Genomic DNA, 117456 nt, shown 5'->3' on the forward strand with positions numbered 1-117456 from the left:
CCCCCCGTCACGGACTTCTATCTAGGGATAACCCCGTGACAGCCTCACACACAGTGAGGGTGGTGAGGCACGGGAAAAGGTTGCGTGGAGATGCGGTTGACGCCCCATCCCTGGAGACTTTAAAGGCAGGGCTGGAGCGGGCCCGGGCATCCTGATGGAGCTGTGGTGTCCCTGTTCATTGGGGGGGAGTTGGACTAGATGGCCTTCAGAGGTCCCTTCCAACTCTAAGGATTCTGTGATTGTATGATTCTGTGCCCTGGGGTGTGAACGGATGCAGTGTTTGGTGCGATCCGTTCTTTGTGCCACACGCGAGCATAACCAGATGTGTTTGGTCTGCGCCCCTACAAGCTCTGAGAGTACAGAGGCAGTTCTAAAGGCCGCCCACTGAGTGTCATCAGTGACATCACAAAGGGTCAGGGCAGCATAGGTGATCGCAAGGGGAAAGCGGAACAGTTGCAGGAGCGACAGCGACAGGGCAGGAGCACAGGGACCTTCAAGGCATTCCTGAGCACAGCCCACTTCTCGCCATGCCACTCCCGCATGCGCGCAAGAGCCGGCGAATCTGCCTCTCCTGTTCCCCTCCCTTTGCCAGCTCTGCTTCTCAGTCTGGTGAGACTGGTGGCGAGGTGATGGAGGTGAGACCTCCCCGCAGGCCAAAGTTGGCTTGGCAGGCGTGGACTCCAGAAGAGGAGGAGGAGGAGGAGATGGAAAAGAAGGAGATCATAAATCCACGTGAGTAATGGGTGGGAAGCACTGGGGACAGCGGTCATGCTTTACTGAAAGCTGGCACCCACTTCTCCTGGCACCTCCTTTCCTGAAACTCCCTTTCCCAGCATGGAGTCCAGCTCCAGCTAAAGGGATAGTGGAACCACGGGATCCAGGGATGGTTGGGAGTGGAGGACCTCAAAGCCCTCACGGGCCCAGCCCCTGTTGTGGGCTGGTTGCCACCCACTGGATCAGGCTGCCCGCAGCCGCATCCAGCCTGGCCTCGAGCACCTCCAAGGATGGGGCAGCTGCAGCTTCTCTGGCCAGCCAGCGCCAGTGCTAACCTCTCCCAGACCGTTGGGATGGGTGCCAAGAGGCTGCTGGGCTGGCAGGATGTCAGGGAAGCAGGCAGGATGGATGGCTCCATGCCATGCGCTGAGGCCGCTCTTTCCCTCACGCCTTGCCTTCAGCCCCTCTCTATGGTGCTCATTCTTCTCCTCCTTGCTTAGGTTTTGAGATATTGGAGCACTGGAGACGAGCAGCCATTGCATGCATCTGCGAGTTTCTGAGGAGAAAGGACAAGGCAAGAGCAGCTGTTTCCACTCACTGTGGAAACAGCCCCGGTTCTTCTGCAGGCCGCTACCCTGCAGGCATAGCACCGCACCCCATGATGCTTGGGGTGCTGCTGGCCGTGGATCTCACCTTCATGCCCCCTCTTGCTCCCTCTGTGACTACCAGGATGAGCAACAGAAAATCAGATTCCTGAGAGGCATCTGCACGCTGTGCAAATGCAAGGACACGTCGCTCAACTTGGATGCTTTCTGCCGAGAAAACCGGCTGGCAGCGAATGTCCAGGTGGGGAGATAGGCAGTGGGCTGGAAATGGGGGCATGGACTCCCCTGCACCCTTTTGTGGACAAGGCTGGCACGGGGAAAATTGAGCATGGACACGGAAGTGTCTTCTGGTGGCTGCCACGTCCCACCCATCCCATCCCTCTTGGTTCTGTAGGTGCTGATCGATGAGGAGCCCAAGCACACTTTGGGCTCAGAAATAAAGCAGGAAGCCATGAAGAGCTTTGCCAACATGAGGTAGCTGCCCAGACCCACATTTGGCTAGCATGGCCCCAGGGCAGGCTCCTGGCAGCCCTGAAGCTGGCAGGGAGGCTTCCTCCTCCCCATGGAGGTCCACGTCCTCCTTCCCATAGCCTCAAGGCACGGTGTCCAACAGACTTCTCTCTCCCCTTCCAGCACTGTGGAGACAGCACTGGAAGGCCAAACGGAGAGCATCCTGAATTCTTGCTTCAACAGTGTCTTCTTTTTGCCTCCGGAACTGTGCATACCAGAAAAGGAGAAAAGACTCTACCTTGAGGTGTGTGCTGGGTGGGCCACCGGAGCCCCGGGTCCCTTTGGGCTGCTCCCTGGCTCCTTGTGCTGAGACCATAGGAGAGCCAGGCAGGGCAGGAAACCAGCTTTGCTTTTCCACCCTCGTCTCTTCTCTGGGGATAGGGTTAGGATGAGGTGCCCCATGAGGGGCCCTTCTGCAACTCTGTGTCCTCTTGCAGACCATGAGTGCCATGGACAGCATGCTAGAAGCCTTGGTGCAGAACTGCCCCAACAGCAGAATGAGGGAGGAGCTGCACAGCATCTTTCAGGTCTGGCAGTTGCAAAGAGCGGGGTCACTAGGAGGGATGCGATTGTCCCTACTGCAGTGACACAGAGCCTCCTTGCACGTGACGGTCCTGCAAAGGATCCCTGTGCCCCTGCTGCTCTGTTCTTCCTTCCCCGTGGGGAAGATCCCAGAGCTCCTGCTGGAGCGGCAGAAGCTCCCAGGGCAAGTACCAGCAGATTCTCTCTTTGCAGGCTCTGCTCCACTTCTTCAGCTCCCAGCAGATGCATGTCCGTACGAGAGCCCTGCATGGGGTTTTAATGATGATCACGAGTTTTATGGAAAAAGTAAGGAGCCAAGCACCCTCCAGCCAGGCTGTCTCCCATTCTCCATATCCCGGAGCAGCTCAGGGGTGCAGCTGCAGCCAGGGTGCAGCTGGGAGCTCTCAGCCAGGCTCTGCTCCAAACAAGGGCTTTTGCCCCATCTTTGCCCCCACTCTTCCCTCTCCAGGCCCTGCTCTGCCTCCGCTCAACCCTTCCTCTCTTCTCCTTCTCTCACCCAGGACTGGGACAGCGCTGAAAATTACAAGCCACTCATCGAGGTGTACTTCCCAATCCTGGGAAAGCTGCTGGGTCACCTCTGCCTTTTCAATCGTGGCTTCGATAGCACCAGAATTCCAACTTCAGAAGCGCTTCATTGCCTCCACGCATTTGTCCAACAAGAAAGAAGTAAGAGAAGATGGGTTGGGCAGCATCTCTCTGCTCCTATGTCTGCTCGTTTCTCCTATTCTTATGCTTCGTGAAGCCTGACCATGGAGTTTGCAAGTTCCCCAAGCTCCTTTACTCTTCTGAGCAGCTTCACCATTCCTAAGCTCCCTCTTGTTCCCAGCACCCATCACCTTTAGCTGTGTAATCCCTTTCCTTCACTCTCCTCAACCCATAGGGTCCCATCAACCTATGTCTGCTCACCATTGCTCTCCATGCACAGGTCTCCTACACCACGGGTCCCCTCTACTGTGGGTCTCCTCAGAACTCCGTTTTCAGTTTAAAGCACCTTTCACCAATTGCTGAGTTTGATGGCAAAGACATTGTTTCCTTCTGACTCTTCCATGCTCCCTCCCTTTTAGAAACAAGCATGTCAGAGGAGATGGAAAATTACGTGCATCTCTATGAGAAGCAGGAGGATAGAAAGTTCAGAGATGTTGACTTTCCCAGTCCCAGTGATTGCGCCAAGGTAATGTCCCGCCTTGCTGAGGATCTTGTCCATAGCATCAGCAGGAAACGTTTGTGAGCAAGGGGAGTGCAAGGGCAGCAGATCCAGCCCTCCTGGCTGTCCGCAAGGCCTTCTTGCCAAATGCCCATGCCCCCACCTGCAGTCCATCTCCCAGAGCCCTCTCTTGCCATCCTGCGCCACGCAGTGGCAGAAGCTGATGCTGCCAGCTTTCCGACAGGCTCTGCTGCCCAGCATCTCTCTGCAGAGCTGCTCTCCCTGCTCGACCAAGAATGCTCAGTGTGGCATCTCCTCCCTCCCCTGCTTCCACCCACAGGCGTTTGGAGGATACCTCAGGCCTGCTGAGAGGATGGACATCGTCCTCACAGCCCTTGAAGCGATGGCTGACTCCAGCATCTATGACAAGGAGGCGGCCTGCAGTGTGATGGCCGTGGCCATGGAAGACCACGCCTTCTGGATGCCAGATGTAAGCAGCTTTTGGCCACTGCCCCATCCTTGAGCCGTTTCAGGCGCTGCTCTTCCCTCCCCAGCCGAGGCCTCTTGGGCTCCTGAAGCCATTCTTAGCGATGGGAAGTGCAGTGGTTTCAGCGGCACCTGTGGTAATGGTTGTGGTCTGTTCTTGCGTGTGTCCGCTTTAGAAAACCCCGATCATAACCTCCATCCGCAAGAACTTGAGGAGCATCACCACAAAGACAGCGCGGCACTGCCTGGACTCCCTGCTCCTCCTTCTGACCAGCCAGATGCCCACGGAAGAAGTCAGGAGCCTGCTGAAGTTCTCTCCACCAAGTGACAGGTACTGTCCTCAGCGGCCTGGAGGGCTTCTTCCAGGTGCCCCCTGCTCGCCCAGGGCTCTCCAAGCAACGTGGGCCTGCAGGGTTTTAGCTGTGGCTAAGGCAGCTCTGCCTACAATGTATTTGGGCTTGTAGCAGCAGCGCCCTGGACATGTGGGAGGTGATGCTCTGCATGCCGCGGACCTTGGAGAAGGTTTTGAAGGAGGTGACCAAGGGCTCACAGCTGAGCAGGCTGGTAGAAGGAGTCACAGAAGACACCTGTATCCTCTTCTTGGCTGTGAGTCAATGGATAACGCTTTGCTGCCCTTCAGGGCTGCGTGTGCCCCTGCAGGCTCTCACCTGGCTATGTCTATGTTTCAGCTAATGGCAAAGAGTGAAGACAATGAAGACTTTTTTGGTGACTTACGCCACCTCAAGGCTTTTCTGAAGCATCCAAGCGTGGAGATGCACAGCGTGGTGCTCAGAGGGCTTGTCATGCTCTCCGAGACACAGGAGAAGGTGAGTGGGGCGTTGTCAACTGAAGCGGCACTGGGCTTCTTGGGCAGCGACGGGAGGAGGGTGACGGTCACGGTGGGGCCTGCTGGCTTTGAGGAGCTTTGAGGATGGGACGTCAAAGCCCAGTAAAGCCCAGCTTTTATCGTGTCACCATCCAGAGTAGGTTGCCCCTGGCCCCATCCATCCTGGCCTTGAGCACCTCCAGGGGTGGGGTACCTACTTCTCCGGGCAGCCTCACCACCCTCTGAGAAAAGGATTTCCCCATTGGCCTCGCTGAGGCCCCATCAGTGCTCCCACGGCCGCTTCCGCTGCGACTGCCGTGCCAGCTGCCAGGAAGTGAGGAGGAGGCTGGAGCTCAGAGACTGGAGTGTTTTGCCCAGGCGGTCGTTCCCCGCATCAGACAAAGGAACTTGCGTTTCCTACAGGCAAGAAAAATGCGGGTCGTGCTGCCAGAGATCATGGCCACCCTGCAGGATGCCAGCACAGACATCAAGATGAAGGCCCTGTTTGTCCTTCAAAACATCATGGGCTGCGTGAAGAGGAAGGAGGCCAGCTCCATCGCTCTGCAGCACGCTGAGGAGCTCCTGCCTCTCTTTGTCGATGTAAGTGAGGTTGCTGTAGGAGGCAGAGCCCTCGCAGGGGCACCCTGCAGTGCCGCTGCCTCTGGCCCAGCTGTGTGGGCAGCACTCGCTTTGGGCCCTCTCCCCTCCTCGCTCCTCCCGGGCTCCTTCCGGGCAGGGGGACAGCTGTGGGCCCTCGGAGAGCCCCGTGCCCAGCATCTGCTCCCCGCCGTTGGCTTCTGGCCCTCCATGCCTCCTCCGCTGCCTGTGCAAGGCCAGGCCAGGCCCGGTCCCCACGCATGGTGCAGGAGGGCTTGCAGGCGCTGCGTGCCACGGAGGCGGTGTGAAGGCGGCCCGGCCTCCTCGTGCTAAAATGCTCTTTCTCCCTCCCAGGAGTCCAGTGCTGTGCGGGTGTCCTCCATCCGTCTCTACAGAGACATGGTGCAGGCCGTGGTCTGGTGTCACCGGCGCAGAATGAAGGGGATGGTGCGCAGGGGCCTGGTCCCACTGCTCCTTCGGATGAGCGATGAGAACCAGGACGTGGCTCAGGTACAGCTTTCCATCCCACCGGGGGCACGGTGACACCGTTTGGGTGCTGTGGGTGCCAGGCTGTGTGGCTGCTGCCCGAGGCCCGCAGGACAGGCCCAGCTCCCTGCTGTTCCTCGCACCGGAGCAGGCGGAGGGGTTCTGCTTCCACAGCCTGGGCTCAGAGCTCTGCTTCCCGCAGCCTGGGTGTCGAAGGCCTGGGATGGAGCCAGCTGGGAGCCCAGCCTTGTGCTAGGGATGGCCATGGAGGGACTGCGGCTCCGTGTCTCTGTGTGGCCATCACACCCTGATGTCCGTGTTCTGTTCCCTTCCCACAGCGTGCTGGGAAAAGGCTCCCGGCCCTGCCAAGAGGAGGGCAACGCCGGGTCTCCTTCCTCGGGCCGTGGTGCCATCTCCCAGCTTCTGCTTCCCCACAGGCCGCCAAGAGAGCCATTGTACAAATAGCCAATCTCCTGCGCTGGAACGACCTCCGGGAGCTGGCTGAGAAACAGGAGACGTGGAGGATCGCGCAGTGTTTGGTAAGGAGAGCCCCAGAGCCCCAGAGCAACAGGCACAGCGCGGGGAGCTGGGGAGCGTCTGCAATCCCCATGTTCTTGTGCTCCCTCCAGCTGCAGCGGGACCAGAGCAGGGCAGAGGAATACCTGCAGCAGAGCCAGGCCTACCTGCAGGACCCTCAGGCGGCCTTGCGACAGGAGGCCGTGAGGTTCATTGGTGAGCCACAGCCCCTTTGTCCCTCCCTTGGCAGTGGTTGGTGGTCCCAGCCACTGCCCTGTGGCCCTAAGAGCCCTGGGGTGGGTCCCAGGGCCCTGGTGCCTTGCTCAGGCCCCCCTCGGCCACTCTCGCTGCTGGGGAGCAGTGCGGCTCTGCTGCTGGGAGCAGGGTCTGACGGCTGCTCTGTGCCTAGGTCTTGCTGCGCGCTACTCAAGGGACCTGAGCGAGGAGAAGCTACAGGACATCATCACGGGTAAGCGAGGGCTGTGGTGTGTGTACTGAAGCTGGGGGCAGAGACCCCCATGCCTCGCTCTCCTCCAAGGAAATTTGTGGGGCAGAGGGACGATACAGAACCACAGAGTCCTAGAAAGGTTGACTTTCAAGCGACCTTAAGGATCTCAGAACCAGGGAATCCTAGAGAGATGGGATTGGAAGGGACCTGAAAGATCATGCAGCCATGAGATCCTGGGATAATTCAGTGGAAAGGGAGCTCAAAGATCCTACAACCATGAAATCCCAGAGCGGTAGAAGGGTTAGGTTGGAAAGAACGTTAAAGGCCATCCTGTTCCAACCCCCTACTGTGTCGTGGATGCCCCGAACTGGATCAGGCTGCTTAGGCTAAATCCAACCTGGCCTTGACCACCTCAAGAGATGGAACCCACGTGCTTTCTGGGCTGCCTGTGCCAGGGCCTCCCTGCCCTCTGAGGAAAGAACTTCCTCCTGAGTCAGAGTCAGAGGAAAGGGCAGCAAGGCTGATGTTGTGGTGGGAGCCCAAGCTCGATGAAGAGGGAGATGATATCGTGTCATTGTCCCTGATGTCTGCTGGAAGTAGAGTGCCTGGAGAGGAAAGTCTTGGGGAGATTCCTGCGGTGTGTGGAGACCCTCCTTTGCAGGATGTGAGAGTCAAGGAGGGAATGCGTCCACCTGCAAACAGGGAAGGAAGGACATGTGGGTTAAGTGATGCTGATGATCTCAAAGGTCTTTTCCAATTGAGATGATTTGGTGATTCTAATGCATTTGGCTCTTTCCTGATCGGCCGCTCTGTTTGTCCTGCCCAGCCTGGGACAGAGACGTGTGGCATTGGCACGGTCTGCGGAGTTTGCCTGCGATCTCTGCAGCTTGCCTCATCCCTGCTCTGTTTCTTCCTGTTGCAGCCCTCATGCCTTTGGCCAGTGACGCCGAGAGCTCGGTCCAAAGCTTGGCAGTGCAGACCACACTGATCCTCAGAGCAACCATGAGGACAGCAGCATCACGACGGGGCCTGCGAGCGCTGTGCTGTCTGTTCCGCTGAGCTGCAGCACTCCTGTGACAGCTCTGTCCCTCGCAGGAGCACAGCAAACCCAGTGCCCTGCTGCCCTTCACACTGGGACGTCCCTGCCTGTGCTCAGCAGGCGCCGCCATTCCTGGCCTCTGCTCCTGGCGGCTGTACAGCGCATCCCTCTGCACCCCCGAGGCCACGGCTGTCCAAGCTGTTGGCTTGGCTGAGCAGCACTGAGTGAAGAGGAATTGTCTCAGGCCACATCAATGCACATATATATGAACAGTGTATTATGTACTATGTAATAATGTAATGAGTGTAATGTGTGTAACATTATGTATATATGTATATATATAAGATAGGGAAGTAACAAACCTTTTTTTTTGTATATCCATGTATATATCTTTTTGTATATAATAAAATATTTTTAAATATTTAAAAACAGTCCCTTCAAAAAGATTTGACCTTTTTTCCTTGAAACTAATGCAGCAATGTCTGTTTCGGTGGAAATGGCTGCAATTGTAAGTGAGTTGTCGTGGTGCTCATCAGAGATTTTGGATCCAGTTTTACACATGGATTCTCCAAGGGGAAATCATGAGCCAACCTGCTAGCTTTCTCTAAAGTCATCACTGGCTGTGTAGTTGGGCGGAGAGCAGTGGATGTTGCACGGGCGGATGGAGGGGAATCGCCCTGGGTCACTGTGGCCAGAAGAGACTCCAGCAGGGGCAGTTCCCGTGGGGGGAGGAAGCAGGGGCAGATGGTCCTGCTGTGCAGATGTACAGGCAGGCATAAAGATACCTCACGTGTCATGGCTCTTCTGCCTCCACATTGTTTGGGTCCTGGCAGTTTTGTCTTTAGACAGGGACTCAGTCAAGGCTGTACACCCAGAGCAGGATTTTCCAGGTGGCGACTGGTCACCAGTGCTGCCCCCCAGGGCTCAGTACTGGGGCCACTGCTATTGAACACCTTTATCAGTGATCTTGATGAGGGGACTGAGCGCACCCTCAGTACGGTCACAGACCACACCAAGTTGGGAGGGAGCGCTGATCTGCCAGAGGGGAGAAAGGCGCTGCAGAGGGACCTGGAGAGAGTGCATCGATGGGCCAAGGCAAACTGTGTGAGTTGCCATAGGGCCAAGTGTCGGGTCCTGCATTTTGGCCACAACAGCCCCAGGCAACCCTACAGGCTTGGGGAGGAGTGGCTGGAGAGCAGCCTGACGGAAAGGGACCTTGGTGGACTGATGGACAGTCGGCTGAATATGAGCCAGCAGTGTGCCCAGGTGGCCAGGGAGGCCAATGGCACCCTGGCTTGGCTCAGGAATGGTGTGGTGAGCAGGACCAGGGAAGCCATCCTGCCCCTGTACTGGGCACTGGTGAGGCCTCACCTCGAGTGCTGGGTTCAGTTTTGGGCAGCTCAGTACAGAAGGGACATGGAGGTGCTGCAGCAGGTCCAAAGAAGGGCAGCAAGGCTGGGGGAGGGCTTGGAGAATATGGCCTACGAGGAGAGACTGAAGGAGCTGGGGCTGTTCAGCCTGGGGAAAGGGAGGCTGAGGGGAGACCTTATGGCTCTCCTCAGTTACCTGAAAGGTGATTGCAGTGAGAGCCGGGCTGCTCTCTTCTCACTGGTGACAGGACAAGGGGAAATGGCCTCAGGTTGTGCCAGGGGAGGTTTAGGTTGGATACCAGGAAGAACTGCCTTCCAGGAAGCGTTGTTAAGCGCTGGAATGGGCTCCCCAGGGAGGTGTGGGTGAGTCACCATCCCTGCATGTGTTTAAGAACCGTCTGGATGTGGTGCTCAGGGACATGATTTAGTGGAGGGCTGTTAGGGTAGTATGGTTAGGTTGCGGTTGGATTTGATGATCTTGAAGGTCTTTTCCAACCTGAGCAATTCTATGATTCTATGATTCTATCGGCAAGGGAGAAATGGTGCACCGGCCGGTGAAATCCGTTCCGTTATGTACCCTAAACCCAACGCAAGTGATGCCTCCCCTGGCACTCACTGCTTGAGCGCCTCAGGCTCACAATCTTCCCAACACTGTTGCTGTGATACATCTCCACCTAAGGACCGCTACCAAACTGCTGTCTTTAGGTATGCTTTGTACTTTGAAATATCTGCAGCATTTTGAAGTTAGCACATCCGTTCTGCTTTGTGTTTGGATAGGAGAGCGATATTCCAAAGTGAGCACATGTGTCCTGTCCTGTGCTTGGCTCTCCCCATCCTTTGCCTGACTGTCCCCATGCCGTCCTATGCTGGGCTCTCCCATCCTGCGTATTTTCCTTATCCTGTGCTGTGTCAGTCCTACCCGAGTCAGTGCAGCCCATTCTCAACTTCACTCTATCCATCAGCTTTCTTCACGAATCAATAACATTCATGAGCGTTTTGTAAGTTCAGTAAGGGGCTCCACTGCATACCAAAAAAATATACTGGAAACAACAGGTTCACAGGAAGGTTCTAAGTTCAGGAATATGCTACATACAAAAAATACTGGAAACTTGCACTGCAGAAACACAGTCTGCCTCTGTTGTGGTTTTGTGATTTTCTGTTGTCACTATTCCACACCACAACACCGTGTGGAGCAGCGGGACTTAACGAGCGAATGTCGTGGTTCCGTTTACTGCCTTTTATGGGCACTTCGAGTATCCCGATGGCGGGGCAGCATCCCCGGAGGAGCAGGCGGGCAGAGGCGGTGGGGCGGAGCTCCGGTCGGGACCCGAGCGCCTGTCTCTGTCGCTCGGCTCAGCCGCCTCGGCTCCCGCGGAGCAAAGCACGTGCTTTCCCTCGCACTGTCGTGGTTTGCCTGGCATTTGGGATGCTCTTGTCTCTCTCGTTCTGTTTGACTCGGTTAATTCAGTGAATTCCCGTTCCTCCTCGATCGCCGCCGTTGCGTTTTCTCTTGGTTCAAACTATCTGCCAGCTCTCTGCCCTTCCCCCTCTCCCGGAGCGCACGCGGCCCGGGGCCGGCCGGCTCGCGGAAGCCGTCTGGAGCCCTTCCTTTTTTCTTTTTCCCGGGGCTGTGCCCCCCCGTCACGGACTTCTATCTAGGGATAACCCCGTGACAGCCTCACACACAGTGAGGGTGGTGAGGCACGGGAAAAGGTTGCGTGGAGATGCGGTTGACGCCCCATCCCTGGAGACTTTAAAGGCAGGGCTGGAGCGGGCCCGGGCATCCTGATGGAGCTGTGGTGTCCCTGTTCATTGGGGGGGAGTTGGACTAGATGGCCTTCAGAGGTCCCTTCCAACTCTAAGGATTCTGTGATTGTATGATTCTGTGCCCTGGGGTGTGAACGGATGCAGTGTTTGGTGCGATCCGTTCTTTGTGCCACACGCGAGCATAACCAGATGTGTTTGGTCTGCGCCCCTACAAGCTCTGAGAGTACAGAGGCAGTTCTAAAGGCCGCCCACTGAGTGTCATCAGTGACATCACAAAGGGTCAGGGCAGCATAGGTGATCGCAAGGGGAAAGCGGAACAGTTGCAGGAGCGACAGCGACAGGGCAGGAGCACAGGGACCTTCAAGGCATTCCTGAGCACAGCCCACTTCTCGCCATGCCACTCCCGCATGCGCGCAAGAGCCGGCGAATCTGCCTCTCCTGTTCCCCTCCCTTTGCCAGCTCTGCTTCTCAGTCTGGTGAGACTGGTGGCGAGGTGATGGAGGTGAGACCTCCCCGCAGGCCAAAGTTGGCTTGGCAGGCGTGGACTCCAGAAGAGGAGGAGGAGGAGGAGATGGAAAAGAAGGAGATCATAAATCCACGTGAGTAATGGGTGGGAAGCACTGGGGACAGCGGTCATGCTTTACTGAAAGCTGGCACCCACTTCTCCTGGCACCTCCTTTCCTGAAACTCCCTTTCCCAGCATGGAGTCCAGCTCCAGCTAAAGGGATAGTGGAACCACGGGATCCAGGGATGGTTGGGAGTGGAGGACCTCAAAGCCCTCACGGGCCCAGCCCCTGTTGTGGGCTGGTTGCCACCCACTGGATCAGGCTGCCCGCAGCCGCATCCAGCCTGGCCTCGAGCACCTCCAAGGATGGGGCAGCTGCAGCTTCTCTGGCCAGCCAGCGCCAGTGCTAACCTCTCCCAGACCGTTGGGATGGGTGCCAAGAGGCTGCTGGGCTGGCAGGATGTCAGGGAAGCAGGCAGGATGGATGGCTCCATGCCATGCGCTGGGGCCGCTCTTTCCCTCACTCCTTGCCTTCAGCCCCTCTCTATGGTGCTCATTCTTCTCCTCCTTGCTTAGGTTTTGAGATATTGGAGCACTGGAGACGAGCAGCCATTGCATGCATCTGCGAGTTTCTGAGGAGAAAGGACAAGGCAAGAGCAGCTGTTTCCACTCACTGTGGAAACAGCCCCGGTTCTTCTGCAGGCCGCTACCCTGCAGGCATAGCACCGCACCCCATGATGCTTGGGGTGCTGCTGGCCGTGGATCTCACCTTCATGCCCCCTCTTGCTCCCTCTGTGACTACCAGGATGAGCAACAGAAAATCAGATTCCTGAGAGGCATCTGCACGCTGTGCAAATGCAAGGACACGTCGCTCAACTTGGATGCTTTCTGCCGAGAAAACCGGCTGGCAGCGAATGTCCAGGTGGGGAGATAGGCAGTGGGCTGGAAATGGGGGCATGGACTCCCCTGCACCCTTTTGTGGACAAGGCTGGCACGGGGAAAATTGAGCATGGACACGGAAGTGTCTTCTGGTGGCTGCCACGTCCCACCCATCCCATCCCTCTTGGTTCTGTAGGTGCTGATCGATGAGGAGCCCAAGCACACTTTGGGCTCAGAAATAAAGCAGGAAGCCATGAAGAGCTTTGCCAACATGAGGTAGCTGCCCAGACCCACATTTGGCTAGCATGGCCCCAGGGCAGGCTCCTGGCAGCCCTGAAGCTGGCAGGGAGGCTTCCTCCTCCCCATGGAGGTCCACGTCCTCCTTCCCATAGCCTCAAGGCACGGTGTCCAACAGACTTCTCTCTCCCCTTCCAGCACTGTGGAGACAGCACTGGAAGGCCAAACGGAGAGCATCCTGAATTCTTGCTTCAACAGTGTCTTCTTTTTGCCTCCGGAACTGTGCATACCAGAAAAGGAGAAAAGACTCTACCTTGAGGTGTGTGCTGGGTGGGCCACCGGAGCCCCGGGTCCCTTTGGGCTGCTCCCTGGCTCCTTGTGCTGAGACCATAGGAGAGCCAGGCAGGGCAGGAAACCAGCTTTGCTTTTCCACCCTCGTCTCTTCTCTGGGGATAGGGTTAGGATGAGGTGCCCCATGAGGGGCCCTTCTGCAACTCTGTGTCCTCTTGCAGACCATGAGTGCCATGGACAGCATGCTAGAAGCCTTGGTGCAGAACTGCCCCAACAGCAGAATGAGGGAGGAGCTGCACAGCATCTTTCAGGTCTGGCAGTTGCAAAGAGCGGGGTCACTAGGAGGGATGCGATTGTCCCTACTGCAGTGACACAGAGCCTCCTTGCACGTGACGGTCCTGCAAAGGATCCCTGTGCCCCTGCTGCTCTGTTCTTCCTTCCCCGTGGGGAAGATCCCAGAGCTCCTGCTGGAGCGGCAGAAGCTCCCAGGGCAAGTACCAGCAGATTCTCTCTTTGCAGGCTCTGCTCCACTTCTTCAGCTCCCAGCAGATGCATGTCCGTACGAGAGCCCTGCATGGGGTTTTAATGATGATCACGAGTTTTATGGAAAAAGTAAGGAGCCAAGCACCCTCCAGCCAGGCTGTCTCCCATTCTCCATATCCCGGAGCAGCTCAGGGGTGCAGCTGCAGCCAGGGTGCAGCTGGGAGCTCTCAGCCAGGCTCTGCTCCAAACAAGGGCTTTTGCCCCATCTTTGCCCCCACTCTTCCCTCTCCAGGCCCTGCTCTGCCTCCGCTCAACCCTTCCTCTCTTCTCCTTCTCTCACCCAGGACTGGGACAGCGCTGAAAATTACAAGCCACTCATCGAGGTGTACTTCCCAATCCTGGGAAAGCTGCTGGGTCACCTCTGCCTTTTCAATCGTGGCTTCGATAGCACCAGAATTCCAACTTCAGAAGCGCTTCATTGCCTCCACGCATTTGTCCAACAAGAAAGAAGTAAGAGAAGATGGGTTGGGCAGCATCTCTCTGCTCCTATGTCTGCTCGTTTCTCCTATTCTTATGCTTCGTGAAGCCTGACCATGGAGTTTGCAAGTTCCCCAAGCTCCTTTACTCTTCTGAGCAGCTTCACCATTCCTAAGCTCCCTCTTGTTCCCAGCACCCATCACCTTTAGCTGTGTAATCCCTTTCCTTCACTCTCCTCAACCCATAGGGTCCCATCAACCTATGTCTGCTCACCATTGCTCTCCATGCACAGGTCTCCTACACCACGGGTCCCCTCTACTGTGGGTCTCCTCAGAACTCCGTTTTCAGTTTAAAGCACCTTTCACCAATTGCTGAGTTTGATGGCAAAGACATTGTTTCCTTCTGACTCTTCCATGCTCCCTCCCTTTTAGAAACAAGCATGTCAGAGGAGATGGAAAATTACGTGCATCTCTATGAGAAGCAGGAGGATAGAAAGTTCAGAGATGTTGACTTTCCCAGTCCCAGTGATTGCGCCAAGGTAATGTCCCGCCTTGCTGAGGATCTTGTCCATAGCATCAGCAGGAAACGTTTGTGAGCAAGGGGAGTGCAAGGGCAGCAGATCCAGCCCTCCTGGCTGTCCGCAAGGCCTTCTTGCCAAATGCCCATGCCCCCACCTGCAGTCCATCTCCCAGAGCCCTCTCTTGCCATCCTGCGCCACGCAGTGGCAGAAGCTGATGCTGCCAGCTTTCCGACAGGCTCTGCTGCCCAGCATCTCTCTGCAGAGCTGCTCTCCCTGCTCGACCAAGAATGCTCAGTGTGGCATCTCCTCCCTCCCCTGCTTCCACCCACAGGCGTTTGGAGGATACCTCAGGCCTGCTGAGAGGATGGACATCGTCCTCACAGCCCTTGAAGCGATGGCTGACTCCAGCATCTATGACAAGGAGGCGGCCTGCAGTGTGATGGCCGTGGCCATGGAAGACCACGCCTTCTGGATGCCAGATGTAAGCAGCTTTTGGCCACTGCCCCATCCTTGAGCCGTTTCAGGCGCTGCTCTTCCCTCCCCAGCCGAGGCCTCTTGGGCTCCTGAAGCCATTCTTAGCGATGGGAAGTGCAGTGGTTTCAGCGGCACCTGTGGTAATGGTTGTGGTCTGTTCTTGCGTGTGTCCGCTTTAGAAAACCCCAATCATAACCTCCATCCGCAAGAACTTGAGGAGCATCACCACAAAGACAGCGCGGCACTGCCTGGACTCCCTGCTCCTCCTTCTGACCAGCCAGATGCCCACGGAAGAAGTCAGGAGCCTGCTGAAGTTCTCTCCACCAAGTGACAGGTACTGTCCTCAGCGGCCTGGAGGGCTTCTTCCAGGTGCCCCCTGCTCGCCCAGGGCTCTCCAAGCAACGTGGGCCTGCAGGGTTTTAGCTGTGGCTAAGGCAGCTCTGCCTACAATGTATTTGGGCTTGTAGCAGCAGCGCCCTGGACATGTGGGAGGTGATGCTCTGCATGCCGCGGACCTTGGAGAAGGTTTTGAAGGAGGTGACCAAGGGCTCACAGCTGAGCAGGCTGGTAGAAGGAGTCACAGAAGACACCTGTATCCTCTTCTTGGCTGTGAGTCAATGGATAACGCTTTGCTGCCCTTCAGGGCTGCGTGTGCCCCTGCAGGCTCTCACCTGGCTATGTCTATGTTTCAGCTAATGGCAAAGAGTGAAGATAATGAAGACTTCTTTGGTGACCTACGCCACCTCAAGGCTTTTCTGAAGCATCCAAGCGTGCAGATGCACAGCGTGGTGCTCAGAGGGCTTGTCATGCTCTCCGAGACACAGGAGAAGGTGAGTGGGGCGTTGTCAACTGAAGCGGCACTGGGCTTCTTGGGCAGCGACGGGAGGAGGGTGACGGTCACGGTGGGGCCTGCTGGCTTTGAGGAGCTTTGAGGATGGGACGTCAAAGCCCAGTAAAGCCCAGCTTTTATCGTGTCACCATCCAGAGTAGGTTGCCCCTGGCCCCATCCATCCTGGCCTTGAGCACCTCCAGGGGTGGGGTACCTACTTCTCCGGGCAGCCTCACCACCCTCTGAGAAAAGGATTTCCCCATTGGCCTCGCTGAGGCCCCATCAGTGCTCCCACGGCCGCTTCCGCTGCGACTGCCGTGCCAGCTGCCAGGAAGTGAGGAGGAGGCTGGAGCTCAGAGACTGGAGTGTTTTGCCCAGACGGTCGTTCCCCGCATCAGACAAAGGAACTTGCGTTTCCTACAGGCAAGAAAAATGCGGGTCGTGCTGCCAGAGATCATGGCCACCCTGCAGGATGCCAGCACAGACATCAAGATGAAGGCCCTGTTTGTCCTTCAAAACATCATGGGCTGCGTGAAGAGGAAGGAGGCCAGCTCCATCGCTCTGCAGCACGCTGAGGAGCTCCTGCCTCTCTTTGTCGATGTAAGTGAGGTTGCTGTAGGAGGCAGAGCCCTCGCAGGGGCACCCTGCAGTGCCGCTGCCTCTGGCCCAGCTGTGTGGGCAGCACTCGCTTTGGGCCCTCTCCCCTCCTCGCTCCTCCCGGGCTCCTTCCGGGCAGGGGGACAGCTGTGGGCCCTCGGAGAGCCCCGTGCCCAGCATCTGCTCCCCGCCGTTGGCTTCTGGCCCTCCATGCCTCCTCCGCTGCCTGTGCAAGGCCAGGCCAGGCCCGGTCCCCACGCATGGTGCAGGAGGGCTTGCAGGCGCTGCGTGCCACGGAGGCGGTGTGAAGGCGGCCCGGCCTCCTCGTGCTAAAATGCTCTTTCTCCCTCCCAGGAGTCCAGTGCTGTGCGGGTGTCCTCCATCCGTCTCTACAGAGACATGGTGCAGGCCGTGGTCTGGTGTCACCGGCGCAGAATGAAGGGGATGGTGCGCAGGGGCCTGGTCCCACTGCTCCTTCGGATGAGCGATGAGAACCAGGACGTGGCTCAGGTACAGCTTTCCATCCCACCGGGGGCACGGTGACACCGTTTGGGTGCTGTGGGTGCCAGGCTGTGTGGCTGCTGCCCGAGGCCCGCAGGACAGGCCCAGCTCCCTGCTGTTCCTCGCACCGGAGCAGGCGGAGGGGTTCTGCTTCCACAGCCTGGGCTCAGAGCTCTGCTTCCCGCAGCCTGGGTGTCGAAGGCCTGGGATGGAGCCAGCTGGGAGCCCAGCCTTGTGCTAGGGATGGCCATGGAGGGACTGCGGCTCCGTGTCTCTGTGTGGCCATCACACCCTGATGTCCGTGTTCTGTTCCCTTCCCACAGCGTGCTGGGAAAAGGCTCCCGGCCCTGCCAAGAGGAGGGCAACGCCGGGTCTCCTTCCTCGGGCCGTGGTGCCATCTCCCAGCTTCTGCTTCCCCACAGGCCGCCAAGAGAGCCATTGTACAAATAGCCAATCTCCTGCGCTGGAACGACCTCCGGGAGCTGGCTGAGAAACAGGAGACGTGGAGGATCGCGCAGTGTTTGGTAAGGAGAGCCCCAGAGCCCCAGAGCAACAGGCACAGCGCGGGGAGCTGGGGAGCGTCTGCAATCCCCATGTTCTTGTGCTCCCTCCAGCTGCAGCGGGACCAGAGCAGGGCAGAGGAATACCTGCAGCAGAGCCAGGCCTACCTGCAGGACCCTCAGGCGGCCTTGCGACAGGAGGCCGTGAGGTTCATTGGTGAGCCACAGCCCCTTTGTCCCTCCCTTGGCAGTGGTTGGTGGTCCCAGCCACTGCCCTGTGGCCCTAAGAGCCCTGGGGTGGGTCCCAGGGCCCTGGTGCCTTGCTCAGGCCCCCCTCGGCCACTCTCGCTGCTGGGGAGCAGTGCGGCTCTGCTGCTGGGAGCAGGGTCTGACGGCTGCTCTGTGCCTAGGTCTTGCTGCGCGCTACTCAAGGGACCTGAGCGAGGAGAAGCTACAGGACATCATCACGGGTAAGCGAGGGCTGTGGTGTGTGTACTGAAGCTGGGGGCAGAGACCCCCATGTCTCGCTCTCCTCCAAGGAAATTTGTGGGGCAGAGGGACGATACAGAACCACAGAGTCCTAGAAAGGTTGACTTTCAAGCGACCTTAAGGATCTCAGAACCAGGGAATCCTAGAGAGATGGGATTGGAAGGGACCTGAAAGATCATGCAGCCATGAGATCCTGGGATAATTCAGTGGAAAGGGAGCTCAAAGATCCTACAACCATGAAATCCCAGAGCGGTAGAAGGGTTAGGTTGGAAAGAACGTTAAAGACCATCCTGTTCCAACCCCCTACTGTGTCGTGGATGCCCCGAACTGGATCAGGCTGCTTAGGCTAAATCCAACCTGGCCTTGACCACCTCAAGAGATGGAACCCACGTGCTTTCTGGGCTGCCTGTGCCAGGGCCTCCCTGCCCTCTGAGGAAAGAACTTCCTCCTGAGTCAGAGTCAGAGGAAAGGGCAGCAAGGCTGATGTTGTGGTGGGAGCCCAAGCTCGATGAAGAGGGAGATGATATCGTGTCATTGTCCCTGATGTCTGCTGGAAGTAGAGTGCCTGGAGAGGAAAGTCTTGGGGAGATTCCTGCGGTGTGTGGAGACCCTCCTTTGCAGGATGTGAGAGTCAAGGAGGGAATGCGTCCACCTGCAAACAGGGAAGGAAGGACATGTGGGTTAAGTGATGCTGATGATCTCAAAGGTCTTTTCCAATTGAGATGATTTGGTGATTCTAATGCATTTGGCTCTTTCCTGATCGGCCGCTCTGTTTGTCCTGCCCAGCCTGGGACAGAGACGTGTGGCATTGGCACGGTCTGCGGAGTTTGCCTGCGATCTCTGCAGCTTGCCTCATCCCTGCTCTGTTTCTTCCTGTTGCAGCCCTCATGCCTTTGGCCAGTGACGCCGAGAGCTCGGTCCAAAGCTTGGCAGTGCAGACCACACTGATCCTCAGAGCAACCATGAGGACAGCAGCATCACGACGGGGCCTGCGAGCGCTGTGCTGTCTGTTCCGCTGAGCTGCAGCACTCCTGTGACAGCTCTGTCCCTCGCAGGAGCACAGCAAACCCAGTGCCCTGCTGCCCTTCACACTGGGACGTCCCTGCCTGTGCTCAGCAGGCGCCGCCATTCCTGGCCTCTGCTCCTGGCGGCTGTACAGCGCATCCCTCTGCACCCCCGAGGCCACGGCTGTCCAAGCTGTTGGCTTGGCTGAGCAGCACTGAGTGAAGAGGAATTGTCTCAGGCCACATCAATGCACATATATATGAACAGTGTATTATGTACTATGTAATAATGTAATGAGTGTAATGTGTGTAACATTATGTATATATGTATATATATAAGATAGGGAAGTAACAAACCTTTTTTTTTGTATATCCATGTATATATCTTTTTGTATATAATAAAATATTTTTAAATATTTAAAAACAGTCCCTTCAAAAAGATTTGACCTTTTTTCCTTGAAACTAATGCAGCAATGTCTGTTTCGGTGGAAATGGCTGCAATTGTAAGTGAGTTGTCGTGGTGCTCATCAGAGATTTTGGATCCAGTTTTACACATGGATTCTCCAAGGGGAAATCATGAGCCAACCTGCTAGCTTTCTCTAAAGTCATCACTGGCTGTGTAGTTGGGCGGAGAGCAGTGGATGTTGCACGGGCGGATGGAGGGGAATCGCCCTGGGTCACTGTGGCCAGAAGAGACTCCAGCAGGGGCAGTTCCCGTGGGGGGAGGAAGCAGGGGCAGATGGTCCTGCTGTGCAGATGTACAGGCAGGCATAAAGATACCTCACGTGTCATGGCTCTTCTGCCTCCACATTGTTTGGGTCCTGGCAGTTTTGTCTTTAGGCAGGGACTCAGTCAAGGCTGTACACCCAGAGCAGGATTTTCCAGGTGGCGACTGGTCACCAGTGCTGCCCCCCAGGGCTCAGTACTGGGGCCACTGCTATTGAACACCTTTATCAGTGATCTTGATGAGGGGACTGAGCGCACCCTCAGTACGGTCACAGACCACACCAAGTTGGGAGGGAGCGCTGATCTGCCAGAGGGGAGAAAGGCGCTGCAGAGGGACCTGGAGAGAGTGCATCGATGGGCCAAGGCAAACTGTGTGAGTTGCCATAGGGCCAAGTGTCGGGTCCTGCATTTTGGCCACAACAGCCCCAGGCAACCCTACAGGCTTGGGAAGGAGTGGCTGGAGAGCAGCCTGACGGAAAGGGACCTTGGTGGACTGATGGACAGTCGGCTGAATATGAGCCAGCAGTGTGCCCAGGTGGCCAGGGAGGCCAATGGCACCCTGGCTTGGCTCAGGAATGGTGTGGTGAGCAGGACCAGGGAAGCCATCCTGCCCCTGTACTGGGCACTGGTGAGGCCTCACCTCGAGTGCTGGGTTCAGTTTTGGGCAGCTCAGTACAGAAGGGACATGGAGGTGCTGCAGCAGGTCCAAAGAAGGGCAGCAAGGCTGGGGGAGGGCTTGGAGAATATGGCCTACGAGGAGAGACTGAAGGAGCTGGGGCTGTTCAGCCTGGGGAAAGGGAGGCTGAGGGGAGACCTTATGGCTCTCCTCAGTTACCTGAAAGGTGATTGCAGTGAGAGCCGGGCTGCTCTCTTCTCACTGGTGACAGGACAAGGGGAAATGGCCTCAGGTTGTGCCAGGGGAGGTTTAGGTTGGATACCAGGAAGAACTGCCTTCCAGGAAGCGTTGTTAAGCGCTGGAATGGGCTCCCCAGGGAGGTGTGGGTGAGTCACCATCCCTGCATGTGTTTAAGAACCGTCTGGATGTGGTGCTCAGGGACATGATTTAGTGGAGGGCTGTTAGGGTAGTCTGGTTAGGTTGCGGTTGGATTTGATGATCTTGAAGGTCTTTTCCAACCTGAGCAATTCTATGATTCTATGATTCTATCGGCAAGGGAGAAATGGTGCACCGGCCAGTGAAATCCGTTCCGTTATGTACCCTAAACCCAACGCAGGTGATGCCTCCCCTGGCACTCACTGCTTGAGCGCCTCAGGCTCACAATCTTCCCAACACTGTTGCTGTGATACATCTCCACCTAAGGACCGCTACCAAACTGCTGTCTTTAGGTATGCTTTGTACTTTGAAATATCTGCAGCATTTTGAAGTTAGCACATCCGTTCTGCTTTGTGTTTGGATAGGAGAGCGATATTCCAAAGTGAGCACATGTGTCCTGTCCTGTGCTTGGCTCTCCCCATCCTTTGCCTGACTGTCCCCATGCCGTCCTATGCTGGGCTCTCCCATCCTGCGTATTTTCCTTATCCTGTGCTGTGTCAGTCCTACCCGAGTCAGTGCAGCCCATTCTCAACTTCACTCTATCCATCAGCTTTCTTCACGAATCAATAACATTCATGAGCGTTTTGTAAGTTCAGTAAGGGGCTCCACTGCATACCAAAAAAATATACTGGAAACAACAGGTTCACAGGAAGGTTCTAAGTTCAGGAATATGCTACATACAAAAAATACTGGAAACCTGCACTGCAGAAACACAATCTGCCTCTGTTGTGGTTTTGTGATTTTCTGTTGTCACTATTCCACACCAACACACCGTGTGGAGCAGCGGGACTTAACGAGCGAATGTCGTGGTTCCGTTTACTGCCTTTTATGGGCACTTCGAGTATCCCGATGGCGGGGCGGCATCCCCGGAGGAGCAGGCGGGCAGAGGCGGTGGGGCGGAGCTCCGGTCGGGACCCGAGCGCCTGTCTCTGTCGCTCGGCTCAGCCGCCTCGGCTCCCGCGGAGCAAAGCACGTGCTTTCCCTCGCACTGTCGTGGTTTGCCTGGCATTTGGGATGCTCTTGTCTCTCTCGTTCTGTTTGACTCGGTTAATTCAGTGAATTCCCGTTCCTCCTCGATCGCCGCCGTTGCGTTTTCTCTTGGTTCAAACTATCTGCCAGCTCTCTGCCCTTCCCCCTCTCCCGGAGCGCACGCGGCCCGGGGCCGGCCGGCTCGCGGAAGCCGTCTGGAGCCCTTCCTTTTTTCTTTTTCCCGGGGCTGTGCCCCCCCGTCACGGACTTCTATCTAGGGATAACCCCGTGACAGCCTCACACACAGTGAGGGTGGTGAGGCACGGGAAAAGGTTGCGTGGAGATGCGGTTGACGCCCCATCCCTGGAGACTTTAAAGGCAGGGCTGGAGCGGGCCCGGGCATCCTGATGGAGCTGTGGTGTCCCTGTTCATTGGGGGGGAGTTGGACTAGATGGCCTTCAGAGGTCCCTTCCAACTCTAAGGATTCTGTGATTGTATGATTCTGTGCCCTGGGGTGTGAACGGATGCAGTGTTTGGTGCGATCCGTTCTTTGTGCCACACGCGAGCATAACCAGATGTGTTTGGTCTGCGCCCCTACAAGCTCTGAGAGTACAGAGGCAGTTCTAAAGGCCGCCCACTGAGTGTCATCAGTGACATCACAAAGGGTCAGGGCAGCATAGGTGATCGCAAGGGGAAAGCGGAACAGTTGCAGGAGCGACAGCGACAGGGCAGGAGCACAGGGACCTTCAAGGCATTCCTGAGCACAGCCCACTTCTCGCCATGCCACTCCCGCATGCGCGCAAGAGCCGGCGAATCTGCCTCTCCTTTTCCCCTCCCTTTGCCAGCTCTGCTTCTCAGTCTGGTGAGACTGGTGGCGAGGTGGTGGAGGTGAGACCTCCCCGCAGGCCAAAGTTGGCTTGGCAGGCGTGGACTCCAGAAGAGGAGGAGGAGGAGGAGATGGAAAAGAAGGAGATCATAAATCCACGTGAGTAATGGGTGGGAAGCACTGGGGACAGCGGTCATGCTTTACTGAAAGCTGGCACCCACTTCTCCTGGCACCTCCTTTCCTGAAACTCCCTTTCCCAGCATGGAGTCCAGCTCCAGCTAAAGGGATAGTGGAACCACGGGATCCAGGGATGGTTGGGAGTGGAGGACCTCAAAGCCCTCACGGGCCCAGCCCCTGTTGTGGGCTGGTTGCCACCCACTGGATCAGGCTGCCCGCAGCCGCATCCAGCCTGGCCTCGAGCACCTCCAAGGATGGGGCAGCTGCAGCTTCTCTGGCCAGCCAGCGCCAGTGCTAACCTCTCCCAGACCGTTGGGATGGGTGCCAAGAGGCTGCTGGGCTGGCAGGATGTCAGGGAAGCAGGCAGGATGGATGGCTCCATGCCATGCGCTGGGGCCGCTCTTTCCCTCACTCCTTGCCTTCAGCCCCTCTCTATGGTGCTCATTCTTCTCCTCCTTGCTTAGGTTTTGAGATATTGGAGCACTGGAGACGAGCAGCCATTGCATGCATCTGCGAGTTTCTGAGGAGAAAGGACAAGGCAAGAGCAGCTGTTTCCACTCACTGTGGAAACAGCCCCGGTTCTTCTGCAGGCCGCTACCCTGCAGGCATAGCACCGCACCCCATGATGCTTGGGGTGCTGCTGGCCGTGGATCTCACCTTCATGCCCCCTCTTGCTCCCTCTGTGACTACCAGGATGAGCAACAGAAAATCAGATTCCTGAGAGGCATCTGCACGCTGTGCAAATGCAAGGACACGTCGCTCAACTTGGATGCTTTCTGCCGAGAAAACCGGCTGGCAGCGAATGTCCAGGTGGGGAGATAGGCAGTGGGCTGGAAATGGGGGCATGGACTCCCCTGCACCCTTTTGTGGACAAGGCTGGCACGGGGAAAATTGAGCATGGACACGGAAGTGTCTTCTGGTGGCTGCCACGTCCCACCCATCCCATCCCTCTTGGTTCTGTAGGTGCTGATCGATGAGGAGCCCAAGCACACTTTGGGCTCAGAAATAAAGCAGGAAGCCATGAAGAGCTTTGCCAACATGAGGTAGCTGCCCAGACCCACATTTGGCTAGCATGGCCCCAGGGCAGGCTCCTGGCAGCCCTGAAGCTGGCAGGGAGGCTTCCTCCTCCCCATGGAGGTCCACGTCCTCCTTCCCATAGCCTCAAGGCACGGCGTCCAACAGACTTCTCTCTCCCCTTCCAGCACTGTGGAGACAGCACTGGAAGGCCAAACGGAGAGCATCCTGAATTCTTGCTTCAACAGTGTCTTCTTTTTGCCTCCGGAACTGTGCATACCAGAAAAGGAGAAAAGACTCTACCTTGAGGTGTGTGCTGGGTGGGCCACCGGAGCCCCGGGTCCCTTTGGGCTGCTCCCTGGCTCCTTGTGCTGAGACCATAGGAGAGCCAGGCAGGGCAGGAAACCAGCTTTGCTTTTCCACCCTCGTCTCTTCTCTGGGGATAGGGTTAGGATGAGGTGCCCCATGAGGGGCCCTTCTGCAACTCTGTGTCCTCTTGCAGACCATGAGTGCCATGGACAGCATGCTAGAAGCCTTGGTGCAGAACTGCCCCAACAGCAGAATGAGGGAGGAGCTGCACAGCATCTTTCAGGTCTGGCAGTTGCAAAGAGCGGGGTCACTAGGAGGGATGCGATTGTCCCTACTGCAGTGACACAGAGCCTCCTTGCACGTGACGGTCCTGCAAAGGATCCCTGTGCCCCTGCTGCTCTGTTCTTCCTTCCCCGTGGGGAAGATCCCAGAGCTCCTGCTGGAGCGGCAGAAGCTCCCAGGGCAAGTACCAGCAGATTCTCTCTTTGCAGGCTCTGCTCCACTTCTTCAGCTCCCAGCAGATGCATGTCCGTACGAGAGCCCTGCATGGGGTTTTAATGATGATCACGAGTTTTATGGAAAAAGTAAGGAGCCAAGCACCCTCCAGCCAGGCTGTCTCCCATTCTCCATATCCCGGAGCAGCTCAGGGGTGCAGCTGCAGCCAGGGTGCAGCTGGGAGCTCTCAGCCAGGCTCTGCTCCAAACAAGGGTTTTTGCCCCATCTTTGCCCCCACTCTTCCCTCTCCAGGCCCTGCTCTGCCTCCGCTCAACCCTTCCTCTCTTCTCCTTCTCTCACCCAGGACTGGGACAGCGCTGAAAATTACAAGCCACTCATCGAGGTGTACTTCCCAATCCTGGGAAAGCTGCTGGGTCACCTCTGCCTTTTCAATCGTGGCTTCGATAGCACCAGAATTCCAACTTCAGAAGCGCTTCATTGCCTCCACGCATTTGTCCAACAAGAAAGAAGTAAGAGAAGATGGGTTGGGCAGCATCTCTCTGCTCCTATGTCTGCTCGTTTCTCCTATTCTTATGCTTCGTGAAGCCTGACCATGGAGTTTGCAAGTTCCCCAAGCTCCTTTACTCTTCTGAGCAGCTTCACCATTCCTAAGCTCCCTCTTGTTCCCAGCACCCATCACCTTTAGCTGTGTAATCCCTTTCCTTCACTCTCCTCAACCCATAGGGTCCCATCAACCTATGTCTGCTCACCATTGCTCTCCATGCACAGGTCTCCTACACCACGGGTCCCCTCTACTGTGGGTCTCCTCAGAACTCCGTTTTCAGTTTAAAGCACCTTTCACCAATTGCTGAGTTTGATGGCAAAGACATTGTTTCCTTCTGACTCTTCCATGCTCCCTCCCTTTTAGAAACAAGCATGTCAGAGGAGATGGAAAATTACGTGCATCTCTATGAGAAGCAGGAGGATAGAAAGTTCAGAGATGTTGACTTTCCCAGTCCCAGTGATTGCGCCAAGGTAATGTCCCGCCTTGCTGAGGATCTTGTCCATAGCATCAGCAGGAAACGTTTGTGAGCAAGGGGAGTGCAAGGGCAGCAGATCCAGCCCTCCTGGCTGTCCGCAAGGCCTTCTTGCCAAATGCCCATGCCCCCACCTGCAGTCCATCTCCCAGAGCCCTCTCTTGCCATCCTGCGCCACGCAGTGGCAGAAGCTGATGCTGCCAGCTTTCCGACAGGCTCTGCTGCCCAGCATCTCTCTGCAGAGCTGCTCTCCCTGCTCGACCAAGAATGCTCAGTGTGGCATCTCTTCCCTCCCCTGCTTCCACCCACAGGCGTTTGGAGGATACCTCAGGCCTGCTGAGAGGATGGACATCGTCCTCACAGCCCTTGAAGCGATGGCTGACTCCAGCATCTATGACAAGGAGGCGGCCTGCAGTGTGATGGCCGTGGCCATGGAAGACCACGCCTTCTGGATGCCAGATGTAAGCAGCTTTTGGCCACTGCCCCATCCTTGAGCCGTTTCAGGCGCTGCTCTTCCCTCCCCAGCCGAGGCCTCTTGGGCTCCTGAAGCCATTCTTAGCGATGGGAAGTGCAGTGGTTTCAGCGGCACCTGTGGTAATGGTTGTGGTCTGTTCTTGCGTGTGTCCGCTTTAGAAAACCCCAATCATAACCTCCATCCGCAAGAACTTGAGGAGCATCACCACAAAGACAGCGCGGCACTGCCTGGACTCCCTGCTCCTCCTTCTGACCAGCCAGATGCCCACGGAAGAAGTCAGGAGCCTGCTGAAGTTCTCTCCACCAAGTGACAGGTACTGTCCTCAGCGGCCTGGAGGGCTTCTTCCAGGTGCCCCCTGCTCGCCCAGGGCTCTCCAAGCAACGTGGGCCTGCAGGGTTTTAGCTGTGGCTAAGGCAGCTCTGCCTACAATGTATTTGGGCTTGTAGCAGCAGCGCCCTGGACATGTGGGAGGTGATGCTCTGCATGCCGCGGACCTTGGAGAAGGTTTTGAAGGAGGTGACCAAGGGCTCACAGCTGAGCAGGCTGGTAGAAGGAGTCACAGAAGACACCTGTATCCTCTTCTTGGCTGTGAGTCAATGGATAACGCTTTGCTGCCCTTCAGGGCTGCGTGTGCCCCTGCAGGCTCTCACCTGGCTATGTCTATGTTTCAGCTAATGGCAAAGAGTGAAGACAATGAAGACTTTTTTGGTGACTTACGCCACCTCAAGGCTTTTCTGAAGCATCCAAGCGTGGAGATGCACAGCGTGGTGCTCAGAGGGCTTGTCATGCTCTCCGAGACACAGGAGAAGGTGAGTGGGGCGTTGTCAACTGAAGCGGCACTGGGCTTCTTGGGCAGCGACGGGAGGAGGGTGGCGGTCACGGTGGGGCCTGCTGGCTTTGAGGAGCTTTGAGGATGGGACGTCAAAGCCCAGTAAAGCCCAGCTTTTATCGTGTCACCATCCAGAGTAGGTTGCCCCTGGCCCCATCCATCCTGGCCTTGAGCACCTCCAGGGGTGGGGTACCTACTTCTCCGGGCAGCCTCACCACCCTCTGAGAAAAGGATTTCCCCATTGGCCTCGCTGAGGCCCCATCAGTGCTCCCACGGCCGCTTCCGCTGCGACTGCCGTGCCAGCTGCCAGGAAGTGAGGAGGAGGCTGGAGCTCAGAGACTGGAGTGTTTTGCCCAGGCGGTCGTTCCCCGCATCAGACAAAGGAACTTGCGTTTCCTACAGGCAAGAAAAATGCGGGTCGTGCTGCCAGAGATCATGGCCACCCTGCAGGATGCCAGCACAGACATCAAGATGAAGGCCCTGTTTGTCCTTCAAAACATCATGGGCTGCGTGAAGAGGAAGGAGGCCAGCTCCATCGCTCTGCAGCACGCTGAGGAGCTCCTGCCTCTCTTTGTCGATGTAAGTGAGGTTGCTGTAGGAGGCAGAGCCCTCGCAGGGGCACCCTGCAGTGCCGCTGCCTCTGGCCCAGCTGTGTGGGCAGCACTCGCTTTGGGCCCTCTCCCCTCCTCGCTCCTCCCGGGCTCCTTCCGGGCAGGGGGACAGCTGTGGGCCCTCAGAGAGCCCCGTGCCCAGCATCTGCTCCCCGCCGTTGGCTTCTGGCCCTCCATGCCTCCTCCGCTGCCTGTGCAAGGCCAGGCCAGGCCTGGTCCCCACGCATGGTGCAGGAGGGCTTGCAGGCGCTGCGTGCCACGGAGGCGGTGTGAAGGCGGCCCGGCCTCCTCGTGCTAAAATGCTCTTTCTCCCTCCCAGGAGTCCAGTGCTGTGCGGGTGTCCTCCATCCGTCTCTACAGAGACATGGTGCAGGCCGTGGTCTGGTGTCACCGGCGCAGAATGAAGGGGATGGTGCGCAGGGGCCTGGTCCCACTGCTCCTTCGGATGAGCGATGAGAACCAGGACGTGGCTCAGGTACAGCTTTCCATCCCACCGGGGGCACGGTGACACCGTTTGGGTGCTGTGGGTGCCAGGCTGTGTGGCTGCTGCCCGAGGCCCGCAGGACAGGCCCAGCTCCCTGCTGTTCCTCGCACCGGAGCAGGCGGAGGGGTTCTGCTTCCACAGCCTGGGCTCAGAGCTCTGCTTCCCGCAGCCTGGGTGTCGAAGGCCTGGGATGGAGCCAGCTGGGAGCCCAGCCTTGTGCTAGGGATGGCCATGGAGGGACTGCGGCTCCGTGTCTCTGTGTGGCCATCACACCCTGATGTCCGTGTTCTGTTCCCTTCCCACAGCGTGCTGGGAAAAGGCTCCCGGCCCTGCCAAGAGGAGGGCAACGCCGGGTCTCCTTCCTCGGGCCGTGGTGCCATCTCCCAGCTTCTGCTTCTCCACAGGCCGCCAAGAGAGCCATTGTACAAATAGCCAATCTCCTGCGCTGGAACGACCTCCGGGAGCTGGCTGAGAAACAGGAGACGTGGAGGATCGCGCAGTGTTTGGTAAGGAGAGCCCCAGAGCCCCAGAGCAACAGGCACAGCGCGGGGAGCTGGGGAGCGTCTGCAATCCCCATGTTCTTGTGCTCCCTCCAGCTGCAGCGGGACCAGAGCAGGGCAGAGGAATACCTGCAGCAGAGCCAGGCCTACCTGCAGGACCCTCAGGCGGCCTTGCGACAGGAGGCCGTGAGGTTCATTGGTGAGCCACAGCCCCTTTGTCCCTCCCTTGGCAGTGGTTGGTGGTCCCAGCCACTGCCCTGTGGCCCTAAGAGCCCTGGGGTGGGTCCCAGGGCCCTGGTGCCTTGCTCAGGCCCCCCTCGGCCACTCTCGCTGCTGGGGAGCAGTGCGGCTCTGCTGCTGGGAGCAGGGTCTGACGGCTGCTCTGTGCCTAGGTCTTGCTGCGCGCTACTCAAGGGACCTGAGCGAGGAGAAGCTACAGGACATCATCACGGGTAAGCGAGGGCTGTGGTGTGTGTACTGAAGCTGGGGGCAGAGACCCCCATGCCTCGCTCTCCTCCAAGGAAATTTGTGGGGCAGAGGGACGATACAGAACCACAGAGTCCTAGAAAGGTTGACTTTCAAGCGACCTTAAGGATCTCAGAACCAGGGAATCCTAGAGAGATGGGATTGGAAGGGACCTGAAAGATCATGCAGCCATGAGATCCTGGGATAATTCAGTGGAAAGGGAGCTCAAAGATCGTACAACCATGAAATCCCAGAGCGGTAGAAGGGTTAGGTTGGAAAGAACGTTAAAGGCCATCCTGTTCCAACCCCCTACTGTGTCGTGGATGCCCCGAACTGGATCAGGCTGCTTAGGCTAAATCCAACCTGGCCTTGACCACCTCAAGAGATGGAACCCACGTGCTTTCTGGGCTGCCTGTGCCAGGGCCTCCCTGCCCTCTGAGGAAAGAACTTCCTCCTGAGTCAGAGTCAGAGGAAAGGGCAGCAAGGCTGATGTTGTGGTGGGAGCCCAAGCTCGATGAAGAGGGAGATGATATCGTGTCATTGTCCCTGATGTCTGCTGGAAGTAGAGTGCCTGGAGAGGAAAGTCTTGGGGAGATTCCTGCGGTGTGTGGAGACCCTCCTTTGCAGGATGTGAGAGTCAAGGAGGGAATGCGTCCACCTGCAAACAGGGAAGGAAGGACATGTGGGTTAAGTGATGCTGATGATCTCAAAGGTCTTTTCCAATTGAGATGATTTGGTGATTCTAATGCATTTGGCTCTTTCCTGATCGGCCGCTCCGTTTGTCCTGCCCAGCCTGGGACAGAGACGTGTGGCATTGGCACGGTCTGCGGAGTTTGCCTGCGATCTCTGCAGCTTGCCTCATCCCTGCTCTGTTTCTTCCTGTTGCAGCCCTCATGCCTTTGGCCAGTGACGCCGAGAGCTCGGTCCAAAGCTTGGCAGTGCAGACCACACTGATCCTCAGAGCAACCATGAGGACAGCAGCATCACGACGGGGCCTGCGAGCGCTGTGCTGTCTGTTCCGCTGAGCTGCAGCACTCCTGTGACAGCTCTGTCCCTCGCAGGAGCACAGCAAACCCAGTGCCCTGCTGCCCTTCACACTGGGACGTCCCTGCCTGTGCTCAGCAGGCGCCGCCATTCCTGGCCTCTGCTCCTGGCGGCTGTACAGCGCATCCCTCTGCACCCCCGAGGCCACGGCTGTCCAAGCTGTTGGCTTGGCTGAGCAGCACTGAGTGAAGAGGAATTGTCTCAGGCCACATCAATGCACATATATATGAACAGTGTATTATGTACTATGTAATAATGTAATGAGTGTAATGTGTGTAACATTATGTATATATGTATATATATAAGATAGGGAAGTAACAAACCTTTTTTTTTGTATATCATGTATGTATCTTTTTGTATATAATAAAATATTTTTAAATATTTAAAAACAGTCCCTTCAAAAAGATTTGACCTTTTTTCCTTGAAACTAATGCAGCAATGTCTGTTTCGGTGGAAATGGCTGCAATTCTAAGTGAGTTGTCGTGGTGCTCATCAGAGATTTTGGATCCAGTTTTACACATGGATTCTCCAAGGGGAAATCATGAGCCAACCTGCTAGCTTTCTCTAAAGTCATCACTGGCTGTGTAGTTGGGCGGAGAGCAGTGGATGTTGCACGGGCGGATGGAGGGGAATCGCCCTGGGTCACTGTGGCCAGAAGAGACTCCAGCAGGGGCAGTTCCCGTGGGGGGAGGAAGCAGGGGCAGATGGTCCTGCTGTGCAGATGTACAGACAGGCATAAAGATACCTCACGTGTCATGGCTCTTCTGCCTCCACATTGTTTGGGTCCTGGCAGTTTTGTCTTTAGGCAGGGACTCAGTCAAGGCTGTACACCCAGAGCAGGATTTTCCAGGTGGCGACTGGTCACCAGTGCTGCCCCCCAGGGCTCAGTACTGGGGCCACTGCTATTGAACACCTTTATCAGCGATCTTGATGAGGGGACTGAGCGCACCCTCAGTACGGTCACAGACCACACCAAGTTGGGAGGGAGCGCTGATCTGCCGGAGGGGAGAAAGGCGCTGCAGAGGGACCTGGATAGAGTGCATCGATGGGCCAAGGCAAACTGTGTGAGTTGCCATAGGGCCAAGTGTCGGGTCCTGCATTTTGGCCACAACAGCCCCAGGCAACCCTACAGGCTTGGGGAGGATGATTTAGTGGTGAGTTGTTAGTTAGGGTAGTATGGTTAGGCTGAGGTTGGACTTGATGATCTTGAAGGTCTTTTCCAACCTGAGTGATTCTATGATTCTATATTCCTGTGCACCCCGATCAGGTCCCGGAAGGCCACTATAAGCTTTCCTCAGAGCTTTCTCTTCTCCAGGCTTTTCTAGCCCCAGTTCTCCATCCTCCAAAGCAGAAGTTGAGCAGAGGAGGCGGGAGACCAGCATGGCTAAGCACGGATCTGCAGCTTAAACTGAGGGAAAAGAGAGAGATGTACAGGAAGGGGAAGCAGGGTTCTGTAGCCTGGGAAGAATATTGGGACGTTGTCCACATGTGTATAACGATGATCAGGAAAGCCAAGGCACAGATAGAGTTGAACTTGGGATAGGATGTGTAAAATAACAAGAAGGGGCTCTACAGGTACGTAGGCAGGAGGAGACAGATCAAGGAGAGCGTTACCCCTCTGCTAAATGAGGATGAAGAACTGGCTTCCTTGGACAGGAAAAAAGCTGAGGTGTCGGGGAATGGCTGTGAGAGCAGGGCGGACATGAGGCTGTGTACGAGCATAACTATTGCGGCAGCACAGGGTGCATTCTCATGAGAAAGCATTAGGAGTTAAGATAGGAGACACAACATCCTTGGGCAGCCTGTAAACAGCAGGCCTTAAACAGCAAGCCTACATCTGCAGCTGTGCTCTGTGGATATGTGGGGGGCCGATGAGCAGATGAGCTCAGTGGCAGGTGTGAATGCTGGCTGAGCATTGGTTGAAGCTAGGCAGCCCACCTAGACGCCCACCTTGTGCTCCAATAGTAGGTGAACACATGTGTATTAGAATCATATATAAACTCTGTGTGTGCAACAATAAAGTGAAGCTTGATCACTCATAATGAGTACTGTCGTGCTTCCCTACTTGAGAACAATCTGATTAGGACGCTATCCGCGGCAATTGGCGCCCGAACAGCGAAGGACCTGATGGAAGATTGATTTGGGAGTGGACGGACAAGAGCACTGGCATCGCAGTGGCTGAGCCGGGGGGCAGGATCGCCTAGACCGACCAAAAGGGGTCTGCACGGATCCGGAGGGCACGGAATGGAGCTCTGTTGACAGTGGGCGCTGCGTGCGGTGAGATGTGGATTGCAGTGCACCATGGAAAGTGAGGTAGCCCTAGATTTTTTAAGACACTTCTTAAAGAAGCACGGGGTAGAGTCTGCGACTCTAAAGCAATTGCCTGGGTTGCTAGCCTATGGTAAAGGGGAAGAACTCTTTGCTCGTTCTCAGGATGTTCTAGGAGAGGAGGAATGGCACAAGTTAGGGGATGTCCTTTGGTATAGGGTAACTGATTACGACAAAGGGGCTAAAAAACTAATGAAGCCCTGGAGAGATGTTATAACTTGTATCAGGAGGTATAGGTTAGAACGGCAGGTAGCTGCCTAAGCTTTGCCCCAGTTAGAAAGTCTGCCCGAAGACGCTGGGAGCTTAAAGGTCGGGGGGGATCACGTTCCGAAACCCCCCTCGGGAGGACCAGCTCCGCTCCGCACTAACGGCCTCTCGCAGGCAGGGGCTTCGGCGATCCCGTCTGCCCCCCCCAAGGACGATATAGAGGAAGAAAGTGAGGATGAGGGGCTGGAAAAACTGGATTGTGAGGTTAAAATATTAACAGAGCGGTTACGTAATCTGGAAATCTGTATGCGGGTCCTGTCCTACCGATATCGCCTGTTGCTCCGCTGACTCATCCGTCAATGCCACCCGATTGAACTGCGGAGAGATCGTTTCGCGCGCCCGCACCGCTCTGCCGGATGGGGGGTGAGCAGTCGGGAACTCCGACTAACAAAGGAGCAGCAAGTACATCTTGAAGCCTTACGGTTAGTTTTTACGTTTCAGAATCAGCCTGTATCTACCTCAGCATTAGTTACTTTTCTCAAATGGTTAAGCAAAAATGTCCCTGAATTTCTGAAAACTGCATTCTCTTTTTATGGTGAACTTTGGGACAAAATTGGCGCAAAACTCCGGGAGGCTTCTATTACTAAAGATAGAACGACTGCTAAACTTTTATCTGTTTGGCATCAGATAATGGAAGGGCTTAAACAAATTCGACAAGGAAGCCTTTCTTTCGACTATTCCCCATCTCCCTCCCTCCCACCCCCGCCGCTGCCGCTCCGCGCAGCAAGCAGCCCTGGTCCGGATTCGATCCGCGGCTCCGACCCCGCCCCCGACCGTGGGGAAGAGAAATCCCGACCCCCCCCATCGCCGCTGCCCTCGGTTCCGCCCCCGGCGCTCATCCCGCTCCCGCCCTCCGCTCCGCCCCTGATGCTCGCCGTGCCCCTCCCACCTCTGACCCGCCGAGGAGGCTCATCAGTACTTGCTATAACCTTGCATCATTCAGATGATGACCCTATTTGGATTCCTGCTCGCAGTGTTCACCCTTGACGCAGGAGCACTACCTGAACCACACCAAATCAACCTGCGGCAACACATGTGGGTCACCTGCACTAAATCAGCAGGCCGGACCAACTTAGGCTTAGCGCTTGCTTCTGCCACTGATCCCTTCCAAACTTGTTTTGAAGGGATGCTGTTTCTCAATGATTCTAACTTTTCTGCTTACTCCACAGGACATGCATGACATCCACTCTAAACACACGAGTAGTTTTAGTTGTCCTTATACCAGGGGCTGTTGCTGGGAATAAGTATTATAACTATTAGTACAGTATAGTTATTGGTACTGTAAAACGTTTACTTAGGGGAAAAAAAAAAAGGAAAGAAAAAGATGAGAAAGTCTGAAACCAAGTTTGAAACGACCATGAACTCATAATGATTGGGATTGTGTGTTTCGTATTGTTTGGTATTGCTTTGTAACTTGTTGTATTGCAAATAGCAACAGTAGTAATGGTTGTTGTGTGGTTTTTTAATTTTTATTTTAATAATAGATTGAATGTTATAGTAACAGGATTTAATGTTACCAATGCTGGAATCTATGGAAATAGCTATTTTAATGTATTAGTAGCACTAAGACAAAACCTGGAAAGGAATCCCAGGCAAAGGGATGACCCTATATTATAGAATGATTAACTCTCTTTCATCCCACTAATCGGGAATTTAAAATATGATCATACAGCACCTGAGACAAAGGCGCACGCTAAGAGAGTTAACCTTGATAGTTTATTCTGCAAGCAGGTGTTCCATTTGGCCTCTGTATCATGCACTGGCCATGCAGATGCAGTGTACAAATGGAAAATACCCTTCAGACCTTGAGAAGAATAAAAGCAAGAGAGAATCTGGGGTGGGTGAGAGAGGAAAAGTGCACCTTGAAGCAGGGGACGCCCTGCTCACACTGCCTATCGCATTCACCACCACCGTGTTTTTTTCTCTCTCTTTTTCTGCAGATTGTTGGTTCTTGAGGGTCTGTAAATAATAATGCCCCTAGTTCTATCTGGCATGCAAAAGTTGCCCGACTATTGATTCTCTGTTAGCCAAAGGTATAACCATGAGCACTCTAAAAGCATCTGTTGTACAAATCTTAGTGGTCTTTCAAAATCAATGTATCAGAATACATTAAAGTTGAAGATCTCTTTCAAGGCAGTGAGAGATTAACACAGAATGGGTCCCTCCGGGATTTATTTCCAGGTTGCAGAAAGTTGGGCTGCAGACCAAACACATGTTTGTTCTATTTAGGTTAGCAGTACTTCTTGTCATGATACTATGTTTGCCTTGTTTCCTTTCTCACACTTATATAGTATTGCCAATTGAGGCCTTGATTGAGTTATAATGACTGTATTATTAATATAATTAGTGTTTTATAGCATGGTAGAAGTTGTTGGTATCTCCAATGACGATCTCAATGTACTGCATCCCCTTCTAAAGGGCACCGATCCTGCCGCTTGCATTTTGGTGACAACAGAGCAGCAGCATCTTATTGAAACTCTTGGGCATCTTATTGTGATACAGGTTGTCGATCGTCGTGAGCCGTCTCTCCCCATAGATACCACTATCCTAAGCAGCCACAGGCAACTGCTGGGTGCACTGACGCAGTGCAAAAACAAAAAGAGGGAGAGACCAGACATAAAGGTGCTGGAACGGCTGTTTATGAGCCTTCAAGGATACGTAAGACATAATCCGTGTTTCCGTTACAACACTTCAGAACAAAGTGCATGCTTGATAGAACGACTAAGCGTCTCCTTGCCACGGGACCCCCAAGAGCTGGATCTCCTGGGTTCCCAGGCAATAGGAAACGCTTCAGCGGGATGGAATCAAACATGCTTTTGCTTCGGACAATCGCACCAGGGCCTTAGTGCTCGGGCAAGTATCCTTAAGCAACTGTGGGACTATGCGGATAACCCTTTTTTTGACGCAACAGGATGGACGGTGGTCTCCCCCCATAATGAACAGGAATTCTCGGTATGGGGGGCATATTGCGGTTACAGCAACCAAACCGGGGAAGGAGGTAACCTACGACCGTGGTATGGATATGGAGCAAGCCTTTCCAAAGACGATTCCCAGCCTGCGCTGTGGAATAATGACTCAGCTACGGCCTTACCCCCGGGTGTATTTTTAATATGCGGTGACTGAGCTTGGGCAGGCATTCCTGCCAATGTCCAAGGAGGACCTTGCTATCTTGGACAATTAGCACTGTTCGCTCCCCAACATCGTCAGTGGCTTAATGTTGCCTCTGGTATACACCGCCTGACACCAGATTGCTACAATAACGTTGATTTGTGGTCAGCTACTGCCCGGGTGTTCGCTTCAGTTCTTACACCGGGTGTGGCTGCGGCCCAAGCGTTAAAACAGTTAGAAAACCTAGCATGTTGGTCAGCGAAATAGGCTAATGAGACCACCTTAATCTTGGCATCTATGTTATGTGATATGAATAGTCTTAGGCACGCTTTGCTACAAAATCGTGCGGCAATTGACTTTCTGCTTTTAGCACAGGGGCATGGCTGTGAGGACTTTGAGGGGATGTGTTGCTTCAACGTTTCGGACCATAGTCAGTCCATACATGAACAACTTCAGTGGTTGAAGGAACATACACAAAAGATTCAGGTTAACTAAAATCCCTATTTGGAGGACTGTCCCCATGGCTCACAGCATTAATCAAAGAAGGCTTGCGTTGGCTATTGCTTATTCTAGTTGTGCTTTTACACTTTTAGTATATAATTGTATCATGAGGAGTATTGACAAAGCCACACAGAAAGTTATGCTCGTGCAAAAAGAAAAAGGGGGAATTGTTGGGGAATGGCTGCGAGAGCAGGGCGGACATGAGGCTGTGTACGAGCATAACTAGTGCGGCAGCACAGGGTGCATTCTCATGAGAAAGCATTAGGAGTTAAGATAGGAGACACAACATCCTTGGGCAGCCTGTAAACAGCAGGCCTTAAACAGCAGGCCTACATCCGCAGCTGTGCTCTGTGGATATGTGGGGGGCCGATGAGCAGATGAGCTCAGTGGCAGGTGTGAATGCTGGCTGAGCATTGGTTGAAGCTAGGCAGCCCACCTAGACGCCCACCTTGTGCTCCAATAGTAGGTGAACACATGTGTATTAGAATCATATATAAACTCTGTGTGTGCAACAATAAAGTGAAGCTTGATCACTCATATTGAGTACTGTCATGCTTCCCCGCTTGAGAACAATCTGATTAGGACGCTATCTGCGGCATTGAAGTGCTCAGTAAGTGCTTTGCCTCAGTCTTCACTGGTGATCAGGCTCCTCCCCATGTCTGCCTGCACCCTGAAGCTCTAGGTGTGGGTGAGAGGAGCAGATTCCAACCCGCTTTTACAGTGGAACAAGTCGGAGAACTCCTCATGAAACTGAATGTATGTGAGTCCATGGGGCTGAATGATACCCATCCTAGGGTTCAGAGAGAGATGGCTGATGTGGCTGCTGAGCAGCTCTCCATCATATTCAAAAAATCATGGCTGTCTGTTGAAGTGTCTGGTGACTGGGAAAATGGAAACATTACTCCCATTTCTAAGACAGGGAGAAAGGAGGACCTAGGGAATGACATGCCGGTGAGCCTCACCTCTGTGCCTGGGAAGACCATGGAGCAGATCCTCTGAGAAGCTATGTATGTTAAGGCACATACAAGATAAAGAGGTGATTCAAGACAGCCAGCATGGCTTCTCCAAGGGCAGACCGTGCCTAACCAATCTGGTGGTCTTCTGTGATGGAGTGACAACATTAGTGGATAGGGGAAGGGAGATGGATGTCATCTACCTGGACTTCTGCAAGGCTTTTGACGTGGTCCCTCATCACATCCTGCTCTCTAAGTTGGAGAGGTGTGGATTTGAAGGATGGACTGTTCAGTGGATAAAGAATTGGTTGGCTGGACGCAGCCAATGGGCTGTGATCAATGGTTCTGTGTCAGGGTGGAGGCCGGTCACAAGCGGTGTCCCCCAAGGCTCAGTCTTGGGACCGGTGCTCTTCAATGTCTTCATCAGTGGCACAGATGACAGCACTGAGTGCAAGTTTACAAACAACACCAAGCTGAGCAGTACAGTCGATACACTGGAGGGAAGGGAAGCCATCCAGAGGGACCTGGACAGGCTGGAGAAGTGGGCCCATGAGAACCAAATGAGGTTCAGTAAGGCCAAGTGCAGGGAGCTGCATCAGATTGGAGCAATCCCAGGTATTTATACAAACTGGGGGAAGATCTCCTTGAGAGCAGCCTTGCGGAGAAGGAGCTGGGGGTCCCGGTGGACGAGAAGCTGGACGTGAGCCAGCAGTGTGCGCCTGCAGCTCAGAAGGCCAACGATGTTCTGGGCAGCATTAAAAAAGGCCAGCAGGGAGAGGGAGGTGATCGTCCCCCTCTGCTCGGTTCTTGTGAGGCCCCATCTGCAGCACTGCGTCCAGGCCCTGGACCCCCAGTACAAGAAAGATGCAGAGCTCTTGGAATGGATCCAGAGGAGGACTACTAAGATGTTCAGAGGGCTGGAGCAGCTTTCCTATGAAGAAAGGTTGAGAGAACTGGGCTTGTTTGGCTTGGAGAAGAGAAGGCTGCAGGGAGACCTCAGTGTGGCCTTCCTGTACTTGAAGGGAGCATATAAAAAGGAGGGGGAACAGCTGTTTACGAGAGTGGATTGTGATAGGAGAAGGGGAATGGTTTTAAACTGAGACAGGGGAGGTTTAGGTTGGATATTAGGAGAAAGGTTTTCACGCAGAGGGTGGTGATGCACTGGAACAGGTTGCCCAAGGAGGCTGTGGATGCCCCATCCCTGCAGGCATCCAAGGCCAGGCTGGATGTGGCCCTGGGCAGCCTGGGCTGCTGGTTGGTGACCCTGCACACAGCAGGGGGTTGGAACTGATGATCATTGTGGTCCTTTTCAACCCAGGCCATTCTGTGACGATTCTGCGATCTCACCAAGAGTGCAGTGCTGCCCAGCACTACCTGCAGCCTTGCTGCCCTGAGGTGTGCTCAGAGCAGAGCTGCTCTGGGGGCTTTAGCCCAGGGTTTGCCACAGCCCTTTGGTTCAGGAAGACAAGTTCTGCCCTTCTACTTCTCTGCATACTTCTATTTTTAATTCCTTAATTGCAGATTGGTACACACACAGTAATACATCAGCAGGCCATTCCATAGCTCTATGATCAGTACATGCTGGGGGCTGCCCGACTGGTGGGGAGCTCTGCGAAAGACCCTGGTGGCCAACAGATGGCCGCGAGCCAGCAGCGTGCCTTGGTGGTCAAGAAGGCCAACGGCTCAGGCGTGAGGTTTGGATGCGGGACCCCTCGCTCCGCCCGCTCCCCCCTCAGCACCGGGCAACGCCGGGATTCGAACCCATGGCCTCACCCTCGCGCTCCCGCAGACGTGCGCCGCCCCACGCTCCCCGCGCCCCGGCCTCACAGGGCGCCTGCGCGGCGCGAACCGGAAGCGCCGCGTCTCCCGCGGGCAGCATGGCGGCCGCGCGCTGCTTGCGGCTGTGCGGGCGCTTGCGGCCGGTCTTGCTGGGCTCCGCGCGGCGCCGTCTCCCGGCGGCCGCCTCTTCCATCAGCCCCGCGGTCCCGCCGGGCCCCGCGCCGCCGCCCCGCGCCGCCCTCAGCACCGCCCCGCGGTGGCAGCGGTGGAGCTCCGGCGGTTTGGCGGGGGGCGACGGGCTGGAAGGCGGCGGAGGGGGCGAGGAGGGCGGCGGCGGCGGGGCGGACCCCGGCGGGAGCGGCCCGGTGATGACGGCGCTGACGCCGTTGATGGTGCCCGAGCATTTCCCCAACGTGCCGCTCATCGCCGTGACGCGCAACCCCGTGTTCCCGCGTTTCATCAAGATCATCGAGGTGGGCGGGGGTTGCGGGGCGGCCCGGTGTCCCCGGTTGTTTGCCGGCCGCTTTTCCCTGCTGCGGGCTCGGTGTTGGGCCGCTCGCTTTGGGCCGCGGGGCGGTTCGGGTCGGAGCATCACCCGTCCCACCCCGCCGCTCCGCGCTGCTCGTGGCTCCGTCCATTGACAGAGCTGGGCTGACGCTGCAGTGCCATACGGAGCGTTTGGCCGTCTGAGAACGTGGATTCGTTCGAGGGATTCCTTAGGGAAGTGCTCTCTCTGCCAGCTTTTCTAACCGCTTCTCCAGGTTGGCCGCTGGCTGCTCGTCATGGATCCTTAGGGTTGGAGGGGACCTTTAAAAGCCATCTCACCCCATTGCCCTGCAGTGCACAGGGACACCGCAGCTCTGACAGGTTGCCCAGGGCCTGATCCAGCCTGGCCTTGAAAGTCTCCAGGGACAGAACATCCACCACATCACTGCAGCCTGTGCCACCTCCTCCCAGAGCCACCATACAGGCAGCACCAGCACTGTCGGCTCTGCTTCTTCAGGTCCTGACAGGCAAACAGAGAGGCTGAGCACCTCAGAGTGAAGCTTAGAGAGCAGGGAATGCCGAAGTTTGTGTATTGGAATCTTAGGTGTGCAGTCCTGCAAAGCTTCTGCATGGAAATGGTTGATATCAGTGTCCTGTGATCTCAGCACCGCTAAGCTGCTCTCTGCTCCGTGCGCTGGGTGGAGGAGGGGGCTGGAAGTCAAAGTGTGAGAGCTCATGGTTTGAGCTGAAGAGAGCTGAATGTGTAAAGCCGGAGCTGTATGCACAAGCAAAGCACAATGGGAAATTGATCCTTTGCTTCAGGACAGCAGGGCTCACCTCATGTCATGGTTTATTGGGAACACAAACATTTTCTGAACATCCCCTGGTTCTGTAGTTCAGTGTGACATCAGGTGGGGTGGGATGTCCCCTTGGCCAGCGTGGGTCAGCTGTCCCAGTGCTGTCTCCCCCAGCCCCACACCTAGAACATCCCCAGCTCTGTGCAGCACTGCTTGACAGTGATGTCAGTGTGTTACCACTGCTATGTTAATCAAAAACTCACAACACAGCAACTTCTTAAATATTCAGTATTAGTGTCTTCTAATATTCTTCCATTTTTATGTTGCTGTCCTCTAACGTAGACAAGGTCAAACAAAGGTGAGACTTCATAGTTCAGAGGGTTCCACCATGCATGGTTTGGTGTGCCGAGGGTGCAAAGCTGAAGGAAAATCCCTACCTGACTTCGTGCTTCTTGTTCTAGGTGAAAAACAAGAAGCTGGTTGAGCTGCTGAGGAGGAAGGTTCGTCTTGCCCAGCCTTACGCTGGTGTTTTCCTTAAGAAGGATGATAAGTAAGTTGTTTCTCTTCATCTTTACAGCGATGTTTTTGTGCTTTTACTAGAGGCTGTGCTCTGAGATTCCTTGCCTGTCATAGCATTCCAGTAATTACGCTTAGACCTCTTCTTAGCACAGCATCCATTACCACCAATGTTATGTTGCTGGAAAGGCTGCTGCTGCCTGGGAGAAGCTGAGCATGCAGTGATGTACAGAGGGGCTGCCTAACCATGAGGACAGTGTGAAATCCTTGCTTCTGAATGCAGTTTAAAGTTCTGCAACCAACTGTTTTTTTTTCCTTTGTTAACATTTACCCACTCTTTCTCAAATTTCTTTATATCTGCCTTATGTTTTTTTCTTCCTCAATAGCAATGAATCGGATGTGGTGGAGGATCTGAACGAAATCTACCAGATGGGGACATTTGTACAGATCCATGAGATGCAGGACCTGGGAGACAAACTGCGCATGATCGTCATGGGGCACCGAAGGTACTTAAGCTGGGGGGGTGAATGCACTGGAAGGACTGGAGAAACACACCTCCCTTTATCAGTGTCACCACGTGTTTCATGTGCAGCTCCTGCGTGACAAGCTTTTGTTACTGCACTGTATTCTGATGCTGCTCATTCTTTGTGCTCTTGCAAGTGAGGTAGTTTCACCCCAAAAATAAAGAGCTAGCACACATTGTTCTCCCATAAGCCATTGGGTAATGCAAGCAAGCGTTTGTTGTTCTGAGGTTCATCAGTTTCTTTGGAAAATACAGCAAGAAAAAAGGGAGAAGAAAAAAGAAAAAAGCAGTCTAGGACTGTAATTATGATTGCCCTGGAAGTGGATTTAGTGAAAGAGGATTATGTGTGGGGATGTAGGTAGCTATCTGTGCAAGTGTTTTGAGATAAGACAGTGTGGAATTGTAGTCTAACAGCCTCAGGTAACTAATTTCAGGCTGTGTGTTGCTTTGAAGCTTTACTTTTTTTCTTCCTCTTGCTTTGTTGCACCAGTTCCATTTTTATCTAGGTGGTGCGTCTCAGAGCTGAGTTTGCCTGAGCTTGCCAGGGAAGAGGGTGAGATTTTGGTTCCAGTCTGGAGAGCTATGGTTCATACTCTCTATTTAAGATGTCTGATGTGAGGCTGTTGTATAAGAGGCAAAATTCAAGGAAGTTTAAAAATACAAACAGGGAAATGGATTTTGTTTGGAAGGTAGTAATGTCATGCATCTAGCCCTTCCCTTTTAGGGCTTAGTAGTTAATTGCTATAGAACAGCGTGTAGCATATAGAATGTTGGTTTGATTCTTGCAGTATCATCATGTAGGAAATAGAATGGATGATAGAATTTGGGATGTCTAGGTATGGAAGGGCTTCATGATACACACTGTGTTTAGAATTAGGGTTGATACTGCAGCAGGTGTGGTTTAAAGCAAAGGATTGATTGTTAAGAATCAAAAGAGTGAAAAAGCAGAACAGGATGTTCAGAATGAAGGTGAGGGAGTGAAGCAGCTTTTCAAGAAGAACAAGGAGGAGGTGGGATTCCCCTTCACATCATTGGTTCGTATAGAAAAGCCAGCTGTCTGAGCAGCCACACTAACAATGATACCTTATTAATTGTCCTGTGTGTGTGCTGTGATATTTCAGTCTGTGATCCTGGTATTTGTTCACCAGATGATTTAGTTGTGGGTTTGTTAATTGTTTTGATCCTGGCTTTGCAGTTCGGCAGCTGATCTGAGCAGGTAGAGCTGGTGATGGAGATGAGTCCTTTCTGTGCTCTTGTTCAGCCTGTGCTTGTGCTGACCTATGGAAGGGCATAGCAACAGCAAAGTGGCAGAGGGGAAAAGGTGTCTGCCACCTTCATCCAAATGCAGAACTGCACTGGAGATTCTTAAAAGCGTTCAGTATTACAGACAAATGGCTTTTTCTCGTGCTTGAGTCGTTTAGCAGAACAGGCTCTCATAAAATGTAGTTACCTCTGATTATCAGGACTATGTGACAAATAAAGGTGTTGTTTTGAGTGAGCAGTTGTCCTTAAGCTTCATGAGGTGAAAAACCATTCAGCAGCTGAACACAGAGGAGTTTTGTGGTAATTTGGGCTGGAGATAAAGCCAATTCTGTCCTATCAGTGGAAGTTAAAGAGAACACATTTCATGTGATTTGTTTTAATCCTGGAGCTCTTTGCTTTCCTATTAGAATGACTTATAAGAACTTGAGGAGGAAATGGAAGAGCTACAATCTGAAAAGGAGATCTCTCTTCCCTTCCTTCTTTCTTGCAAGGAAGTGTCCCTTTTCCTTCAGTCTTCCTGTGACTTTTCCAGCTCCTCCTACTTTTATTAAGGAACCTTGTTAAACCAAACCTGCAGAGCAGAAACAGGAGCAGGCTATTTCTGTGGCTGGTTAATTTTTGTATATTTTTGCTTTCTTGTTGTAAGCTTACTAAATAAGACCCACTGGTATCTACCACTTGAGTGTTATGGTTTTGCTAAATCACACCTTATTTTAACAGAGTGAACCAAAAAGTAAATCTTACAAAATGTCTATTATCAATTAGTCACCATTGTCAACTGTTGATATTTCAGCTCAAAACAAAAGACTTTTCAGGCTGAAGCTGAAGTCACATAGAGGCAAAGGAGAACTGACTGTGTTTGGTTTCCTTTGGCTTTCAGAATCCGTATAAACAGGCAGCTAGAGGTGGAGCCTGAGGAGCCTGAGAGCAAACACAAGGTTAGAAGGAAACAGAAGCGCCCTAAGAAAGAGGCTGAGGAGGAGCCTGGAGCAAAGGAGCAAGCTGTCGAGGTGGTGCTGGATCCTGTGGCTGCTTCTTCGCAGGAGGTTCTCATGGTAGAAGTAGAGAACGTGGTTCATGAAGATTTTCAGATCACAGAAGAGGTTAAAGTAAGTGAATTGAGCATACCAGCCTTGACCTGTCCTGTAGAGTTGCATCTGCGTTGCTTGCTGAAGAGTTATAAAATGAAGCTCAGATTTCAGACTTTGGAAATCACTTCCTTCTTGCAGGGAATTTTATGAAAACAGTGAGTTTTCCTTAGAATGACTCAATTCCTTAGAACCAATCACTTCCAAAAATTGCCAACTGAAGAGGCTGAGCTGTGCTAAAGTCTGTGATAACCTATGTCAAGTTAAGTCTTTGCCCCAGGGTGATCTGAGCGGTCAGCCTGACTGCTTCTGTCCCAGCACAGGATACATGTTGTGCATGCAGAAATTCTGCCCCTCCTGCGTTGTTGCCTCCTAGGAGGAGTAACTGTGCAGCACAAACAGCATTTCAGCACAGCACTGGAGATGAGTGGCCAGGGTCTGCATATCTGGGCTCCCAGAATGGGGAAGTTGGAGAATGTTGTGTCTGTACTCATTAAATCTTTCTTGTTCTTACAGGCTCTTACTGCAGAAATTGTCAAAACAATCCGGGACATCATTGCCTTGAACCCTTTGTACAGGTCTGTGTTTCCCATGTGTGCTCTGGGGATGGAGTACCCTAAGATTTCTGTTCCCCTTGGCCTTTTGCTGTAACAAAGAGGAGACACTCGCTGAATTACTGCCCAGAATTTGGTTTGGGAATTAGCATCTGCTGTTGGAAAGTTTTGAAAACCTTATGCAAAACTTTAATATCTGTTAGGACAGCAGGACTTGGAGCAGATGGTGTGGGTCTGAGGGGAGCTCACTGCAATAAGTGTTGCAGCCCTATGCACATGTTATGGACATGAGGCTCAGCGTGGCGGGTCACAGATTGTTAACATTTCATATTCATAGTTATATTTATCAGTGATCATTTCTTTTAGCAAAGTGTGTATTTGTCTCTGAACACAGCTTTAGTCAGACTTTTGAAAGCTATTTTGCTATGAAGCTGAGTTGCGTTTCATTTCTTCTTTAAATAACTCAACAAGGTTACTCCTTTATGAATGTAAGAATTTACTGAACATTTTGGGTTTTATCACCATTTTTTCCAGAGAGTCTGTACTTCAGATGATGCAAGCTGGACAGCGTGTGGTAGATAACCCCATCTATCTGAGTGACATGGGTGCAGCACTGACAGGGGCAGAGTCACACGAACTTCAAGACATCTTGGAAGAAACCAGTGTAAGATGAAGCTTTCAACTAATGCTGTACTAGCAGAAGTGTGCCTTTCATTTGTCATAATTTCTCTCGAAGCCTCAGTACAGAGTAGGCTCCTGTGCTACATTTGGTGATAGGTTAATATCAGCTCATAGATTCCTGCTGAAGAATACAGTAAGTAAGTAATAATTTGCTTTCAGGGAAAGTCTGGATGCCCTGTGTCTTTGTGATAATTGCCTCTCACACTGTGGTTGTTGCTGAATTGGTCTTTCTACACCTGCAGGTGCTGTGGGGCGGGGAGTTGACATGAGTCAAACATGACATGACATGACATGAGTCTGACAACTCATTTTGCATCTGTCATTTCCAGATTCCCAAACGGCTTTACAAAGCCCTTTCCCTTCTAAAGAAGGAATATGAGCTGAGCAAACTGCAGCAACGTCTTGGAAGGGAGGTAAGCCTTTCAAGTAATGTATGTCTTACACACATTTATAGCATGTCCACCTCTGTGGACTTAATACTACAGTACTTAGCACTGCCAGTGGAGAATTTTAAAATAAGATCATGGTACACACTCTGAAGGAATGACATTAATGCAGAGTTAATAACTTGATACTCTTTTCCATTTGGAAACTTAATTTTTCGTGCTTGTTTGGAAAATTAATACAGGATCTGCTATTGAATCTGCTTCCTCCTGGAAGCCCTGCAGGCAAATGAGGGAGGTGATTTAGAGAAGCAAAAGGGGTTTTTGGAGAGCATACCATGCTTATCCTACTTGATTTTCTTCTCTTATGAGAAGGCCTAGAGGACAAAGGGAGAACAGCAAGTACACTGACTTTAGCAAGGCTTTAGTCGTGGTCTTTGGTTTTCTTTTGGACAAACTGGAGTGATGCGGACTGGAAAGATAAAACTCTGAGTTTGGTGTAGATGCTGTGGGAATAACATGAGCACATTGAGACCTGGAAGTGGTGCAACAAGTGGCTTGTTACATTAGATGCTGCTGAAGATCTCTGCTGTATTTTCAGCTGCCAAAAAGCTCATAACTCAGAAGTATTGGAAAGCATTTGATGTTTGTTGCATGGTGCCAGGAACAGGACAGTCACAATGCTTGTTGCTGTGTTTAGGTTGAGGAGAAAATCAAGCAGACGCATCGCAAATACCTTCTCCAGGAGCAACTGAAGATCATTAAGAAGGAGCTGGGTCTGGAGAAAGAGGACAAGGATGCTATAGAAGAAAAATTCCGTGAGCGGCTGAAGGAGCTGGTAGTGCCAAAGCATGTGATGGATGTGATTGATGAGGAGCTGAACAAATTGAGCTTGCTGGATAATCACTCCTCAGAATTCAAGTGAGTGTGTGGCTGTGTCCTGTCAGGGTTAGTTAGGAGAATAAGAGCAATCAGCCCAGTTCTGTTAAGCTCTTACCGAAAGAGTTTTTCTCTTTTCTGTCTTAATTGCTTTCTCTGGATGTATCATAGTTATGCTCCTTCCTTGCAGCCTAAAGCTGCATAGAAGTACTGTGCCATTCCTTTCTCCTCTTGAAAAGTACAGTGATTCCTGCAGCCCTTAAGTGTTGCTCTTCGCTCCTCTCAGATGTTTTCATGAGATGCAGGAGAAGAGAAGCAAAACTCACTCCCTGAGTCAGCTCCTGTAGGGGCAGGGCTGGAGTTGCAAAAGAGCAGCTTTTATCTTCTGTCACATCATCTGTGTCTCATAAACTGAAATTGCTTTGAATGTTCCTATCTGATGAGGTGGCATCTGCTATTGCACTGAGCAGTCAGCATGGTCATCAGTGCAGGTTTGCAACAGAAATATTTGGGAGGAAAACACCAAAGCTGCACACAAAGCTGGTATTACTTTTTCAGGTCTAATTCCAGCATTGCTGTTCACCAGTGTTAACAGATCTTCCAAGCCCTTTTTGTTTCACTACAAATAGGATTTTCATGCAGCATTTACTGTGACTGTTCTGGTTATAATATGATAATGCGGGGTTATTGTGGCAGGCTGACAACTTTTGTCTCCTGTAAGCAAAAAGGAGTAAGCTGCTGAAGGAGTTCAACAGAAGAATATCACCACCCAGGCCAAGGTTCTTGCTCACTCATTTTGGTGTTCTGAGACAAAAGTTCGCATTTTCTGAGAAAGGGGCAAGGGATTGAAGACTGCAGTTACAGGCTAGCAATGCCTGCCCAGATAACGGGGGTATTTTCATCATCTGCCCTTTATGAGTCTGATTCATCCTCCACTTTTTGAGGGATGAGGTTCTTTTGGAAGGCATGGGTTTGTTGCTAAATCACTTTCATTTGTTTCTGCCAGTGTTACACGGAACTACTTGGACTGGCTGACATCCATCCCCTGGGGTAAATGCAGTGAGGAGAACCTGGAGCTGACCAGAGCCCAAGCAGTTCTGGAGGAGGATCACTATGGGATGGATGACGTCAAAAAGCGAATTCTGGTAAGGTGGGAATAGGCAGAGGGCACAGCTTCAAACTCAGCCCAACATCAGGTGGTTTGGTTACGTTTCAGCTTGCAGCTCTCCATTAATTTTCGTTAGATCACAAATCACAAAAAGTTGCAGGAATGTTCTGGTGATAAGTTTATGTGTTGAATTGCTATTGGCAATAAAAGTCACGTTCTGGTTTCAAATGACAGTGTATTCATTTTGTTACTTAAATGCTGAGGAAATGAACAAATATCCAAGGGGAGCACTGCCAGGATTTTAATCTGTGCATTGAGAAGTTCCTAAAGTGGTTCATCGTGACAGGCAAAGCTCCTGCGTTCCCAGAGCACACCAACCTCAGTTAAGCAGGGGAGGAGCATTAGCTAACAGTGAATTGTTGGTGTACATTCTTAGGCATCCTAGAACGTTGCTTTTATTGTTTTGCTCCAATCTGGAGAGAAAGATAAAGGCAGTGAAATGTTTTTTCTCTCAGGGGAATTCTGGGGTATCTTTCCCCCTGCAGTACCCAACACCAATGACTTAATCTCACTATCTGATTCATTATTTTAAATGAAAAATACTCTTTGGAGTGTCAGCCCAGCACGTTGCTCATCAGTTCCTGCAATGTTCACACTGACTAGCCTGACAGAAATGCCCTGAGTTGCATCATGCAGGTCTTTGACTTTGATTACTAATAAAGTTAATTCCATGCAATGGAAGAGTCCTACCAGTAACCTCAACATCTTCCCCCGCCCTCCCCAGCTCTTTTGAGGATCTATTTTGTGTAGGATGCTCATTTTGGAAGCACTGCTTGACCTGATAACAGATACGTTTTGGTGTTGCTGCAGTTTCCTTGTTCATTTTTGGTGCTTCCTTTGCTGTGCAGGAATTCATAGCAGTCAGCCAGCTGCGTGGGTCTACCCAGGGGAAGATTTTGTGCTTTTATGGCCCCCCTGGGGTTGGCAAAACTAGCATTGCCCGCTCCATTGCCAGAGCCCTAAACAGAGAGTACTTCCGCTTCAGCGTCGGAGGGATGACTGATGTGGCAGAAATCAAGGGCCACAGGTCAGTGTGCTTTGATTTGTGTTAAAGTTGTCCAAATGGGAGCATAATTGAATTTGAACAATGCATGTAGTTTAATTCTCTGTTCTGCCAGCTCCTGCTGAAAGGGTTTGGATGTAGGAAGAGGAGAAAATTAATGCAAAGGGAGGGATTTGTTGTAATAGTGTTCCTGCCTCAAACTGCAGTTGGTTCTAATAGGAGAACTTTGGAAAGTTGTGTGAGCTTCTCAAAGGCATCAGACTTAGATGCCAGAGTCATGTTTGTCTACAAATGCCAGCACTTGAGGATAGGAACAGCTTGACCGTGGTGATTTCTGTGTGTTCAGGTGTAACTGAGGCCAGGTTTCTGAAGGATCAGGAGGGAGGTGCTGGTGAGGAAATCTTTGGAACAAGAAAATGCATTGTAATGTTTCTTTAACCCAAACCAACAAGTTGCTATTCAACGCTCTCTGTGCCCAGCCTCACCTGTTTGCTTCTCTCTGCCTTAAAAGAGGATAAAACTAAAGCTGAAAACTGCAGGTTCAGGAGTATTCTGCCAAAATTCAAGGCTGCTCTCTACAAGAAACAGAGTAGATGGGTGTCGGTGCTTCTTGTGGCAATGGAGAATGCTTTTGGTAGACAGATGTTAAACGTCTTCCCCAGCAGGATATGCCTGTTCAGTTACCTGCATGTTTTGCTGTGTGATCTATGCCATACTTTATAGTTCCCCCCTAAATACAGTCTCTGGTAAAACAGGAGGACATACGTTGGAGCAATGCCAGGAAAAATCATCCAGTGCCTGAAGAAGACCAAGACAGAGAATCCACTGATACTGATTGATGAGGTGATGTGTCTGCTCTTTTTGTTTTTGCTGTTTAAAACTTGCTTAGCAACTATTGGCCCCTGCAGCTGAAAGATGCAGCAGTAATGGTCCCAGAAGTCACAGATTTGGTGGGGGCTGTTAAATTATGCTGGGCTGTAATGTTTGGGTTACAATGATACTTCAGGCATTTGTTTTCTCTTCCTATAACAGACCTCAGCTTTTACATTTCAGTTGTTCCTTTCTTTTTCCATTGCAACTATTAGATTCATGAGGATCACAGCCAGAGAATTCAGTAGCTCTCATGTTCCCCGCCACTATTGTCCATGTGATATTAAAAAGTGTCACTCTCTCAGCAAGTCTGAAACAATACTATAAGAATTAAGATGCTTTCAGTCAAGTTTAGGTCTGCTTTGAGAATAGGTAAGAGCCAGGTTTTCCAGCCTACTGCTTTGCAGCAAAGCAAGTAAGGACAGGGTGTAACAGCAGGGGTTTAGGACAGACCAGAAGTCTCTGTGGCTTCATTGTGTGCCATGCCTGGGAAAGACTAACAGCAGATGGCCTGGGGATGGAATAGAGGATTAAGAAGCCATTGTCTGCCCTGCTGTTCAAGCCCTAAGCCTTGTCAGTGCATTGAGTGCTCCTGCCTGTAGGCAGTGGCAAAGTGGGGGAACCCACGGCGAACTGGTAGAATGGTGGTGGCTGTTCATGACCACGTGAAGATTTTGAGATGGAGCCCTTAAACAATCCTTGCATGAGAACCTGCTGCCATGAGGAACTTCTGACTTTAAATCTTGTCTGCTATAGGTGGATAAGATAGGAAGAGGATATCAGGGAGATCCATCCTCAGCCCTGCTAGAGCTGCTGGACCCAGAACAGAACTCCAACTTCTTGGATCATTACCTTGATGTCCCTGTGGATTTATCAAAGGTATTTCCTCTCTTCTGCAGAGCGGTGGAGCAGCAGGGTATGAGTGTATATCAATGCACAGATCTGCACGTGGCAGCAAGAAAAGTCAGGAGTCTGTTTTTCATAGTGACAGGCAGAGTTGCTGTGGTTTCTGCTGCTGTCTAGCTTTTGTATTAGGTTGCCTTTACACACATAGTTCTAGAACCCAAAGCTTTATCTGCAATAAAAACGAGACTTCACAGAGAAAATAATCTTGTTCCAACCCCTCAGACCTTGCTCCAGCCCATCAGCCAGAGAAACACAGCAGTGAGGGAGCAGTGCTTGGAGTAAAGCAGCGGGTCACCTCATAGGATCTTGTGCTTCCAGGTGCTTTTTATTTGTACTGCCAATGTAACAGAAACCATTCCAGAGCCGCTGCGGGACAGAATGGAAGTCATCAATGTGTCAGGATACGTCGCAGAAGAGAAGCTTGCAATTGCAGAGGTGAGAGGAACTGCTTCAGTGATGTGCTGTGAATTACACCTGATAAAATGGTTTTGGCAATGTCAAGCTTACATATTTACATCCAATCATATCAACAGATATGAGGCACGTGGTATGTTGGACAGAGTTCCCCTGATTTGAAATAATTCCAGCATTCTGTAATAGAGAGGCAGTGAACTCTAGAAAAGGGCATTGAGCTCATGGCAGAACAAAGGTGGGCAAATTGGAGTCATTAGGCTTTTCTCCACAAACATGAACAGAAGGATGTGTGGATGTTCTCTTTCAGAGGTACTTGGTCCCTCAGGCACGAGTGCTGTGCGGTCTGGATGAAAACAAAGCCAAAATCACATCGGATGTGTTGACTGTTCTCATCAAGCAGTACTGCAGAGAGAGTGGGGTGAGGAATCTACAGAAACAAGTAGAGAAGGTGAGGGAGAATTGTGTAACCGTGACCTCTTTGCTTCAGCATTCTCAGCTCTTTCTGCAGAAACAAATTCCTGTCTCACACAGGTACTGAGAAAATCGGCCTATAAAATTGTGAGTGGAGAAGCAGAGACGGTCCAGGTGACACCTGAAAACCTGCAAGACTTTGTAGGAAAGCCCATCTTCACTGTGGATCGAATGTATGAAACCACTCCTCCAGGAGTGGTGATGGGTCTGGCTTGGACAGCTATGGGTAAGAGTTGTGCAGGCACACAGTGTGCAGCTACACAGTGACTTGTGGGTTAATGTGTGTTACCAGGGTAATTTGTTAATCTTCCACGTTGGAGTGAGGCTGCAGGTCCTGAAAGATAAATACTGGCTGGAAAACTCAAATGTGTGTCTCCATCTTCATGTCATTGTCAAAAACTCAGTCTAGTCATCAAACTGAATTTCTCTAACCAAGTCCAGTGAAGATCTTTTATTGGCGTTAGCAGTAGTAACTTCTGTGGCTTTTTAGATTCTGACTTCCACTTTCCTGAAGAAAAGAGCCTTTTTTAATTAGCCCAATTAGGCTGATTTTGACTTCTTTTCGTGTGCTGTACCTCATGTGAGCCACATCCATTACAATGGTAGTGATTAAAAGCATAAGCTTTGCTAAGAGCAAAGGACAAAACCAAGGACAAAACCTTAAAAGAAGGAGGCGTTGTTCTGACTTGCAGCATGCCTCAGCTGTGCTGTATCTCTTCCAGTGATGTATCACCATGGACTTGGCTTTCAGTGCCAAGGGCAGATGCAGGTATTCTAGCACTGTCTTGGAGTGAGTGAAGGCAGTAGTTACACTTCACTGGATTACTCCCCTGCTTATTGGGGGTCTTATGTGCACCACTTTGTGGAAGTACAGCACACATTAAAGGATTAGATGTCCAGATGTGTTCCCTGTGTATTATAATTGACTTTGGGTGGAATTGAAGTCCTGGAAGTGGTTAGAAAGGAAATAATTGTACAGTGGAGAAGGTAAATAGATGTCTGGCACTGGGAAGTAGAGCTGGCAAGTGTGGTGTGTGTAAGCATGTCTTATAGCCAAGAAGTGCCTGAAGATTGCTTCCACTAAATATGAGCTGTGTCTATGGGTGGATTGTGAGGTCTGAAGGAGCAGTGAATGGAGACCATCAGTGCAGTCCTGTTGACATTTCTAACTAAGCTTTCTGAAGGGATTTGGGGAGCAGCTTTCAATTGCTCTTTCCTCAACAGTGTCTCATTAGAAAGCCCTGCCTTCAAATTCCTCACATAGTGTCTGCTTCACCAAAGCCATCTGCTTTGATTTTCTTAAACTTTTCTCAAGATGTTGTTTTTCTTTTCTTTCTCAGGAGGTTCCACTCTGTTTGTTGAAACATCCCTGAAGCGACCCAAAGACAAGGAGGGCAAGGATGGGTCACTCGAAGTGACAGGGCAGCTGGGGGATGTAATGAAGGAGAGTGCCAAAATAGCTTACACGTTTGCAAGAGCCTTTCTGATGCAGAAGGAGCCCAACAATGATTTTCTCATGTCGTCCCACATCCACTTGCACGTGCCAGAGGTAATCTGATGAGGAATTCAGAGACATGCATGGCTGCATGTCATGCTTTAATGTAGTCCACGTTTTCCCTGTTGCTTCTTCCAATACAGTAGGAACCTGGTTGTTACCTGAGAATTGGTTTCTTGGAGGATCAGAAAGCAGTAGGTGTTTTCTCTGCCTCTGTTCCTCTCAAATAGTTGTTTCTTTCTTCTCAGAGATCTGTTTGACCTCAGATCCATGCAGACTGTCACTAGCTGAGGCTTGGGTTTTGTTGGGTAAACTGAGCAGTATTTTCTGCCTTGAATGGTTTCCAGTGTTGCTCTCCACTACTTCGTGATTCTTTATGCCATGTACCCTTGAAATACTGCTTCTTGTTCCCATGGTTGGCTTAGGCCCACAAGGTATTGATGCTCATTTTTTGCTTAAACTGATTATTCAAAATCCTGAGCTTGACAAATGAATATCACAGATGTATCAGGCCAGAAGTCAAGCTGTAGCCTCAGTTTATTATTGTGAATAAGATGAGGAGTGACACGGTGTGGATGTGCCAATTCAAATAGCACTTTCCCCAAAACCTTTGTGCAGTTAAGTACAAGACCCCCTGAAATTGCTGCTATGTTAAAAAAGCAGTGGACAAAGGCATTGTCTGGCTTTGCTGGTCTGCAGATGGGTTAAAAATATGATTTTTTTTTTATTTTTATTTTTTGACAGGGAGCAACACCAAAGGATGGACCAAGTGCAGGATGTACCATAGTAACAGCACTGCTGTCACTGGCCATGAATTGCCCAGTGAGGCAGAACGTGGCCATGACTGGAGAGGTGTCCTTAACTGGGAAAATTCTTCCTGTGGGTGGAATCAAAGAGAAGACTATTGCAGTAAGAGCTCGTGTGGGCAGAGGCCCACATTTGTCTTGGGGTGACGGGAACAGCCAAGCAGGTTGCTCCTATAGGGCAGAGAGAGGCAGTAATGTGCTGTGGAGAAACCTGCTGGGTGGGTGTGGGCATCTTGCTGGTGTCTCCGGGTGAGGATGGAGGTGAAAACGAAGGCTGCTTGCCATATTTTTCTGTCCTAGAATGGAGAGGATTTAGAACTTGGAATACCTTGCATTTCATCACCGTGAGCTTTCTCTGTAAAACATTATGAATTGGCACAGCAGCCCCCAGATGTGCTGTCACTGTTCTGCTAACAAAGCTCGCAGTCCATGCAGCTGCTGCAGTGTGCCTTGGGGCTGCGGGGAGCCTGATGGCTGCAACGCCCTGACTGCTCTCTGTAGAAGAGAGTAAAGCCAGATGGTGCTCCTAAACAAGTGTGCTTGCTCTTACTTTCCAAAATGGGAAAGAATCTCTGTTCCTAGTGGACTGATGGATTTCTAGGACTAAATACACAGACATCGTAACTTTCTTTCTCCCTGTAGGCGAAGAGGGCAGGTGTTACCTGCATCATTTTGCCATCAGAGAATAAAAAGGATTATTACGACCTTGCTGGATTCATCACAGAAGGACTGGAAGTGCATTTTGTTGAGCACTACAAGGAGGTATTCGATATAGCGTTTTCAAAACAGGATTTGGCTGCAGGATGATGCCCAGCACCTGGGGGCTGGAGGGCAGTTTGTCCCTCAGTGCTCTGCCCTGACATGGGCTGATCCTGACATGGGAACGGAGCTATTGCTGCTGCGCAGCTGCTGAAGTGAGTGAGGGCTTTGGTCGAATGATGTATTTCTCCCCCTTTAATATTGAATTACGATCCAATTTAAGTATTTCCAATAAAATTAAGTTGTGAGATTTTATCAGAGGAATGTGCATGTTATCAGCTACCAGCAGCAGAGCTACTTCAGCCTCTTACACTCCAAGGAGATTTTATAGTTAGTTCACTGTACACCGAATATCTGCTTCAAGGACTATGAACACAAGTGGAACACTGTACTGGTGGATGAGGAGCTCCCAGAAATCTCCCTGCCTTGGTGGGGAATGCTGGAATTCTTGTGGGAGATAGAAGCAGAGCTAGCACATTGTGTTGTGGAGGGACATGGATCTCCTCTTCCAGTATAAATCATAACTGTAAGCTTAAAGGGAGCACACTGGGACAAAACAGCAACCTGCTCAGTACCAGCAGTTAGTTCTGCACATCACTATTGACTCTTCACCACTGCAGCAGCTGAATTGTGTTCACTGAGTGAAAAAAGCAATGAAATGTGTTAGTGTGACTGTTGTGGTATGTCAATAAACACAGGCTTGGGCTTGAGAATTTAAGTGCTTCACCTTAGGGTGAGCTTTAGAGAAACTGAGTTTGAATACGACTTATTAAATAGAGGAAGAGAAATTCCATGGAGCATTTCTTCTGCTGGAAGAACTGCAGTCCCATCTTTCAGCTCGGTGGGCTCTAGCAGGAAATAAAGAATTTTCCTGCTGAAATTCAAGCAGCTTTTAGTGACTGCATTTCTCTCCTGATTTGCAAACATGCTGCTGAATGTGCGGAGATGGTTTTGAGAAAGACAGTTCAGTTTGGAGCTGGAGGAGCATTCCTCCTCCAGAATGTCTCAGTGGGGTGTGAGCAGGAGCAACTCCAAGATGAAGTAAGGGGGAAAGGATGTCCCAGAACACAGATGAACCCCCTGGTCAGCCTGCTGCTGTTCTGGGATGTTTGCAGACACCCACAAAGGCCTTGGGGGACAGATGCATGCAGGCTTTTTTATAGGACCTTGTAACTCCCAGGACTGGCAGAGCACAGCTCTAACCCCTGCCAGTTTGGGTTTGTTTTGGTGTTGCCCTAATTCCTGATGCAGGAGTGCTGTGCTTTGCTAGAAAAGTGGGCTTTGTACTTTGCAAAGTTCTGTCTGCATCACCAAAGCAGGGAGTGGGGGAAGCACTCTGATGATTTGGGTGCAAGCATGAAGATAAAGCAGATTTGTTTGTCTTTGCCACAGGAGTGGCAGAAGAGGCAGGCAGCAGCTGCCCACCACTTGTGGCAGCCATTCCTCTCTTTCAGTTGTACTGATGAACTTGCTTGTTCTGCCCTTTGGAACTGTCTACTTCTCCTCTAGCACCAATTCTGAGGCAGAGCTATTGATACAGAAGCCCTCCTACTACCTACAAGCACAAGGAAGGAATGTTAAAAGGAGCAGAAATTCCACTTCATAAGAATGGGCAGAAGGGAATAAAACAGCGGTGCAAATTCTGGATTACTGTATTTTAGGGATTGTCAGCAAAACCCCTCAGCATCCCCAGGAGCCACCCAGCCCTACGGACTGAAGCAGGTAAAGCACTGAGTCATGACAACTGCTTTTGTGAGAAAGGGCTTTATTGAGCTCCAGCTGTACAACTCAATCCTTCTTTGCAGCAGCTTTCCTCATGGCTGCCAGGACATTGCTGAGTTCTTCCCGCTTTCGCTTGGCCCGAATGTGAGTGCCAACCTGCAGAGAGCAGAGCAGCACAGTCAGCAGCAGCCCAGCAAAGCAGAGAGAAGCAGCTGGTTGGCTTCGGGCATTCACTTGAGAGGCAAATGAGACAGCAAACAGCCTGTTCCCAGCAAACACAGATTGGAACCCCAGCAATCTCAGCTGGCTGGCAGGAACTGCTTCATGTGATGCTTCAGTGGTGCTTCTACTATTGGGGGCAATGCAGAGAATGCTCCCAGCCATCAGGGCTGCCTCCAATGAGTTCTCTTTCAAATCAGCTGGTTAATGGCACCCAGCCTCCGCCAGCATCGCTCTACTCTTCCCAGCATCAGTTCACAAGTAATGCAAGAAGAGCAATGGAAGTCTGAACTCAGGACCTCAAAGTATCTCTCCAAATCCAATATCTAAGTCCATCTCCCTCTCTCCCACCCTCCCTCAGGTCAGACACTAACTGCCCCAGCAACTGGAAAAATAATAATAAAGCAAAGCTTCCCTAGGAAAGGACAGAAAACTGGAAGCTCAACAAAAGACTTTCTGACAGCCACGTTAAAGCATCAGCTTGACGCACCCGTTTCTTGATGAACTTCAGAGCACGTTTATCTTTGGAAACTTTCAGCAGTTCCATAGCACGTCGTTCGTAGGGCGCGAAGCCACAGACCTCCCTGATCATGTCTCGCACAAACTTGGTGTGTTTGGTCAGGCGCTGTTGGAATGGGAAAGAAAAACAGCATTCACAATCAACATCAGCAGAAAAACAGCCAGTGTGCCAGAGCCCCCTCTTGCCAAGGGCCAGGACCCACACAGCCCTTCCATGTGCTCTGCAGGGCTCTGAACTAGTGGGCTATGGAGATGCAAAGACCTGACTGGATGCCAAAAGCACGGTGCCAGGAAGGCCTTCCAAAGTCCCCCAGCCCGTTTTCTATTTTGCTGCCTGCATTTAAGCTGTAATGTACACGTATCCATCTAATTCTTCCATTACAGGGTGCTGCACTGCTATTTCTGCTCTCACTCCACACCTACCTCCATAGATTTCATCCTTGCCATAATCTACGCAGCCCCTCCACGCCTACCAGCACCTGTGCGACCTGTTGTAGGGAACTGCTTTGCAAGGGGTTGGACTCAATGATGCCTCGAGGTCTTTTCCAACCCCTGCAATGTCCAAATTTAAAGCTGCACATGCAAGTTTGGAAAATACAGTCAGAATGCTGATGTATTACTGTGTGTGTACCAATCTGCAATTAAGGAATTAAAAATAGAAGTATGCAGAGAAGTAGAAGGGCAGAACTTGTCTTCCTGAACCAAAGGGCTGTGGCAAACCCTGGGCTAAAGCCCCCAGAGCAGCTCTGCTCTGAGCACACCTCAGGGCAGCAAGGCTGCAGGTAGTGCTGGGCAGCACTGCACTCTTGGTGAGATCGCAGAATCGTCACAGAATGGCCTGGGTTGAAAAGGACCACAATGATCATCAGTTCCAACCCCCTGCTGTGTGCAGGTCACCAACCAGCAGCCCAGGCTGCCCAGGGCCACATCCAGCCTGGCCTTGGATGCCTGCAGGGATGGGGCATCCACAGCCTCCTTGGGCAACCTGTTCCAGTGCCTCACCACCCTCTGCGTGAAAACCTTTCTCCTAATATCCAACCTAAACCTCCCCTGTCTCAGTTTAAAACCATTCCTCCTTCTCTTATCACTAACCACTCTCATAAACAGCTGTTCCCCCTCCTTTTTATATGCTCCCTTCAAGTACTGGAAGGCCACAACGAAGAGAATGCCCGGAGCCTTTCACAGAGAGGTGCTCCAGAGAGATGTGCTACTCTGCTCTCTCTGAACAGCACCTGAGATGTGAGACATTTGCAGGCACCACCATTTGTAGCAAAAAACAGGGCCATAAGAAATGGAAGGGTGCACTGCTGCACATCTCCAACACAACACAGCATTTTGTGAACAGGTGACAGAAGCTGCAAACAATTTCTCATCAGCACACACACTTACTAAGTCCCATTAGTGGTCATTAACATGGAAAGCACCTGTTGTCATTACCAAAAGCACAGTGCCAGGAAGGCCTTTCGAAGTCCCTCAGCCCATTTTCTATTTTGCTGCCTGTATGTAAGCTGCAATGTACACGTATCCATCTTATTCTTCCACTACAGGGCGCTCCACTACTAGTTCTGCTCTCGCTCCACACCTACTCCATGGATTTCATCCTCGCCATAACCTACACAGCCCCTGCACGCCTACCAGCACCCCTCCCTGCCCCTCTCCATCCCATCGCAGTTTCCGGCACGTTTCCCACTGCTCCAACCCTCGCAGTTCGGTGCCGCTCAGCACTTTGCAGCCCGCAGCCCTCAGCACCACTAATGGCCGCTCCCGCATATCTGCACCCGCGACCACCGGGCCGGGCCCAGCCCCGCCCCAACCCTCGGCGAAGCGCCGAGCCCCGCACTCACCCCTCGGCGGCGGCAGTGCCTGGGCTTGGATACGTTCTTCGTCACCTTGTAGCCCTTGTTGAGGCCGACGGCCATAGGGTAGCGGATCGCCATGTCTGCGGGAGAGAGCGGTGAGCGCTGCGCCGCGGCCCGGTCCGCCCCCGCTGCGGGCCCCGATCCCCGCCCCGCTGCGGGCCCCGGCCCGACCCCCACGGGCGCGGATCGCGGCCCCGGCCCTCACCGGCCGCAGATGGCCGCGGATCGCGGGCGCTCCAACCCAGCACCAACCTGCAGCCGCACCGCCGGCGCCGCACCGGAAAGAAGGAGCGCGCGCGACGTGCTGGGACAGCGGAACTTCCGGTCCGGCCCCAGAGGGCGCTCTATCCCTCGGCGGGAGCATAGAGGCGGGCCGCCCGGTGGCGGAGCGATACTGCTGCTGATAGCGATACCGAGCGGTGCCAGCGCCGAGCTACAGGCGGGTGGTGCTGGCGGGTTGGTGGGGCCGTGGTGGGGCCGTGAGGCTCCAGGGCACGCTGCTGCCTCAGACCTAACTCGGTGTCGACCAAAACCCCCAGGTCCCGTTCTGCAGGCTGCTGTCCGGCCTCTCGTCCTCCATGGCCAGGGCTGCACACCCAGGGGCAGGATTCGGCCCTTGCTCTGGCTGCACTTCATGCTGCTGAGGATCGGCCAGCCCTGCCGTGTGTCAAGGTCTCTGCAAGGCCTCTCTGCCCTTGAGGGAGTCAGCAGCTCCTCCCGTTCAGGGCTGTCCTCAAACTCAGCATCCACTCCAGTCCTGCATCCAGGCACCATCTCCAGGCCAGACCTCTCCTTACAGATATCCTTACAGGATCCCATAGAGAGGAGTGTGATCTAAGAGGCTTGGAGAACACCACTGATCTCACTGGATTGCTTTCTAAATGTCTAAAATATCAAATAAAAGCATAAGAACTAAAGAGGAGATGCACTCCTGTTTATGCCATCAGCAAAATGCACGCAGTGTCTTTTTCTAGTTGGACCTCCAGAGCAGCCTATGGAGCCTGCTGGCATTGCAGAGCATTGCCTGGGTACGCAGCTACTGCAGCAGAAGCTGTGCTATGGAAATCACGGAGCATTTGCAAGAAACAGCATCAAACTGGGGAGAGATTACTGTCTTCTTTGGTGACCATCGCGTGGGAAACTGATTTGCACCTCCAAATGGAGAACCAGAGGGACACCAGGGAGGCCAGAAGGGAATTATTCAGGGGCCACCCCTGCCATGAAAACTGCAGCCTGAATCTGAGTCTGAAGTCTGAAGATCCCATGAGAGATGCAACAAATTGACAAAACATGAGATTTGTGTGACGTGTTCAACCCAATGAGCTGTTTTCTACTTTCTCCCATTCCAGGAGATGTAAACACCTTCTCCCATATTTCCAGCACTTGCAAATGTTTTGCATCTCAGCAGAATTTCCCCCTTTAATTAATTCTCTGCGCTCTTTGCCCTATTACTCAGAGCTGTTGTAAGCAAAGTCCCATGAGGTGAGAACACAATTTCTCTATTTTATAACGTAACAGGGCAAAGAGCACGGAGAATTAATTAAAGGGGGAAGTTTGGGGGCCTTTTCATTCAGATACTTCTGAATTTCCTTTTTAGAACTGGTAAAGGTCCCAGTGACTCCAGGATGACTAATTCCTTTCCTTATATACGACTGCCTTTTGTGCTCTGTAAGGCATATTTCACTTGACTCAGCCATATCAGAGAATAAGGAAGGAAAATGTGGTCTCCATGCTAAATAGGGCTAATATGGATAAGGCTGACTCAGTGCCTTTCGTGCTTTGGTCTACACCAATAGGTTCTCCCAGGCTTTTGTACCTATAGACTGTAAGTTCTTGAGAAAACATCTACAGCTCTGTGGGATCAAATGAGATACGGTCCATGGTGCACGGATATGTGGCTGATGTCAATGCAAGACTGCTGTCTAAGCACTGGAAGCTCATGGGAATCACTGACAACTGGAGAAAGCAAGATGTTGCACCAGTCTTCAAAAAGGAAAGAAGGGCAATCCAGGGAAACAGGCTGGTTGGGCTTGGAGGAGAAGGGGAGGTGAGGGGAGGGAAGGGGAGTGGAGGGGAGCGCAGTGTAGAGCAGGACAATCCCCTCCTTTGCCCAGCAGTGCCATTCTTGATGCACCCCAGAATATAGTTGGCCTTCCAGGCTGCCAGGGCACACTGTTGACTCACGTTCAACTTACTGTCCACCAAGAACTCCAAATCCATTTCAGCGGAGCTGATCTCCAGCCTCTTATCCCCCAGTCTGTAAGTATATCAATGGCTGCCGAACCTCATGGGCACTTGCTCTTGTTGAACTTCACACTTTTGACAATCACCCAGATCTCTCATTTCTCTAGATCCCTCTGCAAGGCCTTTCTACCCTCAACAGAGTCAACAGCTCCTCCCAATTTAGTATCATCAGCAAACATGCTCAAAACACCATCGAGTCCTTTAGCTGAGTCATTTAGGAAAACTTAAAAGAGAACGAGCCCTAAAATCATCAAGGTTGGACTCAATGATCTCTGGAGGTCCCTTCCACCCCCTACGATTCCGTGATTCTGTGATTCTATGAAAATGGAGTCCTTCCTGATGTAACCCTTTGGGCACGACTCATCAGCCAGGTGCTCACTCATCACATTACGGTTTTGTGTAGCTGGATGCTGGACATTTTGTCCTGACTGATACTGTGAGAAACAGTATTGAAAGCTTTACTGAACTACTTGGGCAACCTTGTCATAAAAGGAAATTCAGTTGTTAAACAGGACCTTCCCCTCATGAACATGTGTTGGCTGGGACCAATGACCACATTGTCCTTAAGGTGTTTTTCAGTAACTTCTAGCAACATTTTCTCCATAAGTTTATCAGGAAAAGAAGTGAGACTGATGAGCCTGTACTTACAAGTGTCTTCTTTCATGCCCTCTCTAAATTGGAGTGTTTGCCAGCTTCAGCATGATCCACATAGGCAGCCTGATGCCTCCCCTATGAGCTGAGACCTTGCTATTCTCATTGCTGTGGTCTCCTTGGGAAGTGCTGCCTCCCCTGTGCACTGCTGGCAATCTCTTCTGGACCTCAGACCCCTGAAAGCTGCATTCACTTCTGCAAGGCTCTGGGCTGAGGTCTGACCTGTGCTGGTATGTTGCATCAGCTCAACCCCATATGCAACACATATGGGTGTTCCCCCAAGTGACAGAACTGCAGTGTTTCCAGGAAACAATTACTCACAAATGTAACCAGCAAAAATCCCTGCACAAGATTCATCATCACAGTTAGGGATGCACCTCTGCACCAAGCTCTGAAAGGAAGATGTGGGCACAGTAGCAGTGATAACATCTCTGTGCCCCCTAGCAAGTGACAGTAGCTGTCAGACACAGAAACTTCTGCCTGTGTCCCCACTGCAGGCACACCACGCTGTGCTGGCACTGCTGCAGCATGTTGTACGGCTGCCATCAGTTCTCTGCTGTGCTATTCTGAGAGAGCTGAGGAAGGGGTCAGGGCAGCTTCTGTTGGTGAGATGCTGAAGGTGGAGAGGATCCTGATGTGCACTGGGGCTGATCAGAGCTTCACTGAGGGCTTTGGGAGTGAAGGCCACTGGGAGCCTGCACTGCTCTATATTTTAATAAAAACAGCCCTCCTGTGCTGGAACAACTCCAGGGTCTTCGGACACTTTGCCTATCTCCTCTGTAGTGTTTTCTGTGCATACCTCAGCTCACAGGAACGCGTTGCATCAGTCCCAACCCAGGCTGACCTCTGGCTGGCTCCCACCAAGCAGTTACTGAGCTGTTTGCCATCCCTCTTGCAAAGCTCTGTCCTACTGTGGGTCAATCATTAACTCTGAACACTTTCTTTGGTGGTGCTTTATTAGTTAGATTTAAGCACACCTTATACAAAACACTGCTTTGCATATCATACAGCAATTTTTACATTGGCTTTTGATTCTTGCAGCTGAAGCAGTTTGAGAAGTTAAGAAAGAAGTTAAAGAAAACTCTGCTTTTGGTAAATAAAGTGAGATCCAGACAATGTCCGTCAGAGGGGAGGAAGGGCAGATGACCCTGCAGCAGTTCCCCTATTGCTGTATGTAACACTGAGGAATGGAGAAGGCTAGGTGTGTTTCTAGTGCTGTGCCTTGTGCAAAGTCTTCTTTCTGTTAGAGCCTTTCATAGCACAGACACAGTGCTAGAACTGTTGCCCGAGCTGACCCACACCAGCATCTGTTCCTGAGCCCACCTGCTCCAGGAAAAGCTGGAGAACAACCCCTATCTGTTCCTTGGAGCTTCTGCTGAGGGATGGTTGCTCTCCACCTGGCCAGCACAACTGCTGCCTGGTCAAAGCAAAGGAACCATCTGCAGCAGCCATTTCGGGCAGCTGCTTCTACTGGAGGCAATGACTTAACCCTTCCAGGGCTGAACAGGAGCTTTTCAAGACAAGCTGATATTAAATCTGCTACTATGCAATGGGATGCCTTTGGTTTTGATCCATTTCTGCAATTATAGGTGGCTGAGTTTTGGTTTTCCTTACAAGCTGCTCTTCACTTCCAAGTGAAAAGGCTAAGCTTAGGTAAAAGAATACTGCTCAGAGGGACACAGATTCTTTCTTCTTGTAGGAAATCACATAGAGGAGGATCTCAGTTCCCCTGCTGTACTGGCAGACCATGTGCTGTTTCTCCCTCATGCCAGCACAGCTTTCAGTGGGACCAGTGACTTACCTTCCTATTTGCCTCTGCTGATGGGGATGGAAAGGTTTCACCCTTATCAGGAAGGAAAGGCCATTTCCAGCCCTTGGGATTTCCCTCAGAATTAGCCATTTCAGTCAGAATGCAACAACCATTTGCGTCATTGTTGACTTTTAGAAGATGTCCAATGTTTTGCAGAGGCTGAATGCCGTATAAATATGAATGACTTGCACAGGGATGAACCCATGGCCCCATTCCTTGCAGGCTTGGTCAAGTATCTCTGCAGGCACAACGAGTGGGGCAGCAGGGCTGCATTGACCCTTGGGGCAGCTCGGGATGCTAGCTGAGCTCAGTCAATGATCAGTGTGTGCCAAGGCTTCGGGCTGTCTCCTACCCATCTGCAAACCAGGTGGGCCAGGCAGCGCAAGAAGGGCTCCAGCACAGGGCACCCCTTCATTTCTCTAGTGATCACGGTGCAGAGGAGCAGAAAGCTGTGCTGTCTGCTTGCATTGTACACCACCAGGCAGCTATAAGTTCTAACATTTCCCACTCCTTGGCTGGAAGAACAGATTACCTGCCCACACTGTATCCCTGGATGCCGCGGATAGTGTCCTAATTAGATTGTTCTCAAGCGGGGAAGCACGACAGTACTCAATATGAGTGATCAAGCTTCACTTTATTGTTGCACACACAGGGTTTATATATGTTTCCAATACACATGTATTCGCTTACTGTTGGTGCACAACGTTGGCTGCTAGGTGGGCTGCTCAGCCTTAACCAGTGCTCAGTCAGCATTCACCCCTGTGCTGCTAAGTCAGTTTCCTTGTCAGCACCCCCCACATCCACAGAGCACAGCTGCAGATGTGGGCCCGCTGTTTACATGCTGCCCCAAGGACGCTGTGACTCCTATCTAACTCCTAGTATTTTCTCATGGTATGCACTCTGTGCCGCTGCACCAGCTATGCTCGTACACATTCTCATGGCTGCCCTGCTCCTGCAGCCATTCCCCAACACCTGGAGGTTGTGGACAACTGAAGAGTCCAAGGCACACTTTGTGACCTCGTGCTGGGCACCCATCATGGAGGAGGCAGGGAAGATGGAATGAGGAAAAGATGGATAAAGTGGATAAGTGCTGGCTTAGAGGTGAGAGGACAAGAAGGAGGGAGTGGAGAGGTAGAGAGGGGCTGTTGCACTTCAGAGGCAGCAGTCATTGTGCAACACAGCTTCCATCTTGTCCTCAGGTCAGGAGAAGCCAGAAAAGCAAGAAGAATGATGCAAGAGATGGGTAAAATGAGGGGACTGCAAAGAGCAATGCCTTCCCAAGGGGAATTCTTACAGGAGAAGGTCCACTTGACAAATAAGGATTGCAGGGTGCTACTCAGGGCTGTACTGTTAGGGAGAAGGGAGAAGAGTAATGGGGTTATCCACTCACCAAGGAGGTGTTGGTCCTTCCTTGTATGTACACCAATGGGAGAGTCCTGTAGAAAGCAAATATTGCTGCTGATTTTACATAAGAAGGCATTTTGACAAGAATGAACAGGAAAGTTGGTCACAAAGTGGTTGGTATGGGCAGAGTGCTGCTGCTGTCAACATCAAAGGAGAGGTGTGCAGGGTACAGAAAAACTGAATGAAAAAGTAAACTGAATTCATGAGATTTGTGCAAGGACAGAGCAAGGGCAAACAGGTGAGCAGTCACAGTGCCCATAGATGGCCTGTACACATGTAGGCTTTTCAGACAGGATTTTCTCCTTCTAGAAGTCCTGCTTTCTGGTCATGTAGCCAAGATGTCGGAGGCTTTCCGAGCACAACTCCAGGTGCCCATCTGCTGCACTGGAAGGAGTCCCAGCTCCTTGCCAGAGGCAGATGGAGGTGCTCTCCAGCTCTGCAGACCCCACCGCCAGGACTCTGGGTGAACCAGAACCATTGGGTGATTTATCATTCAAAATGTATTTGCTTAGTAGGAGGGGTATAGTAGGTAGGCAGTGATTTCTATTTAACAGTTGCATGATGAAGTCTATCAACTCTTTCTTTGTTGTCCAGTACACCCCAGATGAATCTCACTTTAAAGCCAGGCAGAGGTTGCACATGCTGCGTGGGGCCTTCAGGCAGACCGCTCTCACAGACCAGCTCTCAGGCCTCAGCAGGCACCAGGAGCAAAGTGTGCCACGGGGGCTCTGGTGGGGGGATTATGCCTGAGGTGAGTGCCTTGGGTTGTGGTCACTGTGCTGGTGAGCACAGCTAGCAGTCTTTCCAGGCTCACTTTCAGATATACAGAGGGAGAACTGGCCTGGGGCATGGGAAGAACCGTCAGCTAGCAAATGCATGTTATTTATTAGCTGTTGGCAGACTGGGAAGCTCAGTACTTTAAACTCACCAGTTGTTTCTCTGGATTCCACAGAGTGATAATCTTTTGCACTCGAGGGAGCTCAGGGCTTCTATTAGAGCAGGCCCAACTGTGAAATTGCCCACTCCTGGTTTTATTACCCACTGAGTAGCAACATCCATGCCTGCAGTTCTCTCTGCATGATGTCTCCCATCCTTTCAATGGGCAAAACGAGCACACCATGGCTGCACTGTGTGGGGTTTCACAGCACTGGGCAACTAAACTCCAGCACAGCACTCTGTCCCTCTCCTCAAAAGAAAATACAATGAAAAAAGGCTCAGGGGTTGAGATAAGGACACAGAGATCGTTCACAACAGCTGTCACACGCAAACTGGACAGCAGAGAGATTAATGTAACTTATTGCCCATTACTAACAGCTTAGACCAGTGAAAACTAAAAACAAACTACAACACCTTCCCCCCCATTCCACTGAGATCCCTTGCATATGCAAGATTCCTGCCAACACTGTGAAACAAACTGAATTCTACAAAGCTATCAAATTCTGCTGTCCAGAAGTTGGGGCAGCCTGCAAGCATCTCAGTCAGTTCAGAGCTTCTCCTCATTTGCTGCAGTTCCCATTCATTTACTCCATTAAAGCACATGCCATTTGTGGCTGCCACAAATATCTGGTTATTGCATCTACCCATTCACAACTACCCACAGTCCATGGGTGGTAGAGAAACAAGCAACGTGGTGATGCTGGCCTTCAAAATTCAGTACACAGCAAGAGAACAGTGTAGGGAAAGTCTCACCTGGTTTGTGTGGTCATGTGCAAAACTCAAGACAGCAAAGGGCTTCCTGTTGTAGAGTTGTGGTTAATCTGAGCTGTCCCTCACATTAAGAACACACAGCTCCAACACAAGGAATGACAGAGCCTGAGCACCTCAGTGTTGTCACCAATCATGGACTGGAAAAATGATTTCCAGTGAAACCCATGCACTGGTTGAGCCTGACAGCCAGGTCCACTGTGAAGCTCAAGAACCTTGACAAATGTTAACCGGGTAAATGTCACACTGGTCTTAATTTTGGGGCAAGACCATTATAACATTCACTAAGTTATCCTTTGTAATAAAACAGTGAGGTCCTGGGGCAGAGCATGCTTTGGCAGTGCAGAATGCACTCCTTTCATCTCCTTTATTCATCATCTAATATGCACAACACAGTGCCCCTAAGCTCACACCTCTTTATCTCCACCGCCCTGTCGTCTTCCTCCTCACCTTTACTCTGTGAGCTGCACCTTTGACAGAGGTGATCTGAAAGAACTGCAGCACACCTGGCTGCACAGAGCACTTCTCATGCCACCGTGCACGAATGTGCACCAATTCTATTTCACGGGAAAGACAAGGATTTCTGCTTTCACCTTGCTTTGCTGAACACTGAATTCCAGTTGCTGGGGGCTCTGGTTGTTTGTGGAACAGAGCACAACCTTAGATCAGCCCCAAAGAGAACCTTGTAGAGGCTGAGCCTGTTGGGCCAGACACAAGGCACACAGCAGGTTGTTAGAGCTGCTGCAGGGAAATGTGGAATAGCTCTGTGCTGATGGGCAGTGAGCCAGCAGCTCTTGGTTGGTTGATGGATTTCAAAATAAGGCGCCAAATGGTTGTTTTGAGGAAAAAAAAAAAAAAAAAAAAAAAAAGACCATAACAAACAAACACTGGGTTTGTTTTCATCGGTGTTTGAGATCGGTGCCAGGCTTTTATGTAACAGCAGCACGGGGTGTGAGCTGTGTGTGCTCCCCTCCCACAGCTTCAGTGGGGCTGCAATGATCGGAGCAATTCTCGGAGCCTGCAGCACTGGGATTGTTTGTGATAAAGCCAGCTTTGTGAGCTCAGAGGAACTGCGGCTCAGCAGCAGCCCACACCCTCCTGCACTGCTCTTCCCAGCTGCCAGCAGGCAGGGGACCTGCTCGTGTCCTGAGGAAATCCGAACTGCGCAGAGCACGAGGAGCACGATGCCGTTCTTGCAGCCTGCTGGCGAGTATTGATCAGCTGGAATGAAACTCGGCTCTGTGTGTGAAAGTCCAAAGTCACCACGTCTGATTATTGGCCTGATATTTCAATAAAGGTTATAATCTTGACATTAGATTAATGTTGTTATACATCTACATCAATAGGTAAACCCATGAGGGCTCTGACTCCATGGGTTCCAGGACTGCCTGCAGCCAGGCTAGACAGAAACCATCATTTTGTTCCCACCTGGCCATCTAATTTCATTTCAGCTGTGTTTTCACAGTATTCTCTCAACAAGAAATCTGTCTTTTTATACTTTGGAAGAACCCCAGAGATGTGGGGAGCCTGTGAAGGGAAAGTTCGGTATGCTCCTTTCCCTGATAAAGGCTCTGATTGAGTTTGATTGGGAATGCACCTCTGTTGCTCTTGTGTGACAGAACTGGCTCTTTTTGGCACTGGTAAGATAAACCACCACTGGGAGAAGTGACAAAGCAGGACTGTTTGAAGGTGCAGAACTCTGAGCCCCTGCCTTATTCCTCTGTTTCTTTTTTGTTGAGATGGGGAAAAACTGAGTTCTCTCTTTTTTTTTTTGTAAAAAATTCTTAATTCTGGTCACATGAGACCAGTTGCAGCACAAGAGTCTAAAGGGTCATCATAATGACAGTCGCTCCATTTCTGCCACAGAACAAAGCGCAGAGCTGAGTTCTCTCTCCCAGGTTTGAGTAACACTTCCCCCACTGCAATTCGGGCTGAATTCTGCCTCAGTGAGAAGGCAGATGCTGTAGTAGAATAATATTATTGTCCAAGCCCTGCCAAACATGATTTGCCTGGAATTAGACATAAATACATCCTCTATTCATTAGGTGTCTTCTTGTCTTGAAAAAAATCCTTCTATATGGAGTTTGCTGTCTGCATTAATTCCATAGTTGTGCACTCCGTTCCTCTTTACTCTTTTTTACACACCTCTTTCTCATTAGCAGCTGAGGAAGGTCTCATCCATGGCATACTACTAATTTTCTTTCCTTGCTTTGGTGCTTTCTGCCCTGACACTGCCAGAAGCAATTTCATTCTGTGAAAGATAAAAATCTATAGTAAGGTATGAGCACTTCTTCCAAGCTTGAAGTCGTTGCTAACAATTTTTAAATTACTGTTGAGCTGGACTGAATTTGGACACCTAGTAAATGTTCTGGGCTGTGTGTTTGACTCATGTCTCATCCTGAAATTAATGAAAATGTCTGAGACAACTAAACACAGACAGGCAGTTCAGAGTGAGATAAGGAACATGAGGCAGAGGGGAAGTTTGATGACTACAGGAAAGACAGAAATAATCTCACTATTAAAGACGTACAAGTAATACAGGACAGAATGAGAAAACAGAGGACACTGCAGCAGCTGCTAAGAAAGGTAGGCAGTTGAGGTAAAAATCAGCCATGGAGATGCTGTGTTCCCACATTTGTGACAGTATCAGCATTCAGCATCATTATGAAATCCAAGATAGCATCAGAAAACTTGTTGCATCGAACTATAAAGTGGCCAACAACTGAAAAGATGCTTGGCATCAAAGGACGTGCAAGGCTTTCCTTTGTCTTGATTCCCTGCTGTAAGCAACCTCTTCATTTTGTTGATGGGAAGAAGCACCCTGGTGCAAGGCAGAACCTGCCACTGCTGTCTCCATTATCTGACGTCTCAAGAATTTATGCTTAACCTACCCAGATAGCCAGATATGTTGCACGCACCTCCAAGCACTTCCAAGCTCCTGACTTGTTATCAGAGCGAATGCTGTACATGCACAGCTTTCACCTGTGCTACGCTGCCCACAGAAGTCAGTGTGGGGGAGCGGGTGAGGCAGCAGCCTTGGCATCTTCCCATCCCACTCCCCAAACTGTCCTGTTCTCAGTGAGGAAAAGTGAACAAACAAGGAGGCGAGGCCAATAACAAGGATGAAAGTCTGCAAGTATTCTGGTTACTGCTTAAGAAAGGCACATTCTAAATATTGTAGAAAATATGAGATCTCAAATGTGAGGAAGTATAAATATAAAAGGAAGATTTTCTGTGATGTGGTATCATCACTGTGAAAAAAAAATATTAAAAGGTAGAAAAAAAATAATTTTGAAATGTACAAAGATTATAGGATAAAAAAAAAATAAATCTGACAGAATAATGGAAGAATTTTGACTAAACTTCATGACCAAAGCAGACTTGCATCTGGATTATATTCTCAATCACAGAGGCAAAAGTTGTAAAAGAATTAAAAATTTCCAAACTATGATCAATGTGCAGAGCATCATGTCAAATCACATGAGAAAAAATGAGCCAACCCAAAAAACGTTTACACAGAGGCTTTCAGCATTCCTAAAATACTTCTTTTTTTTCAGCTTTATATAATCAAATTTAATTACCGGTCTTCCACAGATTTCTTAGTGCTGGAAACTGCATGTTGGGTCAGAACAAGTTCATTCTAAGCGCATGGCTTGACACGCACTCAGAAGCGTTATTTTTAATTTTTTATTTTATTTTCTTTTATTATTTTTTTTTTTTTTGCTTTGCTTTGCTCGGGGGAAGGCAGCGATGTCTGATTTGCTGCAGGCTCACAGCAGCTCCGGCTGGAGGCACGCGCTGGGCTTTGGAGCTGATCCAGCAGCAGTTGGTTTACAGTTTGCAACTGGCGCCGAAATTCAAAAAACGCACTGTACTTCAAATCCAGAGCGGGGATGGAAACAATGAGGAAGGAGGTGGCTCTGCAGGCTCCTGGGCTGTCCTTGGTGTGGCTCCTAGCCTGAGCGCGGGGTCAGACCTCCCTGCTGAGAAATGAGGCACAGCGCTCTGGGATTTGTAGTCTGTCCTTCCTGCTTCCTCCTGCAAATGCATTTCAAGGCAAAGACGACTGCTTTCAGAGAGCAGTTTCGCACTGAGTTTATATCAGATCTCACTGACTAAGATCCGACAGCAGTGCTCTTTACATACTGACATGCCTACGTGCCTATAGAAATGACACATGTGATGATCGGCATGATTATTTTCATCCCTCTGAGTAACCCACTGACGCCCACAGCTTTGCAGGCTCTGTGGAAACCCCTGCCCTCAGCTCTCTGCAGGTGGAGGAGCAAAACTTACCTGCCTTACACAGGCAGCTGCTACAGACAGATAGCAATTGCAAGAGGGACTCAGAACTGCTCACCCACAGCAGAGCTGTACTGAGGTTTTCCAGTTTGGCAAGTACTTGATCTTAGGTTCCCAGATCCTCTAACACGAGAATCAGATCGCTTCTGTTTTGATCATAAACACCTATTCGTTCAGCTTGGCTCCCTGAGTTTCTTTCCATCTATTGCATGCAATATTTTCTTGTTTTTCTATTTAGTTGTCTTCTATCGCTGACTTGCATTACACTCATACTCCTTTTTCTTTGCTGTTGTACCAACTTCAAACTTGTTTTTCCCAGAAAATCTTTCTTTTCTCAGCCTTCCCTATTAGACACAATGCAAAACCCATCAAGGCTGGGGACATAAGGAATTCACTGCTAACGCATTTTATACTGGTTAAATGTGTAAGAACTTACAGAAGTCAGAGTATAATCAGTAAAAACATGCTTTGGGGAAGGTAATATTCCAAATATTTAGGAAATGAAAAATTCCCAACGACTTAATTGTGAACTGGCAGCATCCCCTGGGATAGCAAAAGCACTTTCTTCCTGAGCAGCCTGACCCGGGAGCATTGCACCTTCTCAGCATCACCGTGGATGTTTCTAATGCCTGCAAAACAACCCTCATAAAAATCCCTGCTTGGAAGTAGTTGATTGAAACCCCAAAAAGCAAACTGCAGTTCTCAGCCTACAGATGCTGACGGGGAAGCACAGCAAATTCCTCAGCAGGCCTCGCTGCTAACCTGTGCCTCCTCCCGAGGCAGGGAAGGCCGTTGGTAGGAGGCCGTTTCTGAGGAGCACAGGGACTCACCCGCTACAACACGGGCTGACGAGAAGGAACTCACGCTTGGAGGGGAAAAACAAACCAAACCCAACGAGTGGTCTCTGCTTTCAGAACAGTCTTTATTCACAATCAAGGTTATTATGTGCAAGGTTATCAAATGACCTTTCTCCCCGTGCTTTATTCCCAGTCTCATTGGCTTAACTGTATTCAAAACGCGTTACAAGCGACCGCGGAGTGGCGGCAGGCAGCCCACAAAATGGCGGCGGCGCGGACTCCTCCTCCCGGCGCGCCCCGCGCGGCCATCTTGGCGCCCAGACTTCATTTCCCATGCGGCGCGGCGGCGGGGCAGGCGATGTCCGCCATCTTATCGCTCCCTCCTCCCCCGGTGCGGCCGGATTGAATGAGCCTGCTGCCCGCGAGCCGAGCGCCATGTCAGGCACCCCGATCCGCGGCACCCCCGGCGGGACCCCGCTATCGCCGACCCGCATCTCCCGCCTGCAGGAGAAGGAGGAGCTGCGGCAGCTCAATGACCGCCTGGCCGTCTACATTGACCGCGTGCGGGCGCTGGAGCTGGAGAATGACCGGCTGCTAGTGAAGATCTCCGAGAAAGAGGAGGTCACCACCCGCGAGGTACGGCCTGCCGCCTTCACCCGGGGCTCCCAGGCGGTGGCGGCCGGCGGGGCCGCTCCGTCGCAGGGAGCGGGGCTGGCGGTTCTGCGCTCGGCCCGTCCTTCCCCCGCGGCGGCGGTGCTCCGGGTTGTGGGGGGTGTGGGGTTGTACGTGTAGGGGCCCGGGGGCTGCGGGGAGAAGCGGCTGCCGGCTGCGCGCCGAGCGCGGCTTGGGCTGCTCGCGTCACCGAGCGAGAGCGAAAGGCGGGAAGGAGCGCTGCGAGGGGGGGGGGCGGCGGGCCGGGCCTGGGCCGCGCCGGGTGGGGCCGGCGGGAAGGAGCGAGCTGCCCGCCGCGCTGCGGGTCTGGGCGCTGCGCTGAGGGCTCCGGGCGGCCCGCTGTCGCATGAGCGAAAAACTCGTGAGGGGTTTTTGGTCCCCGCTGCGCGGCAGTTAGCGCTGGGGGATTTGAAAGGGTTATGCTAAGTTTGCTTCTCGCCGGAGAAAATCTTTCTTAGTCCCTGCGAATGGTGTGAACCGAATCCGTTTCGTGTGGCAGATAACCTGTTTCCTGTGACCACTTTTTTTTTTTCTTTTTTGGAAGCCACGTTTTATTTTTCCCTTTTGTCCCGTACTTGCTGCCCCCACGACCCTCCTTCCCGTGTGGGGGATGGTTGGCGGTCCCACCTGGTCCATACCAGCTCACAGTCCTCCTGTGGGATCGCTGAGGCTGGGAAAGGGCTGCGAGCTGTCAGCCCCTCCCCGCCGTGCCCACTGAACGTGTCCCCATGTGCCACATCTCCACCATTCTCCAACCCCTCCAGGTGACCCCGCCACCCCCTGGGCTTCCACCGGACTTTCTGAGAGGAAATTGTTCCTCATATCCAGCCTCCATCCCTTGGAGGCAGCCTGCAAGGCGAGGTGTCCCACTAAGTTTGAGTTGAAGCTGGTAGCTAACAGTGCTGTGAAGGGAGTGATGTGAGAGATTGCTCTGCCGCTTGTGTAGGTTTTTTTTTTTTTTTTTTTTTCTTTTAAGGATCAGCGGGAGAAAAGTTTGAATTTGTGCAATTTACTTAAGTAGACCAAATATGGTAATGTCTTGTTGGGGGGAGGTCAGCCTGCCTGCAATCACTGCTCGCCAAAGTATCTTGAAATGCGTTTGTATCACTTAATGATGTAATGTAATGTGTTTTCAAAGTAACCAGATATTACTTATCATAAAGAATGCCTGCATCTCTTGTCCTATATGAAATCATGCTATAAACAAAATAACCATGTCTGGCTCCAGGCACTAGGAAGCTATAGATTGCTGGAGGCTAGAACAGGGAGTAAACACTTTCAATATATAAAGCAGAATATAATTAACAAGAACACACATAATCAAAGTAGGTACAGGCACAAGACATTTAGTCTTACGTATAGCGTGAATGTAAACCAACTTATTGTAGTTGTTCTGTGTGTTATTCAGCCTGGAAAATACTCTGCATTAAATGGGGAAGGTAAGCTTGAGGGTTTTCATACATTTTTGCTTACTTTTCCCTTTCAGTTTTCTTCTTTTTATTAAGTCTTAATTCTGAGGTTCTGCTCTGGGTCCCTTCCAACTCAGGATGTTCTGGGATTCTTTTGTGTTGTGTTAGAGCCAATGCTTGTACAATCCTTCACCTGGACTGTGTGCTAAAAGCTTGCCTGATGTCTTTAGGACAGCTTATTTTTTTTCACGTGTGTCCAGTAGGGGACTTTGCAGTCTTATTAAGTTTCAGTTCAGGCCTGTGGGCAGTGGATTAGGGCTGTGTGAGCAGTGAAACTTCACGTGGCTGTCAAATTCTGGGTGCACTGAAATAGGAGAATTTTGTCCTTCTGGCACTGATGTGGTAAACTGGTTTTTCTGCTGATGCTTCAGTTTCCTTGTTGAATTTGTGTTCCTAAAATAATCAAACTCAGAATGAAATAAAGTATTAATTTAAGAAAGCAACAACAACAACAAAAAAAACACAGTAGCTTCTATGCAGAGGCACTATTAAGTGTAGTCTATTGCCATTCTGTTTGGGATGTGTCATTATCTCTTTATATTAACTCTGCATGTTTGAAGTGGACTATTTAATTTTCTGGAGTGTTCATGATGAAAATTCCCTTTGGTGATTATCCTCAACCATCTTCAAATTTTAGCTGCTTTTTTTTTTTTTAAGCTTAGTATTCCTAGCAGCTTTGAGTTATTCATGGTTATGTGCTTTCTCTCTGCTGATGCTCTCGCTACTCTGCCTTTAATAACTGTCTTGACCTTTTATGGATGAGGGAGCCTTTTTTTTCCCCCCAGTCTAAGACTGTTTAATTTTAATACTTATTATGTCTGCTACTGTTTCTTCTTCCTAATAAATACATTGCTTACTGATTGCTTACTAGCCTTCTGATTTCTGTTAATCTGTGATGTGTGGCAGACTGCCTGATGGAATAATCATGAATTAACTGAGTGAAGTGATGGTTCTCTTCCCACAAATAAAATGATGGCATTTTGATGTGAATAAAAGAACAGCTTATAGAAATGGAGGAATTCCCGTATTTTAATTGTCTACTTAAGTATGCGTTGAATCAGAAAGCATTATTTTTTCTTCCCACCAGGGAGCAGGCCTGGTTAATTTTTTGTTTCTGCTCCAGAAGATTTGTTACAGCTTCTGCAGCTCAGCGGGAGACAAGTTGCTGCTGTTACTGAACTGTTTAGGATAATTTCAGCTTAAATTGGCTGAGGATTTTCAGAAGGACCTCAGATGCCAGAAGCACATGGTGGATGCAGCCATGCGTGCTGTGGATTGACAAGCACTGCTCATCCACTGGGCTCTGTGTTAACACCTGAAACTTCTACCTTGAGCAGTTGACACATCTGTTTTTTCTTTTCTTTTTTTTTTCATAACAACCTTTAGCAACTCCTGTTTGCTTTAATACATGGACAAGAGCATGATGATGATATAGTGGTGTTTGGCCACTGCTTGTCACCCTGGTGTCCCCACACGTCCATGTCTCACTATGGGTTGGGGTGAGACCATTACTGATGTTTGACCTCTGCTGACATCCCTTACCACTGCATGCATGGCAACAAAAGGGGTGGCATTTCTGATTTGGTTCTGAGAACTCTGGTTCTGTGGAATCACTTCTACATGAATGAATTGTTACTGGTGCTGTTCAGGCAAGGACTACAGCCACCGTTTCATCAGGCTCTTCAAACATCAGCTGATCATGATGGTTATTTTTTTTTCCTTATCGTTCAAACTGCCAGTCTGCAGAGGAAAGAAGGGAGCAGCTGCTTTCTACCAATGCTGGGTCACCTCCTCAGTCCTGCAGGCTTAAAGCTGCATCGTAGCCTTGGAACAAAATAGCTCCTGCTGCTACCTCTTAACATTGAGATAAGAACTCAACAGAAGTTGAGATTCATCTCCAGTCGTCTGCTAATTACATTCATCTTTCAAGCTTTTGCAAACCTATCTAATGCTATTTTGCCTTTACTAGCATGCAGTAGGCCTCTAGAGAAATAAAACTATGCAGTAAGCACTTGGATAAATAAAAATAAAAGTTGCCTTTTCAGCTGGGGAAACCAATAACTGTCCTCATTCTCAGTTTGTTCTCTTGTGTGAATCCACTTGTGTAGCTTAGCCTATGAGAGTAGGTAAATTGAGTGTATCCTTTTGTTTTTGTATTCCCTAGTATTTGGTTGATATTCTCACTGTGTTGGGGTCACTGTTACCTGATCTTTGAGGTTGGGAGAGGGAGTGGTTGAAAGGATGAAGGTGGGAAGACTCCTTTCTAATACCTTCATTCCTGGTGGTGTTTATGATTGCAGTCCTCCAGAACAGACATTTTTTACGAGTACAGGAGGGCTTACTATGCTGTTCTGAGAGTGTTCTGCAGTCCTCACCCACAACAACAACAACAAAAAGAGTGGGATGGAGAAAGGAAATGAAGATCCGTGGGGAATCTCAGCCACCAACAGCAATTGCACTTGACAGAAGCAATACAGGCTTCCCTATTCTGTGTCTTCTCAAGCTCTGTGGATGTCATTGCAGATGGCTGCAGTCTTGTATGTTAGAGTCATTAATACTTTACTGCAGCCTCACCTGGGCTCTTCTTACCTGCCAGTGGTGCAGCTGCTGTGCCCTTTGCTGCCCCGTGTGTAACAACCAGAGCTAGCACTAAACTAGGGTAGGTGCCCTTGGTGCTACCTCGTTGCTATCTGTGAAACACATATTTGGATGCTTCTGTGGGTGGTGGATCACCTGAGTCCTAACCTCAAGACACAGGACTAAGCGGTGCTGCAGAGATCAGTTGAAGGGTAATGGTGCTGATATACAACACACATCTTCATTGCTCTTGAGAACTTAGATCTTCTGGAGGTTGCTTATGTCCCATCTCCATGCTGCCCTCTTAGTTTTCTTTTTCCTCCAGTCTTCCCTGCCTGTAGCAACTGCAGTATCTGCTTGTGGTCTCTGTCAGAGTTAACACTGTAGTAAGCAGCCATCTGCTTTGTATGGAAAGTGTTTCCCCTGTTAATTGCTGGGAACATACTTTGTACTACCCCTTGGCTTGACACCTGCCAGACTGCCATGTCTGGCTGAAAAAGAAAGGAGAGAAGGTGTATTTTAGCTCTCTTGCTGACGTCTCTGGGCAAAGGCATCCCTGGTCATCTTAGATCCATGACCTCATAGATTGGGTTTCAGTGAGGCTGTGCTGTGGCACTTATTATATTTCTGTGAAGAAACTGGTTCTTAACCATATGGGCAGGTGACCAGGTTTCCTTGGAAGAATGTGATGCTGTTTACAATTTTTGGATAAACTGCCTTTGATGTTGATACTGATGATTGCCTGGTTCTGAGCAGGCATTTCCATAGCCTTGATGCATGGGACCACATCAGAAGGAGGAATAGCTACATGCCTCCACAGATGTTCCTGGGGAGGCCGTGAGCCTTCATCAGTCCATAACTGGGTGAACAAGAACACACTGAGCCACACCTGGTGGGAACGCATTTGTTTTGCACATTGATGCATATTAAGATAATTAAAGCTTTAGCACCTAATTTGTCCAGCCTCACAGTCTAGCATATTCCCTGTGTCTTCACTGAGTGATGTCTTGCAGCTTCTTTCCAGTAGTTGCTGTAGGAGGTCTCCCATAGACCTCACCTGTCTTCTGGGTGGGGGGTGCTTGGGTGAGCAGGTGGGAATGGCTGGACAGATCCTGCAGAGCACCAGCTGACTGTAACTGCTGCTGGCAACTGTGGAGTTGTATTTCAGGGCTGGTGACTGCTTGGAAGAGACAGGATCTGCCTGGCTAGGCAGGACAAAGGTATCTTTGCCAACAGATGGGTCACCTTGGTAAGAACTTTGGACTGGAAATGATGGGGGAGTGTGAGGTTTCTCTAAGATCCGGTGGGGGGGAGGGGTGGGATGGGGTAGACAGGCACAGGGCCAGGGGCTGTGTGAGCAGAATAGACGGTAATCAACAGAGCAATTGTGGAATCATCAAGGAAGTGCCTACAGGACAGTCTGATGGGGAAAGCTCTCCTGTTCTTCCTGACAAATCATTTTGGTGCCTTTCTGAAGTGCCTGCAGCACAAATGCTTGCAATGTGGAGAACAGCCAGAGGAATTGGCCACCATGGGTGCTGTGATCTCAGTGGGGTCGTGGACATGAAGTGGGAAAGCTCACACGATGAGTGCTGCAATGGACATCTAATCAAACCGCATCCACAAGTGGTGGAGAGGCTGGTTGGTTTCATTGTGAGACTGCTACAAATGATCTTTGAAGCGTCAAGACTGATGGCTGTAAGAAAGCACATGACACACCTATGATTAGGAGGGGGAAGGTGGGAGATCCAGGGGACTATGTGCCAATCTCCCTCCCCCCAGTCCCTAGAATATGATTTGTGTCATTGTGGACTTCTCAAATCCTTGTCTGTATCCTTTCTGACTGTTTCCTCTGAGATGGACGAAGTCGTATTGAATATTTTTTTCCATGTTGATGTTCTTCATGTACCTGCTGCTTTCCTCACTTTTTTTTTTTTTTTTTTTTGTTGGATCTGTCATGAAAACCCGTTTTCTGACTTACATGACAAGTCCAGCTGGCTGTGAAACTTGTGTTTTGCAGCAGACACTAATTCTTCCTCAGTATGACCCTTACCTGCTTGCCCAGCAGTATTGTTCTTCAGGCTAATGTCTGCTGTCTCACTGTACACTCCAGCTTAGTGACAGGTAGTTCCTCTTTAGAAACTTCTTTCTAATTGTAAAGAACAAAGTGAACTCCTATAAAGTGAACTCCTATAAGATTAAATATTGTAGCTAGCAATTCACCTAACTGAAAAAGTGGGCTTAGAAAGCTCTTGATACTGTATAAATCTGATGATTTGTTACTGTTTGATTTGTGGTCTGTTCTATGATTCTTTCAACTCATGCTTAAGTGCAGGAGATCTCTTTAAAGATTTCTCTAGTATGAATGTAAGTTAATAACAAAAAAATGAAGATATGGTTATACTTCATCTTTTTGAGATGCTACTTTCGCTTACGCTGATGAGCTTTGGGCCCCAGGCTGTCTGTCATGTCAGTTTATACCTTTTTGTAAGTGCAACAAGAGCGATTACTTTCTACGCCATTTATGATTTTTTTTTCAAACTTAATTTTTGGCTTGGCATGTGTTTGTCAGAAATCACTTAGTTTTTATTTGGCATTTGTGCATGAGCTTTGCTTTTTGACAAATGCTGTTTTATGTCCCATATCCTCCTGCTCTACTGTGTTGCCCAGTAGGTAACCAGGCCAGTTTTGTTTTATCTTATTGTACGTGACCTTTTTTTTAGTTAAGTGCTTACAGTGATGTCTTATACAATATTCTGCTTTTCTTCTTTTTTTTTTTTTGTTGTTGCTCTAACAAATACCTCTGTTTTCTGTAGTTGTCATAATTGCAACGGTTGTAATTACTTCTTGGTTTCTTTTGCTTCTGCAAGGCTACTGAAAGCAAATCTGCTGAGGTTCTTGACAGTGTTCTGGCAAATCTGGTCCCACGTGCTACAGAGAGTGAAGAGTTGCTTCCTCTCGTGGCTTACCAGCTTTAACCGCTCCATGACACTGCAAAGATATAAAATGTAGCTCTGGTATGGTATCACCTCTTGGATTACAGCTTGAACTATTTGACACCTGCTGGAATGACTGCATTTTCTGCCTCACAGATCTCCAGAATGGTTCCTGTTTTCCTTTATAGTTAGTGATTAATTAGCACTATGTATACCAGTGTTTTTTCCATACTCTGGATGCTGAGTGCAAAATCTTTTTCAAAATGTGTCAAGTCTGAGAAAAGTGTGCTCCCAGTATTCCTGGGGCATTCGGGGACATTTAGACACTGCCTGGTGGCACAGTGCTGGGCTGCGTGATGAGGCAAAGCACCAGAAATGGGCTTCACAGCTGCTAGGTTCATTTAGTGGTTTTCCTTCCCTTGCTGCTGTGGATGCTGACTGCTGGTCCTGTTGCCCTTTTTCTTTTTTTGTCCATAAATTCTATATGAGGCATATCCTAGAAGGTCAACAACAGTTTTTTAAGAATGTGGGCTTGAAGTGTCACTATTGGAGACCAAACTGAGCAGCAGTTGCAAAGTAAATTTAAAAGGGAGGAGGCTAAAGAGTGATTGTAGTTTAGAAAGAAAGCAGAATTGGAGGTGGACAATAACTAGAGGCACTTTGGGGACCATACTACTCTGGTTATTTCAAAGTCAGTGGACTCTGAACGTTACATTCTTTCCACCAGAGCAGAGCTTTAGGGGCAGCATTTTCAGACAGCAAAAATACTTGCCAGAGTTTCTTTCAGTGCTAGAGAGTGTCCTCATATCTCAGTTACTTCTGTCTGTCCAGTGCATTGGCTTAAAATGCTGCTGTAAGTGGTGTTCTTGCTAGCAAACTGTGCGTTGGAGCTGTGTTTACTTTTCATTCAAGTTTCTGGAACAGGAGCAGAGCAGAAGTTCAGTGTGCTACAGGAGAAAAGATCCATGCTCAGTTGCCACAACAGGTTATGCAGTGAGGGCGAGTCAGACCTTTTTAACTAAGAGGTGTTGTCTCTGGTTCTCTTCTTACCAAAAGGTTCTGAAATGGCTTTCATCATTCAATATTTAGTTCATTCCAGCTATCTTCTATCAAGACAGGGGTTACTTTAAATGTTTGTTTGCAGTTCAGAATGTTGTCCTTTTGATGTTGTTAAGCTTTGTGGTGTTTGGAATACTCTGAATATCAAGCATAAATTATTCACTACTTGTTGGTTGATACTGTATTTCCTTTTTGTAGCGATGTTTACAAATAGAGGGAAACCTACAGGTTTTCTCAGATCAGCTTCTTGTCTTGTATGTGCATAACATCTCTTCCAGGATGGTCTGCTCCATCATCTTCCCAGGCACAGTGTTGAGGCTCACTGGACTGTAGGTTCCCAGACCTTCCTTTCTCCCTTTCTTAAAAGTGAGAGTGATGGTTCCCTTTTTTCAGCCACTGAGGACACTCCCAGTCAGCTGTGATTATTTTTTTTCCTTGCAGTTCCCTGGAATGCGTGTTGTCTGGCCCCACCTACGGTATACACTCAGTCTTGTGAGGTGGTCTCAGACATGCTCTTCTCTTACAGAGGGTAGGATTTTACTCCCCCAACCCACGTGTAGAGGTTCAAGATGTGAGATAAGTGCGAAGCCTGACTGGCAGTGAAGATTGAAACAGAGAACTTGCTGAGTATCTCAGTCTTCTCCATGTTTGTTGGAGCTAGTTCTGCCTTCTCATTTAGCAGAGGAGGTATGCTCTCCATGGCCTGTCTCTTCTGACCAGTGTACCTGTAGAACCCCTTGTTACTTTTCACATCCCTCACCAAGTTCAATTCCATCTGCACGTTGGCTCTCCTGATTGCACCATACATGTTTGGATGGTGTTCCTGTATTCTACCCAGGCTGCCCATCCTTGCTTCCAGACCTTGTGCACATCCCCCTTACCCTTGGTCTGACCAGCAGGTCCTTGCTCAGCTGTGACAGTTTCCTGCGTCCTCCAAGTTTCTGTGCTCTCAGGAAGGCATCCTAAAAGAGCTGCCAGCTCTGCCCCATTCTTGTGTCCCTAAGGGCAGTTTCCCAGGGAATCCCACTCAGTAATACTGTAAACAATTGGAAGTTTGCTCTCCTGAAGTTCAGATCCCAGACTATTCTTTCCCAGACTCAAAGCCCTCAATCAGCAGCTACAGTGCCTCTGATCTTATCCTCTTTAATGATCTCCTCTGTGTTGGTGAGCACCAAGTCCAGCAATACTTCACCTCTGGTTGGTCTGTGCGATACCTGGAACAAGAAGTTATCCTCAATGGACTCCAGGAGTCCCCTGAGTTGCTTGCAGCCCACCATGTTGCTTTCCCCCCTGCTCCTGGGCATCCCTTCTTAAAAGCACATAGCCCTCAAATGTAGTATTCCAGTGTGTGATTTTTGTATTGTGATTTGCAAATATTGTATTTTCATGAAGGCTCACAATCAGTGAGAGGCTTTACAGCCTGAACAATTATTATTTTATTGGCATGGTGGAGTGGTGCAAGAAGGATCTTAGCACAGTCATAACTCACATCTTCGTGGAACTTTCTGAGTGTTGCAACTGGTAATGCAGAGCTGTATTAGCTTGTGCCATAGGGAATTTCTGGCTGTAAGCTGTGACAAAAGAAGAGGGAAAACAAACAAATGGAATAAGTCTTGAAATAATAATTCTTTAGAAAAAGAAGTAAGATTGCATGAATTGACAGCCAAGTTTTTGGTATGCAGTGAGCTTGCAGTCTAAGTTTCTCAGTTCTCAGACTGTCACATCTAGGTTCATTTCAGAAGTTTTATGAAAATATGCTCTGTCAGGATCTTGATTTATTTTCTGACTGCCTTTAATCTGTCTTTCTGGAGTCCAGATGGTTGAGTCTGTCATTGGGGCTGTTGGAATAGGCATTCCTAGGAACAGCACAGTTGCCTCATGTCTACAGTTGATGCTTTGTTATGAAGTTTCTCTTCCTAAAGTTGTTATATTCTGCTTTTTGCTCTTCCCACACCATGATTGCTCTGTTTCTGAATTTACATCAATAATAGTTGCTCTGATATCCTTTGATAGAAGCAGTGCCACCAATCTTACCTTCAATTTTTAGCTATTCTAAAAAATCTGTATGCCTTTCAAATGATGCTGTGTTCTAAAAAGAATTACTGGTGTTGAAGACTTTCAGGTGCCTTGTTGCAGTCTGAATGGTGGATTATCTTATCTTTTTTCTGAGCTTGGACAGGGAGATCTGCAGATCTTATCGTCTGAGGCAGAGAACAAGAGTAGAAGCATGTCTCTGAAGGTCTCTGTAGTTCATCTCATTTCAGATTCTTCTTTTGCTTTATAGTACAGGAGCAACAGAATTGAATGAGGCTTCCATTTGTATTCCAGAAAACGTTTGTTCTACTTTGTTTTTAAATGACATTGATGCTTAAAAAAAATGGCCCAAAGCAATGGTCTATGGAATGGGAGTGAATGGTTCAAGGTCTGTGTGCAGGCTGTGCTGCTCTGCTTCAGTCTGTCTCTTTGGAAGACACACATTTCAAACATGTTTTGTTACATTCTGCTGGGAATGAATCTTCACATTCACACATATGCACTTAAGTGCATATTAATTGAAAATGGTCAGAATTTAATGCACTTCAACAACAGAAGTCATATCATACATTCTTTTCCAAAGAAAGCTGAGTGAAACCTGTGAAACTCAGTTTGCTGATGCTTAGGCTTGGAATGTTTTCGTGTCTGAACACTTTTTTCCCCTTTAGGTCAGTGGCATCAAGAACCTCTATGAGTCTGAACTGGCTGATGCTCGAAGAGTTCTGGATGAAACAGCCAAAGAGAGGGCGAGGTTACAGATTGAAATAGGAAAACTGAGGGCTGAACTTGAGGAGTTCAATAAAAGGTAAGGAAAATCTTACATGATATATTGTGGGTTTTTTTCTTTAAATGATAAATTGGTAATCTGCGGTGTGAATGACACTGCTGCTGCCTCTTAAAATGCCTTAGTGGGTGTCTTGAGGAAGTGATGCAGGCTTGTCAGAGTGGAATTCCTCAGATTGTACAGCTAGTATGTACACAGATCTGTTTGTAGATAGAGGATGAATAAAGTGCGAGTTGATGGGCTGTTCACACATGCAGATGTTAAAACAATCAGCTGTGCCCCCTTCCATCCTGGTCCCTTTGTCTCTCTTTCTCTCTCTCTCCTTCCTCTCCCTCTCCCCCCTCTTTCTTCCCCCCCCACGGATTGTGTTGTGTGCCACTTGAAGTTAGACAGCCATCAAGGTTGTCTCCGTTGTTCTGGAGGCAGCAAATACTTTAATTGTGTTTTAAAGCAATTTCCAGAAGTGAGCAGCAGCAGTTTAACTGTGGGAATTTGGCTCTAGTTATCCTCCCTTCACTTCCCAGCTAGTGAGAATCACTGCAAGTTGATCTCTGTTTTTTAGGCCTTTGCTAATACTGAGGGATTTTACAAATACCCTGTTGTAAAACACTGTGCACTTGAAATGTTGCTGCTGCTGCTTTCTTTTGGGTCATCTCCCTTGCCCTGTGTTTGGGTGGTTGAGTTGTCCCTTATCAGTCACTTCAGGGACTTGACAGGGTAATTCTGCCAGCCTCTTTCAAATGTACTTGGTATTCTGAAATACACTAAATATGAGGAAAGTGTGCCAGGTTTTCTGTCTTCTTAGTTCATAATAGAATTGAATTATTTCTTGGCTTGGAAGTTTCTTTTAGCAGATTGCTTTCAGTCCCTTGAGATGCACTTGCAGAACTCTTGCCGTGCCTGGTATAGTACATATGGAAAGTCATGCCTGGGACATATGGCCCAACTTTAGATGCAGTTCTTGAAAACAACTTTGTGTCTGTTTGCACAGGGTGCCTTGACATGCAGCTAGTGATGAAGTCCTCCCTGCCTGCTCTGCTGCTCGCCTGCCAAGCTTCAGTGCTTTGTGCTTAAAGGAAGAGGAGGGCGATATGTAACACTGTGTTTGGTACAATTTCCTCAGTGTCTCTTTCAAGTTCACTGCAATGGTAGACCCAACTCCTAAAGGGTTGGGAAGCAGCAGGAACTTGGCTGATACACAAGGATTTGTGGCAGGTTATGGTATAGAGAGAATATGGTTTTCCTGTCAGTGTACAGGACTTCAGAGCTGTTATCTTTCTGCCATGTATGTGCAGCTCGTTTAGATGATGACAGCTGTTGTCACCAGTGTTCTCCATGAGCACAGATTATTCTTTTGGGATTTTGGATGTCCTGGCAGATACTTTGGTCATTTTGTTTCTTTTTCCTTATCTGCCATGTATGATGCTGATCTAATGTTTTCTGGATTTTTAGTACTTAGAGTAATTGGACAACAAGAAGCAATCCTAGCTACTGTTTAGACAGTGGGCAGTTGTCAAATAGACAGTGGGCAAAAAAAAATCAGCTCCAAAAGGCTTTGGGATACGAAATGAATGCATTGTCTTATAGCCAAGTTTGAGATCAGGCGGTACTTTTTACGTGTTTACAGTTACATTGTGATTGTCTACCTTGGGAGTGAGAACAGCCTGGGAAGAAAAAGGAGATATAAGGCCAGTGGGATGTTAGAAGCTCCCAGGCTTTGGAAGGTTCTGGGACACAGAAATGATAACAACAGTTGTTAACTGTTATAGCACTTAGGAGCTACCCTTTGTCAGCAGGGAGCCTAGTAACGTCATGGCTCTAGTCTCTCCATCGTGGAAGAGAAGTGATTTGTCATCATCATCCTTTTTCACATCCTTTTTCACAGGAAAGCACTTCCCCGGGCTAGGCTCTCTTCTTTATGAAGGGATTCATAGTTCTTGGAAGGAACTGAAGGGGACATACTGGTCTGGAATCAGCGGAGAAGCCACTGCTTGTGGGCCTCTGTGAGAGATGCATGTGCTCTGCTCCTTGGGAGCTGTAGTCCAAATGTTTCCTCTATGAGATGAGAAAATGGTCTTTATGCCTCGAGCAGCAGGCAGGATTGTTTTTGCCCTTGCCATCCAGTAATGTACTTGCTAGCCGGGCAATACATATACAGAACATTGTTCTAAAACTCAGTTTGTACCAGGTTTATAATTTTTTTAATTAACTGTAGTTGCAGATTACTGTGGAGCCACCTACTAGTACAGTTGTACAGTACCAGAACATCTGTAATTGTAACCAAGGCATTGTCCAGATGTGTGTGCACCGATGTGTAAACATAGGTAACTTTTGTTTGTTTCAGCTACAAAAAGAAAGATGCAGATTTGTCTGTTGCTCAAGGTCGCATAAAGGATCTTGAAGTACTCTTCCATAGAAGCGAAGCAGAACTCAATACTGTCCTGAATGAGAAACGCAACCTGGAGGCAGAGGTGGCTGATCTTCGTGCCCAACTTGCAAAGGTATTGCAGGGAGTGTTTCCTTGCTTTAGCACGACAAGAGTTACTCCTTGTGAAATTTGTTGGGATTTTTTGCTCTTAGTTTGAACATCATTGCTTCAGCTCCCTTCCGCTTAACCTTTCCCTGCCCCTCTTAGATGTGGAAATAAATTAAGAGGTCTGTAAAACAGGCTAAATATTAAGGTGTGTTAGAGATATTGATAGCATAAAGATTTATGTACTTCTGGTTACTTAATGTTCTCTTTTGTAACATCCTGCGTAATTTTACATTTACGATGAAGAATCCAGAGGAGCTGTGTTGTCAAGAAAGAGGAGAACATGCAGTACATCCTTGAGAAGTTAATAATCTTTGGATTTGTTCTCAAGCTACGTTGAAATAATCCTGTGGTTTATATAGGTGGGATAGAATCAAAAAAGCTTTTCTAAATATTCATACAAGCTCACGCGTGCATTTTCCTTTTTTTCTTTCTCTTTACTTCTGTAATAGCTTGAGATGAGATTTACTGCTGTGTGTTGTTGATCCAAGGATGTCAATTGAAGGTTGTGAAGGGCTTGTAGATGGGGGGGAAAAAAGGGATCCAGTCAAAATTAAATCTTTATCTTTACAATTCTCTACCAGGCTGAAGATGGTCATGCTGTGGCTAAGAAGCAGTTGGAGAAGGAAACACTTATGCGTGTGGACCTGGAGAATCGGTGCCAGAGCTTGCAGGAGGATCTGGATTTCAGGAAGAATGTGTTTGAGGAGGTAGTACCAACCTACTCATTATGTTCTCATCTCATTATATTCTGAAGTCTATGTAGTTCTTACTCAGACCGACCATAAACAATTTCTAATGAGACAGGTAGTGAAAATCAGTATTATTTCATCTTTGCTGTGAGTCAGCTGATTTTAAAGGTTGTGTAAGAGCTGCATAGCAGATCAGTGGCAGAACGAGCATGAAAGCCAAGTGACAAGGGTATTATTGTTCTGTGGGTTAACTTAACAACTTGCTTCTGCATGAGAGGGAAAGTCCTATTCCCTCTCTTTACACGGACTGCATGGCCCTGCCCCTTGTTTGCACCAGCTGTAGTGACTGTTAGAGCTGACTGGAACCTGTTCCCATTGATGAGAACTCTGTACCAAAAACTGCTTTTTGCTGGGAGTAAAGCAGTAATTTTGTAAAGAGTAGGAATGCACAGATAGGGATTGGGAGGAATGGAGAAAGGAAGTATGGCCACAGACTCCTGCCCTTTGTCTCACCCATGTGATGTTTGGCTTACCATGCACCAAACTCTTTCAGCGTGATTAATGAGAAAATATTTTGAGTGTTTTGTTGAGTTGAATGTTTGCCAGTTTAATGGCTGAGTTCTGTTTTAGCATGGAATAAAATGAGTGTACAGACTGGATGGAGGGGTTAGGCAAGGCTGTGTGGCTAAGGACAGTTATTGGAATAGGGAAAAGAAGCAAGACATCCTGAGCTATGATTGTTGTTTCACTCCATGCCACGCAGCAGTTGAGTTGTTGTGTGTAACTGCAAGTGACAGACCCTTCCTTGTTTGTAGGCCATCAAAGTAATTTTTTGCTCCTTGAGAACTTTCTGCAAAGCAGCTCATTTAAAGTGGCCCTGAATTTTTGTTAGTCTGCTGTGACTTCAGTTTAGGCATGGGAAGTAAGCTTAATTCTCTTGTGCTCTGCTCCATCTCGTGACCACACTGTTGCCTTCAGGCCTCCTGACAGAGTTTACGGCTGCTCCTTTATAGTTTGCCTTACTCTGAAGGCAGAAATGAATTCTTTCTCATACCACACATTCAGACCTGGGTGGGTCTTTGCAGGGCTCAGCATGAATAATTTCATGATTAAATGTCAACTTCACTGGTGTAGGTCCAGTGATACAGACAGAGAGATCTCATCATTCACCAGAAAAAGAGTATTTTGTACAAACTGGCAAGAAAAAAAGACTGTTTTCAGAGCAGTAGCATAGAGAATTTGTTTGGGTTGTTTCTTTATTACTAATGTTATAAAAGCCTAATTAGCAGAGGTCATAGAATATATAGAAAAAAGAGATCTGCATATGCCTGAGTGAAATTTGAACATCTGTATGATGCTTATTTTCAGCATACATAATGGTTGCAAAACATGTTGATTTTTATCTGACTCCTTATAGTCTGCTTGCTATTGTAGGCATGTATACTGAGAAGGAAAACTCACCCCTCCATCAGTTATTGTAGCACAAAATATCTCCTTACTTAAACTCTATATGAATATTTGTCAGCCATTTTTCAAGTTTGCTCACCTTTTAGAATTGTTTTTTACAGAATGAGAAAGGTAACTTGCATCCCTTAATACATGCAGTAACTTTTAGCTGCAGTACTGTAGTCCCTAAATACTAAATACTAATTACTGAAGTAATTAATACTCGTCTAAATGGAATTGCTTGTGCTGTTTGCCTCAGCGTAGGACTTTGTCCTCTTTTTTTCTGTGTAGGAGATAAGAGAGACAAGAAAACGGCATGAGCATCGTTTGGTCGAAGTGGACACCAGTCGCCAGCAGGAGTATGAGAACAAAATGGCTCAGGCCCTGGAGGATCTGCGAAATCAGCATGATGAGCAAGTCAAGCTGTACAAAATGGAGCTAGAGCAGACCTATCAGGCTAAGGTAACTGCTGCACTCCCCTTCTGGTGGACAAGAAGTCCAGTCAGGGAGACGGAACCATTTCCATCAGACCTACCGTCTTTAAGGAGACAAGTAGTAGTGATGTGAACAAGCTCTGTGATGATGTCCGAGTGTTTCCTCCTGTACAGGTCACAGGCACATTTCCAGGGAGGTTTAGCCCAGGGTAACACTTGGAATAGCACTAGCCAGGAGAACGTGTGGAACTACTGCTCTGTGAGGACAGGGTGCGAATAGGGGATGTCACAAAATAGCTGATACAGTACTTTTTTCTGTTTTTTTTTTTTTTTTTTTTTTTTTTTTTTTTGTTTTGTTTTTTTTTTTTGTTTTGTTTTGTTTTTGTTTTTGTTTGGTTTGGTTTTTTTTGGTGCATTTGTGGTTTCCTTGGGGCTGATGGTGGGGAAATCCAGGATACTGGATACTTTTTTGACAAGCGTTGGTATTGAAAACTGTGGTATGCAGTTTGGAAGTGTGAACATAGCGAGGCGTAATTCGATGCAGAAGAATGCTCCTTGAAATTCTTTAAAATGTAGGCACTGTTTTGTTTTTACCTGCCTGTGCAAATCCTGAGTTAGCAAATCCCAGTTAATGTAGCTGGCAGTGTGGGGGAAGTAGTTTCCTCAGTATTACTGGTACAGTTGCTGGCTACAAGTATTTTTTTATATTATTACCCTACCTGAAAAAATAAAGTAGGTGTCAGTTTTTTCTGGTTATGAAAATACTTACCTGTAATTATAGCCACTTCTCATTCTCCTGTGGTGGAAAAATTATGGTGCTGCTAACATTGTTTTCCACACTCTCGACTTTGAGATTCTCTTAAGAATTCTTTGATTTGCAATTTGAGAAACACTGATCTAAAAAATATTTAACTCTTTCTTAGGGCAGCAACAAAATAAGTCATAGGTATTAAAAAGCAAAATAAAGAGCCTTTAGCAATCTTGGCATTCTTCAGAGAAGTTAGGAACAACCAGATATTTAGATGACTTGTCCAAAGAGGATCCAAAGTATATCCTTTGTAGAGAAAAAACTGTTTGCAAAGTAGATAGAGAAGGAAAAAATGACAAGACTTGAACAGGAGAGGAAGAAATTAATGTTCCTTTTTCACCCCCCACAAAAAACAGGCTCAGCTGTCTGTTTCTGGGTGAAGTTGGTGTCTGTGTCCAGAATAATACCCTCATCAGAGAGATCTTGGGACTGCTAGAGAATATGTGGAAGTAGATGAACTGTCTGCCAGGCTTCTCCAGGATGAGCTGATCTTGGCAAAAGCTCAGTGTGTGTGTTCTTCCTTACTTAGAACTCTTTGAGCAGTGCGGTTGATAAAGATTGATTTCTTGTAGTTTTGTGCTGTGTGGTTAAGAACAATGTTCTGCCTGAAACTATTCTTAGAATTGGAGCACTTTGGTTCCTGTGTGGATTCTGTGGTGTGTGTAGTAGTAGGTAGTTGAACTTAAGCTGCAAAGCATGAAAAATATGCATTTTCCAGCTACCTTGATGAAACTTACAGTGTAATGTAATCCTGCCTGAAGAGTCCATGAAAGAGTGTAAGCGTCAAGATCTTCTCTTACTGAGGAAATCACTAAGTTGCTACTGGCCAGCTGAGATTTGGCACTAATGAAATGTTTTATTCAGCTTGTGCTCTGGGCATCCAGAGATCTGTTAGACCAGGACATGAAATTGGTGGCCTGTGTGTAATCATTCTGACATCAACCAGGCTGGTAGTGTGATAACATAAACCTAAGCTTTATAAGGCTGCTAGTATAATCCTATAAGAATGGAACTGAAATAGGTGTTCTTGTTCCTTTAGAGTATGTCTTCGAAGTTCATAAACTTACTAGATTTCCATTCTAAATTATTTAAGATTAAAAAGCTTGTATACAGTACTGCAAGTATATTTGTGAGATGTCTAACTCAATACAAATGACTTGTGTAAAACTTCCAGTTGGAGAATGCCATCCTGGCCTCTGACCAAAATGACAAAGCTGCTGGTGCAGCTCGGGAGGAGTTGAAGGAGGCTCGCATGAGAATAGAATCTCTCAGCTACCAACTTTCTGGCCTTCAGAAACAGGTAAAAGGCACTACATTTGTTCTCATTTCTAATATAAAGCACTGTAATGTTTGAATATATTCAGATTTGTCCTCTCCTATTTTCTAAATTTTATGGAGAGAAGTAGTTGTTCTCTTTGTGGTCTTCGAATCATAGAATCACCAAGGTTGGAGAAGACCTCTGAGATCATCCAGTCCAACTGTCCTCCAATCTCCAGTATTTTCCACTAAGCCATGATGCTCACTACAACATCTAAATGTTTCTTGAACACCTCCAGGGTCAGTGACTCCTCCATCCTGAGGCCTGGCAAGGAGTAAAGTTGGGACCCTGAACTTTAGAAGAGTGAAATTCCAGTTGTTTAAAGAAGTAGTGGAAGAGTTCCCTTGGGATCTGTCCCTAAAGACAAAAGGAACAGAACAGAGCTAGTAAATCCTTAAGGCCATTTTGTTATGGGGAAAGAGTTCTCCATTTGCACGTGTAAAAAAATTAGCCAGGGCAGGCAGGAAACCAGCAAGGCTGAGCTAGGATCTGCTGGTCAAACTGAGGAGTTAGAAGGAAGTACTTGGGATAGATGAAGAGCAAAGATGCTGTCCAGAAATGCAGAGATGGGATTAGGAAAGACAAGGTGAAACTGGACTTGGCAAGGGATACAAAGGATAACAGGGAGTTCTGTGGGTACGCTTGTTAGAAGAGAGAGGCCAAGGAGAGTGGACCCCCTCTAATAAATGGGAATGGAGAACTGACTTCAACAGACTGAGATATTCAATTCTTTGCATCAGTCTTCACTGCCAGTCAGGCTTCCCACATCTCTTGTGTCCTTGAACCTGTAGGAGGCAGCTGGGAGCAAAATCCTTCCTCCCATAAGCAAATAACAAGTTCTGGACACCTTAATGAAATTGAATATGTACAAGTCTATGGGGCCTGATGACATTTATCTCAGAATCCTGAAAAAACTGGCTGATGTGGTTGCCAAACCACTGTGCATCATATCCAAAAAATCATGGCTGTTTGGTGAAGTCCCTGGTGACTGGAAAAAGGGAAATCACTCCCATTTTTAAGAAGGATGAAAAAGCCTCATGTCTGTGCCAGGGAAGATCGTGGAATTCAATCCTCCTGGAAGCTATATTAGGACACAAGATGAGGAATTGATACTGAAACAACGAGCAGGGCTTCACCAAGGATAGATTGAGCCTGACCAACCTGCTTCTATGAAGGAGTGATGACATCAGCTGATAAGGGAAAACCAACAAATGTTATCTCATGTCTTGAGTGTACCTTCGCTAAGTTTGCTGATGACACTGAGTTGTGTGGTGCAGTTGGTGTGACAGAAGGAAGGAACACCATCTGAAGGGACCTGGACTGAGTGGGTCTGCAAAGACAGGCTGAGAGAGCCTGGAGAAGATGCAGGGGAGACCTCGTTGTGGCCTTCCAGTTTCTAAGCAAGATGAAAGACAGACTTTTACATAAGTGCATAGTGATACAACTAAGGGGAAACAGTTCAAAGCTAAAAACAGGGAGATTTAAGTTAGATGTTATTGGGAAACTTTTCACCCCGAGGGCAGTGAGGCCCTGGCACAGGCTGCCCAGAGGAGCTGTGGGTATTTCATCCCTGGAGGTGCTCAAGGCCAGGCTGGATGGTCTGGTGGGGGTCAACCAACACATGGCAAAGAGTTGAACTTGTATGGTCTTCAGGGTCCCTTCCCACCCAAGACATTCTGTGAATCTGGTGGGATGGAGGTGATTTCTGTCTTATATCCACATGGATGCCATCTAGGTTTTCTGTTGTCCCTAGGCTAGTGCAGCAGAAGATCGCATTCGTGAGTTGGAGGAAACGATGGCTGGTGAACGGGATAAATTTAGGAAGATGCTTGATGCCAAGGAGAGGGAGATGACAGAAATGAGGGACCAAATGCAGCTGCAGCTTACAGAATACCAGGAGCTGCTTGATGTGAAATTAGCACTTGACATGGAAATCAGTGCTTATCGAAAACTCCTGGAAGGAGAAGAGGAAAGGTATGAGCTCCATTTTCTTAGGACTGATGTTATTTTCATTTTTTATGCTTATTTTTTTTGTTCAGTTTTAACAGAAATGCTCAGATTTTGTTTCACTGAAGTCACATTGTCTTCACGCTGTGATGTTCTGCATGTAAGCCTTAACATGCATAAAACACTTACAGCTGTTCTCATCTGAATATCTGCCTTATGTTTTGGTTTTCATGATGGTGTCGAAGTGCAGTGGAATATATAATTCTGAACTTGACATTCATCTCCTCTTTTTAAGTGTTTACACATAGGTCTTTTCCTCTTTTTAAGAACAAGAATAGGGTGTACTGGAATATAAATATATGAGTACTGGAGCAGAGGATGAGGCAGTCTGTGCTGTTCTCACCATCATTGCATTTCACGTCACGTAGTCATCCTGGATAGATTTTTTTGCAGTCCCACTGACAGACACAGTGAAGCATGTTACAGTCTAGTTACCGAGTGTTTTGTGCTTTGTTGCTTTGACCGTCGTTCCGTGGATCAGTCAGAAAATTTTTAATTTTCTTCCATTTGATTGAAGTACTTGATTGCTTTCAGGCTGAAGCTCTCTCCCAGCCCCTCGTCCCGTGTTACTGTCTCTCGAGCTACCTCCAGCAGCAGCAGTAGCAGCACTTCACTTGTCCGCTCTTCCCGAGGCAAGAGACGACGGATTGAAGCAGAGGAGCTCTCAGGCAGTGGAACGAGTGGAATTGGCACTGGAAGTATCAGTGGTAGCAGTAGCAGCAGTAGCTTCCAAATGTCCCAGCAAGCTTCAGCTACAGGAAGTATCAGCATTGAAGAGATAGACCTGGAGGGCAAATACGTTCAACTGAAGAACAACTCGGAGAAGGTGAGTGTCAGCAGAGCTCCTGCGTCAGGAGGAGGAGCTAAATTGAAATGCTGCACTGTCTGTTGAGCACACGTCACTTGAGAGAAATAGTATCTTTCAAGGTGTGTCGTCTTGTAAGAGCGAAGTGGCATTTGAATGGTGAATTTTGCTACAGGTATGATGTTTGTTGCAGGATGAGACCAGAGTCCTGAATGTCTAATCACATATGCTGGTGCTGTGCTTCTGGGAATGGCCTCGCCGGCTCTAGCAGAACATTTGTTTGTGTGAAATGTCTCTTTTTAAGTTTTTGCTGAATGACCTTAACACAATTACTGGGTATGGAAAAGTATTCTCAAGTTAGATTGCAGATGTCTAACAACCACATAAATAAATGTAATAAAGAGACCTAGCAAGAGGTTTGATGCCTGTTTGCTCACCCTAAATAAATAATCTTACAACTCTCCTCATTAGGACCAGTCTTTGGGTAACTGGAGACTGAAAAGACAAATTGGAGATGGAGAAGAAATTGCTTACAAATTTACTCCGAAGTATGTCCTCAGGGCTGGGCAGACTGTAACAGTAAGTCATATTTCATGTGTCAGCAACGTTCATCTGTTGATGTTGTGGCAGCTGTAAATCTGACATTTGGTGTGTAACTTCCGGACTTGTGGTTCTTGTTTTAGAGGTGTAGGATTTCAGTTGTAGAAAGGCAAAAAAAAGTTCAATGTCTGTGTTAGCACTTCAGTATCTAAGGCCATTTAGCTGAAAAAGAGTTTGGGGGGGGAGGAGGCGAAGATTGTTGTTTATTTTATTTTTTCAAGCACCTTTGTTGAGGTTTGGAACACTTAATCCTGCTCTACCCCTTCATGAAACAGGAGCATTTATTTAGTCTGGTAGACTTGTGCTAAGTTTAATAGTTGGCATTCTCAGCCTTAACTATAGTATTGCTTTTTGCACTTTTGTTTGACATTTAGTCTGCAGCAGAACTTAAAAAATGGCTTTCCTTTAATCAGTTGCAGTTATTTCAGCCTAAGTATTGATTGCTCAGATACGTATCAATGAAATTTGTACATACAGACTGCGTTTTATGTCCCTCTAGTCATTGAGGCTGTGGTGGGAGCGATTGTGTTCAGAACTGATGACTGCAGTGTTAGATTTCTTTCCTCTTTCTGTGGCTAGTGATAATTTTTGTTGCAAACTGAGAATAATGTCTTCCCACAAGCACTGATGTAAATTAACGTAGAGTAAATCTACCACTGGGATTTGGAAGCAAAACTGATAAGGAGAGAAAAGTGGGAGGATTAGAAGGTTTGGGATATTTAAAAATGAAACGTGCACAAATAGCTGATTACTGAATGTCTTTCTCACTAGATCTGGGGTGCGGATGCAGGTGTGTCTCACAGCCCCCCTTCTGTTCTCGTGTGGAAGAATCAAGGCAGCTGGGGCACTGGGGGAAATATCCGCACATACCTCGTGAACTCTGATGGAGAGGTAGGAAGAGTTGTCTTTTCAGTGTTGGAAGTACAGCAGATGTTTCCATTTGGTTCCTATGTGTTCTGCATTGTCCTACATCTGCCTATAGCTGCTTTTTTTTGCAACTCTATGGAAGCACTTTGTGCAGGAACGGCAGCACAGTACAAAGTAGGAGGGTCATTTGTACCAACAGAAAGCTGGCTTAGAATTCAAACTGGAGAAACAGTTAAAATACTGTCTGAACACATTTCAAGTCCATGTCCCTTCCTGATTGGTTACCTGTTGTTTGCTTGCTTAGGGTGTCTTGTTCCACAAGTAGAAATTTGCATCTGCAATTTCGAGGCTGCAAGCACACAGTGAATTTCTTGTTACTAAGAAGTGTTCAAAAATAGTTTAGTAATAAAGGAAGCTTCCTGATGTTTTAAAATTCTTTTTAATGCCTGATTAGCAAGACTTTCCTGATAATTGACATATGCAGTAGATATGAAGCATTTAGCAGAAAGAATGAGAGTTCTTAATACTGTGTAATCATACGGAGAAACTTCAATTTCTGACATCATAATACATCTTGGAGAGCTCCTGGATCAGTCTGCTGTGAGCCTGTCAAACTAACGAGCACCTGCTTCTTCTCAAACACCTGGTAAAGAAAGAAAGCTCCTGAAGCTATGTTACACCACGATGCCTTTTGATAGCTGGAATGAGGAATGGTTTTGTGGTTTGCAGGATCTTGAGTATTTGCTTATACAGCTGATCGTGGGGCAAATTGATTTATATCCTCCAAACATTAATGGGATTGCTATACTGATGATACAGCAAAAGCTCAGAGATGCATATGGACCACTAGTCATCTTCTCTTTCCTTTTGTGTAGGAAGTTGCAGTGAGAACTGTTACTAAATCAGTCGTCATGCGGGAGAATGAAGAGGAAGAGGATGAAGCAGACTTTGGAGAGGAGGACCTTTTCAACCAACAGGTAAGGAGATACAGACTGCATTTTTAATTTGTTTTTGGCTGGTTTGAATAATCAGCCAGGAGATAATGGATTTCCCTTCAGTTTTTACTAGTTCTGAGTTTCTTGGTCCATTTTCCAATGGGTGCTTGCAGAAGATGACGCTAGAACAGCTTGCAGCTATACAGCATTGCTACAGCATGCAGAAAGAATGTTCAAGGAATTGCTGCTTGAATCAGTAACTGTACAGCTCAGGCAGTGCCTAATATCAGTTTGGATGCTGGGTATCTATGGAAGTACACTGCAGATCAGATTTACAAAGCTACAATGACTTAAACTGTTTTTGGAGTTGGTAAGATGAGTTTTAGCAGTCAGTAATCACTGGACTGCCTTTCCCCATTTCAGCATTGCTTTCTCTGAAAAAGAAAAAAGTATCTGTGGCATTCCTGCTGTGAACAGAATATAACCATTGGGAAACAGGACCTCAAAAAAACCAAGAGATGTAGAGTATTTCTGTTGTTTCAAGTTTCTGTTTGTTTTCTGGTAGTATATATGTATTTGAAATAAACTTGGTTTTCCTTTATAACATCACCCTCATGTGTTCTCATAGCTCTCAGTTAAGTATTGTATGGTAACTAAACTAACTAGCTGTTGGCAGAGTGAAAAGGAGAAGTATGCTTTATACAGGTAATATTAGGACATAGTTGAAATGTATTTCAAACCTGACTGCTTGGTTCTTTGGGTCAGTGGCCACAAGTAGCTCTTTTCAAGAACTATTTCTGTGCAGGTTTGAAGTTAAGTTGTGCAAACTTCCTTTGCATTTAGCAGCGTAGTTGAAGTGTAAAGCAACTGAAACACACAAGTAACTTTTGTTCCCCAGGAAGCAGCTTTGCAGCATAGATTTCTCTTGAAAGGAAAGACGTGAACTAAAGGAAGAGAATTCCTGTTAAGAAGCCAGTGGTGTTATGATTTTCATTTGCCATTTTTGTCAGTGTTGAAAGTGTGGACATGAACCACTCAGCCCATCACAGAAGACCGCAGCAGCAAAAGTAGCAGTGTCTTACTCCTGTGCACAGACTGATGAGCAGTGTGCTCCATTTGTAGCTGCAGTGCTCCCTGCATACAGCTGAACTAGGAGGAAGGTGCTATTAACAAGGGGGATAACCAGAGTCCAGTGTTATAATACCAAGAGCTAGTAAGTAGCTAATGCTGTGTCTTTCTGATTTTAGGGGGATCCCAGAACAACTTCTCGAGGATGCTCAGTGATGTGAAGAAAGAAAGAAAAAAAACTATTACTTGCTATTTTTTTCCATTTATTTCCTTTTATTTTTGCTATTTTTTTTTTCCTCCAGAGCCACTGAAAACTATTTTTATACGTATCATCTGATTTCTTTGATGGTTACTCCTTGGTACATTTTTATATAAAAAAAAATCTAAAAAAAAAAACCTTTACTGAACAAAACTGCCAGAGTTTTTAATAGATTTCTTAATTTCTCTCTCTTTGTTGAAACACTGTATTGGAATAATTTTTTTTTCCCTATACAGAGTTTAAAGTCTTATGCACAAACCTGCAGCAGAAATTTTTAGCTAAAATGGGACGAGACTTCTTGAGTGTAAGGTAAACCTGTGCTTTGTGCCTGTATAAGCAAGATAACTTAAAAAACAAAGTTTAAGAAGGGATGTTTACCTGCAGGGCCTTGGGAGAGATTGGTGATAGTGTTTCTCTAACCTTTAAGAAATGATAGGATCCTGTGGGTGCCCAGCCTGGAAAAATTATGCCCCAAATTCATTAGAAGTGCTTCTCCACCAAAGGAAGTAATAAAGGGTAGCTGCCTTTTAACCAGGTCTTGGCTCAGGACTGTGGATTTCTGTCCTACTCCAGGATTTGACAGCCTGATGATCATCTGAATCCTGTCAGTGCTGTGGCTCCATGTCATTATTTTAGAAGATGGAGAGCAATGGCTTCTGCTGTCTGAAGATGTGTGAAGGGAGTGTCAAAAACAGACTTCTAATGATTGTGTTCTCAAAGGATTTTGACATTGTAACAAATGAAATCTCGTTAAATTGTGAATGCAAGTTGTGATGTATAGTATTTATGATGTTAAGCATCATGATTTAATGATTTTGACATATTCAGCATTGAACAGAATGACTAAGATTTGTGTAAATGTTGATTTCTTTTTGTTTTGTTTAATCAGACCCAGATGCAGCTTATCCATACTTGTCTTATATTCAGAGGGCCATTGTCAGACACATTAAACAGCATCTGCAGAGTAGTACAGAAATAGCTGAGTGACATTTTTGAGAGTTATGAGGAACTGCTGTTGATGTGATGGAAGCATTACTTTGCAGTATTCAGATCCTCGCAGTAACAGCGAGTGATGTGAACAATCTTTTTTTATATAAAGAATGCTTTCTATCAGTAGCAGATGGTTTTTATTTCAGGGTGATGACTTTGGTATCTGACAGTGTCCCTTTGGCTTAAGGTTTCTTCTGCTGCACTTCTGTGGAGGTAGCAGTGACTCTCCTAAGGTCAGCATTCAGATAGCAGCGCATCTTCAAGCACTGGAAGAATACTTGACTGCTCCAAAGAATGCCTTGGCTACTGTCAAGCCGATGGTTTTTCCATTAGTTCTTAATTTGGACGCTGTTTGATGACAGCACAGAACGCTGTTGTTACCTGCACTCTTGAGCTCTGACCATGTCATTCAAGTAGTTGAGACTCATCAAACCAGCAGCGAGGTTTGGATGTTTTCGGTGGCTTTTGGACATTGTGTTCTCTGAACAATATTATGACTGACAGATGTAACCTAGGAGGTCATTTTAGTGGCTTTGACTGATGGCTATGCAGTGCAAGCAGGGTGGGAACAGAAGTGAGATTTCTAAGCTTAGTTTGTATTTTTTGCCATCTAAAAATAAATTCAAGGCGCTACTTTTCTCTGTTTGGGTGGGATGATTTAATTACTGAAGTTAATGAGCATAATTCAGATTTTCATATTAGTTCAGCAGGCGGCGCGTTACAAAAGCAGTAGGAAGATTTGGCTGTTTGGGCTGAAGGGGTCACTCCATGGGTATCATTGGCCATTTTTCAAGTGTAATTTTCCCACTCTGCTTGAGTAGAAGGTGAAATATGTAGTAAGTCGTCTCTCTCTCTCTCTCTCTCTCTCTCTCTCTCTGTAAAGTGTATCTAATGAAATTATGTTTCTCAGACATACTGTTAACCAATTGCCTTTTCTAAATTCACTGTTATACAAATGGATGCAATCAGTGTGAAAGTATTTTCACAGTGCACCTTCCAACCACTGGGCAGCATTTCCCCTTTCTGACCCACAGCTTCTGTACCACACACACAGTGTTTGAGAGCTTTTTGCAGTTTTTCTCTGTATTTATTTTTGTTTCACATTGGCCAGTTTTCAGATTGCTTATTCTCCCTGAGGATTTTCCTGTAAATAGGATTGCTCTGTGATCTTAAATACTAAAGAAATGAATGTGCTTTTTTTTTCTTTTGATTTTTTTTCTTTTTTATTTTTTCTGTGAAGAATGGGCAGAAAGGCAGCTTGAATGAGGGGGAACCTCTTGCTACCTGAGCCACTGATTTCTTAACAGCTGCTGTATGGGAGACGTGTCGCCTTGTAGTCTTACAGGGGAGGTGTTTTATCTTATACCCCTCAGTGACAGCATGCAGAATTTCTCCTTGGATTTGGAGCTGTTTCCTGTAAGTTTGGAAACACTTTATTTTCTTTTTTCACATATAGAGGTGCTCACAGAAAGCACTGATGTGGGAGAAGCTGAATTCAGCAGGCTAAGTGTTGGTGATTCCACAGCTTTCTAAAAGGCTACTTAGAGTTTGAGAATAATTCCTCACTGTAAACTACAAGACACAAACAAACTACTGTATTCCACTTGTTTTCTTTGTGCGTGTCTGTCTGATTCAGACAAATTTCCTTACTCTTGCTTTTGATGCTGAGCTTCAGCATAACTTTAAGTTGGTGCTCCACACTGGGACGTTTTCTTTTGCTTTACTGAAGAACCAGAAAGCATTGCTGCTGCTTTTTCTCTTCATCAAAGATTTTCTCTTTTCATTTTCAGGATAATTGAAATGTTCTGCTCACATAAAATCCAATGCCACCTTGCCCTCCTTTCCTGTGTAGTCGTGCAGGTGAACCAGCTCTCAGGGATTTGGAGGATAGTCAACTTTTGTGCTCTGCTGTCTGATACAGGTGTGGAGCTTGAAGGAGACATGCAGTGAACTTGTCAGGAAAAATGATTTTAAGGCTTCTCTGATGGGAGAAGTTAATGAGTGCAGTTCATGACAGAGTGTTTGAGAGTACCCATACAGAAGAACAAGGTAACAGTTGTATTGTGGGTGAGACAGTGCAAATGAGTTCTGAATAACTTGCACTGGGGGATTCAGGGGGAAGGAATAACAGCATAACTACAGAAAAAATAATTAAGCTGATCTTTTAACTGTGTAGATGGGCATAATGGGGCTCTGTGGGGCCTCTGACCTTTATGCCTTCCCCACACTTCTGTCTTTGTTGTTTCAGCTGTTGTGTTGCAGTGGCTTGTTCCAAGCAGTGGTGTGGCTGTGATTCTTGTCGCTGCACACCTTTAGCTCACGGTCTGTGTGCGTGGGCTGCTTCAGGCCCTGACAGAACCAGCAGCTGATCCTCAGCACCCTTCTGCTGTTAGATAGGCGCTAGCTGGCACTTTGTTTGTAGCAGGAACCAATAGTCTCAGGAAGAAAACAAACATCTGCTTCCCATGGACTGTAATGGAAAAGCCAAACCAGTTGGTCTGCAGCTCTCGTTAGTCACCAAAACTGTACTGCAGTGCGAAGCAGAGCAAACTGTGAAAGGAGATTCCCTTCATGTGCACATTTATCCCCGAGCAACAGGACACCTCATGTTCAGTTTAGGGATTGTAGAGTTTTTTATGCACCCTTTTTCTTTGTAATCCTGTGTAAAGCCTTTCAGCTGCAGCCTGAGCAGGGAGTGGTTGGAAGAGGCTCCTAGAAATCCTCTTTACACCCTAGAATGTTTGAGAACCTTTTTCTTTTGTACTAAGAAGATTGTGATGCTGTATGCCAACGCTCTGTGTTGGAAGCCTTGTAGCCACTTGTCTCCCTTCCTTAAGCCATTCATTCTCTTTTTTCTTTTTGAAATCTTCTCTCTAAGCAAAGGAGTATCCATATTCCATACTGAATTTCATTGCCACTGATGGGTCCAAACCCCAAGCCCTGTGCAAGCACGGGACAAAGCTTTGTTGTAAACCAGTGAGTGGAAGGTGAGATAGTGATTGCATTTTGGAATCATTGTTTTAGCTGAACAGCAGGACAAATGAGAGGTTATCATTTGTCCGACGTCTCAAATGGCCTGGGAAACAGAATTTTTAATTGCGCTTCAATGTGCTTAGCTTTAAACCACTTTAAAATAATTTAAGTGTTTTTTTATACAAAATCATATTTACATGCAATTATCATTTGTAAGCATAATGCCTTTCTTGAAATGCTAAGGTCTAGAGAGTAAATGGAACTCTTCATGTCAAAAGACTCCGTTCAAAACCACACAAGCAACAAATGGACATGGAGTTCAGGAAGAAAGAGTTGTATTGGACCCACGTTTTCCTGTTGGCTGTTAACAAAGTGATGATCCTTTGTCTGTAAGGTAAATGTTGCTGTGTATCTCAGCTGCCCAGTGTTCATCACACTAAAATCATGAGCAATAAGCTATTTTAAGCAAGGTGAGGCCAAAACGCTTTACGTTTGGGCAGAACAGTAACTTCTCTGTTCAACTCTGTTCATAATGATGATGGTGATGCCTTGTGATTGAGTTGTGGATTTTGTTTTCCATCACCTTGTAGTTCTCTGGGCAGTGTCACTGCCTGCATTCAGCTGCTGCCAACCCATTTTCAGAAGGCTCACATTTTATTTAAAAGAAGGAATTGTGAGAAATGTACAAATTGGAAAGCAGGCACAAAAGGATGGAAGCGTTACGTGGAGCTCATGAAAACTACATAATGATCCTAGACTTTACCATTTCAAAATGTTGTGGTTATATTTTCATTTTTTTTCCTCTTAGAATATGCATGCCAAATGTCTTGTCTTTTTCAATGATTTGTAATATACATTTTAAGACTGGAAACTTTTTGTACAACACACTCAAATAAATGTTTTGCATTTTATTTGTTCCATTTTGTTGAACCAATGCAGAGGGCTGTTGAGTCACTCTGTCCCACGGGAGGACCTGGGTCAGATACTGGATCTGGTATCCAAGAGGCAGAGGATCACTGACTGTCCACATTCCTAAAGGGGTTCAGTGGCATCACATGGAGTGTAGCGGGTGAACAATAAACCAATGAACCCTTCAAATTTTGTGCAGGCGGTGTTATGGGGAAAATGCTGCCCTTAGCACTGCAAAGAGCCTGCATAGCAGGAGCAAAGAGAGGCACTACAGTGGGACCTGGATAGACTGCATAGATGGGCCAAAGTAAACATTGAGTTTCAATAGGGCCGAGTGTTGGATCCTGCATTTTGGTCACAACAGCCCCAGGCAACCCTACAGGCATGGGGAAGAGTGGCTGGAGAGCAGCCTGACGGAAAGGGACCTTGGTGGACTGATGGACAGTCGGCTGAATATGAGCCAGCAGTGTGCCCAGGTGGCCAGGGAGGCCAGTGGCACCCTGGCTTGGATCAGGAATGGTGTGGTGAGCAGGACCAGGGAAGCCATCCTACCCCTGTACTGGGCACTGGTGAGGCCTCACCTCGAGTGCTGGGTTCAGTTTTGGGCAGCTCAGTACAGAAGGGACATGGAGGTGCTGCAGCAGGTCCAAAGAAGGGCAGCAAGGCTGGGGGAGGGGCAGCAGCACCAGCCCTGCTATGTCATGGCCACATCACCAGGAGCAGCCACCAGCTCCAAGAACCACACCCCAACTGGCACAGCCATGTCACAAGAACACAGCATTGGTGGTGGCTGTGTTCCACAGTGAGCTTGGTGTCACAGCAACCCGGAATGCAGACCAGAAGGGCAGTGCCAGCCAGAGATCGCCGCCGAGCAGCGAGGGAGCGAGGGCTGTGCTGGGCAGGAGCAGCCCATGGGGATGGATGGGAGCTGCTCCTCTTCTGCCTCACAGCCACACACGGGGACAGGGACACAGCGGGACGGCGAGGCGCTCCTGCCCTCACCCGGATTCATCTCCGGACAAGAGGGCCACCTCTGCAGGACAGATGAGTCTCTCCCATACTGTAACCCACCTTGGTCCTACAGGACCCTGCAAGCTCCCCAAAGACCCCTTGCTGCAAATCCGAGCTTTTGCCCTGGATTGCTGAAACCTGGCCCCACTGGTGCAGGTGCCGGCACCAGACCTACTGACTGCAGTGGCCCTTTCAACACACGGCCGGGGAAATGGCTGGCAGATCAACAACCCGGTGAGCAGGGCAACGCTGGGGAGGGCAGCACAGGGAAGCAGGGCACGTGGCTGCTCCTTTCTTCCTTCCCATCTGCCTTGCAGACGGCCAACCACACAAGGATGGAACTCAGAGCAGGACACACGCCGATCCTCAGCTCACTAACTGGTCTCCGTGCTGCCATACAGAAAAGATAAGTCAGACACAAACAGTATCCTTTCCTGATCAGAAGGGATCCTGGAAGCTCCCCGGGATCCCCCTGCCCTCACCCCGGCATTTTATATCGCTTTGCTGAAACGTGGCCCCACTGCAGGGCTGGCACCAACCTACAGATTGCAGGGGCCCTTCCACACACGGCCGGGGAAATGGCTGGCAGACCAACAGCCCGGTGAGCAGGGGCCTGCAGGGAAGGGCAGCACAGGCGGCTGCTTCTTTGCTGCTTCTCCGTCTTGCAGATGGACATCTGGACACACACAGAGCCAGACCACCGCAGCCTCCGCCAACCAGCCGTGTTGGCGCCTGGACAAGGCAGCGACCGAAGATGAGGAAAGCAACGCCCCGCTGTGCACCGCACCGTGCTCCTACAGGATCTGAGCATCCGCACCGCCTGCACAGAGGCAGCTGCACAGCACCTCCCAGCTACGGACCCCACCACGGACCTACACACACACAGACGTTCTCCACACCTGAGCATGGAGTCAGGACGTTCAGTGTGGCACACAGCAGCATCTCCAGGAACCGCGTGGATTGTCTACAGTTGAACTTGGAGGATAAGGAAGGAACAAGAAGCTAAAAAAGGATGCGTGGGCCCAACTGAGAAGTACCAGAGGCACCACATCCAGAAGAGAACGCAAGCACCGTAACTCAGCGTGCTCCTGAGACCGGGGATGAAAGTTTAGGAGCGATGAAGACTTTCAGCCTTCCTCCCTCGACCCCCAGGCAACCACCGAGAAGCTATCACAGCATTAAAAAAAATTAAAACCTTCAAAATAAACTTTGTGATTCATTAAACCAGTGGTGCTTCTTCCATCTCGTGACATCTATAAGGCGAGCCTCTTGGGGGAGAGTTTACTTGTTTTGATCATCTCCTCCTATGTATGTATCTGTATACTTTAGCATCACAGAGTGGTTTGGGATGAAGGGACCTTGAAGATCACCTTGTTCCAACCCCTCTGCTGCAGGCAGGGACACCTCCCTCTAGACCAGGTTGCTCACAGCCCCATCCAGCCTGGCCTGGAGCGCTTCCAGAGAGACGGCATCCATAACCTCACAGGGCAACCTGTGCCAGCGTCACCATCCTCACAGGAAAGAATTTCTTCCAAATATCATGTCTAAATCTACCCTCTTCCAGCTTAAAACCGGTTCCCCTCATCCTGTAGCTACATGCCCACATAAAAAGTCCCTCCACAGCTTTCCTGCATTTTGTCACAGCAACTCCTACAGGCTTGGGGAGGAGTGGCTGGAGAGCTGCCTGACGGAAAGGGACCTTGGTGGACTGATGGACAGTCGGCTGAATATGAGCCAGCAGTGTGCCCAGGTGGCCAGGGAGGCCAGTGGCACCCTGGCTTGGCTCAGGAATGGTGTGGTGAGCAGGACCAGGGAAGCCATCCTGCCCCTGTACTGGGCACTGGTGAGGCCTCACCTCGAGTGCTGGGTTCAGTTTTGGGCAGCTCAGTACAGAAGGGACATGGAGGTGCTGCAGCAGGTCCAAAGAAGGGCAGCAAGGCTGGGGGAGGGCTTGGAGAATATGGCCTACGAGGAGAGACTGAAGGAGCTGGGGCTGTTCAGCCTGGGGAAAGGGAGGCTGAGGGGAGACCTTATGGCTCTCCTCAGTTACCTGAAAGGTGATTGCAGTGAGAGCCGGGCTGCTCTCTTCTCACTGGTGACAGGACAAGGGGAAATGGCCTCAGGTTGTGCCAGGGGAGGTTTAGGTTGGATACCAGGAAGAACTGCCTTCCAGGAAGCGTTGTTAAGCGCTGGAATGGGCTCCCCAGGGAGGTGTGGGTGAGTCACCATCCCTGCATGTGTTTAAGAACCGTCTGGATGTGGTGCTCAGGGACATGATTTAGTGGAGGGCTGTTAGGGTAGTATGGTTAGGTTGCGGTTGGATTTGATGATCTTGAAGGTCTTTTCCAACCTGAGCAATTCTATGATTCTATGATTCTATCGGCAAGGGAGAAATGGTGCACCGGCCAGTGAAATCCGTTCCGTTATGTACCCTAAACCCAACGCAGGTGATGCCTCCCCTGGCACTCACTGCTTGAGCGCCTCAGGCTCACAATCTTCCCAACACTGTTGCTGTGATACATCTCCACCTAAGGACCGCTACCAAACTGCTGTCTTTAGGTATGCTTTGTACTTTGAAATATCTGCAGCATTTTGAAGTTAGCACATCCGTTCTGCTTTGTGTTTGGATAGGAGAGCGATATTCCAAAGTGAGCACATGTGTCCTGTCCTGTGCTTGGCTCTCCCCATCCTTTGCCTGACTGTCCCCATGCCGTCCTATGCTGGGCTCTCCCATCCTGCGTATTTTCCTTATCCTGTGCTGTGTCAGTCCTACCCGAGTCAGTGCAGCCCATTCTCAACTTCACTCTATCCATCAGCTTTCTTCACGAATCAATAACATTCATGAGCGTTTTGTAAGTTCAGTAAGGAGCTCCACTGCATACCAAAAAAATATACTGGAAACAACAGGTTCACAGGAAGGTTCTAAGTTCAGGAATATGCTACATACAAAAAATACTGGAAACCTGCACTGCAGAAACACAATCTGCCTCTGTTGTGGTTTTGTGATTTTCTGTTGTCACTATTCCACACCACAACACCGTGTGGAGCAGCGGGACTTAACGAGCGAATGTCGTGGTTCCGTTTACTGCCTTTTATGGGCACTTCGAGTATCCCGATGGCGGGGCAGCATCCCCGGAGGAGCAGGCGGGCAGAGGCGGTGGGGCGGAGCTCCGGTCGGGACCCGAGCGCCTGTCTCTGTCGCTCGGCTCAGCCGCCTCGGCTCCCGCGGAGCAAAGCACGTGCTTTCCCTCGCACTGTCGTGGTTTGCCTGGCATTTGGGATGCTCTTGTCTCTCTCGTTCTGTTTGACTCGGTTAATTCAGTGAATTCCCGTTCCTCCTCGATCGCCGCCGTTGCGTTTTCTCTTGGTTCAAACTATCTGCCAGCTCTCTGCCCTTCCCCCTCTCCCGGAGCGCACGCGGCCCGGGGCCGGCCGGCTCGCGGAAGCCGTCTGGAGCCCTTCCTTTTTTCTTTTTCCCGGGGCTGTGCCCCCCCGTCACGGACTTCTATCTAGGGATAACCCCGTGACAGCCTCACACACAGTGAGGGTGGTGAGGCACGGGAAAAGGTTGCGTGGAGATGCGGTTGACGCCCCATCCCTGGAGACTTTAAAGGCAGGGCTGGAGCGGGCCCGGGCATCCTGATGGAGCTGTGGTGTCCCTGTTCATTGGGGGGGAGTTGGACTAGATGGCCTTCAGAGGTCCCTTCCAACTCTAAGGATTCTGTGATTGTATGATTCTGTGCCCTGGGGTGTGAACGGATGCAGTGTTTGGTGCGATCCGTTCTTTGTGCCACACGCGAGCATAACCAGATGTGTTTGGTCTGCGCCCCTACAAGCTCTGAGAGTACAGAGGCAGTTCTAAAGGCCGCCCACTGAGTGTCATCAGTGACATCACAAAGGGTCAGGGCAGCATAGGTGATCGCAAGGGGAAAGCGGAACAGTTGCAGGAGCGACAGCGACAGGGCAGGAGCACAGGGACCTTCAAGGCATTCCTGAGCACAGCCCACTTCTCGCCATGCCACTCCCGCATGCGCACAAGAGCCGGCGAATCTGCCTCTCCTTTTCCCCTCCCTTTGCCAGCTCTGCTTCTCAGTCTGGTGAGACTGGTGGCGAGGTGGTGGAGGTGAGACCTCCCCGCAGGCCAAAGTTGGCTTGGCAGGCGTGGACTCCAGAAGAGGAGGAGGAGGAGGAGATGGAAAAGAAGGAGATCATAAATCCACGTGAGTAATGGGTGGGAAGCACTGGGGACAGCGGTCATGCTTTACTGAAAGCTGGCACCCACTTCTCCTGGCACCTCCTTTCCTGAAACTCCCTTTCCCAGCATGGAGTCCAGCTCCAGCTAAAGGGATAGTGGAACCACGGGATCCAGGGATGGTTGGGAGTGGAGGACCTCAAAGCCCTCACGGGCCCAGCCCCTGTTGTGGGGCTGGTTGCCACCCACTGGATCAGGCTGCCCGCAGCCGCATCCAGCCTGGCCTCGAGCACCTCCAAGGATGGGGCAGCTGCAGCTTCTCTGGCCAGCCAGCGCCAGTGCTAACCTCTCCCAGACCGTTGGGATGGGTGCCAAGAGGCTGCTGGGCTGGCAGGATGTCAGGGAAGCAGGCAGGATGGATGGCTCCATGCCATGCGCTGAGGCCGCTCTTTCCCTCACTCCTTGCCTTCAGCCCCTCTCTATGGTGCTCATTCTTCTCCTCCTTGCTTAGGTTTTGAGATATTGGAGCACTGGAGACGAGCAGCCATTGCATGCATCTGCGAGTTTCTGAGGAGAAAGGACAAGGCAAGAGCAGCTGTTTCCACTCACTGTGGAAACAGCCCCGGTTCTTCTGCAGGCCGCTACCCTGCAGGCATAGCACCGCACCCCATGATGCTTGGGGTGCTGCTGGCCGTGGATCTCACCTTCATGCCCCCTCTTGCTCCCTCTGTGACTACCAGGATGAGCAACAGAAAATCAGATTCCTGAGAGGCATCTGCACGCTGTGCAAATGCAAGGACACGTCGCTCAACTTGGATGCTTTCTGCCGAGAAAACCGGCTGGCAGCGAATGTCCAGGTGGGGAGATAGGCAGTGGGCTGGAAATGGGGGCATGGACTCCCCTGCACCCTTTTGTGGACAAGGCTGGCACGGGGAAAATTGAGCATGGACACGGAAGTGTCTTCTGGTGGCTGCCACGTCCCACCCATCCCATCCCTCTTGGTTCTGTAGGTGCTGATCGATGAGGAGCCCAAGCACACTTTGGGCTCAGAAATAAAGCAGGAAGCCATGAAGAGCTTTGCCAACATGAGGTAGCTGCCCAGACCCACATTTGGCTAGCATGGCCCCAGGGCAGGCTCCTGGCAGCCCTGAAGCTGGCAGGGAGGCTTCCTCCTCCCCATGGAGGTCCACGTCCTCCTTCCCATAGCCTCAAGGCACGGTGTCCAACAGGCTTCTCTCTCCCCTTCCAGCACTGTGGAGACAGCACTGGAAGGCCAAACGGAGAGCATCCTGAATTCTTGCTTCAACAGTGTCTTCTTTTTGCCTCCGGAACTGTGCATACCAGAAAAGGAGAAAAGACTCTACCTTGAGGTGTGTGCTGGGTGGGCCACCGGAGCCCCGGGTCCCTTTGGGCTGCTCCCTGGCTCCTTGTGCTGAGACCATAGGAGAGCCAGGCAGGGCAGGAAACCAGCTTTGCTTTTCCACCCTCGTCTCTTCTCTGGGGATAGGGTTAGGATGAGGTGCCCCATGAGGGGCCCTTCTGCAACTCTGTGTCCTCTTGCAGACCATGAGTGCCATGGACAGCATGCTAGAAGCCTTGGTGCAGAACTGCCCCAACAGCAGAATGAGGGAGGAGCTGCACAGCATCTTTCAGGTCTGGCAGTTGCAAAGAGCGGGGTCACTAGGAGGGATGCGATTGTCCCTACTGCAGTGACACAGAGCCTCCTTGCACGTGACGGTCCTGCAAAGGATCCCTCTGCCCCTGCTGCTCTGTTCTTCCTTCCCCGTGGGGAAGATCCCAGAGCTCCTGCTGGAGCGGCAGAAGCTCCCAGGGCAAGTACCAGCAGATTCTCTCTTTGCAGGCTCTGCTCCACTTCTTCAGCTCCCAGCAGATGCATGTCCGTACGAGAGCCCTGCATGGGGTTTTAATGATGATCACGAGTTTTATGGAAAAAGTAAGGAGCCAAGCACCCTCCAGCCAGGCTGTCTCCCATTCTCCATATCCCGGAGCAGCTCAGGGGTGCAGCTGCAGCCAGGGTGCAGCTGGGAGCTCTCAGCCAGGCTCTGCTCCAAACAAGGGTTTTTGCCCCATCTTTGCCCCCACTCTTCCCTCTCCAGGCCCTGCTCTGCCTCCGCTCAACCCTTCCTCTCTTCTCCTTCTCTCACCCAGGACTGGGACAGCGCTGAAAATTACAAGCCACTCATCGAGGTGTACTTCCCAATCCTGGGAAAGCTGCTGGGTCACCTCTGCCTTTTCAATCGTGGCTTCGATAGCACCAGAATTCCAACTTCAGAAGCGCTTCATTGCCTCCACGCATTTGTCCAACAAGAAAGAAGTAAGAGAAGATGGGTTGGGCAGCATCTCTCTGCTCCTATGTCTGCTCGTTTCTCCTATTCTTATGCTTCGTGAAGCCTGACCATGGAGTTTGCAAGTTCCCCAAGCTCCTTTACTCTTCTGAGCAGCTTCACCATTCCTAAGCTCCCTCTTGTTCCCAGCACCCATCACCTTTAGCTGTGTAATCCCTTTCCTTCACTCTCCTCAACCCATAGGGTCCCATCAACCTATGTCTGCTCACCATTGCTCTCCATGCACAGGTCTCCTACACCACGGGTCCCCTCTACTGTGGGTCTCCTCAGAACTCCGTTTTCAGTTTAAAGCACCTTTCACCAATTGCTGAGTTTGATGGCAAAGACATTGTTTCCTTCTGACTCTTCCATGCTCCCTCCCTTTTAGAAACAAGCATGTCAGAGGAGATGGAAAATTACGTGCATCTCTATGAGAAGCAGGAGGATAGAAAGTTCAGAGATGTTGACTTTCCCAGTCCCAGTGATTGCGCCAAGGTAATGTCCCGCCTTGCTGAGGATCTTGTCCATAGCATCAGCAGGAAACGTTTGTGAGCAAGGGGAGTGCAAGGGCAGCAGATCCAGCCCTCCTGGCTGTCCGCAAGGCCTTCTTGCCAAATGCCCATGCCCCCACCTGCAGTCCATCTCCCAGAGCCCTCTCTTGCCATCCTGCGCCACGCAGTGGCAGAAGCTGATGCTGCCAGCTTTCCGACAGGCTCTGCTGCCCAGCATCTCTCTGCAGAGCTGCTCTCCCTGCTCGACCAAGAATGCTCAGTGTGGCATCTCCTCCCTCCCCTGCTTCCACCCACAGGCGTTTGGAGGATACCTCAGGCCTGCTGAGAGGATGGACATCGTCCTCACAGCCCTTGAAGCGATGGCTGACTCCAGCATCTATGACAAGGAGGCGGCCTGCAGTGTGATGGCCGTGGCCATGGAAGACCACGCCTTCTGGATGCCAGATGTAAGCAGCTTTTGGCCACTGCCCCATCCTTGAGCCGTTTCAGGCGCTGCTCTTCCCTCCCCAGCCGAGGCCTCTTGGGCTCCTGAAGCCATTCTTAGCGATGGGAAGTGCAGTGGTTTCAGCGGCACCTGTGGTAATGGTTGTGGTCTGTTCTTGCGTGTGTCCGCTTTAGAAAACCCCGATCATAACCTCCATCCGCAAGAACTTGAGGAGCATCACCACAAAGACAGCGCGGCACTGCCTGGACTCCCTGCTCCTCCTTCTGACCAGCCAGATGCCCACGGAAGAAGTCAGGAGCCTGCTGAAGTTCTCTCCACCAAGTGACAGGTACTGTCCTCAGCGGCCTGGAGGGCTTCTTCCAGGTGCCCCCTGCTCGCCCAGGGCTCTCCAAGCAACGCGGGCCTGCAGGGTTTTAGCTGTGGCTAAGGCAGCTCTGCCTACAATGTATTTGGGCTTGTAGCAGCAGCGCCCTGGACATGTGGGAGGTGATGCTCTGCATGCCGCGGACCTTGGAGAAGGTTTTGAAGGAGGTGACCAAGGGCTCACAGCTGAGCAGGCTGGTAGAAGGAGTCACAGAAGACACCTGTATCCTCTTCTTGGCTGTGAGTCAATGGATAACGCTTTGCTGCCCTTCAGGGCTGCGTGTGCCCCTGCAGGCTCTCACCTGGCTATGTCTATGTTTCAGCTCATGGCAAAGAGTGAAGACAATGAAGACTTCTTTGGTGACTTACGCCACCTCAAGGCTTTTCTGAAGCATCCAAGCGTGGAGATGCGCAGCGTGGTGCTCAGAGGGCTTGTCATGCTCTCCGAGACACAGGAGAAGGTGAGTGGGGCGTTGTCAACTGAAGCGGCACTGGGCTTCTTGGGCAGCGACGGGAGGAGGGTGACGGTCACGGTGGGGCCTGCTGGCTTTGAGGAGCTTTGAGGATGGGACGTCAAAGCCCAGTAAAGCCCAGCTTTTATCGTGTCATCATCCAGAGTAGGTTGCCCCTGGCCCCATCCATCCTGGCCTTGAGCACCTCCAGGGGTGGGGTACCTACTTCTCCGGGCAGCCTCACCACCCTCTGAGAAAAGGATTTCCCCATTGGCCTCGCTGAGGCCCCATCAGTGCTCCCACGGCCGCTTCCGCTGCGACTGCCGTGCCAGCTGCCAGGAAGTGAGGAGGAGGCTGGAGCTCAGAGACTGGAGTGTTTTGCCCAGGCGGTCGTTCCCCGCATCAGACAAAGGAACTTGCGTTTCCTACAGGCAAGAAAAATGCGGGTCGTGCTGCCAGAGATCATGGCCACCCTGCAGGATGCCAGCACAGACATCAAGATGAAGGCCCTGTTTGTCCTTCAAAACATCATGGGCTGCGTGAAGAGGAAGGAGGCCAGCTCCATCGCTCTGCAGCACGCTGAGGAGCTCCTGCCTCTCTTTGTCGATGTAAGTGAGGCTGCTGTAGGAGGCAGAGCCCTCGCAGGGGCACCCTGCAGTGCCACCGCCTCTGGCCCAGCTGTGTGGGCAGCACTCGCTTTGGGCCCTCTCCCCTCCTCGCTCCTCCCGGGCTCCTTCCGGGCAGGGGGACAGCTGTGGACCCTCGGAGAGCCCCGTGCCCAGCATCTGCTCCCCGCCGTTGGCTTCTGGCCCTCCATGCCTCCTCCGCTGCCTGTGCAAGGCCAGGCCAGGCCCGGTCCCCACGCATGGTGCAGGAGGGCTTGCAGGCGCTGCGTGCCACGGAGGCGGTGTGAAGGCGGCCCGGCCTCCTCGTGCTAAAATGCTCTTTCTCCCTCCCAGGAGTCCAGTGCTGTGCGGGTGTCCTCCATCCGTCTCTACAGAGACATGGTGCAGGCCGTGGTCTGGTGTCACCGGCGCAGAATGAAGGGGATGGTGCGCAGGGGCCTGGTCCCACTGCTCCTTCGGATGAGCGATGAGAACCAGGACGTGGCTCAGGTACAGCTTTCCGTCCCACCGGGGGCACGGTGACACCGTTTGGGTGCTGTGGGTGCCAGGCTGCGTGGCTGCTGCCCGAGGCCCGCAGGACAGGCCCAGCTCCCTGCTGTTCCTCGCACCAGAGCAGGCGGAGGGGTTCTGCTTCCACAGCCTGGGCTCAGAGCTCTGCTTCCCACAGCCTGGGTGTCGAAGGCCTGGGATGGAGCCAGCTGGGAGCCCAGCCTTGTGCTAGGGATGGCCATGGAGGGACTGCGGCTCCGTGTCTCTGTGTGGCCATCACACCCTGATGTCCGTGTTCTGTTCCCTTCCCACAGCGTGCTGGGAAAAGGCTCCCGGCCCTGCCAAGAGGAGGGCAACGCCGGGTCTCCTTCCTCGGGCCGTGGTGCCATCTCCCAGCTTCTGCTTCTCCACAGGCCGCCAAGAGAGCCATTGTACAAATAGCCAATCTCCTGCGCTGGAACGACCTCCGGGAGCTGGCTGAGAAACAGGAGACGTGGAGGATCGCGCAGTGTTTGGTAAGGAGAGCCCCAGAGCCCCAGAGCAACAGGCACAGCGCGGGGAGCTGGGGAGCGTCTGCAATCCCCATGTTCTTGTGCTCCCTCCAGCTGCAGCGGGACCAGAGCAGGGCAGAGGAATACCTGCAGCAGAGCCAGGCCTACCTGCAGGACCCTCAGGCGGCCTTGCGACAGGAGGCCGTGAGGTTCATTGGTGAGCCACAGCCCCTTTGTCCCTCCCTTGGCAGTGGTTGGTGGTCCCAGCCACTGCCGTGTGGCCCTAAGAGCTCCTGGGGTGGGTCCCAGGGCCCTGGTGCCTTGCTCAGGCCCCCCTCGGCCACTCTCGCTGCTGGGGAGCAGTGCGGCTCTGCTGCTGGGAGCAGGGTCTGACGGCTGCTCTGTGCCTAGGTCTTGCTGCGCGCTACTCAAGGGACCTGAGCGAGGAGAAGTTACAGGACATCATCACGGGTAAGCGAGGGCTGTGGTGTGTGTACTGAAGCTGGGGGCAGAGACCCCCATGCCTCGCTCTCCTCCAAGGAAATTTGTGGGGCAGAGGGACGATACAGAACCACAGAGTCCTAGAAAGGTTGACTTTCAAGCGACCTTAAGGATCTCAGAACCAGGGAATCCTAGAGAGATGGGATTGGAAGGGACCTGAAAGATCATGCAGCCATGAGATCCTGGGATAATTCAGTGGAAAAGGAGCTCAAAGATCAAAGATCGTACAACCATGAAATCCCAGAGCGGTAGAAGGGTTAGGTTGGAAAGAACATTAAAGGCCATCCTGTTCCAACCCCCTACTGTGTTGTGGATGCCCCGAACTGGATCAGGCTGCTTAGGCTAAATCCAACCTGGCCTTGACCACCTCAAGAGATGGGAACCCACGTGCTTTCTGGGCTGCCTGTGCCAGGGCCTCCCTGCCCTCTGAGGAAAGAACTTCCTCCTGAGTCAGAGTCAGAGGAAAGGGCAGCAAGGCTGATGTTGTGGTGGGAGCCCAAGCTCGATGAAGAGGGAGATGATATCGTGTCATTGTCCCTGATGTCTGCTGGAAGTAGAGTGCCTGGAGAGGAAAGTCTTGGGGAGATTCCTGCGGTGTGTGGAGACCCTCCTTTGCAGGATGTGAGAGTCAAGGAGGGAATGCGTCCACCTGCAAACAGGGAAGGAAGGACATGTGGGTTAAGTGATGCTGATGATCTCAAAGGTCTTTTCCAATTGAGATGATTTGGTGATTCTAATGCATTTGGCTCTTTCCTGATCGGCCGCTCCGTTTGTCCTGCCCAGCCTGGGACAGAGACGTGTGGCATTGGCACGGTCTGCGGAGTTTGCCTGCGATCTCTGCAGCTTGCCTCATCCCTGCTCTGTTTCTTCCTGTTGCAGCCCTCATGCCTTTGGCCAGTGACGCCGAGAGCTCGGTCCAAAGCTTGGCAGTGCAGACCACACTGATCCTCAGAGCAACCATGAGGACAGCAGCATCACGACGGGGCCTGCGAGCGCTGTGCTGTCTGTTCCGCTGAGCTGCAGCACTCCTGTGACAGCTCTGTCCCTCGCAGGAGCACAGCAAACCCAGTGCCCTGCTGCCCTTCACACTGGGACGTCCCTGCCTGTGCTCAGCAGGCGCCGCCATTCCTGGCCTCTGCTCCTGGCGGCTGTACAGCGCATCCCTCTGCACCCCCGAGGCCACGGCTGTCCAAGCTGTTGGCTTGGCTGAGCAGCACTGAGTGAAGAGGAATTGTCTCAGGCCACATCAATGCACATATATATGAACATGTACTATGTAATAATGTAATGAGTGTAATGTGTGTAACATTATGTATATATGTATATATATAAGATAGGGAAGTAACAAACCTTTTTTTTTGTATATCCATGTATATATCTTTTTGTATATAATAAAATATTTTTAAATATTTAAAAACAGTCCCTTCAAAAAGATTTGACCTTTTTTCCTTGAAACTAATGCAGCAATGTCTGTTTCGGTGGAAATGGCTGCAATTCTAAGTGAGTTGTCGTGGTGCTCATCAGAGATTTTGGATCCAGTTTTACACATGGATTCTCCAAGGGGAAATCATGAGCCAACCTGCTAGCTTTCTCTAAAGTCATCACTGGCTGTGTAGTTGGGCGGAGAGCAGTGGATGTTGCACGGGCGGATGGAGGGGAATCGCCCTGGGTCACTGTGGCCAGAAGAGACTCCAGCAGGGGCAGTTCCCGTGGGGGGAGGAAGCAGGGGCAGATGGTCCTGCTGTGCAGATGTACAGACAGGCATAAAGATACCTCACGTGTCATGGCTCTTCTGCCTCCACATTGTTTGGGTCCTGGCAGTTTTGTCTTTAGACAGGGACTCAGTCAAGGCTGTACACCCAGAGCAGGATTTTCCAGGTGGCGACTGGTCACCAGTGCTGCCCCCCAGGGCTCAGTACTGGGGCCACTGCTATTGAACACCTTTATCAGTGATCTTGATGAGGGGACTGAGCGCACCCTCAGTACGGTCACAGACCACACCAAGTTGGGAGGGAGCGCTGATCTGCCGGAGGGGAGAAAGGCGCTGCAGAGGGACCTGGATAGAGTGCATCGATGGGCCAAGGCAAACTGTGTGAGTTGCCATAGGGCCAAGTGTCGGGTCCTGCATTTTGGCCACAACAGCCCCAGGCAACCCTACAGGCTTGGGAAGGATGATTTAGTGGTGAGTTGTTAGTTAGGGTAGTATGGTTAGGCTGAGGTTGGACTTGATGATCTTGAAGGTCTTTTCCAACCTGAGTGATTCTATGATTCTATATTCCTGTGCACCCCGATCAGGTCCCGGAAGGCCACTATAAGCTTTCCTCAGAGCTTTCTCTTCTCCAGGCTTTTCTAGCCCCAGTTCTCCATCCTCCAAAGCAGAAGAAGTTGAGCAGAGGAGGCGGGAGACTGGCATGGCTAAGCACGGATCTGCAGCTTAAACTGAGGGAAAAGAGAGAGATGTACAGGAAGGGGAAGCAGGGTTCTGTAGCCTGGGAAGAATATTGGGACGTTGTCCACATGTGTATAAAGACGATCAGGAAAGCCAAGGCACAGATAGAGTTGAACTTGGGATGGGATAAAATAACAAGAAGGGGCTCTACAGGTACGTAGGCAGGAGGAGACAGATCAAGGAGAGCGTTACCCCTCTGCTAAATGAGGACGAAGAACTGGCTTCCTCAGTCAGGGAAAAAGCTGAGGTGCTCAATAAGTGCTTTGCCTCAGTGGTTTTTCTCAATGTTTTGCCTCAGAGGTTCCTCCCCATGTATCCCTGGACCCTGAAGGTTAAGGGAACCGGGCTTGTTTAGCTTGGAGAAGAGAAGGCTCCAGGGAGACTTCATTGTGGCCTTCCAGTACTTGGAGAGAGCATATAAACAGGAGCGGGAACGACTGTTTACAAGGGTGCATGGTGACAGGAGAAGAGGAAATGTTTTTAAACCGAGACAGGGAGGTTCAAAGTTCTACATTTAAAGATTTAAGACACCCACATGCAGTACATTGGCATACATATTCATTCTTTTCCAAGTACTCATTAATATATGCTAATATCTCTCTGGGCACTGTGCGGCTTCATATAAAGTGGTCGCATGACCACTTCCATTCTCCCCATCTTTCCATTATCTGCTCCATGACGGTGACTTCCGCCCAACCTCGAGCTGTTTTCCCCCAGTTTGGCAAACTTCCATCGCTTGCTGGGCCATTCAGCTTCCAAAGCAAGGATTGTGAAATCCGAGCACGAAGCACCTGGGGGGTGCAGCTTAGCCACGCAGCACCGCTCTGTGCGCTGCCACGCAGTACTCGGGGATGCCGGGGCCGAACACGGCGCCGCGTTCCCGCCTCGGCGCCGCGTTCCCGCCTCGGCGCCGCGTTCCCGCCTCGGCGCCGCGTTCCCGCCTCGGCGCCGCGTTCCCGCCTCGGCGCCGCGTTCCCGCCTCGGCGCCGCGTTCCCGCCTCGGCGCCGCGTTCCCGCCTCGGCGCCGCGTTCCCGCCTCGGCGCCGCGTTCCCGCCTCGGCGCCGCGTTCCCGCCTCGGCGCCGCGTTCCCGCCTCGGCGCCGCGCACGGCTGTGGGTCTGACGGGCGGGGCCACGCCGCTGCCGTCATTCCATGCGGGGCCGCGCGGAGCGCGCCGGGAGCCGTAGTTCGTCTGCGGTCATTACGCTGCCGCCCCGCCGGGACTGCGAGCCATGGAGAGTGGCTTCGGCTCCGACTTCGGTTCCGATTTCGGCTCCGGTGCCGGTGGGGGGGGCAAGCTGGACCCAGGGCTCATCATGGAGCAGGTGAAGGTGCAGATCGCCGTGGCCAACGCGCAGGAGCTGCTGCAGGTCCGGACCGGAGGGCGGCGGGGCACGGAGCCGCGGAACCACGCGGCGGAAAAGGAGGGGGAGGCGGACCTGGGGGGGTAGGGGGGGCGGGCTGCTGACGGCTCTTTCCACAGCGTATGACGGATAAATGCTTTCGGAAGTGCATCGGGAAGCCCGGCGGAGCCCTGGACAACTCGGAGCAGGTGAGCGGGGCGCTGCGGGGCACTGCGGACGGCCGCTCCCGGGGCTCCCCCCGCTCACGGCTCCGTGTGCCGCAGAAGTGCATCGCCATGTGCATGGACCGCTATATGGACGCCTGGAACGCGGTTTCTCGAGCCTACAATTCCCGGCTGCAGCGGGAGAGAGCCAACATGTGACGCGGGACGGAGCGCGGAGGCGGCTGCAATAAACCCCCATTGAACCCTGCGCTTCCTCTGGCTTTTATTTGCGCCGAGAGCTCCCGCTGTGTGCACCTGAAACCCAGCGCTGTTTTGATGGGCAGGCACGGAGCTGGCGGGTCCGTGTCAGCCACAGCTGTGTGGTGGGGCCGGACTTCCCCTGGGTTTATTGAGTACCTGGGCCACTACAGTACATTGAGTTCTCCTCTCTGCTTTAACCCAAACAGCACCATGTGTGTCCGTGCCTCTGTTCTTGATAATGTAATCACTCTTTCCCTTACACAGAGAGAGCTGTGGTGGGGGTGAGAAGCCTGTGCTGACTAATGCAAATGAGGGCCTGGGCAGGCTGAATTCCTAGTGTCTCACTCCTATAGCTTCTCTTGGGGTCACACAGAGAGCCACCGAATTGGATGGAGGAACAAAAATAGTAGTGTACCCTTTCATAGAGTCATAGAATGGCCTGGGTTGAAAAGGAGCACAGTGCTCATCCAGTTCCAACCCCCTGCTGTGTGCAGGTCGCCAACCAGCAGCCCAAGCTGCCCAGAGCCACATCCAGCCTGGCCTTGAATGCCTCCAGGGATGGGGCATCCACAGCCTCCTTGGGCAACTTGTTCCAGTGCCTTACCACCCTGTGTGAAAA

General features: G+C 50.1%; 8 protein-coding genes and 1 pseudogene across 9 annotated transcripts; 8 read left to right on the plus strand and 1 right to left on the minus strand.

Annotated features, from left to right (window-relative positions):
• The first annotated feature begins 419 nt into the window (after positions 1 to 419).
• Positions 420 to 8282, plus strand: LOC104916591 (maestro heat-like repeat-containing protein family member 7). The gene is made up of 19 exons (XM_085211808.1): positions 420 to 732; positions 1215 to 1288; positions 1444 to 1560; positions 1714 to 1793; positions 1953 to 2073; positions 2267 to 2356; positions 2565 to 2657; positions 2873 to 3038; positions 3437 to 3543; positions 3857 to 4006; positions 4179 to 4333; positions 4467 to 4608; positions 4692 to 4829; positions 5252 to 5428; positions 5780 to 5935; positions 6349 to 6450; positions 6541 to 6643; positions 6837 to 6896; positions 7798 to 8282. Exons 1-19 carry the CDS (start codon positions 528 to 530, stop codon positions 7932 to 7934), a joined length of 2373 nt encoding a protein of 790 aa, XP_085067934.1. The 5' UTR covers positions 420 to 527; the 3' UTR covers positions 7935 to 8282.
• A 4011-nt stretch (positions 8283 to 12293) lies between these two features.
• On the plus strand, positions 12294 to 19200 carry LOC146542473 (maestro heat-like repeat-containing protein family member 7). The gene is made up of 18 exons (XM_085211393.1): positions 12294 to 12302; positions 12362 to 12478; positions 12632 to 12711; positions 12871 to 12991; positions 13185 to 13274; positions 13483 to 13575; positions 13791 to 13956; positions 14355 to 14461; positions 14775 to 14924; positions 15097 to 15251; positions 15388 to 15526; positions 15610 to 15747; positions 16170 to 16346; positions 16698 to 16853; positions 17267 to 17368; positions 17459 to 17561; positions 17755 to 17814; positions 18716 to 19200. Exons 1-18 carry the CDS (start codon positions 12294 to 12296, stop codon positions 18850 to 18852), a joined length of 2100 nt encoding a protein of 699 aa, XP_085067519.1. The 3' UTR covers positions 18853 to 19200.
• A 3163-nt stretch (positions 19201 to 22363) lies between these two features.
• LOC109365342 (maestro heat-like repeat-containing protein family member 7) lies at positions 22364 to 30095 on the plus strand. Its single transcript, XM_085211807.1, has 19 exons — positions 22364 to 22568; positions 23051 to 23124; positions 23280 to 23396; positions 23550 to 23629; positions 23789 to 23909; positions 24103 to 24192; positions 24401 to 24493; positions 24709 to 24874; positions 25273 to 25379; positions 25693 to 25842; positions 26015 to 26169; positions 26303 to 26444; positions 26528 to 26665; positions 27088 to 27264; positions 27616 to 27771; positions 28185 to 28286; positions 28377 to 28479; positions 28673 to 28732; positions 29634 to 30095. The coding sequence occupies exons 1-19, from the start codon at positions 22364 to 22366 to the stop codon at positions 29768 to 29770; spliced, it is 2373 nt and encodes a 790-aa protein (XP_085067933.1). The 3' UTR covers positions 29771 to 30095.
• Positions 30096 to 31466: 1371 nt separating this feature from the next.
• LOC146542474 (uncharacterized) lies at positions 31467 to 36530 on the plus strand (annotated as a pseudogene).
• Positions 36531 to 38771: 2241 nt separating this feature from the next.
• On the plus strand, positions 38772 to 54042 carry LONP1 (lon peptidase 1, mitochondrial). Its single transcript, XM_085211688.1, has 18 exons — positions 38772 to 39198; positions 40470 to 40558; positions 40911 to 41030; positions 43191 to 43419; positions 43915 to 43976; positions 44487 to 44616; positions 44963 to 45046; positions 45717 to 45937; positions 46902 to 47040; positions 47912 to 48090; positions 48822 to 48909; positions 49693 to 49815; positions 50161 to 50277; positions 50564 to 50704; positions 50788 to 50953; positions 52068 to 52276; positions 52967 to 53131; positions 53671 to 54042. Exons 1-18 carry the CDS (start codon positions 38824 to 38826, stop codon positions 53833 to 53835), a joined length of 2802 nt encoding a protein of 933 aa, XP_085067814.1. The 5' UTR covers positions 38772 to 38823; the 3' UTR covers positions 53836 to 54042.
• Positions 54043 to 55535: 1493 nt separating this feature from the next.
• RPL36 (ribosomal protein L36) lies at positions 55536 to 58515 on the minus strand. 2 transcript variants are annotated; one of them, XM_085211689.1, is made up of 4 exons: positions 58359 to 58515; positions 58092 to 58186; positions 56219 to 56353; positions 55536 to 55665 (listed from the first exon to the last, which is right to left on the minus strand). In XM_085211689.1, the coding sequence occupies exons 1-4, from the start codon at positions 58468 to 58470 to the stop codon at positions 55576 to 55578; spliced, it is 432 nt and encodes a 143-aa protein (XP_085067815.1). In that variant the 5' UTR covers positions 58471 to 58515; the 3' UTR covers positions 55536 to 55575. The 2 variants fall into 2 exon arrangements, with proteins under 2 accessions (XP_085067815.1, XP_085067817.1); XM_085211691.1 differs by having other exon boundaries at positions 58312 to 58425.
• Positions 58516 to 71342: 12827 nt separating this feature from the next.
• LMNB2 (lamin B2) lies at positions 71343 to 101195 on the plus strand. The gene is made up of 12 exons (XM_085211619.1): positions 71343 to 71654; positions 82434 to 82570; positions 84894 to 85050; positions 85667 to 85792; positions 87512 to 87682; positions 89637 to 89762; positions 91534 to 91754; positions 92322 to 92613; positions 93064 to 93171; positions 93964 to 94083; positions 94935 to 95036; positions 96242 to 101195. Exons 1-12 carry the CDS (start codon positions 71352 to 71354, stop codon positions 96281 to 96283), a joined length of 1905 nt encoding a protein of 634 aa, XP_085067745.1. The 5' UTR covers positions 71343 to 71351; the 3' UTR covers positions 96284 to 101195.
• Positions 101196 to 105837: 4642 nt separating this feature from the next.
• On the plus strand, positions 105838 to 113982 carry LOC104916614 (maestro heat-like repeat-containing protein family member 7). The gene is made up of 19 exons (XM_085211785.1): positions 105838 to 106424; positions 106908 to 106981; positions 107137 to 107253; positions 107407 to 107486; positions 107646 to 107766; positions 107960 to 108049; positions 108258 to 108350; positions 108566 to 108731; positions 109130 to 109236; positions 109550 to 109699; positions 109872 to 110026; positions 110160 to 110301; positions 110385 to 110522; positions 110945 to 111121; positions 111473 to 111628; positions 112042 to 112143; positions 112234 to 112336; positions 112531 to 112590; positions 113500 to 113982. Exons 1-19 carry the CDS (start codon positions 106220 to 106222, stop codon positions 113634 to 113636), a joined length of 2373 nt encoding a protein of 790 aa, XP_085067911.1. The 5' UTR covers positions 105838 to 106219; the 3' UTR covers positions 113637 to 113982.
• Positions 113983 to 116193: 2211 nt separating this feature from the next.
• On the plus strand, positions 116194 to 116844 carry TIMM13 (translocase of inner mitochondrial membrane 13). Its single transcript, XM_085211829.1, has 3 exons — positions 116194 to 116439; positions 116553 to 116621; positions 116697 to 116844. The coding sequence occupies exons 1-3, from the start codon at positions 116302 to 116304 to the stop codon at positions 116793 to 116795; spliced, it is 306 nt and encodes a 101-aa protein (XP_085067955.1). The 5' UTR covers positions 116194 to 116301; the 3' UTR covers positions 116796 to 116844.
• The last annotated feature ends 612 nt before the right edge of the window (positions 116845 to 117456 follow it).

This window comes from Meleagris gallopavo, chromosome 30 (genome assembly GCF_905368555.1).
Source record: "Meleagris gallopavo chromosome 30, MGAL_WU_HG_1.1, whole genome shotgun sequence".
In the NCBI taxonomy this organism is placed as follows: domain Eukaryota; kingdom Metazoa; phylum Chordata; class Aves; order Galliformes; family Phasianidae; genus Meleagris; species Meleagris gallopavo.

What these genes read in the sequence shown, in the direction of transcription:
- LMNB2 (XM_085211619.1), top strand. Translation starts at nt 71,352, where the DNA reads ATGCGGCGCGGCGGCGGGGCAGGCGATGTCCGCCATCTTATCGCTCCC. An exon ending in GGAAGAATGTGTTTGAGGAG is followed by an intron (nt 85,793 to 87,511) that starts GTAGTACCAACC and finishes TTTTCTGTGTAG; the next exon opens with GAGATAAGAGAGACAAGAAA. An exon ending in TGAAGAACAACTCGGAGAAG is followed by an intron (nt 92,614 to 93,063) that starts GTGAGTGTCAGC and finishes TCTCCTCATTAG; the next exon opens with GACCAGTCTTTGGGTAACTG.
- LOC104916614 (XM_085211785.1), top strand. Translation starts at nt 106,220, where the DNA reads ATGCCACTCCCGCATGCGCACAAGAGCCGGCGAATCTGCCTCTCCTTT. An exon ending in TTCTGAGGAGAAAGGACAAG is followed by an intron (nt 106,982 to 107,136) that starts GCAAGAGCAGCT and finishes TGTGACTACCAG; the next exon opens with GATGAGCAACAGAAAATCAG. An exon ending in AGCTGCACAGCATCTTTCAG is followed by an intron (nt 108,050 to 108,257) that starts GTCTGGCAGTTG and finishes CTCTCTTTGCAG; the next exon opens with GCTCTGCTCCACTTCTTCAG.
- RPL36 (XM_085211689.1), bottom strand. Translation starts at nt 58,470, where the DNA reads ATGCTCCCGCCGAGGGATAGAGCGCCCTCTGGGGCCGGACCGGAAGTT. An exon ending in CGCCGGCGGTGCGGCTGCAG is followed by an intron (nt 58,187 to 58,358) that starts GTTGGTGCTGGG and finishes TCTCTCCCGCAG; the next exon opens with ACATGGCGATCCGCTACCCT. An exon ending in TGAAGTTCATCAAGAAACGG is followed by an intron (nt 55,666 to 56,218) that starts GTGCGTCAAGCT and finishes TGCTCTCTGCAG; the next exon opens with GTTGGCACTCACATTCGGGC.
- LOC146542473 (XM_085211393.1), top strand. An exon ending in TTCTCTCCACCAAGTGACAG is followed by an intron (nt 15,252 to 15,387) that starts GTACTGTCCTCA and finishes GGCTTGTAGCAG; the next exon opens with CAGCGCCCTGGACATGTGGG. An exon ending in CCTGTATCCTCTTCTTGGCT is followed by an intron (nt 15,527 to 15,609) that starts GTGAGTCAATGG and finishes TCTATGTTTCAG; the next exon opens with CTAATGGCAAAGAGTGAAGA.
- LOC109365342 (XM_085211807.1), top strand. Translation starts at nt 22,364, where the DNA reads ATGCCACTCCCGCATGCGCGCAAGAGCCGGCGAATCTGCCTCTCCTTT. An exon ending in TTCTGAGGAGAAAGGACAAG is followed by an intron (nt 23,125 to 23,279) that starts GCAAGAGCAGCT and finishes TGTGACTACCAG; the next exon opens with GATGAGCAACAGAAAATCAG. An exon ending in ATTTGTCCAACAAGAAAGAA is followed by an intron (nt 24,875 to 25,272) that starts GTAAGAGAAGAT and finishes CCTCCCTTTTAG; the next exon opens with AAACAAGCATGTCAGAGGAG.
- LOC104916591 (XM_085211808.1), top strand. Translation starts at nt 528, where the DNA reads ATGCCACTCCCGCATGCGCGCAAGAGCCGGCGAATCTGCCTCTCCTGT. An exon ending in AGAAAAGACTCTACCTTGAG is followed by an intron (nt 2,074 to 2,266) that starts GTGTGTGCTGGG and finishes GTCCTCTTGCAG; the next exon opens with ACCATGAGTGCCATGGACAG. An exon ending in ATTTGTCCAACAAGAAAGAA is followed by an intron (nt 3,039 to 3,436) that starts GTAAGAGAAGAT and finishes CCTCCCTTTTAG; the next exon opens with AAACAAGCATGTCAGAGGAG.
- LONP1 (XM_085211688.1), top strand. Translation starts at nt 38,824, where the DNA reads ATGGCGGCCGCGCGCTGCTTGCGGCTGTGCGGGCGCTTGCGGCCGGTC. An exon ending in AATCACTCCTCAGAATTCAA is followed by an intron (nt 45,938 to 46,901) that starts GTGAGTGTGTGG and finishes TGTTTCTGCCAG; the next exon opens with TGTTACACGGAACTACTTGG. An exon ending in GCAGAAATCAAGGGCCACAG is followed by an intron (nt 48,091 to 48,821) that starts GTCAGTGTGCTT and finishes CTGGTAAAACAG; the next exon opens with GAGGACATACGTTGGAGCAA.
- TIMM13 (XM_085211829.1), top strand. Translation starts at nt 116,302, where the DNA reads ATGGAGAGTGGCTTCGGCTCCGACTTCGGTTCCGATTTCGGCTCCGGT. An exon ending in ACGCGCAGGAGCTGCTGCAG is followed by an intron (nt 116,440 to 116,552) that starts GTCCGGACCGGA and finishes CTCTTTCCACAG; the next exon opens with CGTATGACGGATAAATGCTT. An exon ending in CCCTGGACAACTCGGAGCAG is followed by an intron (nt 116,622 to 116,696) that starts GTGAGCGGGGCG and finishes CGTGTGCCGCAG; the next exon opens with AAGTGCATCGCCATGTGCAT.